The sequence below is a fragment of the Corythoichthys intestinalis genome, chromosome 17, assembly GCF_030265065.1.
Source record: "Corythoichthys intestinalis isolate RoL2023-P3 chromosome 17, ASM3026506v1, whole genome shotgun sequence".
Classification (NCBI taxonomy): Eukaryota; Metazoa; Chordata; class Actinopteri; order Syngnathiformes; family Syngnathidae; genus Corythoichthys; species Corythoichthys intestinalis.
In genome coordinates this window covers 28,008,340-28,152,518 of record NC_080411.1, presented here as the reverse complement: position 1 = coordinate 28,152,518, position 144,179 = coordinate 28,008,340, and the positions used below count along the sequence as shown (strand labels likewise).

The 144,179-nt window shown below is 38.5% G+C and overlaps 3 protein-coding genes across 5 annotated transcripts; all 3 read left to right on the top strand.

The window, feature by feature from the left end:
* Window positions 1–24,759: 24,759 nt before the first annotated feature.
* On the top strand, window positions 24,760–40,197 carry gsdf (gonadal somatic cell derived factor). Its single transcript, XM_057819823.1, has 6 exons — window positions 24,760–24,786; window positions 28,178–28,482; window positions 29,845–29,978; window positions 30,043–30,120; window positions 36,383–36,507; window positions 37,146–40,197. Exons 1-6 carry the CDS (start codon window positions 24,760–24,762, stop codon window positions 37,281–37,283), a joined length of 807 nt encoding a protein of 268 aa, XP_057675806.1. The 3' UTR covers window positions 37,284–40,197.
* Window positions 40,198–49,746: 9,549 nt separating this feature from the next.
* Window positions 49,747–76,429, top strand: si:ch211-282j22.3 (ER degradation-enhancing alpha-mannosidase-like protein 3). 2 transcript variants are annotated; one of them, XM_057819579.1, is made up of 21 exons: window positions 49,747–50,371; window positions 50,534–50,766; window positions 50,868–50,913; window positions 51,455–51,555; window positions 51,974–52,013; window positions 52,122–52,234; window positions 52,320–52,473; window positions 55,225–55,359; window positions 55,782–55,887; window positions 61,295–61,392; window positions 61,519–61,644; window positions 61,709–61,792; window positions 62,349–62,432; window positions 62,953–63,077; window positions 65,373–65,538; window positions 67,379–67,536; window positions 69,627–69,735; window positions 69,834–70,001; window positions 71,887–72,052; window positions 72,144–72,335; window positions 75,857–76,429. In XM_057819579.1, exons 2-21 carry the CDS (start codon window positions 50,663–50,665, stop codon window positions 75,982–75,984), a joined length of 2,403 nt encoding a protein of 800 aa, XP_057675562.1. In that variant the 5' UTR covers window positions 49,747–50,371; window positions 50,534–50,662; the 3' UTR covers window positions 75,985–76,429. The 2 variants fall into 2 exon arrangements, with proteins under 2 accessions (XP_057675562.1, XP_057675561.1); XM_057819578.1 differs by having other exon boundaries at window positions 49,747–50,766.
* Window positions 76,430–80,972: 4,543 nt separating this feature from the next.
* On the top strand, window positions 80,973–143,252 carry npdc1a (neural proliferation, differentiation and control, 1a). Of its 2 annotated transcripts, none has more exons than XM_057818933.1 (9): window positions 80,973–81,341; window positions 112,187–112,333; window positions 131,230–131,343; window positions 132,400–132,615; window positions 135,823–135,889; window positions 135,964–136,054; window positions 136,175–136,254; window positions 136,374–136,470; window positions 142,258–143,252. In XM_057818933.1, exons 1-9 carry the CDS (start codon window positions 81,236–81,238, stop codon window positions 142,324–142,326), a joined length of 987 nt encoding a protein of 328 aa, XP_057674916.1. In that variant the 5' UTR covers window positions 80,973–81,235; the 3' UTR covers window positions 142,327–143,252. The 2 variants fall into 2 exon arrangements, with proteins under 2 accessions (XP_057674916.1, XP_057674915.1); XM_057818932.1 differs by having other exon boundaries at window positions 80,976–81,341; window positions 112,184–112,333.
* Window positions 143,253–144,179: the final 927 nt, after the last annotated feature.

Below are 144,179 nucleotides of genomic sequence, written 5' to 3'. Positions count from 1 at the left end.
TCGCGTAAAATTTGATAATCTTGCGTCGTTTTGAAAAAATTTCAAAAAATGGCTCAGTGGCGCCCCCTTGACCCTTAAAATTTTCAAAAAGGCCTCTCCTCTCAGGTTTTCAACGTAGAGCGATGAAATTTGGGGAGTAGATACCTTATGCCTAACTGTTCAAAAAAGCCTCTTGCACCAATATTCCAAATCCGACAGGAAATCGGATATTTTGGATCAAATGTGAAATTTTTTCGGTTCACAGTTGGAGTTTACGTTTGGAGGCCTGAACATGCACGAAAACTCACCAAAATTTGCACATACATGCAACTTTGCGTAAATTTTGATAATCTACAAAAAAATTTAACAAAATCGCTCAGTGGCGCCCCCTTGAAATTTTCAAAAAGGCCTTTCCTATTAGGTTTTTTCAACGTAGAATGATGAAATTTGGTGAGTCGATACATTGCGTAAAACTGCTCCAAAAAGTCTCTTGCACCTATATTCCAAATCCAACAGGAAGTCGGAAATTTTGGATCAAATGCGAAATTTTATCGATTTACATTTGAGACCTTGTCGCTGAAGAAAATAGTTGGATCGTCTTCAAAATTGGTCAGACTATACAGGAGACATATGAGATCTTAAGTTTTCAAAATGGTGAGTTTTCATCCAAGGGTCTGGCCTGGGCGTAGTCCCAAAGTTGGCCATTTTTGGGCAAAACACCAAATTCAGAAAATGATTAAAAACTCCGTGATACAACGTTCAATCTTTTTCATTTCTAGCAAGTACATGAGATATCCCAGCCTGAACACGACTGCATTTAAATTTTACCCATTAGGCTTGGCGCCCCCTAGTGGGAACAGGAAATGGCCTTCTTTACGAGACAGGCTCCTCCTCCAAGGGAAAAAAATCTATTGACCTCAAACCTGTTTCAGGGGAGCCTCAAGACATGTGTTCAGGTGCCTAATGAAAAATATTGAGGTTTTGTAGAAGCGGAGAGGTACAAACTGGAAGTGAAAATGACCGTCAACAATTTGTCTCGCCAAAAACTTTGAACAGTCATAACTCGGCAGATATACAACATATCTGCGCCAAACTTCCCGTGTTTGTTGAGAGTCATACCCTGAAGGTTCGTGTAAGGGTCATTTGCATCAACTCTACAGTGCCAACTAGTGGCGACAGAAAGAAGTTTTAAAAAAGGCCTTTCCTATTGGGTTTTTCCAACATAGAGTGAGGAAATTTGGGGAGTTGATACCTTGTGCAAAACTGCTCCAAAAAGTCTCTTGCACCCATTTTCCAAATCCAACAGGAAATCGGGTATTTTGGATCAAATGTGAAATTTTTATCGGTTAACAGTAGGAGTTTACATTTGGAGGCTTGAACATGCACGAAAACTCACAAAAATTTCGACATACATGCGGCTTTGGATAACGTTCAATAATCTTGCAACGTTACGAAAAAATGTAACAAAATGGCTCAGTGGCGCCCCCTTGAAATTTTCAAAAAGATCTCTCCATTTAGGTTTTTTCAACGTAGATGGATGAAATTCGGAGAGTCAATACCTTGTACAAAACTGCTCCAAAAAGTCTCTTGCATGCGTATTCCAAACCCAACAGGAAATCGGGTATTTTGGATTGAATGTGAATTTTTTATCGATTTACAGTGTGCACATTTTACACCTTGGCACCTAGGGAATTAGTTTGATCATTCTCAAAATTGGCGAGACTGTTCATGAGGCATATGAAATCTTAAGTTATAAAAATGGTGTGTTTTCATTCACGGGCCTGACCTGGGCGGGGTGCCAAAGTCGGCCATTTTTTCGCCAAAACACCGAATTCGGAAAATGACTGATAACTCCCTCATACAACGTTCAATCTATTTTAAATCTGCCATGTGTGTGAGGTATACCAGCCTGAGCACGACTGGATTGAAAATTTACCATTTGTGCCTGGCGCCTCCTAGTGGGAACAGGAAATGCCCTTTTTTACGGTGACACACTCCTCCTCCAAGGGAAAAAATTAATCGACCTCAAACCTGCATAAGGGAAGCCTTAAGACCTGTCTTCAGGTGTCTGATGAAAAATATTGAAGTTTCGTTGAAGCGGAGGGGTCCAAACAGGAAAGTGAAAATGACTGTCAATAATTTTTCTCTCCAAAAATTTTGAACAGTCATAACTCGGCAGATATACAACATATCTGCGGCAAACTTCCCGTGCTTGTTGAGAGTCATACCCTGAAGGGCCTTGTAGGGGTCATTTGCATCAAACCTACAGCGCCAACTAGTGGCAATAGAAAGTCACTCGTTTTTCCAATACATGTTCAGTTCTTTTCAGGTTGGTCATTGTAGTTTCAAGACCTATTAAAATACTTATTTACGGCCCATGTCCACGTGTCTCTGTCTGTTGCCGTGACGACCCTTTGTTCGCCATTTAAAGGAAATATTTTTTTTCAGAGACTCAGGCAGCTTATAGAGCCACAGTATTTGGCACACTTGGTCGAATTGGCCGAGTTAGAAGATTAATTTTGGGTTTTGAATAAGGGCTTGGCTGCACAGCTCAGTAGTGGCTCCTTTTTTGTAGTACTCTCTCCAATAGGGGTTTTTATCTCTTGGGTGTGGGAATGTAAATAGGCGACTTTCGAGCATGTTAGGTTCTAATGAGATAATTAGAGAGGAGGATCTGCCACCAGCCTGACCTGCACACAGTCCGAGTTGCGTGACGTCCGAGTTGCGCTAGATTGCGAGGGCCCGTTCAGTCCTGCTTGCAGGCCTAGTTATTATTATTAGGGCCCGAGCACTGAGCGTGCGAAGGCCCTATTGTTTTGCAAAGGATTATTATTATTATTATTATTATTCTTCTTTTTTCAGGGCAAATGAAAATGGCCAATTTGGAGGCCTGAACATGCACGAAAAGTCACCAAAATTTGCACATACGTGCGGCTTTGCGTAAATTTCGATAATCTTGTGTCGTTTTGAAAAAATGTCAAAAAATGGCTCAGTGGCGCCCCCTTGACCCTTAAAATTTTCAAAAAGGCCTCTCCTCTCAGGTTTTCAACGTAGAGCAATGAAATTTGGGGAGTAGATACCTTATGCCTAACTGTTCAAAAAAGCCTCTTGCACCCATATTCCAAATCCAACAGGAAATCGGATATTTTGGATCAAATGTGAAATTTTTATCGGTTCACAGTTGGAGTCTACATTTGGAGGCCTGAACATGCACGAAAACTCACCAAAATTTGCACATACATGCAACTTTGCGTAAATTTTGATAATCTACAAAAAAATTTAACAAAATGGCTCAGTGGCGCCCCCTTGAAATTTTCAAAAAGGCCTTTCCTATTAGGTTTTTTCAACGTAGAACGATGAAATTTGGCGAGTCGATACATTGTGCAAAACTGCTCCAAAAAGTCTCTTGCACCCATATTCCAAACCCAACAGGAAGCCGGAAATTTTGGATCAAATGTGAAATTTTATCGATTTACATTTGAGACCTTGTCGCTGAAGAAAATAGTTGGATCGTCTTCAAAATTGGTCAGACTATTCAGGAGACATATGAGATCTTAAGTTTTCAAAATGGTGAGTTTTCACTCAAGGGTCTGACCTGGGCGTGGTCCCAAAGTCGGCCATTTTTGGGCAAAATACCAAATTCAGAAAATGATTAAAAACTCCGTGATACAACGTTCAATCTTTTTCATTTCTAGCATGTATATGAGATATCCCAGCCTGAACACGACTGCATTGAAATATTACCCATTAGGCCTGGCGCCCCCTAGTGGGAACAGGAAATGGCCTTCTTTACGAGACAGGCTCCTCCTCCAAGGGAAAAAAATCTATTGACCTCAAACCTGTTTCAGGGGAGCCTCAAGACATGTGTTCAGGTTCCTGATGAAAAATATTGAGGTTTCGTTGAAGCGGAGAGGTCCAAACTGGAAGTGAAAATGACCGTCAACAATTTGTCTCGCCAAAAATTTTGAACAGTCATAACTCGGCAGATATGCAACATATCTGCGCCAAACTTTCCGTGTTTGTTGAGAGTCATACCCTGAAGGTTCTTGTAGGGGTCATTTGCATCAACTCTACAGTGCCAACTAGTGGCGACAGAAAGAAGTTTTAAAAAAGGCCTTTCCTATTGGGTTTTTTCAACATAGAGCAAGGAAATTTGGGGAGTAGATACCTTATGCAAAACTGCTCCAAAAAGTCTCTTGCACCCATATTCCAAATCCAACAGGAAATCGGGTATTTTGGATCGAATGTGAAATTTTCATGGGTTCACAGTAAGAGTTTACATTTGGAGGCTTGAATATGCATAAAAACTCACCAAAATTTGCACATACATGCGGCTTTGGATAACGTTCGATAATCTTGCAACGTTACGAAACAATTTAACAAAATGGCTCAGTGGCGCCCCCTTGAAATTTTCAAAAAGGCCTCTCCATTTAGGTTTTTCTAACATAGAGTGATGAAATTTGGAGAGTCAAAACTTTGTGCAAAACTGCTCCAAAAAGTCTCTTGCACACACATTCCAAATCCTACAGGAAATCGGGTATTTTGGATTGAATGTGAACTTTTTATCGATTTACAGTGTGCACATTTTACACCTTGGCACCTAGGGAATTAGTTTGATCATTCTCAAAATTGGTGAGACTGTTCATGAGGCATATGAAATCTTAAGTTATAAAAATGGTGTGTTTTCATTCACGGGCCTGACCTGGGCGGGGCGCCAAATTCTTCCATTTTTTCGCCAAAACACCGAATTCGGAAAATGACTGATAACTCCCTCATACAACGTTCAATCTATTTTAAATCTGGCATGTGTGTGAGGTATACCAGCCTGAGCAGGACTGGATTGAAAATTTACCATTTGTGCCTGGCGCCTCCTAGTGGGAACAGGAAATGCCCTTTTTTACGGGACACACTCCTCCTCTAAAGGGAAAAAATCAATCTACCTCAAACCTGCATAAGGGAAACCTTAAGACCTGTCTTCAGGTGCCTGATGAAAAATATTGAAGTTTCGTTGAAGCGGAGGGGTCCAAACAGGAAAGTGAAAATGACTGTCAACAATTTTTCTCTCCAAAAACTTTGAACAGTCATAACTCGGCAGATATACAAGATATCTGCGCCAAACTTCCCGTGCTTGTTGAGAGTCATACCCTGAAGGGCCTTGTAGGGGTCATTTGCATCAACCCTACAGCGCCAACTAGTGGCGATAGAAAGTCACTCGTTTTTCCAAAACATGTCCAGTTCTTTTCATGTTGGTCATTGTAGTTTCAAGACCTATTAAAATACTTTTTTACGGCCCATGTCCACGTGTCTCTGTCTGTTGCCATGACGACCCTTTGTTCGCCATTTAAAGGAAATATTTTTTTTCAGAGACTCAGGGAGCTTATAGAGCCACAATAGTTGGCACACTTGGTCGAATTGGCCCAGTTAGAAGATTAATTTTGGTTTTGAATAAGGGCTTGGCTGCACAGCTCAGTAGTGGCTCCTTTTTTGTAGTACTCTCTCCAATAGGGGTTTTTATCTCTTGGGTGTGGGAATGTAAATAGGCGACTTTCGAGCATGTTAGGTTCTAATGAGATGATTAGAGAGGAGGATCTGCCACCACCCTGACCTGCACACAGTCCGAGTTGCGTGACGTCCGAGTTGCGCTAGATTGCGAGGGCCCGTTCAGTCCTGCTTGCAGGCCTAGTTATTATTATTATTCTTTTTTCAGGGCAAATGAAAATGGCCAATTTGGAGGCCTGAACATGCACGAAAAGTCACCAAAATTTGCACACACGTGCGGCTTTGCGTAAAATTCGATAATCTTGTGTCGTTTTGAAAAAATGTCAAAAAATGGCTCAGTGGCGCCCCCTTGACCCTTAAAATTTTCAAAAAGGCCTCTCCTCTCAGGTTTTCAACGTAGAGCAATGAAATTTGGGGAGTAGATACCTTATGCCTAACTGTTCAAAAAAGCCTCTTGCACCCATATTCCAACTCCAACAGGAAATCGGATATTTTGGATCAAATGTGAAATTTTTATCGGTTCACAGTTGGAGTTTACATTTGGAGGCCTGAACATGCACGAAAACTCACCAAAATTTGCACATACATGCAACTTTGCGTATATTTTGATAATCTACAAAAAAATTTAACAAAATGGCTCAGTGGCGCCCCCTTGAAATTTTCAAAAAGGCCTTTCCTATTAGGTTTTTTCAACGTAGAACGATGAAATTTGGCGAGTCGATACATTGTGCAAAACTGCTCCAAAAAGTCTCTTGCACCCATATTCCAAACCAAACAGGAAGCCGGAAATTTTGGATCAAATGCGAAATTTTATCGATTTACATTTGAGACCTTGTCGCTGAAGAAAATAGTTGGATCGTCTTCAAAATTGGTCAGACTATTCAGGAGACATATGAGATCTTAAGTTTTCAAAATGGTGAGTTTTCACTCAAGGGTCTGACCTGGGCGTGGTCCCAAATTCGGCCATTTTTGGGCAAAATACCAAATTCAGAAAATGATTAAAAACTCCGTGATCCAACGTTCAATCTTTTTCATTTCTAGCATGTATATGAGATATCCCAGCCTGAACACGACTGCATTGAAATATTACCCATTCGGCCTGGCGCCCCCTAGTGGGAACAGGAAATGGCCTTCTTTACGAGACAGGCTCCTCCTCCAAGGGAAAAAAATCTATTGACCTCAAACCTGTTTCAGGGGAGCCTCAAGACATGTGTTCAGGTCCCTGATGAAAAATATTGAGGTTTCGTTGAAGCGGAGAGGTCCAAACTGGAAGTGAAAATGACCGTCAACAATTTGTCTCGCCAAAAACTTTGAACAGTCATAACTCGGCAGATATGCAACATATCTGCGTCAAACTTTCCGTGTTTGTTGAGAGTCATACCCTGAAGGTTCTTGTAGGGGTCATTTGCATCAACTCTACAGTGCCAACTAGTGGCGACAGAAAGAAGTTTTAAAAAAGGCCTTTCCTATTGGGTTTTTTCAACATAGAGCGAGGAAATTTGGGGAGTAGATACCTTATGCAAAACTGCTCCAAAAAGTCTCTTGGACCCATATTCCAAATCCAACAGGAAATCGGGTATTTTGGATCGAATGTGAAATTTTCATGGGTTCACAGTAAGAGTTTACATTTGGAGGCTTGAATATGCATAAAAACTCACCAAAATTTGCACATACATGCGGCTTTGGATAACGTTCGATAATCTTGCAACGTTACGAAACAATTTAACAAAATGGCTCAGTGGCGCCCCCTTGAAATTTTCAAAAAGGCCTCTCCATTTAGGTTTTTCTAACATAGAGTGATGAAATTTGGAGAGTCAAAACTTTGTGCAAAACTGCTCCAAAAAGTCTCTTGCACACACATTCCAAATCCTACAGGAAATCGGGTATTTTGGATTGAATGTGAACTTTTTATCGATTTACAGTGTGCACATTTTACACCTTGGCACCTAGGGAATTAGTTTGATCATTCTCAAAATTGGTGAGACTGTTCATGAGGCATATGAAATCTTAAGTTATAAAAATGGTGTGTTTTCATTCACGGGCCTGACCTGGGCGGGGCGCCAAATTCTTCCATTTTTTCGCCAAAACACCGAATTCGGAAAATGACTGATAACTCCCTCATACAACGTTCAATCTATTTTAAATCTGGCATGTGTGTGAGGTATACCAGCCTGAGCAGGACTGGATTGAAAATTTACCATTTGTGCCTGGCGCCTCCTAGTGGGAACAGGAAATGCCCTTTTTTACGGGACACACTCCTCCTCTAAAGGGAAAAAATCAATCTACCTCAAACCTGCATAAGGGAAACCTTAAGACCTGTCTTCAGGTGCCTGATGAAAAATATTGAAGTTTCGTTGAAGCGGAGGGGTCCAAACAGGAAAGTGAAAATGACTGTCAACAATTTTTCTCTCCAAAATCTTTGAACAGTCATAACTCGGCAGATATACAACATATCTGCGCCAAACTTCCCGTGCTTGTTGAGAGTCATACCCTGAAGGGCCTTGTAGGGGTCATTTGCATCAACCCTACAGCGCCAACTAGTGGCGATAGAAAGTCACTCGTTTTTCCAAAACATGTCCAGTTCTTTTCATGTTGGTCATTGTAGTTTCAAGACCTATTAAAATACTTTTTTACGGCCCATGTCCACGTGTCTCTGTCTGTTGCCATGACGACCCTTTGTTCGCCATTTAAAGGAAATATTTTTTTTCAGAGACTCAGGGAGCTTATAGAGCCACAATAGTTGGCACACTTGGTCGAATTGGCCCAGTTAGAAGATTAATTTTGGTTTTGAATAAGGGCTTGGCTGCACAGCTCAGTAGTGGCTCCTTTTTTGTAGTACTCTCTCCAATAGGGGTTTTTATCTCTTGGGTGTGGGAATGTAAATAGGCGACTTTCGAGCATGTTAGGTTCTAATGAGATGATTAGAGAGGAGGATCTGCCACCACCCTGACCTGCACACAGTCCGAGTTGCGTGACGTCCGAGTTGCGCTAGATTGCGAGGGCCCGTTCAGTCCTGCTTGCAGGCCTAGTTATTATTCTTCTTTTTTCAGGGCAAATGAAAATGGCCAATTTGGAGGCCTGAACATGCACGAAAAGTCACCAAAATTTGCACATACGTGCGGCTTCGCGTAAATTTCGATAATCTTGCGTCGTTTTGAAAAAATGTCAAAAAATGGCTCAGTGGCGCCCCCTTGACCCTTAAAATTTTCAAAAAGGCCTCTCCTCTCAGGTTTTCAACGTAGAGCAATTAAATTTGGGGAGTAGATACCTTATGCCTAACTGTTCAAAAAAGCCTCTTGCACCCATATTCCAAATCCAACAGGAAATCGGGTATTTTGGATCAAATGTGAAATTTTTATCGGTTCACAGTTGGAGTTTACATTTGGAGGCCTGAATATGCACGAAAACTCACCAAAATTTGCACATACATATAACTTTGCATAAATTTTGATAATCTACGAAAAAATTTAACAAAATCGCTCAGTGGCGCCCCCTTGAAATTTTCAAAAAGGCCTCTCCTATTAGGTTTTTTCAACGTAGAACGATGAAATTTGGCGAGTCGATACATTGTGCAAAACTGCTCCAAAAAGTCTCTTGCACCCATATTCCAAACCCAACAGGAAGCCGGAAATTTTGGATCAAATGTGAAATTTTATCGATTTACATTTGAGACCTTGTCGCTGAAGGATAAAGTTGGATCGTCTTCAAAATTGGTCAGACTATTCAGGAGACATATGAGATCTTAAGTTTTCAAAATGGTGAGTTTTCATTCAAGGGTTTGACCTGGGCGTGGTCCCAAAGTCGGCCATTTTTGGGCAAAACACCAAATTCAGAAAATGATTAAAAACTCCGTGATACAACGTTCAATCTTTTTCATTTCTAGCATGTATATGAGATATGCCAGCCTGAACACGACTGCATTGAAATATTACCCATTAGGCCTGGCGCCCCCTAGTGGGAACAGGAAATAGCATTCTTTACGAGAGAGGCTCCTCCTCCAAGGGAAAAAAATCTATTGACCTCAAACCTTTTTCAGGGGAGTCTCAAGACATGTGTTCAGGTGCCTGATGAAAAATATTGAGGTTTCGTTGAAGCGGAGAGGTCCATACTGGAAGTGAAAATGACCGTCAACAATTTGTCTCGCCAAAAACTTTGAACAGTCATAACTCGGCAGATATACAACATATCTGCGCCAAACTTCCCGTATTTGTTGAGAGTCATACCCTGAAGGTTCTTGTAGGGGTTATTTGCATCAACTCTACAGTGCCAACTAGTGGCGACAGAAAGAAGTTTTAAAAAAGGCCTTTCCTATTGGGTTTTTTCAACATAGAGCAAGGAAATTTGGGGAGTAGATACCTTATGCAAAACTGCTCCAAAAAGTCTCTTGCACCCGTATTCCAAATCCAACAGGAAATCAGGTATTTTGGATCGAATGTGACATTTTTATCGGTTCACAGTAGGAGTTTACATTTGGAGGCTTGAACATGCACGAAAACTCACAAAAATTTGGACATACATGCGGCTTTGCGTAACGTTCAATAATCTTGCAACTTTACGAAAACATGTAACAAAATGGCTCAGTGGCGCCCCCTTGAAATTTTCAAAAAGGCCTCTCCATTTAGGTTTTTTCAACGTAGAGGGATGAAATTCGGAGAGTCGATACCTTGTACAAAACTGCTCCAAAAAGTCTCTTGCATGCGTATTCCAAACCCAACAGGAAATTGGGTATTTTGGATTGAATGTGAAATTTTTATCGATTTACAGTGTGCACATTTTACACCTTGGCACCTAGGGAATTAGTTTGATAATTCTCAAAATTGGCGAGACTGTTCATGAGGCATATGAAATCTTAAGTTATCAAAATGGTGTGTTTTCATTCACGGGCCTGACATGGGCGGGGTGCCAAAGTCGGCCATTTTTTCGTCAAAACACCGAATTCGGAAAATGACTGATAACTCCCTCATACAACGTTCAATCTATTTTAAATCTGGCATGTGTGTGAGGTATACCAGCCTGAGCAGGACTGGATTGAAAATTTACCATTTGTGCCTGGCGCCTCCTAGGGGGAACAGGAAATGCCTTTTTTTACGGGACACACTCCTCCTCTAAAGGGAAAAAATCAATCTACCTCAAACCTGCATAAGGGAAGCCTTAAGAACTGTCTTCAGGTGCCTGATGAAAATTATTGAAGTTTCGTTGAAGCGGAGGGGTCCAAACATGAAAGTGAAAATGACTGTCAACAATTTTTCTCTCCAAAAACTTTGAACAGTCATAACTCGGCAGATATACAACATATCTGCACCAAACTTCCCGTGCTTGTTGAGAGTCATACCCTGAAGGGCCTTGTAGGGGTCATTTGCATCAACCCTACAGCGCCAACTAGTGGCAATAGAAAGTCACTCGTTTTTCCAAAACATGTCCAGTTCTTTTCAGGTTGGTCATTGTAGTTTCAAGACCTATTAAAATACTTATTTACGGCCCATGTCCACGTGTCTCTGTCTGTTGCCGTGACGACCCTTTGTTCGCCATACAAAGGAAATTTTTTTTTTCAGAGACTCAGGCAGCTTATAGAGCCGCAATATTTGGCACACTTGGTCGAATTGGCCCAGTTAGAAGATTAATTTAGGTTTTGAATAAGGGCTTGGCTGCACAGCTCAGTAGTGGCTCCTTTTTTGTAGTACTCTCTCCAATAGGGGTTTTTATCTCTTGGGTGTAGGAATGTAAATAGGCGAATTTCGAGCATGTTAGGTTCTAATGAGATGATTAGAGAGGAGGATCTGCCACCACCCTGACCTGCACACAGTCCGAGTTGCGTGACGTCCGAGTTGCGCTAGATTGCGAGGGCCCGTTCAGTCCTGCTTGCAGGCCTAGTTATTATTATTATTTGGTTTAATGCATATGTTTAATACATATTCCAAGTCCAGTTTTTGCTCAGCCATTTAATGGGTGTCCTTATACACTTTTTTATGGGAGTTAGAGGGGCGGACTAAGGTAGTATTAGATATGGAAGTACTTAAGTTAGATAGGGTAGGTGTGCTGCACGTTTTTGCAGCTAGGGTCACCTGGGGGTTTTGGGGTGGGTCGGTTTTTCAAACTGTCAATATTATTGGAACAAATGTTACACTCTGCCTTTTTTCTTTTCTATCGCTCTCACCTCTATCTTCTCATCTTTCATCTTTCTCATCTGCTGGCTGGAACAGTATACCAAATTTGAGTGAAAGAAATTATTTTGAGTTTATTTTTTCATACCTGACAATGCTGTAATGATTAACACAATTAATATTGTTACATGGAATGTGAAAGGTATGAACCACCCTGTTAAAAGGAAGAAAGTCCTCACACATCTCAGAAACTTAGACGCTGGTATAGCATTCATCCAAGAGACTCATCTCAAGATTATGGACAACGTCCGATTGAAGTGTGGGTGGGTGGGTCAAATATTTCATTCAACCTTTCAGGGCAAAGCTAGGGGTGTTGCCATTTTAGTAAATAAAAAAGTGTCCTTTACACCCCTTACAACAACAGCTGACTCAAATGGCCGATATATTATTGTCACTGGAAAACTTTACAACATCAATGTAATACTGGCAAACATCTATGCCCCGACATGTGATGACCCTCAATTCTTCGTGCGGCTCTTTAATTTGCTGCCTTGCTTAAATTCCAGTTTACTTGTTATGGGGGGGGGACTTCAATTTATGCTTGAACCCTGGGATGGACAGGTCATCTGCAAAGCCTGCATATGCATTATCCAAATCTGCTAATTATTTACAGTCATTTCTCTCTACCTATGGCATTTTAGATATCTGGCGTTTTTTTCATCCACAGGAAAAGAAGTATTCATTCTTTTCACATAGCCATCAAACTTACTCTAGGATTGACTATTTTTTCACTGACAATAAATTTACGTCCAATATTCAATCATGTGAATACCACCCCATTGTAATATCTGACCACGCCCCTCTTCTAGTTAAACTTAAAATACCCAATGCTATGGCTTCCAGGCGGTTGTGGAGATTTAATTCACTCTTATTGTCTGATGAAACATTGATGAAATTTATGTCAGACCAAATTTCTTTATTTCTAACAATTAACACTACCTCAGAGGTCTCGACGTCAACAGTGTGGGAGGCACTTAAAGCATATCTAAGGGGGCAGGTGATATCGTTCGTGGCGCATAAGAAAAAAGAGTCAGTGGCCAAATTGAAAGAACTGGAAGTACAGATTACAGATGTAGATAATAAAAATGCACAATGTCCTTCTCCCGATCTATACAAACAGCGATTAAAGCTGAGCGCTGAATATAACACTCTTACATCACACACGGTAGAATACTTGCTACTTAAAAACCGGGGAACAGTCTATGAACACGGGGACCGAGCAGGGAAGTTGCTAGCGAATCAGCTGAAAGGCGCTAAAGCTCAACAAGAAATTAATGCTGTAACAACGTGCAACGGTGAAGTGGTCACGGATCACCTCAGAATAAATGAAACATTCTATCAATACTACCAGGAGCTCTATAGCTCCAATGGGCCTAGTGACCCCCATTTAATAGCAGAATTCTTTAGAGATCTGCCCCTTCCAACTCTATCGCAGGACCAGATTAGCGCTTTAGATGCACCAATACAGCAACAAGATATTGTGACAGCAATTAAGTCATTGCAGACCCAAAAAGCCGCCGGCCCTGATGGTTGGCCGACTGAGTTCTATGCCAGCTTTTCTCAACAACTAGCACCTATCCTCACAGCAGTATACGCAGAGTCTTTTGATAGGGGCTCTCTCCCCAACACCGTGAACCAGGCTAGCATTACTTTACTTTTAAAGAAAGACAAGAATCCTTTGGAGTGCTCATCCTATAGGCCAATCTCACTTTTGAATACTGACTACAAAATCCTTGCCAAAGTACTAGCACATCGTTTAGAGGAGGTTTTGCCTGATCTAATATCACCAGACCAGACTGGTTTTGTGAAGGACAGGCGCTCTTTCTTCGGAGTTCGCCGTCTTTTAAATGTCCTGTACACTCCTAGTCAAGCAGACTCCGAATGCGTCCTCTCTATGGATGCGGAGAAAGCATTCGATAGAGTGGAATTGGATTATTTATTTGAAACTCTGGCCAGATTTGGTTTTGGCGATAGATTCGTGTCATGGGTTAAACTGCTCTATTCATGCCCCTCAGCGACGATATTAACTAATAATCAACGTTCTGGACTGTTCAGATTACATCGCGGCACACGTCAAGGTTGCCCCCTTAGCCCTCTTCTTTTTGTACTAGCCATTGAACCATTGGCCGCGTCCATAAGGAAGGACCAGTGTATTAAAGGCATCTTAAGATACAACATAGAACATAAGGTGTCCCTGTACGCCGAAGATCTACTGCTCTATATCTCCAAAGCCGAAACGTCAATTAACCATGCTCTGGAGCTTTTTTCCAAATTTGGTGGGATCTCTGGTTACAAATTAAATTGACATAAAACAGAGCTCCTTCCATTAAATATTACCAAGGCGTCACTGCAAAAGCTCTCTGCACCATTCAAGATATCTGAGCAAGGCTTTATATATTTAGGTGTCCGGGTGACCAAGAATTATCAAGAACTGTTTAAGAAAAACTTTTATGAACTACAACTCAAAACTCAGCAAGACTTATCTAAATGGTCATTTCTTCCACTCTCACTGGTCGGACGAGTGAACATTATAAAAATGTCGGTGCTACCCAAGTATTCATATCTTTTTCAGGCTCTTCCCGTGCTCATCCCCAGCGCTTACTTCAAGAAACTTGATTCTATAATATCATCTTTTATTTGGAATGGCAAGAAACCCCGTCTCCGGAAAGAACACCTCCAAAAAACAAAACGCAATGGTGGTTTTGCTCTCCCCAATTTTCGGTATTATTACTGGGCTGCAAACCTTTATTGCTTGTCCTTCTGGGTATATTACTCTGTTAACAATGGAGGACCAAAATGGATGGAGATGGAGAAACTTTCATATAGTTCCTTGTCCTTGCCATCTGTGGTCGGTACTTCCATTTCTCAATCACAGAATATGCCACGCCACAACCCCATAGTTTATTACTCTGTTAGAATCTACATGCAGTTTAGAAAACACTTCGGTCTCCATAACATGAGTTTATTAAGTCCAATAGCATCAAACAACTTTTTTCCTCCCGCAATGCAGGATTCCACCTTCCAGGCGTGGCAACGACAGGGGCTGATGAATTTCGGAGATCTTTATATTGAAAACAAGTTTGCCTCCTTCCAACAATTGTCCCAAAAATATCATCTTCCGGTTTCTAATTTTTTTAGATATTTACAGACAAGACATTTTATTTCAAGCTCCATCCCAGGGTTCCCAGATAAACCTCAGAATAATGTAATTGATAGTTTGATGTGTTTCAACCCTACCAAGAAAAAAGCAATTTCGATAATGCTGACATCATTCTCCCATTTAAACCCCACCTCTACGTCTAAAATCAAAATAGCATGGGAGCAGGACCTTGACACTGCTATAAGTACAACTGAGTGGACAGAGGTCCTGAGGAGAATTCATTCATCTTCATTTTGCGCAAAGCACTGCTTAATCCAGTTCAAGATTGTACACAGGTCTCACCTCTCTAAATCCAGGTTGGCAAAAATCTACCCTCAAATTGATCCGGCATGTGACCGATGTAAATCAGAAGAGGCCACTTTAGCACATATGTTCTGGTCTTGTCCCAAGATACAACAATACTGGGAAGGCATCTGTAATGTACTTTCTAATACGATGAAGGTCAAACTCCCACTTAATCCACTTATATTACTCTTTGGGGTCATGCACGAGAGATTAGTATTACCTATCGGGGGGCGTAAAATCATCGCGTTTTCAACTTTGCTTGCTCGCCGCCTGATCCTTTTAAAATGGAAGGATGCAGCCCCACCGACAACATCACAATGGATCAAAGATGTATTATTCCATCTGAAACTCGAAAAAATCAGATATGTGATGAGCGGTTCAGAACAAAAATTCCATAAAGTTTGGGAGGTCTTTCTCAAATACGTGGATCATCCTTCAACAAAGATAGAGGAATGATCATTCTGTTGTATACTAACGGTCTTAAAATATTTATGCTTGATGTACATGTCTGTGGCAGTTTTTTTTATTTTTTTTATTTTTTATTTTTATTTTCTCTTTCTTCTTTTTAATTTTATTTTTGGTTTGTTTTCTGTTGGGAGGGATGGGGGGGAAGAAAAAAGTGTCTTATATGGATCTCTCTGTTACTCTTTGAAATCTGAATAAACATATTCAAACACAAAACAAGACTGTAAGATGCATATTCAACAAACATATCTTTTATATTTGTGTGTCTGTTCAATCAGGCGGATAGAGGATTTGACATTTATTTCAATCTCTTCTTGTTGGCAGAAAAAAAAAGTTTTCTCAGTGTTTAAATAGTCTACATATTTTTGTGATCATTATAAATGCATTTACACAACGAAATAACGCTGGACAAGTTTGTTAAATACATTAATCATATGAGAGCAAACACCACATTCGGCCCTGGTGGTCACCTCTTAAATTCTGCCTCTCTTCAATCCATTTTGACCATTTGCACATGGCTCCTTAAAATGGTAATTTATGCACATAACTTTGGCTGTGATGGGCACATAAGTTGAAACTTCCACAAAACACCTTCGGGAGATATGCTGCGTTCATGTATATCGGGAGATCTGAGTTCCCAAGCTGGAAAATCGTTCTGATGTGTTTTAAAGTTGTAATGCAGGATAAATCCATGGTTGCTACAAAGAGGAGTAGCCTATTTTGATATGTCAACGATACATCACAAGTTAACTGCCTGTTTGGCGCTTTTTAGAGACACCATGTACAGTATGTATGTTCATATCCTATGAATGTAATGAAAAACATTTTTTTTAAATCAATATGTTAGGGTTAGCTGGTCATTACCATTTGAAGAGCTTTAACATAAAAAAAAAAAAAAAAAAAAAAAAAAAAAGTTTTAAATTGTAGTCTTTTCTGGAAATCATTGACAGCTTTATATTTCCAACATCTATAGTCCTCTTATAGAGAAAAGTTTAAGAAATTATTTCGAACAATAAACTTTTGCTAAAATTTTAAGAATTGGCTCTTTTAAAACGCTGTATTACAGTAAATGCATCATTGGAATGTGTTATTTTTTTGTCAAAATGTTTTCCACCTTGAGAATCAATGCAACTCAGCTTATGAAATAACTACATTAATTAATGCAAGAGATGTATTAAAAAAAACATGTAGAAAAATTAAAATTCCAAGTCATCTAAGAGTTAAATCTTCAATTAGGGTTCAGTTGTTCTGATGAAGTGATCACTGGGTCAGTGAGAACAAGGCTGCTATTCACAATCATGACCATCCCTCTGCCTTGAAACCAAACTATTACAGGATACAGAGGTACTATTGTATACAGTTGTTAGAATAAATGTATCTTACATCCTCTGCCACCTGAACTCATCACTGCTTTCCCAGGCATGTGTTGACAATCCTCTTTGTAACTTAGTAGCAATTTTCGAGGTCGTGTGTTAATAAAATGACTCCCTTTTGATGCGTGTTGAAATGTGCTTTAGAAAAGTGCATTATACTGGTATTGTAAAGTGATAAAATATTTGGATCCATGTTACATCCTCCCTATGTACTCATCACTTGGGATGCACACTAAGGAAGTACGTAGTTAGGATAGCGCCTGTTATCTCACATGTGTGGAATGATGAGTGTTCATGTATTTGTAGTTTTATATACAGTGGGGCAAATAAGCATTTAGTCAACCACCAATTGTGCAAGTTCTCCTACTTGAAAAGATTAGAGAGGCCTGTAATTGTCAATATGGGTAAACCTCAACCATAAGAGACAATGTGGGGAAAAAAAAAAAAAAAATCGTTTGATTTTTAAAGAATTTATTTGCAAATCATGGTGGAAAATAAGTATTTGATCAATACCAAAAATTAATCTCAATACTTTGTTATGTACCCTTTGTTGGCAATAACGGAGGCCAAACGTTTTCTGTAACTCTTCACTCTTCGCTTGGTGTAAAGAAATCAACTGTGGGAGCAATTATTAGAAAATGGAAGACATACAAGACCACTGATAATCTCCCTTGATCTGGGGCTCCATGCAATATCTCACCCCGTGGCGTCAAAATGATAACAAGAACGGTGAGCAAAAATCCCAGAACCACACGGGGGGACCTAGTGAGTCACCTGCAGAGAGCTGGGACCACAGTAACAAAGGCTACTATCAGTAACACAATGCGCAACCAGGGACTCAAATCCTGCACGGCCAGACGTGTCCCCCTGCTGAAGCCAGTACACGTCCAGGCCCGTCTGCGATTCGCTAGAGAGCATTTGGATGATCCAGAAGAGGACTGGGAGAATGTGTTATGGTCAGTTGAAACCAAAATAGAACTTGTTGGTAGAAACACAGGTTCTCGTGTTTGGAGGAGAAAGAATACTGAATTGCAGCTTTGGGGCTGTTTTTCTGCAAAGGGACCAGGACGACTGATCTGTGTAAAGGAAAGAATTAATGGGGCCATGTATCGAGAGATTTTGAGTGAAAATCTCCTTCCATCAGCAAGGGCATTGAAGGTGAGACGTGGCTGGATCTTTCAGCATGACAATGATCCCAAACACACAGCCAGGGCAACAAGGGAGTGGCTTCGTAAGAAGCATTTCAAGGTCCTGGAGTGGCCTACCCAGTCTCCAGATCTCATTCCCATAGAAAATCTGTGGAGGGAGTTGAAAGTCCGTGTTGCCCAACGACGGCACCAAAACATCATTGCTTTAGAGGATATCTGCATGGAGGAACGGGCCAAAATACCAGCAACAGTCTGTGAAAAGCTTGTGAAGAGTTACAGAAAACGTTTGGCCCCCGTTATTGCCAACAAAGGGTACATAACAAAGTATTGAGATGAACTTTTGGTATTGACCAAATACTTATTTTCCACCATGATTTGCGAATAAATTCTTTAAAAATCAAACAATGTGATTTTCTGTTTTTTTTTTTTTTTTTTTTCCACATTCTGTTTTTCATGGTTGAGGTTTACCCATGTTGACAATTACAGGCGTCTCTAATATTTTCAAGTGGGAGAACTTGGACAATTAGTGATTGACTAAATACTTATTTGCCCCACTGTACGGTCACAAAACAAATCAATCTTTTTGGACATTGGGTGTAACTGGGCTAATGCAGTAATCAATATATTTGTGGGAAAACATCTTTGATCCACTTCATGTTTTTTAACATCGTTTTTAACTATTTTTAACAAATTTGAAAATTGTCCCTGGAGGGGCTGCAGGTGGTAATTTGAAAGAAAAACTGCCACAAACTATTATTTTGATAATGGTTTGAGAACATTTCACATCTACAGTGGTATGAAAAAGTATCTGAACCTTCTGGAATTCCTCACATTTCTGCATAAAATCACAATCAAATGCGATCTCATCTTTGTCAAAACCACACAAATGAAAATACAGTTTCTGCTTTGACTAAAACCACCCAAACATTTATAGGTATTCATATTTTAATGAGGATAGCATGCAAACAACGACAGAAGGGGGAAAAATAAGTAAATGAGCCCTCTGCCCAAGGAGACTTAAAGAGAATTTGAAACCAATTTTTTCCAAACATATTAAGTCAGGTGTGTGCCCAATCACTGATGAGTGGCTTAAAGCTGCCATGCTAACTATAAAACACACGCCTGGTAAGAAATGTCTGGATGAGAAGCATTGTCTGATGTGCATCATGGCTTGGCCAAAAGACTTGTCTGGAAATCTGTGGTCAAGGATTGTTGATTTGTATTAAGCTGGGAAAGGATATAAAACCATCTCTAAAAGTGTGGATGTTCATCAATCGAAAGTCAGAGAAGTTGTCTACAAATGGAGAGTTTGGCACTGTTGCTTCTCTCCCAAGGAGTGGCCGTCCACCAAAAATGACGCCAATAATTCAGTGCAGAATACTCAGAGAGATAAAAAACAACTCTAGAGTTTCTGCTAAAACTTACAGAAATCACTGGCATAGTCCAGTATATCTGTGTACACATTAACTATGTGTAAAAGTATGGCCAAGAATGGTGTCCATGGGAGGACTCCACGTGGGAAGCCACTGCTGTCTAAAAAGACATTGTTGCTCGTTTAATGTTCGCAAAAAGGCACTTGGAAACTCCACAGACTTTTTGGCAAAATATTTTGTGGACTGATAAAACCAAAGTTTAATTGTTTGGGAGTAACACACAATTTAACACACATGTGCGGAGGAAAAATGGAACAGCTCACCAACATCAACACCTCATCCCCACCGTGAAGCACGGTGGAGGGAGCATCATGATTTGGGGCTGTTTTGCTGCCTCAGGGCCTGGACAACTTGCAATCATTAATGGAAGAATTAATTCAAAAGATTATTAGGATGATTGCAGAAAAACCTGAGGCCGTCTGTCAGACACTTGAAGCTGGAAAGAGGATGGATGCTGCAACAGGACAATTATCCCAAACACAGAAGTAAATCAACTTCAGAATGGTTTCAGAACAACAAAATACACGTTCTGGAGTGGCCAAGTCAAAGTACTGACTTGAACCGCATTAAGGTTCTGTGGCATGGCCTAAAGACAGCGATTCATGCCAGACATCTCAGGAATCTGACTGAACTACATTAGTTTTTTAGATAGAATGGGCCAAGATTAGTCCTGATTGATGGGCCAGACTGATCTGCAGCTACAGGAAGCGTCTGGTTGAAGTTAGTGCTGCCAAGGGGGGATTGGGGGGACACAAAATATTATATGTGATGGTTCACTTATTTTTCACCAGTGTGTCATTGTTTGCATACTATCCTCGTTAAAAAATGAAAACCTATAAAAGTTTAGATTTTTTAAATTAATGCGTACACTGTTTTTTCATTTGTGTGATTTTGACAAAAATCAGATCACATTTGATGGTGATTTCATGCAGAAATGTGATCAATTTCGAAAGGTTCAGATACTTTTTCATACCACTTAGGGTTTTTTTTTTTTTTTTTTTTTCCTTAATGCATACTGTTTTTCCTCTGTGTGGTTTTGACAAAGATCAGATAACATTTGATGGTGATTTCATGCAGAAATGTGATAAATTCCAAAAGGTTGATACTTTTTCATACCACTGTATTACCACCAAAGACGTACGTTGCAGTCTGAACACCACCATTACTGTCAATATTAACCCTTTCATGTACGAATAATAATTTTGAGGGGATCAATAATTTAAATAGTAATACATTAAAAAAAAAAAAAAGAGTTTCATAAGTGCATATTTAAAAAAAACACTGAATAATTAATAAAATTAAATGAATCAAAAACTTTTTTTTAAATTGTTTTTTTAAACAAGACATTCAAATAAGTGTTTTTTTGCTCTGGGAATTTTATTTATTCATTGTTTTGTTTAATAAATCTCTTGTGACCTCACACAGCTTAACTCTGGCTGCCATGGACAGCAATTGACGTCCAATCCATTTTAATTGGTAATTCTAGCCCTTTCCAGTTGAAACAGATTATACATCTATTGCTGTCAATAGGCGTTTTCAATATCAATGTCCGTCTCTTACTACAGTGGGGCAAATAAGTATTTAGTCAACCACTAATTGTGCAAGTTCTCCCACTTGAAAATATTAGAGAGGCCTGTAATTGTCAACATGGGTAAACCTCAAATATGAGGGACAGAATGTGGAAAAAAACAGAGAATCACATTTTTTTATTTTTAAAGAATTTATTTGCAAAGCATGGTGGAAAATAGGTATTTGGTCTATACCAAAAGTTCATCTCAATACTTTGTTACGTACCCTTTGTTGGCAATAACGGAGGCCAAACGTTTTCTGTAACTCTTCACAAGCTTTTCACACACTGTTGCTGGCATTTTGGCCTATTCCTCCATGCAGATCTCCTCTAGAGCAGTGATGTTTTGGGGCTGTCGTTGGGCAACACGGACTTTCAACTCGCCTCCACAGATTTTCTACGGGGTTGACATCTGGGGACTGGCTAGGCCACTTCAGGACCTTGAAATGCTTCTTACGAAGCCACTCCTTTGTTGCCCTGGCTGTGTGTTTGGGATCATTGTCATGCTGAAAGACCAGCCACGTCTCATCTTCAATGCCCTTGCTGATGGAAGAAGATTTTTACTCAAAATCTCTCGATACATGGCCCCATTCATTCTTTCCTTTACACAGATCCGTCGTCCTGGTCCCTTTGCAGAAAAACAGCCCCAAAGCATGATGTTTCCTCCCCCATGCTTTACAGTGGGTATGGTGTTCTTCGGATGCAATTCAGTATTCTTTCTCCTCCAAACACGAGAACCTGTGTTTCTACCAACAAGTTCTATTTTGGTTTCATCTGACCATAACACATTCTTCCAGTCCTCTTCTGGATCATCCAGATGCTCTCTAGCGAACCGCAGACGGCCCTGGACGTGTACTGTCTTCAGCAGGGGGACACGTCTGGGAGTGCAGGATTTGAGTCCCTGGTGGCGCATTGTGTTACTGATAGTAGCCTTTGTTACCGTGGTCCCAGCTCTCTGTAGGTCATTCACTAGGTCCCCCCGTGTGGTTCTGGGATTTTTGCTCACCGTTCTTGTTATCATTTTGACGCCACGGGGTGAGATCTTGCATGGAGCCCCAGATCGAGGGAGATTATCAGTGGTTTTGTATGTCTTCCATTTTCTAATAATTGCTCCCACAGTTGATTTCTTTACACCAAGCATTTTACCTATTGCAGATTCAGTCTCCCCAGCCTGGTGCAGGTCTACAATTTTGTCTCTGGTGTCGTTCGACAGCTCTTTGGTCTTGGCCATAGTGGAGTTTGGCGTGTGACTGACTGAGTTGTGGACAGGTGTCTTTTGTACCGATAATGAGTTAAAACAGGTGCCATTAATACAGGTAACGGGTGAAGCCTCATTAGACCTTGTTAGACCTATTTGACAGCCAGAAATCTTGCTTGTTTGTAGGTGACCAAATACTTATTTTCCACTCTAATTTGGAAATAAATTCTTTATTAATCAAACAATGTGATTTTCTTTTTTTTTTTTTCCACATTCTGTTTCTCATGGTTTAGGTTTACCCATGTTGACAATTACAGGCCTCTCTAATCTTTTCAAGTAGGAGAACTTGCACAATTGGTGGTTGACTAAACACTTATTTGCCCCACTGTAACTATCGCAACGCATATTCTGTGACCTGGACTGAGAGTTAATGAATTAAGCTAATGATAACGTTTGGATAAATGTCCACTGACGTTAAAATACAGTAGTGCGTTTATTGTGAGCACCGCTAGTGAGACATCTTATAAAATCACTCATTTGGGACAGCCTGTTTATGTCCGGTAAACGCACAAGCTTACCTATAGGCTTTTGTTACATTTTAAGTCACTGTCACGTGTTTCACCTATTGATGATGATGTTGCACTTCAGGCATCCCAGCTTGCTAACACTAGTTTGTTTCAGCAATATTTAAGCATCAACTTCCCACACTAGTTGACACATACTGCAGGTGTGTTTGAATGATCCCATATCTTCAGTGGAAATATCATCTCTCCTTGTGTGGTTCTGCTGAAGATTTTTACCTTCTTATCTGCACCATTACTTCAGCAATATATTTTTGGCTCATAGGACCAGATTTTTTTTACTCTCATTATTTATTTTTGTTGGCTCTAAACACGCAGACAGATATTAGCATTGCATAGCAGCAGCACTTCTTATTTCCAGATGTTCTATTTCTTCCCTCCACATACCGTCCTTGAGAGTCACCTGCAGAGGGTAATAATATTATTACAATATTTATCTTTGCAGAGTTGTGCCTTTCATGTCATTCCAGAATGAATCTCCAAACTCACCCTTTTCCAAATATGTCAAATTTGCATGTTGCATCCAAAACACTAGCAGGTTTTAATACAGTGGTACCTCGACATACGATCGCATCGACATACGATCCTTTTGACATCCGACGTAAAATTTAACTCGTCATTTGTCTCAACATATGACGACATGCTCGAAATACGACGATTCATGACAGCGTCGCACTTTCATTGTTTTCCCGCAAGACGGCCGCTTGGCGGATTTTCTTGTGAGACAGGGGTCCCAAGGTTAGTGCAGGCGGTAAAAAAAGGAGCGTGGTGTGCGTGTGATTGAACTGGCTCGACAATATGGCCAGTCTCTATCAGTCAGTACTTCTCAAATAGTGGGGCGGGGCCCCCCAGGGGGGCGCAGAGTGATGCTGGGGGTGGCGCATGTGACCTTGGGGAATGTACTTTCTTGCTGAACTAGAATAAAGTGTAATTGCACATCTGCTGAGTGGGTGGCAGTGGCGCTCTCATTTTCAGCATGTGCGCAGTATTTTTTAACCAAACAAGAGCACACAGAAAAGAGCACTGGAGATATGAAAAGCTAAGACAAAGAAATATGACGAAGCGAATGTAGCATTTGGCTTTTGACTTTTAGTACAGTGGGAGACGAGGAAAGACCAGTCTGTTTACTTTGGCTAAAAATGTTCGCAGCGGACAGCAGGATTTTTTTTTTTTTTTTTTTTTTTAGCGAAAAGGTGCCGAATATTGCCAACAATCGTCCTGCGTTGTCAGTGTTACATCAGTAAACCAGCGAGCACTGTCAGCATCACATAAGGTGGCATACCAAGTTGCTCAATGCAAAATAACCCAACACCACAGCAAAGGAGCTGATCCTGCCTGCAGCAAAAATAAAAACTGTCTCTCTGTCCAATGACACTGGAGTTTTTGTTCTATTAATTTTTGTTTTTTCAGTCTAATGGTTTGGCATATTGTCCTCTTGAGTTAATGTTGCTAATAGATTTGACTTTATGATTATTTTTTGATTTTATGATTTTTTTTTCAGTATCGAACGGTCAAAAAATTTATCTTCAGTGTATTTTTACAGTATGGATGTGTTCTGTTTTTAACACTATTTTTCTTCTTTAATATTAAAAAGGACACAATGTTATGCAGAGGTGTACTTATAATAATAAGAATTTTATAGACAAATGATACTACAGTATATTTACAGTGGCGGCAGAGAGTTGGGGGGGCGCAGAATGTTTACGTCTTCTTGTGGGGGGGTGTAACAGAAAATAATTGAGAAGCACTGCTATAAGTTAAGGTGACAATAAAAACGCTTTTTTATTTCCGATTTATTATTATTGTTATCATTATTATTATAACACTGCCAAGGATGTCGCTAGCTTTGTCAAATTTTAATTCATTTCAGATTTTGTGCAACACAACACAGCTACTGTCCGCCATACCTGATGCCAACAACAACAACATCAAAAAAGGTAAAAACTTCCCATTGTACCATACCTCTCTCGCTCTCATCATTCACACAGTGCATTCAGGAACAGCATGAAAACCCCAACCTCAACATTACAACCTAATTAGTGACAATATTATTATTATTCCGATTTTTATTCTTAATGTATTTGTTTTGCTATGTGTAATTCCTATTTGTGATTATACCAGCAGTATTTATTAAGGACTTATCGTAGGTTTTTGGGCTGCGGAACGAATTAATAAAAATGTAATGTATCCTTATGGGAAAGTCCCGCTTGACATTCAACCATTTTGACTTACAAACCAGGTCCTGGAACGAATTCAATTCGTATGTACAGGTACCACTGTATTTGTAATAACAAATAATGTCTTGCACCATGTTGGTATGTTCCCACCAGTTCTGCTCTGTTATAGCTCTCAGAATTGCATCGTTTTTAAAGCGAACTTCTAGCTTGTCTGATGGGCCTACAGTGGTATGAAAAAGTATCTGAACCTTTTTGAATTTCTCATATTTTTGCATAAACTCACCACCTCTTTGACCTGCTGCCCTCTTTCAGACGCTACAGGTCCCACAGAACAAGGACTAACAGACTGATAGACAGATTCGTTCCCAGTGCCATTGCTACTTTAAACCCTAAAGGGGCTGCAGGTGGTAATTGGAAAGAAAAACTGCCACAAACTATTATTTTGATAATGGTTCGAGAACATTTCACATCAACATTGGTATGCAAAAGTATCTGAACCTTCTGGAATTCCTCACATTTCTGCATAAAATCACCATCCAATGTGATCTGATCTTTGTCAAAATCAAACATGTAAAAACAGTGTCTGCTTTTACTAAAACCACCCAAACATTTATAGGTTTTCATATTTTAATGAGGATAGCATGCAAACAATGACAGAAGGGGGAAAAATAAGTAAGTGAACCCTCTGCCTAAGGAGACCTAAAGAGCAATTGATACCAATTTTTACCAAACAGTTTAAGTCAGCTGTGTTCCCAATCACTGATGAGTTATATAAAGTTGCCCTGCCCACTATAAAACACACACACCCGGTAAGAATTGTCTTGATGAGAAGCATTGTCTGATGTGCATCATGGCTCGGTTGAAAGAGCTGTCTGAAGACCTGCGATCAAGGATTTTTGATTAGTATAAAGCTGGGGAAAGGATACAAAACCATCTCTAAACCTCTGGATGTACATCAATCGACAGTCAGAGAAGTTGTCTACAGATGGAGAGAGTTTGGCACTGTTGCTTCTCTCTCAAGGAGTTGCCGTCCATCAAAAAATGACGCCAAGAGTTCAGCGCAGAATACTCAGAGAGGTAAAAATAACCCTAGAATGTCTGCTAAAGACTTACGGAAATCACTGGCGCAGTCCAATATCTCTGTGCACACAACACATTAACTGTATGTAAAACTATGGCCAAGAATGGTGTTCATGGGAGGACTCCACAGAGGAAGCCACTGCTGTCTAAAAAAACATTGTTGCTCATGTGCTGTTCGCAAAAAGGCGCTTGAATACTCCACAAACGTTTTGGCAAAATGTTTTGTGGACTGATGAAACCAAAGTTGAATTGTTTGGGAGCAACACACAACGTCATGTGTGGAGGAAAAATGGAACAGCTCACCAACATCTCATCCCCACTGTGAAGCATGGTGGAGGGAGCATCATGATTTGCGGGCTGTTTTGCTGCTTCAGGGCCTGGACAACTTGCAATCATTAACTGAAGAATGAGTTCAAACGTTTATGAAGATGTTTTGCAGGAAAACCTCAGGCCATCTGTCAGACAATTGAAGCTAAAAAGTGCAACCCTGCTGCAACGAGACAATGATCCAAAACACAGAAGTGAATCAACTTCAGAATGATTTCAGAAGAACAAAATACATGTTCTGGAGTGGCCAAGTCAAAGTCCAGACTTGAACCGCATTGAAATATTGTGACATGACCTAAAGATAGCGATTCATGCCAGACTACAGCAGTTTTGTAGGAAAGAATGGCCCAAGAGTAGTCCTGATCAATGTGCCAGGCTGATCTGCAGCTACATGAAGCGTCTAGTTATTGCTGCCAAAGGAGGGCGGGCCAAAAAATATTAAATGTGATAGTTCACTTACTTATCTTTCCCGCTTCCGTCATTGTTTGCATACTATCCTCATTAAAATATGAAAACCTTTAAATGTTCTGGTGGTTTTAGTTAAAACAGACACTGTTGTTTCATCTGTGTGATTTTGACAAAGATCAGATCACATTTGATGGTGATTTTATGCAGAAATGTGAGATATTCCAAAAGGTTCAGATACTTTTTCATTCCACTGTATTTGTACTAGATGGAATTTACCCCCACAAATTGTCGTTCATAATTTGGTGCGAGGCCTTTGTTGCTAAAGATGGACTGAATAAATATAAAGTACATATAAATTGCTTTGTTGTTGCATTTTTTTGTGTGTGTGTGTACTTTTGTACTGTATTGTACTTTTCACTAGGGGACTGGCAGCGATCGGTTGCTATTAGTCAAATTGAAAGGGACGTTTATCACTGTCAATGGCAGCTGATAATTTAATACTTACAAATAGAAACGAATAAATACAGCTACTTGGCCCTTGCATCCTTCAATTATTTTGAAAGCGGCCATGGGAGAAAAAAGTTTGGTGCCCCTAATCCAAGGTGACCCCCCCCCCCCCCAAAAAGGGCCCCAAATTTGAATCAGCATTGTATTAAGAGACTTTTTTTCCCCCTTCCATATCTTTCCCTCCATATCTTTTTTTTCAGAACATAATTCATCACTAGTTTTAACTCCACTCTTTTTATTCCAGGAAAATATATAAATAAATAAGAAATGACGCCTATCCAGATTTGGCACCTATTTAAGAGTAAAGGGGAGGTGCCTGTATAACATGGCATAAAAAAAATGCTTTTAAATCATCAAAGACTCGTCAGCGCTCAATCACAGTAATCGCAGGCTATTTCCCCAACTCCCTCCAAGTGCGACATGTCTGCTTGCTCGTAACTCAAATTTTGGCCAGCAACACAACATTTAAAAAAAAAAAAATGACTGAAGGTGGTTCAGAAAACTTATTAAAAATTATGTATATTTAGAGCAGGAAATCGAAATAAGAAGTCATGAAAATCCTTTTGCCTGAAGTCTGTTGGGTTTAGCGCCAACTCACCCACAACCATAAAAATAGAAAATGTCATGTGAAAATACATAACATTTGCAGTAAACAAATTTTTAGCTATTGTGATGGAAAATGCTTGGAAAACCAGTGAAAGTGATATAATTGTTATTTCTGCATGCATTTCATAATACCACGTGGGTGGTTTTGCACCTTCAATGAGTCTGTTCCTTCCTTTCTTTCTGTGTGTGTGCTGGTTCAATCTCTGTGTTCTCTTTCACACAGACCAAAGGACAGGACAACAATGTTAAGCATCTCAAGGCCAAGCATGGTTACAGGAAGATAAAAAGGCAGTTTTCCCAGACCCAGACAAACATTACCTTGTGCAGCATCCCACCGTCTGGTCACTCCTACCTCCGCCTGCCATCGCAAAAAGTCTCCTCAGCCGCCACGGTCCAGTCCGTCTGTCCAAAGACAATGTCCTTTGCCTTCATCGCCACAGTGGCACTGATGTGCTCCTCTGTGGTAGTTGCATTTGTCCTGCAGCCTTCCGAGCAAGAAACTGCAGTTCCACAAGACTCCATCAGCAGGTGGGTGATGTTCGTTTTGGACACTCTTTATCCTGTTTGATGTTCCTTTTGTTTCTTATTATTTTCATGGGATTAGGTTGCTTGAATGTCGTTTTTTCCTGAAATCATAACGGATTTTTTAGGTTGCATGGCGGGATGTTTGAATACTCTTGCAAGGCCCTTTTGGTAGACAGGCCGCAGGTTGCCCACACATGCTTTACAGTGTATGAAGAGAATTCATTTACATATCAGTAACATCATTGTATTAGAAAAGAACTAAAAGGCATTTCAGAATAACACCATTATACATACAAAACATGCGTACATGACAAACATAGACAAATTCAATAAAATAGCAATTAAAACAAAGCTAATCCTATTTTGGTCATATTTTTTCAAATTATTGAACACATTTTACTACATTCATTCATTCCCAGGGAATGTAAATGAACTCATACATGCACTTCAATAATACATAAATGCTATTTTGGACATAACTTTTTATTTCTTTTATGTTTATTTTTTACGTTTCTTTTCATAAATATTTACAGTTATGATAAGTGTACATTTCAATACAGCATATTGATACTGTAGAATTATTAAAATATTTAGCTATGCAAAATAATGTGAATATTAAGGTATTGGTAAATGAAATAGATATTAAAATTATTTTTTTAGTCTTCATTAAATATTGTCCTGTATTAATTCTGTATATATTTGTGTATTTATGGTTATTTTTTTCTTATTGTTTGTTAGAATTTAATAATTTATATATTGATTTTTTTTTCATAGGTTTTCTTTATAAATTATATACTTTTCAACATATTTCATTAAGTTGTTCAAATGTGTATGCAAATTATATAGCAGCGTGTTTTTGTAATTTATGTATATATTATTATAGTATTTATACTCTCGTATTTAAATTAAAAATATGAATTTGTATATTTGATTTTATATTTTCGTTCATATAAGTAGTTTAATTTTCATATTTCATCATAATTTCACTTAACTGTCAACTTTCTTGTACATTATGTTTATTTAGATTTAATTTGAGATCACATTGGTTTAACTACGTTTTTATTCAGTTTTACTTCATTTTAAATTATCACACATTGTTTTGGATATTTATTTTCATACATTTTTTTTTTTTTAATTATAGTTTTTATACGAGTTATTTTTTGCCAGATTTTAACATTTCAGTTTTACATTTTAATTTTTCATATTTACATTTATATAGTATTTTGTGAGGGGAAATATGGATCAGTTAAGCATATATGATATATTTTATTGTTATTCACATGCTGTAATACTATTTTGAGATGAAACCTCATGGCTTAAATGCTTCAAACCAATTATTCTTATGTTGTTGCTGTTTGCGGTCAGGTGCCATAAAGACTCCCTGCAGTCCATCCGCAAGGGGCTCCTTGCTGCCCTCAATCTGCAGGCAGAGCCACGTTTGCCAGAGGGAACCAAAAAGCAGTGGAGTGGAACTGCGGCGCGGCTCCAGGCCGTGGCAGGTAAGAGTGGATTGTGCACATTGACGATGGGCGACCATGCCTAATTTCTGCCCTAATTCCTTAGTTTCATCTGGCTACTCCACCGATGATGGGCATGACACCCAAGGATGCTGCAACGAGACCTCAGAGGTTTCCATGACAGGTGCATGCTCATATACTAATACCGTTTGCAGGGATTGCGTTTATTGCGTTTTACAACGTTTTGCATGCAATTTTTGAGAAATTCAGTAATCAGCTGTTTTGAAACATTTGAAATACATGTTTTAGCCCTATTACCCAGCCCAAAATGTTCACTTCAAAGCAAGCAGACATTTGCCAGGCAGTGACTAATTGTTTAGAAAAAAGAAGCTTCAAGCTCTTTATTGCCACTTTAAACATAAAACCAAGAGAAGTACATGTTGTGTATTTAAAACAGCCACAAGTTTTGCATTATAGCTCAAACAATTCAAAATAAGACTTCAAGCAAAAAAATATGTTGAACACGAACAACGGAGCAAGGTACAGTATATAGACCAAGGACGTAAGTTTGCATAGGGACAGTGTCAAACTGTCCCTTCCAAATTTTTAAGCAACCTTATACTGTATGCATGATATAATGAGTTTAGTTATATAGGTCATTTAGATTGTCTTGTAAGGATAGAATTGACGCTAAAATTATTTATAAAGTGGATGATTTTCATTATGTTCAGACTTATGGTAATTTTCGCACTATAAGGTGCACCTGACTATAATCACGTCATTTTCAAAGTATCGGAATCGGCAAAAAAATATCGGCCATGCCTTTTTTTTAATATAGTATGTATATTTTTTAATTAATTCGTTTTCTAATTGTATTTAACGTTACGGACATAATATGTTACATTCATCCAGAGTCTTTAGTTTAGGCTTAAGGTAGGGTTATCAAATTTATCCTGATAACGGCGGTAATTAATTTTTAAAAAAATGTATCACGTTAAAATATTTAATGCAATTAATGCATGCGCTGCACGACCCACTCACGCATTGTCGCGCTCAATCTGCAACGACGCCGTTCTACCTATATAGAGAGATAAAAGGCAGCGTAAAAAGAGTAGAGTGAATTTTGGCAGCCTTTGGAGCCTTTTTTTTTTTTAATTGGCTAAAGCCTTACAATCCCTCTCCCTAGGATTAGAAATATCAGGGAAGCAATGTGGGGTAGCAAGGTAGCAATTGATCTTTTTCTTAACACCTTATGGGTTTTCCCAAAGCAGAGAAGATATATCAATTGGTAGCACTACGCACAGTCATGGTTCCACTTCCCATCATGCATTTGGGCATGGCTACAGTATCATTTACTGAAAGCTCAACAAATACACTAGATGGCAATATTTAGTCACAATATACAAAGTCACAAGTCTTTCTATCCGTGGATTCCTCTCACAGAAAGAATGCTAATAATGTAAATGCCATCTTGAGGATTTATTGTCATAATAAACAAATACAGTACTTATGTACTCTATGTTGAATGTATATATTCGTCCGAGTTTTATTCATTTTTTTCTTAATGCATTGCCAAAATGTATATGACCGGGAAAAATTATCGGGGAATGATTGGAATTGAATCGGAAGCAAAAAAAAGCAATCGGATCGGGAAATATCGGGATCGGCAGATACTCAAACTAAAGCGATCGGGATCGGCTCGGGAGCAAAAAAACATGATCGGAACAACCCTACTTTATTTGACAGCGGCATCATACGGCTATCATAAAATCAAATGAACCACCATGAAGCTTTGAACCACTTGGCTGCAAAGCTTCATTGCTTCAAGAAGCTTCATTTGGCCATCACTGCTCCCTTGGGGAGACAGTCAACGTCTAATGCCGCCTGCTGTCAACACTGTTATTGTCCAACATGCCTCCTAGCATGCATTGCAGCGCTACAGATGTAAATAACAATCAAAATTCGTATTCTGTGCTAATTATGTCTTCAGTTAATGTTCCAGTTGTTTCATTAATTGCTAGTTATGGTATTTGGTAACAGTTTATTTGACAGTGATGCCGTTAAACCATCATAATTATGACATGACACTGTCATGAGCATTAATGAATGCTTATAACAGATGCCATTTAGTGTTATCCGGCAAATTATCTCACTTTTGAATGGATGTAAAAGATCCAAGCTGGACATGAATGGAGTTAGTGACATAATTTGCCGGATGACACTTGATGAAATCTGTCATAAGCATTCAGTAATGTCCATGATTGTGCCATGTCATAATTATACGATCTTATGACGCCGCTGTCAAATAAGGTGTTACTTATTAACCGAAATAAATCAACAAATAAGCCGCACTTGACTATAAACCGCAGGATTCAAAATGAAGGAAAAAAGTAGCGGCTTATAGTCCGAAAATTACGCTACATTTATCCATTTTCACTTACTGAATGTGACAGTCCATTTTTCCCCCCTAAAATGCACATTTGATCGGCTGATGACTTGAAATACAACATGTCGACAACATGCCGCCTCCCATGCCGCCTCCTAAGCCCCGTACGAAGAGGAGAGATATTAGAAAAGTTTTTTCTCTTTTTTTTAGCCAGCAGAATCCACTTTAGGTAATGTAAAAAGGTGGAGGTGGGGAACGCACAACTAATTTTGCTACTGAAAGTGTGACATTATCAGAGTTAGCATAAAGTTAAACTGTGTGGATTTGCTAACCTGCAAAACTCGCGTAGGAAGCTGCTTACAGAGAAGTTACCTGTATGTTTTCTACTGTTAACGTTAATTAAACTGTGAGAAATGTAGTGAACCGAGGTTTACCCCTTTCTCCCCAATTTTCATTTTTATTTTATTTATGTGGTCTCAAAGCAGCCCAAAGGAGCTTTCATTTTTTTGTTGAGTTTGGCTGTGCTTGTGGACAAAAGTACTAGTGTTTTAACTGAAGGAAGGCTCCATTTTTATTTATTTTGCTATTCCCTCACTAAGAGGTTTTTTGTGATATTTAATTTACTTAGAAAAACCATTTTTAGTGGTATTTAGACAAATGTTTTTTTTTTTTTTTTTTTTTGCATTCCTGGATAGTTAAGAGATGATTAAATAGTTTGTATTTCTTGTGTATGTTAATATCATTTGGGTTCAAATATTGCAATTAAAATTTGCTAACAAAATCTAGACATTTATTTTGGAAGTTTTCAAAATGTTTCTTTAGTAGTTTTTGAAAACAAAGGTCTGAATCGAACAGTGTTTCACCTGAACCAATACATATGAAAGTTGGTATAAGCCAATAGATTTATTTTGCATTGATCATTTAACCTATCAATTGATGAGGCTCATACTAGTGAGAAATATAGCCCTGAACCCTGAATCTGTTTGGTCTTATTAATGCCCCGTCCCCAGCAAAGTGTCCATGCAGGTTGTGCTGTCATATAGTCCCTACCAATGTTGAGACCAAACCTACGCCCTTGATGTAGACACAATATCACAAGACACATTACCATATACCAAGGGCGTAGGTTTGCATAGGGATGGTAGGAACATTACACTACCAACTTTTCAGGATGCTCAAATTGTCCCCAACAACTTTTAAGCAACCTTATTTGCATTATATAATGACTTCAGTTATATTGGTCATTTAGACTGTCTTTCCATTTTTTGTATGGATAGAATTGACCCTGCCATTAGTAAGTGAATTATTTTCATTATGTTCAGACTTAGATTTACTCCTTTTTCTTGCAGAATGTGCCGGTCCATTTTTTTCCCTCAAACGCAAACAAATAAAAATATTTTTATTTATTTTCTACATTATTTATTGATTTTTTTATTATTTGCAACCATTGGTGGAGTTTGACTTTTGGTGTGTGTGTGTGTGGGGGGGGGGGGGGGGGGGCACAACATGTTGATGACCCCAAAATGCAGTGTCAGCAATAAAATTAACTTACAAGAATATTGAAAATGATAAGTTGACAATAAGCGTTTTTTGTTTCACAATCAGTCTTGAGGGGAATTCTAAATCAGGCTGCTTAGGACAGCTATACTTTTCGCCAAGATCGTCATCCATTGAATTTGGTACGCCCATCGGTGTCGTGCCAATGTAGTTACCCCAGTCAAAAATTGTATCCCTTGGGCAGAGCCATATGGAGGTAGATTTGTGTCTTCATTATTCAGTCAAAAAATGTGTTTGAATGCAAAAATAAATCTGAAACTAAAAAAAATGCATTTGAAAGCTATTTTTCTTTGATTTTTTTTCTTTTGATTGAAGACTTTTTTTTTTTTTTTTTTTTGATTGAAGCAACTTTTTTGATTGAAGAAATGTTTTGCGTTTGGGCCACATTTTGGCTGGGACATTTCTGTCTTTATTGTCCAATCAAAAAATAAGTTGCTTCAAACAAAAAATATATATTTCCAAATGACAAATCACTTCAATAAAAAAAAGAAGAAAAAAAAACTTTCAATCATAGAAAAAAAGTTTTTGAATGCGAAAAAATATTTGAGACTCAAATATTTGCATTACAAGACTAATTTTTTTATTTAAAAATGTTATTATTATTATCATTATTATTTGTTATTAATATTATGGGTAGGATATTTGTGTCTAAATCATTCAATCCCCCAAAAAGTTGCTTCAATCAAAAAAAAATATTTTCAAATTAAGAAAAAAATGATTTGAAAAATAAAATTGCCCTCCCCTCTTTTTTTATATAATATATATATATATATATATAATATATATTAATAATATGCAAAGCAAATGACCGTCTAAGGTGCTATTCACATGAACTGTTCAAAAAATAATTTTGACCCATTATAAAAATAACTTTTTTTGTTCATTTCATTCATTTTTGTTGTTTGCTTTAATGCTTTACAACTTTTATATATATATATATAGGAAAGTCAATTGCATGCAATGACACTTTTCGGCCACCGGGGGGGGGGGGGCTGGCCCCCGTAAACTCCGCTTATGTTTGCAACCTATGCAGACATTTTTTTTTTTTTTCAGATAATCATACATTAATCGTCGAGTTAAAAAGTTTTCTTTTTTTTTTGCTGCATTTAGCTGTGCTTGTGAACAAAAACAGAAGTGTTTTACCTGAAGGAAGGCTCCATTTTTATTATAAAAGTTTTTTTCAGTTATATTTATTTATTTAGACATTGTTGAGTGGTCTTAAGACAAATGTTTATTTTTCGCATTTCTGGATAGTTCAGAAATTATTAACAAGTAAGTATTTATTTTGTATGGTAATGTAATTAAGTTCAAATATTGCAATTTACATTTGCTAATAAAATCCAGACATTTATTCTTGAAGTTTTCAAGTTTTATTTAGTAGGTTTTGATAACAAAGGTTTGAATCGAACTGTGAATCACCTGAACCAGTACACATGAAAGTTAGTACAAGTCAATACAGATTTATTTCGCATTGAACATTTAGCCTGTTAATTAATTACTAGGGCTGTCAAACGATTACAATTTTTCATCGAGTTAATCACAGCTTAAAAATTAATTAATCGTAATTAATCGCAATTCAAACCGTCTATAAAATTTGCCATAAATATCTGTAAATTATTGTTGGAATGGAAAGATAAGACACAAGACGGATATATACATTCAACATACTGTACATAAGTACTGTATTTCTTTATTACAACAATAAATCAACAAGATGGCATTAACATTATTAACATTCTGTGAAAGCGATCCATGGATAGAAAGACTTGTAGTTCTTAAAAGATAAATGTTAGTACAAGTTATAGACATTTTATGTTAAAACCCCTCTTTATGTTTTCGTTTTAATAAAGTTTGTAAAATTTTCAAGCATAAAATAAACTAGTAGCTCGCCATTGTTGATGTCAATAATAATTATGGTGCTAAAACCCATAAAATCAGTCGCACCCAAGCGCCAGCAGAGGGCGACAAAACACAATAAAACACAAGTAACAAGTGGTAATGATACTTTGCTGTCATTTTAATCTGTTTCAGCGGGCATGTGCGTTAAATGCGTCAAATATTTTAAGGTGATTAATTTAAAAAATTAATTACCGCCCGTTAACGCGATAATTTTGACAGCCCTATGAATTACTTTCATATTTGTGAGAAATTCAGCTCTGACTCCCCTTCACCCAATCTGTTTCGTCTTTTTAATATCCAGTCCCCAGCATAAAAGTGTGGATGCAGGTTATGCTGTTATATTGTCCCTACCAATGTTGAGACCAAACCTACGCCCATGCCATATACTGTATTTGTTATCCTTTAAGAAAAACGAAAAAAAAAAAAAGAAAAAAAAATAGTTCACTGAGTCACTTGTAAAAGGCTTCTTCATGTGAGGTCATGTGTGTACTATACTTGCCCCCATGTGGACAAGGCACACACACTAGAAGCACTAGCACAATGGTCAATGAATTAAAGCAAACGTGGCAAAATCTTATTTTTTACATTCTATTCTGTTTGTCAGATCTGGGCTGGGACAGCTGGATGATCTACCCGGAGCGCCTCACCTTGGTGCACTGTGCCCCCTGCGGCCACCATACATCCTGCAGAACCCAGCAGCCCAACGCCCCAAAGCACGATGACTCCCAGGTTTGTTTGCCTCTTGACTGACTTTTTTTTCTCGCTCTCATAACCCACCCCATAGTGTTTTGAAAGTACAAGCAGCTGCCAATAGATAAGCCGTGGTGTTGCCAACTTAAATGTTGGTGCTCTGCAAGTCCTGGCGCTTCCCAACTTCAAATGAATGTATTGTGGCGGCAAAATTACCTCGCCAAAGGCAAATCTTTCATCATTCTTTAACCTTTATTTTAGGGAATGTCATATTACAATTTTTTGGGGGGGAGTTTTTCCAATATTACATTCATGAGAGTCGCAGGTGGCCATCCAATTCTAGGGCACACGTAGACAACTCACATGTGGGACGAAAAGTCACATAGGCACATGCAAAAAAACATAGGAGGCCTCAAGCGCAAAAAAACAATACCTTGTCTGTTTTTGCTTTCTATCTCATCTAAATGAGCATTACGGACTGCACTTCACTTTTTGGTGAAAAAAGTTTTGATTTATCAAAAGTTTTTATACCTCTGAAAAGCCTTGTATTTGAACAGGGGTGTGTAGACTTTTTATATTCATTGTAGAGCAAAAGCTATTGACAATATTTTTTATTTTCAGTGCTGTTTGGAATATTCCAGCATTTATAACCCAGTGGTGTGTTACTGATCCTGCAGGTCCAGACACCATGTTGCCAGTCCACTGCCCATGAAGTGGTGCCCGTCATGTACATTGACGAATCCAACACCGTGGTCATCACCTCCTTGCAGCTGACCCGCCGCTGCAGCTGCCCAGCTGCCCCACAGCCTCGCTAGGACTAAAGTTTGTAAACTGTAGTGCACCACAGCTCCTAAATTTGAAAACTCCATAATAACTTCATGTACTTCCATTAAATTGAAGAGCTTTCCCACTAAACATGCAGCTTCCATTAGATTTTTACTCTTCCTATTCCACCTCATAATATAACCAGACTAAAACCTGATCACATCGTAAATTGGATTTTTGAAGGGGAGCTCAAAACACTCACAAATGCTGCCGCTTTCATGTATTTATCTACGCTCATTGGGAGCTTTCAACACGGAGCGTTGGATCAGTGAAAAGGTTCGTCAAAGGTTTGCATTCCTGTTTCAACAAGCACCATGACATCAAATTTGTGTTTCCAAAATTCCAAGCATTGTCTTTTTCGGGAAATGACCACATGATGTTGTGTACTTGACACGCTGGGGATTTATCGCCACCTGCTTTAAGACAAATCTCCCGAGTGTTGGGGCGCATTTATTTAATGCAGGGTACTGAGTGTTCCCTCCAAAAATGCGCAAACTTCCCTGTGCCAAATGCTCTTCTCGTCTCTGCAGAAAAGTCTCTCCTATTAGGGAGAAGGACGTTTTTTCCAGTTAGTTCAAGTAAATGCTTAACAATTTACATACAGAAGCAAATGTGTTGTTTTTATATGCAAACCTGAAGGGGAGCTGTATTAATTATTACATACGTATAAATATACTTCACTATAAACACTGTGTGTGCTTTTTAAGCATTAGCGCTGTCCAATGGAAAGTATGGATTTTCCTTAAAAAAAAAATTCCAGAACACTTATTCGAATCAGTCGCACTGCCAGCCACTTTTGCTTAAAATCAGTCACCACTTAACAATGCCTATTATGAGTAGACTCACTAAAATCTCAGTAAATCTTTGAGGTTTTACTAATTTTGAAGTGTGTGCAATTGGCACTGAATTCATTGGCTGTCATTGACTGTGCAGACGACTGGGCGTGGTTGCCTGTGCCCCTTTTTTAAATGAATGGGATGTCTGTGGCAATTAGTTGAAAACCTTTCCATTAAATACGACCACTAGGAGATGGTGAATTTTAATTTTACATTTTGAGTCATTTAATACATCATGATGCAGTGTATGACAATTGTAAAATTTTACACGTTGGATTTAGAAAAATTGAGATGCATGCTTCTTACTGGACATAACCATATAACATATAATTGTTGTAGTTCTCTTATTCTTATGAAATTAGTGCTAAACTGAGTATCATTGATTGTAGTTCTCTTTTCACGTTTATTTACAGTTACCTCACGAGTACAGTCAAGGGCGTAGATTTGCACAGGGACGGTAGGGACATAACACTACCAACTTTTCAGGCTGCTGAAATTGTCCCCACAAACTTTTAGGCAAGCGTAGTTGCTTGATTTATTGAGTTCAGGAATATAACTCATTAAAATTGTCTTCGCATATGTTGTAAGGATAGAATGCATTCTACCATTAATTAGTGAACTATGAACTTGCTAACCTGCAAAACTACTATGGTCAGGCCAGCCTCAACAAGGAACAACAAAGTCAAGATAGGCATCTCTCATTTGGATCATTATTTGTATTATGTGCATTACGGTAATGCAGTGCAGTGGCTTCAGAGTGCAAGTTCTTTTATTTAAAAAAAAAATGGGGAGCTATCCAATAATGGGTCCACTTCAGAGGGACACTGACATGAATATGAACATGAACTGACATGAAAAAAAATCTATGAAATGAAATGACACATCAGAATTTCACAAGAGTATTTTGGTCCGAGTCTTGGAGTAGTCTAGGATGCCTCAGATGTAGATCGGTCCTTGGATATCTCAGATTTCTTTTTGATTAATTTTCTCCCAAATCACTTTTATATCACAACACTTTAGTTTGAGTCTATGGGTGCGCCAGTGTCCCCCAGAAGTTGACCCATTCTTGGAGACCTCACCGTTTTCTATTTAATAAAGGCACCTGCACTTCAAAATGTTTCTTCAGTATAGTTTTTTGAAAACAAAGGTTTGAATTGAACATTGTATCACCTGGACCAGGGCCCAGGCCATTTGGGGGCCCTAAGCAAAATAATGCCAAGGGGCCCATATTTTTTGCCCACCATTTCGTCACAGTGTACTGTGAAACCCATACATGCAATCCAACCCATACTTCCATATTTTGTATATTAATCAGATTTTGTTGCACTGTATACTTCAAACTTCTCACCCCAAATGATTGTCAGTACTTACAGTAGATTGTTGCACTGTACACTTCAAACTTCTCACCCCAAATGATTGTCAGTACTTACAGTAGACGGCGCCAAACCTTTTTCTAAAAGAGGAAAAGAAGAAGTTAAGGAAGAACTTTTTTTTAAAGCTTATAATCAAGTATCAAACTCACAAAAGTCAAATAAAGCAATAAAGCAAATAAACTGTAGTAAACTGATGTTTGCATAAGTAAACGGCATTGCGTGCCACATTATTCACGATGCTCTATTAACATATAAAATGAGGTTGCCAGATTGGGGGCCCCCTAGTGGTCAGGGGCCCTAAGCAGCTGCATAGTCAGCGTATAGGCTGGGCCGGCCTTGACTGAACCAATATACATGAAAGAGATTTATTGTGCATTAATCATTGAGCTTATCAATTATATTGGGTTCATATTCGTGAGAAATGTAGTCCCCGTTCAATAATCTGTTTGGTCATATTAATGTAACGTCCCCAGCAAAAAGTATACATGCAGGTTATGCTGTTATATCGTCCCTACCAATGTTGAGACCAAACCTACGCCCTTGAGTGCAGTACTTTAAAAAATTATATATGTATTATAATGTGTGGATTAAAAAAAAACACTAATTGTAATGTGTGGATTTCAGGAGTACAAAGTAACTCTTTCTAAATTGATGATTCTTTGCTTCCATTTCATGTATAATAAAGGCTATCAAAATCAGCTTCTCGTTTTCTCTGTCTGTGTGGCCGCTGAGAATTGTTGATATAAGTTTGTGCCAGACTTTCAGGATATCGTGCCTGTCGGAGAGTTTGAGTGCTCTAACCACAGGGGGAAGGAAAATAGGCGAGGAATGAGTTTTGGCGCCATTATCCAGGAAACCACATAACAGGCAGGCACTCCCTGAGGGGAGAGCAACATGTTGCGCACTTCACTATCCTCAATAATTCTGCTGTCCGCGAGTTTCTGCTGTAAATCCATTACCATCCGCATTGCGCTAAGCCAAGTATTGATCCTCCAGTGAGGCAACGAACCCTGTGAGAGGACGGCGAGACCTGGCCCGAGCCTGACGAACTGATAGCGGACAGAATAATGACGGGCTATTTGGCCATGTGGGTGTCTTTCTGCATACTCTCCTCACTTCTTCTGGCCTCGTGCACAGCCGAGTGCTCGGGAAACCAGACGCAGTTGAGACCGCTCCCCAGCGCCCTGCCGCGGTTCAGCGACTGCTTAATGGAGTGCACTGAGATGACGTTCGCCAGGAAGGTGCAGTTGCGGGACACGCGGGACATTCGGCTGCAAGACTCGACTAAAGGTAAGTTAGGGTCACCATATTTTGATTTCCAAAAAATGGGACACTTGGCCCGGCCTTGAGATACCTGAATTTTTACTCGAAGTTCACGCAAAGATGCCCACATCACTTTAATATATTTAAAGTGTGCCTCCTCCGTCTGGATAGAAAAAAAACCCCAGTTTATATATATTTTAAAAAATATATAAATATAGCCATATAGTATGTAATCAAAGACGCAAATTCAAATTCTTAGAGGTTACTCAACAGGCTTTATTATTCATTAAAATAATCGAACAATAAACGCAAAAATAAAAAGGTGAAATAATGATTTAAAAAAAGAAATAATATAATGCAGACCCATGGAAATGTAATCCATTCAATACACACAGTAGGCTATGTGCCAACTAAACATTTTTATAAATTTCTATTGCGACAATTGTCATTCCCACTCAATTGTTATTCTCGTTCAATGTTCTAGATTGCACGCAAACAATAACTGAAATAAATTGACACACGATTCAACCAGCATGTTTCCAAGCGCAGCAGTTCAAAACTACATTTCCCTTAATGCCTAGCGCGGTTTAGCTCACTGACAGCGACCTTATTAACGAACACCGGTAGCCGAGGCAAAATCAAACATTGCGATAAAAGTTTTTTATAGCGACTCCTCGGCGTTCTCCTGCTTCCGCCTTCGCCTCTCTTCTCTGCCTGGGCATCCGCCCTGCGTTCCGGCGGGGGGCCCTGCCCTGCCCTGGGCTTGGTGGGCCGTTGGGGGTCCCGTGGTGTGTCGTGCGGCTGTAGCTCGCAGACTGGGTGGGCGGACGAGGTTGGGGGTGGGGTTTGGCGGTGCGTCCCCTCTCCTCATCCCTGAAGACCGGTTGATGGGGGCACGGGTGACCCGGGGTACCACCCTGGATCCCTGGGGGGGTGACAATGGCCCCTTTGCTGGACTGCGGGAGGAGGGATGGGATGCGCTGGGTCCCCCTCTCCTGCTCCCCTCCTCGGGCTGGCTGGGTGGGGGCCGTGGCCCTTGGGTGGCGCCCGTGCGGCGTCTCCACTCGTCTGCGTGGCTATCGCATGTTTGATGGGACTCGTGCATGGCTGGATGTGATTGGGAGCGCTCGGGTAGGGGGTTTCGATCCCAGGATTGGCGATGTGGCAGCATAGGGTGGGTTGCCAACGGGTTCACTCTCACAAGGGAGCCACACAATTACTCGGTTCTAGATCACAGGGCTGATTTGTGTACACTAGACCCCTCCCAATCACTTATCTTACAGACACCCAACCTCCTTTCTTTCCCTGGTAACAGGCCCCCCACATGGTCTCAACCGGAAATACATCTAGCTGACGATAGCACCAACATATTCATAGTCAGTGTAGGCGTTCAATGTATTTCTTGTTGTTGTTTGTGTTTCTTCAGTGTCTCTCTTTCTCCTTTTCTTCTGTTCCCCCATAACCCTTTCCTGTTCACTGCTTTGTCTTAATAAACGAGGTATGTTGAATGATCACAATGGGAGTATTTCATACTCCAATGTGAAACATAAAAAAATTTCAGACCAACCGGACACTTAGACTTCTATTCTTCGTGTCAAACAGCTGAACAGGACAGGTTTAAAAAAAAAAAAAAAAAAAAGAAGAAGAAGAAGTTTACAATCATCGGCAGCCGGTGCTTAATTTGTAAATCAAAAAGTGCCGGAACGCAAAGTACATATGACAGCGCAGGGATGAGGAGAGGGGCACAGGTCCCGGAACATACACAGAAAATGGTGCTGAAAACAACACGCAAATGCCCACTTGCAATGCTGTGGGACTTACAAGCCCTTAATTTCAGATAATATCTATGGTATAAATGTTATGAGAACAATTTTCATAACAAAACCTTAAAAAAAAAAAAAAATCAGATATTACAATAAATACCCATTCTTTTGCGAGTTTCATCCCCACATCTTCTCTGGCCCCAAAGTTCCCACCGCCTTACAAATTGTGCAACCCAAACCAGAATTTCCCATAAGGGTACTGGCCTGTTGCTATGGCTTTAGGTGGTCCACCTGGCTGACTGCTGGCGCTGTAGCTAGCCCCCACCCCGGGTGGCGCTGAACCTGACCAGCTGCTGCCACGGTAGCAGCCTCCTGCCCCGGCTTGGCTGGCTGACCGTGAACCTGGCTAGCTGCTGCGGCGCTAGCCTCCTGCTGCACCCGGTCCTGGCCGTTGGCATGATCGCTGCAGCTGCCCTCATCGCCGGTTGTTGCTTTTCTGACTCGTTTTGAACCATCTTTCTTCTTTTTGAAATAAGACCGTAAATGCAACTGTCTTTTTGGCATGTTGAAACACCGTTTGATCCTGGGTGCTTACTCCCCAGTTGTCGCAAATTTCCAAAGGTGTTTTTATTTATTTTTTATGTCAGGAGCGTTATTTGTGGGTCCACCTTTTCAGTGCATCAACAAATCTCCGACTGTTTCAAATGACTTTAAATTTTTATAAACACCATGGAATTCTTGGGATTTTTTTCTGTAAATGAATTTATGCACATTATTATTTAATACTGTAATTTACCTAACTATGCAAGGTCCCTTTAAGAGACGCTGGGACTGGAGAGCTGCGAGGTAGTAGGAAGCGAGAGGGAGACTGTCGAGAAGCAAAAGTGTGGCAGACAAATGTGGCGGCAGTCTGCTGTTATTCTGTTTGTTTGATTATATATGTATTGAGTGTAATAAAAGTTTAAACAACTGGGCAGGCTCTCTGGGAACAGATCACAGGCAGCACAGTACCGTAGTATTCTGTGCAAAGTGTCAGTCAATTTCAACACACGCTAATTGGTCCCGTGTAAAATAATGAAAACCGGACATTGTCATGGATTTATAAAACCCTGCCGGACAGGATATGAAAAGTGGACATGTCCGGGCAAAAGAGGACGTTTGGTCAGCGTAGGTAAATGACCTGTTGGATAAGAGCTGAGAGATGAGGGGAAGGTTTTAAGGGTCAGCAGTGTCAGTTCTGGCATGAATGACTCTCTGGGCATGCAGCAATGCTTTTAAATTGGGCACCTGATGGTTTTTGAGACTTGTGAAAACATGTTGACAGCGACTGCCCCTTAAATTCGCATTGCAAAATTTCGGCCTATAGCGAATAGGAAGTTTGGACACAACTGGTTTAGGGACTTGAAAATTAGGAGTGGGAAATCCGGGTATCTTCACGATACGATGAATTCTCACGGTGTCGATTATGTCATGATATGGCGATACAACAATTCGCGATGCATGGGTCGGGAAATCAATCTAAGATATTCTATTAACCCACTGGCCGACATTGGAAGCAGAAGACATCCAGTCTATTTTGACTGAGCGAATATTAGTGACGCATGGGTCAGGAAATCAATCTAAGAAATTCTATTAACTCATTGGCCGACGTTGGAAGCAGAAGACGTCCAGTCTATTTTGACTGAGCGAAGATGGCAGCAAATGATTGGGAGCAATCTCTCCTAGTTTAAAATAAATGGACGTCTATTGTTATCAATGGCAGGTAATGAGTTTTAGAGAAAAACAAGCTATTTTAAATGAGGAAATAAACAATATATTTTTGATGCAATTTTGCCGTCAGTCCATCAAAAGATATTGTCTTTGTTACAGACTACAACAATATTTCAGAGAACATTTCAGTCAATAAATACAGGAATACAATATTATTGCAACATTTTTCAAAACCAATCAGAGCCTATCTTAACACAATTCACTTCACTTCACTAGATGTCTATGTAGGGCCATTGGTTACACATGCAAACACCGACACACCACACGACACTTTTGTAGATGAAAATTTTGGGAGCTACCTGTTGGTTCCCTTTTTAAACACTGACAAGTTTTTAAAATGATGTCTTGATTCTTGGCAATTCCCTGTTTACGAGCTGTAGACCTAAATTTAAATATTCTCGTTGCAGCTCAGAGGCACAAACTGGGCTCCAGGGTTGTCTTTTCAACATTATTTTATTTTATAGTCCAGATTTAATTTCAAAACCCATATCGTATCCTGTATGCATGAAGATAGTTGAATATTGCAGTATTTCCTTAACTTGAGGTCTTCATCAGGCGTCCCTCTTCCCAGGAGGCCTTGGGGAATACTGCTGGTCCACTGAAATCAAGTGCAATGTGGGCGAGAGCTTCCAGCAGGCTTTCGTGGTGCTGCCCCTCCTCACGTCAGCAGTTACCCCGGAATCCGTGACGGTGAGGTGGGCGACCACTGCGCTGCATGTGCACACTACCCCCATTACCGTCCCAGACTCCTGCGGCATACGCTACAACGTCAGTGAGCACTTCGGCCCTGGCAGGAGTGTCGACTCGTTCTGCATTGAGGTCATCAGGCAACAAGATGTCCAGGTTCTTAAGTGTCCCCCCTACCTGCTCACGTTCTGGCAAAGAAGTCCGACTCAAATATGAGATGAGGATGCTGCCAGTTAGGTTGTGTCCAGTCATGCTGCTACTATGCCATTGGGGAATGGTGCATTTGGTGGCCTTCTGTGGGGATTTACCTGTATTAATCCACCTTTTAATTCCACCACTATAACATGCCAATTATACCCATCTACAGTACTATACAAAACTGCAATTTAACAGCATGCAAATGCACCTCGCACATCACCTGGAGCTGTTCAGAATAAATGTTTATCTTATAAGATAACAAAATAAAATACATTTAAATGTATTTAAACTTACAGCACTTGCCAGAGGGTTAAAAGGAGAATACATTTGCTTGAAATTTGCTTGATTAAAAAAAAAGTTTAATCGTGCAAGCTCTACTGATTGTGATGGGTCGGGGCAAACTAGATCAACGCAAATCTGATTGAACCGAACATATATATATATTCTTGGGTTAAAAACAATTACATAAATTCATGGACCAAATATTTGAATTGAGGTTGGAAATGTAGGCGAGCGCTTTAAATAGCTTTTTAAACTAAAACTGATGTACACTGTGCCACTTCCTGCCTGCCATGCCATGGTAAGTGGTCTCCAATTTTAGCAGAAATAATGACAGGAAAGTTCAGATTTAAGTGTTACATTTAACATTGTACGTGACACTTAAATTCAACCCTATTAAGTAAGCAGGCACTCTATTGCACCAAAGTATATTTTTATGGAGAGTGTTTTTGGAATTATTTTGTTTTAACTGCTATATTGCAGCAGATTTTTTTTTTTTTTAAAAACATTTGAATGTATGAAAAAAATAAGCAAACATGATGGACACGTTCTCGACTAAATAAATGTAAATAATTGTTGTATTTTAAAAAATGTTTTATTTGATGTAAAGTATGTACTTTGTTCCATTCACTGACTATAATAATAATAAAAAAAATCTAATACATTCTTCCACCTTGCAAACGTTGTCAGAAAAATTGTGTTTGTTCGTATATATTTTCTCTGATATAGTTAAAATTATCCACAGTCAGTAGTTTACGCAAAATGAACTACAAGTAGACTACACTGTGTGCAAAATATGTATTTTAAAAGATGAAAAATTGTACACTTTTTTTTAAATGATAAAATCTCTTTTGGTGCATAGTGAGTTGATAATTTATCAGAAATGTACAGTACTTATACATTCTTTATACCGGTATGTTTCACTCCAATTTATCTTTTGCACAGCAGACTCAAGATGAATAGGCTACATGACAAGACTGCCCTCTTCTGGTTATAGCCGGACAGTGTCAGTTAATTTATTAAAACCTGTACAGTATAGGTGCTAGGGGTGGGAACCTCTTAGTATCTCACGATACGAGACGATTTGCGATACTAAGCTCACGAACGTTGATCTCAGGATATGGTGAAACCACGATTATGGATATATTTGTCAGGAAATCATTCTAGGATATTCTACCAAATGACTAATAAACAGAAAAACAAGCTTTCTTCAGCGTTCTGCTGTAAGTTTATCACTAGTAGACGTCTAGTCCACTTGAACTGGTACGGTGGCAGCGAATGAACATCAAACAGGCTCCTCCCACTTCTATGGCCGTCAGTGGCAGCCAATGCCAGGCAACAAGGTAATTTTGGGCCATTGATTTTCAATCAATTGCTGTTGATTTTGGGTTACAGAACAGGAAGTGATGGGGAATCTCCCAAATGAATAGGCAGTGACTCTTACAGTGACCTTTAAATGAACAGAAAGTGACCAAAAGATGCCCCGAAAATCGGAGTGACTTTGAATGCTCTGGTTTCGTATGAACAAACATTATTCGCCCTTCCCATTCTTGATGGGTTGGATTGATGGATCAATGGCATCCATAGAGTTAACCAAGACACTATCGTGGTGGAAGATTTTGGTATTAACTTGGTGGGTCCTTATTTATTTATTTGTTTGTTTTAAAGATTTGCACCTTTTTAAAACAATATCTCAATAGCGTACCGCACGTAACATGTCACCTTTGCTCATTAATATTCATGACGTTAGCAACTGTTGCTAGGGGGGTCAAGCTCGCGTTGGTCCCTCATGCTAGATGCATGTAGATAGTGTACGAACGAGCTGTTTACTGAGCTAAACCTACCAATTCTGTCATAAAATGATGTCCCCGGTGCCAAATTCACTGGTAAAGATGTGGAAGAACATACTAATGTTTAGTTAAAGAGATGGCTTGAGTGCGAGTGCTGAGAAAGACGAGAAAAAGTGCCGACGTGATTCAGAGGTTGCTTTTTTATCGATTGCTTTTTCTTGTGTGCATTGCCTTACGCCACTGACAATTACATTCTCCTGTTTCGAAAAACTATCCTTTACCACCATATGCCCTGTCATTGTTCTATTTTATATCCTCTGGTTGTTTTACGTCTCTCTACGACCGTTCTTGGGGTAATTTATATTTTTATATTTATTTATTTATTTATATTTAAATATAATTTATATATTATATTTTTGTGTTGCGATCGCAAATGCTACTCGGTGACAGACAATATTTTTTTCATTAATAGCAAATCTTAATTTTATAAATTTATTTACACTTCCCCCTTACTAAGGTTGTTTCTTTACAACAGAAAAGGTAAAGCTGTTAAATCTACAGCCTACCTGTAGGCATAAACAGGCTTACTACAAAAAGACCAAGGACAAACATAGCTAATGAATTTAAATATCCGTATTTTAGAAAAATAGGCCTACATGACTGTTGTGATATATCAATAACATTTCCATTTTTTTCAGGTCATTCATTGTCAGACAGAAGCTACACGCCAAAACACCACGCTAAAAAATAAGTACAAATATCAAAATTGCTTACCGCTTCGGGGCAGGCTGTGGCAGGCAATTGATCAGCCACACAAAATGTTTACTGCATATGAAGGTGAATGGCTTCACCTTTTGGACGTCAGCACAAGTTGTTCACACATTGTTCACTTTTATACCTCTGAGTTTTTGGTTTCGGGAAACGTAAAAAAAACATTCCTCATATGTGGATGGTCGTAATGTCTAGAATCGTTTGTACAAGTTCCATAGCAGCAATGTTTACTCGGCATGTTCTTTTTTGAAAAATTACTGGCAGAAAACAAGCAGTACTTGCATGGGTTGTATGTGAGCGCGCTTCTATGTTGACCCCCTTCTCGTTTACGATGGTGACGTCACGCATCCTTTTGGAATAAAAATAGCATTCGTGCAGTACGTTATTCTTGGCATGAGGGTATCGATAACCTTTTGGGATGCAAAGTATCACGATATACTGTATTACCATTTCGATGTTTTGTCACAGCCCTAATAGGTACGTGTACATAGTACACGTAAGTCAACGTTTTCAGATTATTTTTTTGTTTTTGATAAAATATTATTTCAATGGAAAAACTTATTCCCTCAACATAACTCCTGTTGTTGGCGTTGAAGGATACTGAAAATGTGTTGAAATTTGAACATTTACTCTTTGCAAAATCAGTCCAAATCCCCAAATACCTCTCAATACTACTGGCACTTTAAAGTAGGTGCTGATCACAAAGGGAGTATGTCAGACTCTCAATGTGAAACATTAAAACTGTTCTGACTATCCAGGCACTTAGACTTCCATTCTCCGTGTCAAACAGCTGAGCAGGACAGGTTTAAAAAAAAAAAAAAAAAAATGAAGATATTACTACCAAAGCATTTGTAATTGCAGTCATTTTCTGGGAGAAATTGAGCATTACCTGACAGAATTGCAGGGGTGCCAATACTTTTAGCCAGCAGTGTAGGTGCTGTCATTGCTGAAAATGGCTGGCATTGAATAAGTTAAATCGGTATTTGAGCGCTTAGTAGTATGATGTCAGCCACACTACAAGCTAAATAGCTAGTCCTCAGACAGTTCTTTGGCCTTCTTTCTTTTCTCCATGCTCAATGTGGTACACACAAGGACACAGGACAGAGGTTGAGTCAACTTTAATCCATTTTAACTGGCTGCAAGTGTGATTTCGTTATTGTCACCACCTGTTATGTGCCACAGGTAAGTAAAAAGTGCTGCTATTTACACACATTAGAGAAGCATCACATGATGTTTCAAAGGGTGCCAATACTTTAGTCCTGCCCATTTTTCGAGTTTTGTGTAAAATGATAATGATTTTTTTTCCCTATTCTCTTTTGTGTTTTTTCCATTGCAAGCAAAATAAATGAAGATACTACAACCAAAGCATTTGTAATCGCAATCATTTTCTGGGAGAAATCGAGCATTATCTGACAGAATTGCAGGGGTGCCAATACTTTTGGCCAGCAGTGTAGGTGCTGTCATTGATGAAAATGGCTGGCATTGAATGAGTTAAATTTGTATTTCAGTGGTTAGGAGTATGACGTTAGCCACACTACAAGCTCAATAGCTAGTCCTCAGACAGTTCTTCAGTCTTCTTTCCTTTCTCCATGCTCAATGTGGTACAGACAAGGACACAGGACAGAGGTTGAGTCAACTTTAATTCATTTTAACTGGCTGAAAGTGTGATTTAATTATTGCCACCACCTGTTATGTGCCACAGGTAAGTAACAGGTGCTGTTAATTACACAAATTCGAGAAGCACGACATGATTTTACTTTGGTCCAGCTCATTTTTGGAGTTTGTGTAAAATGACAATGATTTCATCCCCCCCTGTTTTCTTTTGTGTTTTTTAATTGCATGCAAAATAAATGAAGACATTACAACCACAGCATTTGTAATTGCAGTCAATGTGGTACACACAAGTACACCGGAGAGAAGTTGAGTCAACTTTAATCCAATTTAACTGGCTGCAAGTGTGATTTTGTTATTGCCACAACCTGTTATATGCTACAGAATTGCAGGGGTGCCAGTACTTTTGGCCAGCAGTGTAGGTGCTGACATTGATGAAAATGCCTGGCATTGAATGAGTTAAATCTGTATTTGAGCGCTTAGGAGTATGACGTCAGCCACGCTACATGGCGTTCCCAGCATTTTTGAGGTTGGAGGACTCTCCTGGATACCATTTGACAGGCCCCTGAACGACGTCAGTCTACGATATGGCCGGGGCATTTCCTGGCGACCTGTCCCCGGCCGTTCGCCTGTAAAACACGGGACACTTTCTTTTAGGGCAGCTGGAACGTTATTGGACGCTCTACTTCCTCAAGCTAACGCTACACAACGCCTAGCTTCTACGCAAGCAGTGCTGAGTACGTGGCTTTTCAATGTTAGCATTCCCCCCTTGCCATAACTCATTTTCATCTATACTTTCGCATTGACTTGTTATTCAACTAAGCAGTGTCTTTCGTTTGAGGTTTTGCGGGCAAGTCAGGTTTCAGGTTAGCTTTCATTGCTTTCCATTGTTTATATAGCGAGCATCTTAACGACCCCGTTCACGTGGTGTGAACATGACTAAATCCAGCTCACACGTCACTCTGGGATGGGAGCAAAACGACGTGCACTGATGTTATAGCCAAATGTATTCCGTCAAATTCACGTAAATGGATATGTGTTGGATTCCGGTCTTCCTTATCATCGGTCTTGTTGACTGGGTAAGATGTCAAGAGAACCAACACATGACAGCAGAGGAGAAGAATACTATCAGGTCTGACACTTAAATGCTTCTAACATCTTATTATAGTTGCCGACAGCTTAATTCAAGTTTTCTTTTTTTTTCTTTTGTTGTTGTTGTTGTTGTTGATGTAGGGATCGAGTTGTTGAGATGTTCGATCATGCCTATGGCAGTTACATGGTAAGTACAAATTATCACTGTGTTGCTTAAAGTTTTGGTAACACAAGGTTGGCATTGGTCATGAAACGTCATAGTCAATGAAGCTCAGCAGTATGAAAATCTTTTAGCCACATTTGAGTGTATTTAGCTACACTAAAATCTCATGATGTAGTCATCGCACCACCTGACTTCCTCATTTTCAGTTTTTTTGTCTCTTGGCAGTGGAAGCAGGGTTTTTTTTTGTGTGTTTTTTTTGGGTGGGGGGGGGGGGTGACAACATTAAGTGACGACTTTCGCTCTGTGGAAAGCAATTAGCAACATTTTTGCATGTTGGAAACAAAACCTTTAACCTAATCATTTAAAGTGTACATTTCCTGAACTGTCAAAATTTGAAATAATGCCTTTTTGAATTAAAGGTGGGGAAATATTTATTTTTGTATTTGATTTGAAAAAAATAATCGTACGAGTACTTGTTAGTTGCATCCCTAGATTCAGTAAATGCACAAAATAAACCATATGGATCTTGTATATCGAAAGATACATGTTCTCTTTTGTGCTGTAGAAATATGCTTATCCAGCCGATGAGTTGATGCCTCTTAGCTGCAGGGGGAGAGTACGAGGCAAGGAGCCTAACCGAGGCGACATCGACGACTCATTGGGGAAGTATGTTTAGTTTACTACTACCACAATGATTACTCAAATGACTGTAATAATTTGATTACGCAAAAGGTGAGGACAAAATGGCTGACTCGACATTTCTCATTTGTCATTTTTCTGCTCATACCAACGTCAACATAGTTGCTCACACTAAATGTAGAAATAATTCCGTGCAATGATAGCCAGTCAGCAGGACAGAATACATAAATACAAAATATCTGAAGTTTTCTGAAGATTATATCGTACATAAAGTAGATAATGTGCTGTGTACCACAATAGAACATCTATGACAATACGCGGTAATGTTTTGAGATTGCACAAAGCAAGGTTGTTAAAAGCGTGTTTGGATTAGTTTGGTATGTGATCCCATAAAACACGTTTTGTAATGAACTGCAATACAATTTTATTCCCCTTTCCCATCTAGGTTTTCACTTACACTAATTGACACACTTGATACCCTGGTGGTGAGTTTGTACTTTCATACTTACTGCACTGTACTACATACTTACATACTGTGTTATGACTCTTCCCTAGCGCCTCACATAATATACGTTCATTTTTTATATGTGCAGGTGTTAAATAAACTGGATGAGTTTGAAGACGGCGTGAAAAAAATACTTCACGACGTACGCCTGGACAATGATGTGGTGGTGTCAGTGTTTGAGACCAACATCAGAGTTTTGGGGTATGGATGATACATTTGATCATTAAGGTCACAGTTTAACAAAACATTAAGTTGCCCTTTCCCTGACTTCACTCAATTTTTCAAGGGGGCTTTTGGGGGCCCATGTGATGGCTGACCTCCTCCGCCAGCGCGGGGGGAGGATGCAGTGGTATGAAGATGAGCTCCTCAACATGGCTACAGAGCTTGGCCATAGGTTACTGCCTGCCTTCAACACTTCAAGTGGCCTTCCTTACCCCAAGGTACTCTTTGACTAAAGGCTTTTTCAGAATACACTTTGGCTAGATTCATACTGCAGGTCAGAATGCACCATTCTGATTTTTTGTCATATCTGGTTTTTTTTTTTTTTTTTTTTTGGCGTGCCCGTTCAGACTGCCTTTGTCCATTGATCCCTTTCAAGAATTAGCACACTAATTCGCAGTCTAACACGCGATGAGCAAACTGACCTGCATGCGCAGAAGCATAAAAAAGGACTACACATGGTGGCTGTATGTCATTCCAGGATGATCAGATTTTGATATCCAAAAGAGGACACAAATAACAAACATTAACTAGGCCTGCAAGCAGGACTGAATGGGCCCTCGCAATCTAGCGCAACTCGGACAGTGTGCAGGTCAGGGTGGTGGCAGATCGTCCTCTCTAATCATCTCATTAGAACGTAACATGCTCGAAAGTTGCCTCTTTACATTCACACACCTAAGAGACAAAAACCCTTATTGGAGAGAGTACTACAAAAAAGGAGTGAATAAAGGGTCGTCACGGCAACAGACAGAGACATGTGGACATGGGCCGTAAAATAAGTATTTCAAAAGGTCTTGAAACTATAATGACCAACCTGAAAAGAACTGTACATATATTAGAAAAATGAGTGACTTTCTATTGCCACTAGTTGGCGCTATAGGGTTGATGCAAATGACCCCTACAGGACCCTTCAGAGTATGACTCAACAAGCACGAGATGTTTGGCGCAGATATGTTGTAGAAGTTATGACTGTTCAAAGCTTGTGGTGAGACGAAATGGCTTCAGTCATTTTCACTTCTCCTGTTGGACTCTTCTGCTTCAACCAAACCTCAGTATTTTTCATCAGGCACCTGAACACATGTCTTATGGCTCCCTGATGCAGGTTTGAGGTGAATAGATTTTTTTTTATTGGAGGAGGAGGCTGTTTAGTAAAAAAAGGCATTTCCTGTTCCCACTAGGGGGCGCTAGGCCTAATGGGTAATGTTTCAATGCACTCGTGTTAAGGGTGGGATCCCGCACATACATGTCAGATATGAAAAAGATTGAACGTTGTGTCAAGGAGCTATTAGTCTTTTACTGAATTTGTCATTTTGCCGAAAAAATGGCCGACTTTGGCACCACGCCCAGGTCAGACCCATGAATGAAAACGCACCATTTTGAAAATTTTAGATCTCCTATGTCTCCTGAATACTCACCAATTTTGAAGATCATCCAACTAACTCCCTCTGTGACAAGGTCTCAAATGTGCACCCTGTTAATTGATAAAAATTTCACATTCGATCCAAAATACCCGATTTCCTGTTGGGTTTGGAATATGGGTTCAAGAGACTTTTTGGAGCAGTTTTGCACAAGGTATCGACTCCCCAAATTTCATTGCTCTACGTTAAAAAAACGCCTTTTTGAAAAATTCAAGGGGGCGCCACTGAGCCATTTTGTTACATTTTTTTGTAATGTCGCAAGATTATCGAATGTGCAAATTTTGGTGACTTTTCGTGCATGTTCAGTCCTCCAAATTGGCCGTTTTCATTTGCCCTGGGGGGGAAAAAAAAAAAAAAAAAAAAAAAAAATCCTTTGCAAAACAATAGGGCCTTCGCACGCTTAGTGCTCGGGCCCTAATAATAATAATCCTTTGCAAAACAATAGGGCCTTCGCACGCTTAGTGCTCGGGCCCTAATAATCCCCGTTTAGTTTTAAATTCAAAGTTTGTATGGATTGATAGAACACATGCACGCACTGTGCATGCATGACTCACACACACACACGTGACCTTATGTGTGTGCGTCAATTTGCCCCGACTTGGTAAGAAAGACAGAAATATTGATTATTTGGCGCACAGAAACAAAACCGAGCATTATCAGGTATATCCTTTTCTTCATTTTATCTTATTTTTTTATGAATGAGGTCAAGCCCGCGTCCTGCGTAAAAGCAGAGTTCAAGCTAGGTGCTAACACTAATGCACCGCTACATCGCTGCCATCCTGCCTGTCGCTCTCGCACTTTGCTGACGAAATGGCTGCATGAATTCCAATTCGGGAGACTTGACAGTTCAGACCGCCGCCACATTCTGGAAAAATGTGGCCTAGATTGGATTTAAACCACTTAAGAAAGTGACTCAGATCGGATTTTAAATGGTCCACTTCTATACGACTTGTCCCGTCCAGACCATCAAGTTAATGCATCACTCGAGTCGGAAAAAATCGGATTCATGCATTAAGACCTGCGGTCTGAGCCTTGCCTTTGTTTCATGCAGTGAAGCGTCAACAAACCCATTCATTGTGTGTGTGGTGAAAGAGCAAGAAACAATAGGACAACTAATAGTCCCTTTCCCTGCTGCTATTATCTCCTTTTCATCCTTAAAATGAGCAAAGCCACAGCATTGTTGTGCAACAAGAATACATCAACAGTACAACAATACATCTCTTCGCAGTAAGGTTTATGCATACTTGTCATCTAGGAAAAGCCTTGCTGGTGCAAAAAAGCCTTACACAATAGGACAATGAGAACGTCACTGTCACCTATTGTAGTGGATGTGCAATTACACTACACACAAGCACGTTTCAAGGGTGACACCCCACAACCATTCCGGTATCGCACCTGGAGGGGGGTTCATGTCCCAGTATTTGAGAAGCACTGGGTTAATCACATCCCGTTTTATCTCGTTTCATTATTCCATTGCAGTGGTTCATGAAGTCAACTTTTTAGTCAGTGTGGCTGAGCTCAATGTTTTTAATGTGCAAATTCCATTATTTCCAGGTGAATCTGCGTTATGGAGTGCAAAACCCACTTTCACGTACAGGGACTGAGTCGGACACCTGTACAGCTTGTGCAGGAACAATGATCCTGGAGTTTGCAGCGCTGAGCAGACTGTCAGGAGAGTCTGTGTTTGAGGTACTACCCAAAACAGAAAAATATGCATTTTGCTCCTGAACACATGATTTTTCAGGAGTTTACCATTATAGCTGAACATGACCTACAGTGGGGAGAACAAGTAATTGATACACTGCCAATGGGTTTTCCCATTGGCAGTGTATCAAATACTTGTTCTCCCCACTGTAAATGGTAACAAACACAATACTGTAATACATTGACTTATGTGTTTCTACTAAAGAGTTTTTTTTTTCTTAATTATGAACATCCATTTTATTTTATTTTATTTTTCTTGTCTTGAGTTAACTTGTAATCCAAAATTTCAAGGTCATGTGCATTCTAACTACACTTAATTGGTCAATGACATTGCTTTTCTGTTAAAATTAGGTCATTTTGTTTAATCAAAGAAACATTAGGCAATGACACATCTCACTATTTTAAAGGAATATGCACGGAGAACCCTGGATGTACTCTGGGAGAGGCGACAGAAAGGAAGTGACCTAGTGGGGACTGTCATCAATATTCATAATGGAGAGTGGATCAGACGGGGTGAGGCAATTGTTGAACATACATACACGAATATCACATTTCTTCATAAAAAAAGATTTAGAAACTCTCTTTTTACTAGCTTATTCTCTTACTGTACAACTCCACTGTAAAAATCAGCTATACTGAGGCTACGTCTACACTAGGACCAGGGGTGAAAGTGGCTAGAATTTCTTGCCGGAACTCCCCGACGTGAAGGTCGCCATGGAGCCAGAAATTTTATTTATTTATTTTTCATTCAAAATTGTATTTTTTCAATGATTTACAAAATAAAAGTTAACAAAAACAGCAATGACCCCAACCTCCATCTCCTAATTTTTATTTTCCCTCATTTCCTCACATACTAAATGCCAAATCTCAATTTTAACTACTTAAGAACATAGGATATATATAAAAATTGAAGATAATGGAAACATTTACTCTTTATTGTGTTTTTAATAATACAGATATAAGTAACATACATTCACAAAAATAAGTACAAAAGACTTATAATGCAGTATAATGCAAATGGAACATATTTTGAAGATCGCGCAAACATTGACTTTTTTAAATCATAAGAAAATCAATAAGTAGCCTAACATAAATGAACAAAGATAGGTCCAAAGTGCATATTGACAGCTAAGATGTTCGGAACCTCCCCATGAGAGCAAATAAAACTAAATCTGACAAATAAGCCTCTCAACTCTTTCCTTGCTCTTAAAGATTTGATCCATTTTATGTTGCATTGCCCTTTTTTTGTCGCATCAATTCAACAAGGTTTTTTTTTTTTTTTTGCTGTTCCAGAAAGCATGCACATTTGAACCAATCAGAGCAAACCGTCTCTGCTGATCAATTGTCAGTATGTCAGCCAATTGAACGGATAAATGAGTTCAGGCGTTTTGCTTTGCTGCATGCATTCGCACATTGATGTGACTCATCATCGTCAGACTCAGATAACTGGAGCAGCTGGGGACACCTTGCTGTCTGTGGAATAAAATCAATAATAAATATTGGTGGAAACGGATTACGCTACACAAGCACTTTATTATGCTTGTTGTTAACACTTGTGTATGTAAATCTGATGTTGGTAGATTGTTTTCTTCTTGGAGTTTAAATCCATGTGTGGCAGCTTAGCATTTTTTTTTTTTACATAGCGTTTTGACAGTTGCTGTCATCATTTCAGAATCAAAGCACCGTGTACCGGAACAGCGTTCCGGCCCTGAATCTTATACCGGAACTGCGTTCTGGCCCTGAATCTTATACCGGAACTGCGTTCCTGACCGTTCTGGCCCATTTTCACCCCTGACTAAGACGGATAATGGCCTTAAACGTGGAATTAATTGGACTATGCGGCATGTCGGCTACACTAGTATGCCTATTATCCAGATAAGTTGTTAGACGGACGAAGTGTGGACAGGTATAAAAATAGTCGGCAAAATGCCCTGGAGAAAATTATCTGTCCTAGTGTAGACGTAGTGGATTGTGACACATGGTTGTATCAGTCATGCCATAAGATTTGTTTTTTACAAGGCCTATGCTTATTGGTATTCCAGAAACCCACTCCAATAATTCCAGTAAATAGAACTAAACAAAATGCTCTTGCAGTCTCACTCACAACGCAATGTAGAATTTAGTAGAGAGCGAAAAATAATGCCCGTATGGCATGATTTCACATTTAAATAAAAAGAAAAAGGAAGAGAAAGTGCTGTGACTGTCGACTGCAAAGCGGTAGCATGCCACCAGTGTTGTTAATCTTACTTTAAAAAAGTAATTCATTACAGTTACAAATTACTTCTCCCAAAAAGTAATTGCGGTATTAACTCAGTTACCTGAATGTAAGAGTAATTAGTTACTTGGCAAAGTACCTGGTGATAATTTTCTCCCCACCCCCCCACCCCCCCAAAAAAAACAGGTAGGTCACACAATGTTAAGTTTAAAGGGTTTTTGGGTCAATTGGCCCTAGCCCAATTCTTTACCCTAAACTTAACGAGACACGGGTATTGCGGATATTGCGATAACTACATAGTAACCTTTGCGATTTGTGGAAGTCATTTAATGTTGTGAATCAACCGTTAAAGTTGTTAAAATTGCTGCCGTTATTGCATTTGTTCCCTTCTGTCTACTTTTGACATGTGTAAGTTTTAAAACTGTTTTATCAACTAAAGATAGATTTAAGTCAAGATTTTGGCGATTTAGGAGTATTTTAGATAAAAAAGTTACTTAGGTTCGCTTGGAAGGTTCTCTACAACAGAGCCTTCCTGACAAGTCTACTGGTTTAAGATGGCGGCTGTTTACTATCGCATCTAGTTCTTTATACATGTTGCTAATGCCGCCGTGTCTGTCATTTGCATCTAGTTCTATATACAGTGCTGCTCGAAAGTTTGTGAACCCCACAGCGATGGTCAGATTTTTTGTAAAAAAAACTAAAATAACCTTATTAAATGTTAAGTTATACCCAAATCCACAATACTGACATTCCAAATAATGGACTGAAACAAAAGAAATAGTTATATTGTCATTCTTTATTTAACAAAAGTGGTTGATTTAAGAAAAACTCAGATATCATGTGTGCAAAAGTATGTGAACCCCTTCAGTTAATAGGATATTGCGCCTCCTTTTGCAGAGATTACCTCAACCAAACGGTTTCTGTAGTGACTAATCAGCCTCTCACATCTACTTTGGGGGATTTTTGCCCATTCTTCCTTGCAGAACGCAGTCAGTTGAGAGAGGTTTGATGGGCGTCTGGCATGAACTGCTCGCTTCAGGTCCCGCCACAGCATTTCAATGGGATTTAGGTCAGGACTTTGACTGGGCCAGTCCAGAACACGAATCTTCTTCTTTTTCAGCCATTCCTTGGTTGTATTGCTGGAATGCTTTGGATCATTATCATGTTGCATGATCCACCTTCTGCCAAGCTTTAACTTCAAAACAGATGGCGTCAGGTTATGTTCTAGGATTTGACAATATTCCTCAGAATTCATGATTCCCTGGACTATGTGGAGTTGTCCAGGTCCTGAAGATGAAAAGCAAGCCCAGATCTTGACATTCCCACCTCCATGCTTCACTGTTGGGAGAAGGTTCTTTTGGTGGTATGCAGTGTTGACTTTTCGCCAGACATGGCGGTTTTGGTTGTGACCAAACAGTTCAATTTTGCACCTACATCAGTTGATGAAAACTCTTTTTAATTTAGTCTCGACAACACAACTGTTAAAAAAACAAAAAAAAACTACTGAATTGATTGATTAGGAAATCAGGTTGAAATAATAGAAAATTCCAAAATGTTGAGGGGGTTCACAAACTTTTGAGCAGCACTGTATATGTGATATCTACAGTAGCATCATGTGGGCGTAGCTTGTAGGCTGTCGGCTACAGTCAGGTATTACTGGAGCCACCTAACATCGCGTTTGCAACGGCGTCACAACTCCCTTGCGTCCTCCCCACTCCTGCCCTGCTCTCTCGTTGCCGTGAGTGCATCTCTCTCAGACTTTTCTCGCGTCATTCAACCAACATAGTAGCGCATAGTAACGCACTCCTTTCCCGCCTCAGTAACGGTAACTGCGTTGCCAAGATGAGAAAAGTATTTAGATTACTCACTACTGTACAAAATAGCACCATTAGTAACGCAGTTATATTCTAACACCGTTATCAACAACAATGCATGCCACATCAGCACATTTTATTTAAGATCACCAAAGATAAAGGTATCTGTTTTCTTTATTCGGAGCAGTAATTTAACATAACCTACCAGTGCTAAAATGTTTTGTATTGCTCCCGCAAGTGGTCAAGAACAGTGTTTAGATACAGATGCCATTGCACTTTCGATTACTTTAAAAATTGCTGAAAAAACTAACCACCCAGTAAGCATACCGTATATATACAGTGGGGAGAACAAGTATTTGATACACTGCCAATGGGAAAACCCATTGACAGTGTACCAAATACTTGTTCTCCCCACTGTACATATGGCGGAAAACACTCAGGTGACTTGAAGTTCTGTTCTGAGACTCCCAATTTGACCAAATTTCAAAATTGTCCTGTATGCATGTGTGATACATCATTGGAAAGCTTAACATCTCCATTTTCTGGGGGCAGAAAAATTTTGAACAGGAGGTCATTTAAATTTTGTTTTGTTTTTTTAAACAGTAAAACCCTAATTGGAGACGAGAGCACGCAAGAGCAGAATTAAAGACGCCATGATTTTAACGAGATATTATCGCGTACCTGCCTCGTTTCGATCCCAAAACTCCATGTTGCATGTATCGTCGAGTTTCAAGACACAGATGTGAATGGCCAAAGTCGGATTTTTGGGGGATTTTATGGTGAAACATGGTAATATAACAAGGGTCGCGATGCAGAAATCGCAGACATCAAAGAGTGGTCGAGATGTTCTTATTCATATATTTACTCTTTTAGAAGTTTTTTTTTTTTTTTTTCCAATTTTCTTTGTTTGGACCGATTATTTAGCATCTAACATATTGGGGAAAGTTCCACAGTAACATTAAAATACAATTAATCGATAGTTATGAGGTAGATATCCGTGACTTTTTTTACAGATGCCATTTTTTTTCATTGTGACATAATTTGTTTAAAAGTTTAAAATATGTGAGTCAATAATTTTTTAAAGTCTTTTTTTTTTTTTTTTTTCAAACGAAATATTATATGTGAGTCAATAATTTTTTAAAGTCTTTTTTTTTTTCAAACGAAATATTAGACATCAATTAATGATTCTAAGCTAAAAATGAGCTAAAAATGACAGATTTCAAATAATGACCCTCGTGAGGAAAAGCAGCATGGAAAATGAATGAATGAATGAAATAAGATTACTCACCTTCTTTTTATGGCTGGGTTGAAACAAAAGCGGTTGCGCGATGTCTGTAAATGGGGGTTTCCATGGTAAAAGGGACAAATTAAAAATAGTTCGGGGGCTTAAAGCACCATGAATCTGCTATGGCAGCCTATAGACATATTGTTCTACCGAACACAACAGTTCTTTTGGCTTAAAATACAGCAGTTTATTTTGAAGAGGGGTGCAAAAGCAGAAACTGCTTTTTCAGTCTTGTCTGTGTTTTCCGCCATGTACTGCTGTTGCCATAACTCACACCCAGAATTTTAGCAGTTTTGACCAAGTTATCACAAAATTTCTTATCTGACCGCTTTATTTCTTTGATCTCATAATCCCGAATTTTGATCACCTATTCCGTTTCATATTAAAAACGTACCCTGCAAATTTGATAATAATTCCTTTATTACATCTTGAATTATCCTTGAACCTATAGGAACATACATATGAAACAGAACACGTAGGATCCGCTTTCTGTAAGTTACACCTAGTGCTCAGGGATAATTAGTTAATGGCTAGATCATGATTTACCATAACAAACTGCTCGAGTGACCTGATCCGAATTGTAATTTGTGTGTAATTTGTTTGCAGACAGTGGAGTTGGTGCTGGCATCGACTCATACTACGAATATTTAATGAAGGCCTACATTCTTCTGGGAGACAACGTCTTTCTGGAGAGGTTCAACATTGTAAGTCATTCCCTTTTGATTAGTTCTCCAAGTGTCTCTCCATTTTCCTGTTTTCCCACTTGTGTTCTTCCAATTAACATTTGCAGTGTTAGCTAATGTATGTTTCATTATGTTTATCCGCAATAGCACTACAGTGCCATTATGAAGTACATAAGTCATCCTCCCCTCCTGCTTAACGTGCATATGCACAATCCTACTGTAAGCTCACGGAGCTGGATGGACTCTCTGCTGGCATTTTTCCCTGGCCTACAGGTTTGTTTTTTGGTATATTTATAGTTGTCAAGACATCCACAGCCATACCCATGACTCTGCGCAGGTCTTGAGAGGAGATCTGAAACCAGCCATTGAAACTCATGAGATGCTATACCAAGTCACCAAACAGCACAAGTTTCTTCCAGAGGTACAAAAAACAAATCAAGAGTTTCGAGTTTCAATTCTGAAATTTTACTCTGTCCATAAGTTTTTTGATGCATCAAAAGGAAGTTGCTGATCCAAACACCCAATGATTTATCAATGAAAATAATGGAAATTTTCATGAGTGCCAAATCTTTTTCATGCCACTGTATACTAGACTACCATATACAAATTAATACAGTAGATTAGAATAGATTTTATTTGTCATTGTAACATAAAGTAAATGTAAGTACATTGTAATTTAAATATTTAAAGAAAAGGTAATTTAACAGTGGTAAGCATGACCCTATCTCAGCTCTTGTGGAATGTGTGCGACCATAATATTCATAGTTAATGATTATTTGAAAAAAAAACAGTGACTTTTATGAATTTGAACATTAAATGTCTTTATATTGTATTAAATATAGGTTGAGCATGATTTGAAAATAATTGTGTTGATTTGTTGTGTTTAACACAATGTTCCAGCTTCATTTGAATTGGGGTTGTAATACTTTTTTGAGGACCACATTTTCCCAAATATCTCTATTTCTCATTCCTTTTAGGCTTTTACCACAGAATTTCGAGTTCATTGGGGCCAGCACCTCCTGAGACCAGAGTTTGCAGAAAGTACCTACTACCTCCATAAGGTTATTAACCTGTTAAATCTTAGCCACATTACTGTCATGTGTGCAGTGATTCCCACAGTTTGATTTAGTCTGCCACAACTGGTTATGTTACCTCTCTCAAGTGGTGGTATATGAAAGAGTCTCTAAGTCAAGCAAAAACACAACATTTAAAGCGCGCAATGCAATCTCACATATTGGTTTGAAAATTCTAGCTCTACATCCAACCCATTTAAACATAATTTTAGATCCAGTACTGTATTGTACTTTTTTTTTTTTTTTTTTTTAACCTCTCCTGTACATTATATTGTTTACTTTTCAAGTATAATCAATTTTTGCCCCCCCCCCATTTAGTAGTATTTGACTTTTACGTACAAAACATTAATATTTTTAGTTTTTACTATAATACATTACTGAAGTAGGATTTCGTCTTTGGAAATATTTTATTTGACCCCTTTCATAAATAAATCTTTTATTCAAATTTTAGAGCTTTTAAAGTCTTTTTTATTATAATGGGAACGACTAAAGTCAAAATCTTCTGCAGGCCACTGGTGACCCGTACTACCTCAGAGTGGGCCAGTCAATTGTGGAAAAACTCGATGCTTATGCCCGAGTCCCTTGTGGGTTTGCTGCTGTGCAAGATGTTCGCACGGGGACGCATGAAGACAGGTACTATTGGGTAAATGATGGCCCAAATGTGAAATGATTTATTTTGATTTAAAAAAAAAAAACATTTTTTTTTTATTATTGATGATTCAGGATTTTCAAATTTATCTTTCTCGTGGGCCACATCGTAGTTATACTTCTGAGGGCCATTACTATTGTTGGGGGTAGTTACTCAAAAGTAATTATATATATACGTATATATTAGGGCTGTCCCAAACGACTAATATCCTCTCGATTAGTCAGCTGACTATTTTTACGATTAGTCGATTAATCTAATAATTTTATTTAATTCTTACCGTTTTGGAACACTTAAATTCTTTATTAAAGTACAAATAAACACGTAAATAACAATAATAAATCACAAATAAACAATAAAGTCAAATGCTGATAGCATTAACTAGTGCAAAGGAATGGAATGTAAACAGTTTCAGAACACTGACTTCGCCTTTTCAACATGATTCAAAACAGTTCTTAAAAAAATATCCAGCATTAATATTATCGTATACTACTATATATATATAAAATAGTATTATAATGATTATAATAATTATTCATTGCCAATCAGATTTTCCATAAAGGGTGTCATCTTAAAGCTATTCTTAGTGTAGAATCTCAATTCTGAAGTATGTGGGATTAACTCCAGAAATCATTATTTATATGACGAACATGAAGTGTTTTTATTTTGAAATGTTCACCGGAACTATGTTCGGGGAAACTGCTACCCGTAAGCTTTACACTCCGCAAAAAAAACACTTTTCGTCATTGCATCTGGTGTCAGTAATAGATTTAAAAATTTCGTTTGCAAATGCTGTTAACCAGCGATTTTTCATGTTGGAAGTGTCACCTTTTAACCGCAAGTTTGCGTTTTGGAGAAAACTCCCGATGTTTTATAGCAGGCTAAAGTAGGTTGTCTTTTTTCCCCATTAGCCTCAATGTAGCAATACTAACGTTAACAGTGTTTATTATAGATGTGTCTCCTTATTTTGTATGTCTGAACTTTAATTCTACGGTGTGTTGATGACCAATAAACATCTGTGAAAGCAACTGAAGTCTCATATGCCATCAGCACGTACGCACAAATGTATGCACCCACGTGGCGATGAAACACAGCCGTGAAAATTCCCGCACTCATTTTTATTTAGCGTGGGATAAATGGACTCATTGCATATCGCGACAGGCTTAGCAACTTCAATAAAACGTGTCGTTAGTGAGATGGACATACGATCTGCCAGCCTGTTGTCTCCTGTCGTCTTCCAAAATTTCAACTGTGTGATGGTGCTTTAGGTGTTCATTCACAGCGGAAGTGCAGCCAAGCTTGGCATTGAAGAGACAGATCACGATGTGCCATAAACTAGGCACATGGGCCACCAGGGGTACCTGTTCACTTCCGTAGCCTCGAAGGCTGTGGTCTGGTCTCATGGGCCATAATTGTCCTATCCAAAGCAGGCAGAGCCACTGGAACACTCTGAAGCATCGCTCTATGTGCCTAAAACAAGTTAGGCTACGCAAGCCACACCTAGCGGTGTGCCCGCTCAAGCTTACAGTAAAGGCATCAGCATCACGCCATTGTAAAAATGTGAAGAGAGCCAACAGAAGGTGGGCCAAGGAGTCACTAGTGCAGCCGGCTTGAACACTGCCGCCATGAAACCCAGGAAAGAAGGTCATCTGTCAACCAACATTGAGGAAGAGGACGCCGCACTGTGTGCCAGAGAGACATAAGGGACTGAATGGCAGGTTCGACACCTTACATGCAGTCAGTCTGACAGCCGAGGCATCATGCATGGCCATCAGAACGTGTCCGTCAGTTGAGAGCCATGAGCGGGCTGCAGGATCTCTTCAGCATGCTTGAAGTTCCTTCAAATAGGAAGCCTAAATGGGGACAGAGAATGCAGAAGCAATCCGCTGGTTCTAAAGAAAGCTCACGGACGTCGATATGTCCGTTTGTGGTACGTCCAACTGCAGGCACTCCAAAGAACTGTGTAAAGTGCCTGAAGACTCGCTCGAGGAGCCCTCGGCGGAAAATATGGAACCATGCGCTCATATCACAGAGGCCTGGTCACACTCGCCATCCATGATTAACTGTGTTAAGTAATTTGTGAGTTACCTCAGAATTAATTGGTCAACTTGCCCAGCCTAGAACATTTTTTGAGCCGATGAGGGATTTTTCCGCCGATAAATGCATGTACTAAGTCATTATTTTTTGGAATACTTTCATTGTAAAGTAACTGTATCTCCACTCCTCTGCCAGCGAGTGCACACATACTACTCAAAGTCAAAATGTGTCTGTTTTGTGCATAGGATGGACTCATTCTTTCTGGCAGAGATGTTCAAATACTTGTACCTGCTGTTCACGGAGAAGACGCAGCTACCCATTGATATTGACGACTACATCTTTACCACAGAGGCACATCTTCTCCCTGTGTCTCTCTCCACCACGCAGCCAACATGTCAAGGAAACAAAACGGTCAGCTGGCTCATAAAAAACAGGCACAAACATCCAGTATAGTATACCAGATACTCTGGTCATCGCACAGGTGATTTTTTTGTTTTTACATTGACTTGTGAGTAGTGTTGCACCGATACCATTTTTTGGCCCCGATACCGATACCTGGCTGTGCAGTATCGGCCGATACCGATACCATACCACCCCGTTTATATATATATATATATATATATTTTTTTTTGTTTTGTTTTTTTGTTTTTTTTTTCCTCCCCCAAAGAGCTACATAATTGGATGTGAAATCATTGCTATCAAGGCTTTGTCAGGCTGTTGCTTACGTTTGCAAAATAGGAAAAGGATATGTACAAAGTATAATACTAGCCCAACAGTAAGAAAGTAAAAATAAGTTCATAATAATAAACTCTGAATGAACTGAGTAAACTTTTTTAAACCTCTCAAAGGCCAAACAGTGCAACTTTCATGAAATTATTGTCACATTCTGCTGCTGGTTAGATTGTGTTTTGTTGCTGGGCTGTTAGTGGGGGCGTTCCTGACGTCGCACCTGAATCCAATGCAGGCTCATCAACGCAGCATTTAAGCACGGGTGAGCTCAGAGAAGGCTCCCGAGATATTTGCTTTGCTGATTGCCATTTGACATCTCGCACTATAGTCTCGCTACATTTGCTTGTTACGCCCCTGCATTGTTTTTTTTCTGTTAGTGTGCTGCACTCGTTTGTAACCTCTACCCTGTGCAGGTATTTAAGTGTTTTTATTTGGACTTTTTGGCTCGCTGCCTATCGTCTTAGTTAACTTTCGAGTTTGTAGTATTGAGCTCCGTCGACCTGCTGTCACGGACTCCTTTTGTTATTTCTACTATCCCGCGATCGCGTGTTATTTTTTTGTTCGCAATCATTAAACTCTTGTACGTATCCCCCGCTTGTTGTCCGCTTCGAGGTCCAACCTTGTTTCCGCATTTGCGGACGCTAACAATTATAAGTAATAATAATTGACCACAGCATCCAGTCTCTCTATTAGCCTCCTTTTTTCGGGAGGAGGGGGGAGTCCCTTATTTCTATTTCTGAAAGGTGGCAACCGTACTTTGGAAACAGTTCCCAAATTACTGCAGCATTTCTTTAAGTAAAAGACAAAATAAAGTTGACGTAGTGAACTGACCAGAGATTGTTGCACCGGTCCAGCGTCCTTCCATAGCAGTCCTGCTGTTGCAGGCTCAAACTCGTTGTGTTCGTTCACGCTTCGTCTTTAAATGTTTTATGTTCGAGGTATTGAAACTGGCCGATTTAACTCCACATCTCGAAACTTTCAAGCCGCAAATCTTGCGTGCAGCCATTTATTTTAATTGACGGGATTTCTATTTTGAAATATTTCCTGACTGCCACTATGTCGGTGCCGCCATGTCAGCGCCGCTAAGCGGCCTTGTCATTGGTCAGGAGTGGCTATTGGCCCGCTCTCATTGGTCTGGAGCAGGCCAATAGCGATAGCTGCTTGGTGTTCACGTGTCAACACACAACACGGAGACAGAGTGTGTGAGCGCCAGGAGAAAAAAAAAAGGCTGCGGTCAAATGTCATAAATTTAATGGACTGGTAAATGGTATCGGCGCCGTCTTTGTTGGTACTCGCCGATACCGATACCACCATTTCGGGCCGGATCGGCGCCCCCTGCATCTTTACTTGTGAGCAAAAAGAAATTCAAAGAAAGAACTCATGTCACACAACCGGCTGTTTGGCAGATAGTTAAATAGATGTACATGGACAAAATAAGTGTTTAACTGGGTTTTTCAAAAGCTTTTCTATTATTTTTGTTGGAGCTGGAGTGTGTTGAAGCTTTTTTGCTCTATTGCTGCAGGAAACACGTGCTGTTGCCCATGATGAGAATCTGTTCACACACACCTGCCCAAGTATGGACACATTGTTCCCAAACAACCCTTCATTTGCTAAAAGCATTCGGGACAGCTATAAGTACCTGACGGGTGTGGGGCGAGCTGTCCACCCTTCTCCTATCAGGTGAGTTAATTCTAAAATGGAGGCTACTTGAGGTTGACCGATATAGAAATTTCAAATGCCGATACCCCCCCAAAAAATTTCATCTGATTGCCAACATCCAAAGAAGATTATGTGAGGCGATATTTGAGGCTGATACATTTTTCTTTTTAAAGCACGTAAATTATGAAAGGCATTTAAAAAAAATTGCTTCAACACCTTCAAATTTACAAAAATGACCTGAGACTGAAAGGATTAATTTGGTCTAGTGCTACCAAACCAACGAACGTAGCACTTTTTATGATTATACACAGCAACAACAAAACATTATTTTCAAATAATTAAAACCACCAGGACGTAATGACGAAATGTAAACAAGTGACAGAGTTTAAGAGGATGCTTGCCATGGTAAAGCTAATGCTAACGTGAATGCTGCGCTGACACTACGAGTTACATTTAGAGTGTATGGATCATTCAGTAAACACCTTAAAAGGCAAAAGCAACACTGCATATTCTCTCATTCGATAAAAAAATGACAGTATTTAAAAAACGGGCAAGCGTGAAGCTTCCTGTAGCAGCCTGCCTTCAAGCTGCTGCAGGGTCCTTCTGTGGTTCTACCCACACAGATGCCTGACTAAAATCCTTTTTATCGGCTTTTTAAAAAATTTTTGTTCTATGGCCGATGGCCAATGTTGGGAAAAATGTCCATATCTCGACCAGATATATCGACTGGCCAATATATCGGTCGTCTTCGAGAGCTTACAATTAACATGGTACACGGGGGTTATTAAAAGTATTAAAAAAACATTGAATTTAGTTTTCCATTATTAAATGTATTAAAAGTATTAAATTAGCTGTTGTAAGTCTGGAATGTTTTTCACCTGGTCTTAATTTTCAAGAACATCTCAGTGCAACCTAAATTATATCCGTGACAAAGTTTTTTTTTTTTTTTTTTTTAATCCATAACGAAGATGACGCATAGAATTTTTACAATGCACTGCACTACAAATCGAAATGCAACTCGTGCGTGCCAAACCACCACAACCGGCAAAACGGAGAATCCACCCACCTCTGCATCGGGAATGCGTCCGTTTGTCGGTGGAACGAAAACCCTGCAGGCAGAAAAGTATTGTGGATTCTGAACACCAAAACAGACCACCATTCATATACTTCAAATGAGTCCATTGGTGATCTGTTTCGGATATTACGTCATTTTTGGTTGGCATCGGCTGTCACAATGTTGGTCATATTGCGTTTTGTTCCAGAGGGAGCGTTCCCGATGTCGTAACTGTCTTTTGTAACGAATTTTCAGATGGCAGAAAAAAAACGCACATTTTCTTAATGTTTAAATATTCAACATATTTTTATGATCATTATAAATGCATTTACTCAATGAAATAATCCTGGAAAAGTTTGTTAAACATAATGTTGGTCAATACGAATTTAATGCCTGCTTTCACACACACTACTTTCCATGTCAGTCGACACGGGAAATTGTTTTAACACACAACTGCTGCACGGTTAAGTCCCGCGATATTCCCGTTGTTTCGGAGTATGTTATAGGGGCTCAAGTTTCATCCAGATACTTTAGGTTGCAGTTTATGGGTCATGCGAAGGCAGTTGACCTGCTTAAACATTTCGGTTTGCCTTTCGAATGAATGTGAATTTCGCCGTTTTAACTCAAGAGTTAGCCATGTTCATTGGGGTCTTGGCAGGTGCACTAGCGGCTAGCCTGTTACAGAAGGTGGCTGGTCTGAGTCCTGCCCTCCTCCTCTTTTTGTCCATAATTATTGTGTGCGTGTGTGTGTTTAAAAAAAATTCCGACAGACTTTATAATGTTACTTTAAATGTGTTTTAATCGTATCTTCAATATATGTGCATTCTTTTATCAGACACACTTAGTAATTGAGGTTAAATTTGATGTTAAGTGCTTTATTTATTTAATATGACTCAATATGATATAAATAATGGGTGCGAGAAAAGTATTAATTTTCAATTTAAATGGCATTAAAAAGGGTCTTGGATGTCTTAAATTTAGATTTATCAATCCTGGGGGGACCCTGATTAAATCAATTTTCCTCATGGCTTTTGGGTTTCCATCTTTATTTCCACAGAGAAATTGAATTGCCACTTCATGAAAGTGGCATTGAACCAGTGGAATTCCTTAAAAGTATGGGCATTTCTCTCCCTCCAGTCTACGATTTCAGCACCGGAGAAACCAGGGTACTTAATATGTTAAAATTGTACTTATTTTTGCATGAAAACAACAACACAGAGCATTGAAACAGCTAAAACATTAATCCCTGTTTTTGGACTTTAAGGAACACAAGTACCGTGTGAAACTTGTGGCTGAGGTGAGACAAACACTCGATGAGGAGGAAGTGGTGCCTCATGTGGTGCAGCTTATATCTCCTCCATTTTTGGGGAGGACCGTGCTTACTGCTGGCCCTGCCAAGTTTGGAATGGACCTGACTAAGCGAGAGCACGGCGTAAGTTGTCTATGGCACATCTACTGTTGCATTGTAACATTGTGCTGTGTAATTTAACAATATGACATCGTGTAACTGTAATCACCTCAGCTAAACATTGTTAAAGGGAAAGACTGCAATAGTATAAATTACCTTCATGTGAAAGACTGTTGCTCAAAGTATTTCAGTAAATTGCAAATTTCCTAGACCTCTGATATAATAGAGAAAATGATGTTTTTGAGCACAAAAATTAAGGCTTATGACTGCAGACATTGCTGGGATGACTGTGACAACGGTTATGAGATGATTCATGTGTCAATGTTGTTAATTCTGAATATATGTGCATGGAACAATGGGTATTACTGAGTGATGGTGCACAATCGGGAATACTCCCATTTGATTGCCGAAAACAGTATTGGTATTTAACAATTTTTGCCATTACTTACGATGGCCACTTCAGGGGTTATAATGGCTTTTACAGTGGGGAGAACAAGTATTTGATACACTGCCGATTTTGCTGGTTTTCCCTCTTGCAAGCCATGTAGAGGTCTGTAATTTGTATCATAAGTTCTCTTCAACTGTGAGGGACGAAATCTAATACAAAAATCCAGAAAATCACATTGTATAATTTTTACATTTGTATTTAACTGCATGAAATAAGTATTTGATACATTACCAACTAGTAAATATTTCGGCTCTTAGTTCTTTTTTAAGAACCCCTCCTGTTCTCCACTCATTACCGGAAGTAACTGCACCTGTTTGAACTTGTTACCTGTATAAAAGACACCTGTTCACATGCTCAAACAAACAAACTACAACCTCTCCACAATGGCCAAGACCAAAGAGCTGTGTAAGGACATCAGGGATAAAATAATAGACCTGCACAAGGTTGGGATGGGCTACAGGAAAATGAGCAAGCAGCTTGGTGAGAAGGTAACAACTGTTGGAGCGATTATTAGAAAATGGAAGTTCAAGTTCACGGTCAATCTGCCTCGTTCTGGGGCTCCATGCAAGATCTCACCTCGTGGGGCATCACTGATCATGAGGAAAGTGAGGGATCAGCCCAGAACTACACGGCAGTACCTGGTCAATGACCTGAAGAGAGCTGGAACCACAGTCTCGAAGAAAACCATCGGAATCACATTACGCCGTCATGGATAAGAATCCTACTAGGCACGCAAGGTCCTGCTGCTGAAGCCAGTGCATGTCCAGACACGTCTGAAGTTTGCCACTGACCATCTGGATGATCCAGAGGAGCAATGGGAGAAGGTCATGTGGTCGGATGAGACCAAAATTGAACTTTTTGGTCTTAACTCGGCTCGTCGTGTTTGGAGGAAAAAGAAGGACGAGTACAACCCCAAGAACACCATCCCAACTGTGAAACATGGAGGAGGAAACATCATTTTTTGGGGCTGCTTCTCTGCCAAGGGTACAGGACGACTGCACCTTATTGAGGGGAGGATGGATGGGGCTATGTATCACCAGAGCTTGGCGGACAGCCTCCTTCCTTCAGTAAGAGCCCTGAAAATCGGCAGTGTATCAAATACTTGTTCTCTCCACTGTAGTTCCGTTTTTCTCTAATATGACACATACAGTAAGGGGCTTTTTTCCCTTTCAGCTTGTTGAAGAAGCATATTTCCACTGGTACACAAATGATAAAGGAGTTGTCTTTCGCTTTTATGATTTGGATTACCACTAATGATTTAATCTCACTTTGTGTGGTGGTATTCGTGTCAAGCAATTTTTAAAAAAATTTTTAGACAGTGTATGCCAACAGAATTCTTTTTTTTTTTTGTGTCCCTTTTGAAAATTGTAGTTTTTTTTTTTTTTACCTTGTTCATGCCAGGGGTGTGTGGACATTATATGTCCACTTTTTCTTTTTTCTAAACATACTCTCATGTGGCAGGTCAAGGGCAGCATAGTAAAAGCCTACCCTTACATGGCATGTGGGCCACTAGAAAATGCAGCCGAGCTGAAAGGCCACATCGCCTTGGCACTGCGTGGCGACTGCATGTTTGCAACAAAAGCCCGCTGGCTCCAGGAGGCTGGCGCCATAGGAGTCATTTTCATTGGTGAGCATTACTAGCACTGCACTTTCTAACTTTCTCTGAATTCTAGAATTGAATGGAAATCTTTCTCAATGTTTACTCTTATCTTTCTCAGACCACCGCGAGGGAAGCAATAGTGAGGAGACGCCACTCTTCCAAATGGTCGGCGACGGTCACTCCCCCGACGACATCGCCTTGCCCTTGGTCTTCGTTTTTAGCCGCGAGGGTAGCGTGCTTACCGATGCCCTGGAGAAACATCACAATGTAGACGTCCTACTTCTGCCTAAAGAGCGGCAGCTGGGACATGGTGAGACCAATTGGAAAATACACTAAAACAAGACAAGCCAGTTTGTTCAGTGCTGAACTCGTTGTCTCTCTGTGGTTGTAGGTGTGACAAGGTAATCTTCCACGTAGATATTTTTAGTACCACGGCTATAATAATTAATTGAATAACTTCACCACCTAACAAAAAATTCAGAGGGATCATTTATCATGGAAACAATTTGATAGTCTACCATCGTTAATTAGAACATAATGCTTCCCCGAGTGGTCAAGTATAGAAACTGTGCGTGAGTGGTGCTTCAGACAAAATTAAATTAAAAAAATTGTCTGCAATTCCAACAAGATGATAACATGAAACTGAAACACAATCTAATCGTTGATGGGTGTACAGTGCCCTCCATAATTATTGGTACCCCTGGTTAAGATGTGTTTTTTTAGCTTCTAATATTTTTTTAATTCAAATAATATGGGACCTTAATGGAAAAAAAAGAGAAAAATCCAACCTTCAATACAAGTGCATTTATTCAGTGGGGAAAAAAATCCCACATAAAGAAATAATTATTTGACATCAAATAATGTGTGTCACAATTATTAGCACCCCTGGTGTTAATACTTTGCACAACCCCCTTTTGCCAACAAAACAAGGTCTGGGGACTGAGATGACCATGGTAGGAGCTTGATTTTGTGTCTGGTGAACCATTTCTGTGTAGATTTGGCCATATGTTTAGGGTTAATGTCTTGCTGAAAGACCCAGTGACGACCCATCTTCAGCTTTCGGGCAGACCAGAGGGCAACAGATTTTGATTTAAAATGTCCTGGTATTTCAAAGCATTCATGATGCCATGCACCCTAACAAGGTTCCCAGGGCCTTTGAAAGCGAAACAGCCCCACAGCATTACTGACCCAACCCCGTACTTCACAGTGGGTATGAGGTGCTTTTCAGCATGCGCATCTTTCGTGGCACGCCAGACCCACTTTTGACCAGTGGTTGTTGCCAAAAAGCTCAATTTTGGTCTCATCTGACCAAAGCACACGGTCCCAGTTGAAGCCTCAAAAAGCTCAAGATTGAGCTTTTTGGAATCATCTGTTGCCCTCTGCTCGAAAGCTGAAGATGGGTCGTCACTGGGTCTTTCAGCAAGATAATGACCCTAAACATATGGCCAAATCGACACAGAAATGGTTCAGCAGACACAAAATCAAGCTCCTCCAATGGCCATCTCAGTCCCCAGACCTTGTTTTGTTGGCAAAAGGGGGTTGTACAAAGTATTAACACCAGGGGGGCTAATAATGGTGACACACATTATTTGATGTCAAATAATTATTTCTTTATGTGGGATTTTTTCCCACTGAATAAATGCACTTGTATTGAAGGTTGGATTTTTTTTCTCTTTTTTTCCATTAAGGTCCCATATTATTTGAATTAAAAAAAAAAAATTACAAGCTAAAAAACACATCTTAACCAGGGGTGCCAATAATTATGGAGGGCACTGTATAGCCATATTTTTGGACTATAAGGCGCACCGGATTATAAGTATATATATATAAATAAGTTTATTTTCATACATAAGATGCACATGATTACACAGGGTTTATGCAGGTCAATAAAAAGCATTAAAATCTTTAAATGAGTTTCGTCAAAATTCAGGCCTTAAAAAGCATTAACTAATTAAATCAGGCCTTAAAAAGCATTAAACTAAATGTTTGAGGCATTAAAAATTATGTAAACTTGACGGTTAAAAACCTCTTTTTAAAAAATATAATTTACTAGTTATACGATGTTATCGGTTATCTGGTAATATCAGCCAATAAAAACATTTTGAAATGATATTGGATAATATCGACATCGGGTTTTCACTAGCGGTTTTGGGCTAATGTGCATATTGCTTTGAAAGTGACTGTTGAAGCCTCCCGCCTTTGTAAATAATAATAATAATGATAATAAATATAAAATAAAATAATAAATAATAATAATACATTTTATTTATAGAGCGCTTTTACCAATGCTCAAAGACGCTTTACAGTTGAAACAATGAAAAGGCTCACACAACATGAGCAGTACAAAACAATAGAGAAAAGAAATATATAAATTAAAAGCCAATTTAAAAAGGTGGGTTTTTAACAATTTTTTGAATGTAGGAAGATCTGAACAGGTACGGATGGGTTTCTTGAGTGAGTTCCAAAGGGAAGGGGCAGCAATGGAGAAGGCTCTGTCCCCCCCAAGTATGGTGTGTTATTTGTGGGGGTAGTGCGAGAATGTTTCCATTAAATGAGCGGAGTTGATAGTTGGGATTGTGGGGACAGAGAAGGTCTGTGAAGTAAGGAGGAGCCAGGTTATTGAGTGCTTTGTATATGAGAAGGATGTAAAAAATCTGGTCACAGTTTAGCACACCATTTATGCTGATTGACCATTAGGTGTCTTCAAATTAAGATGCTTGGGATTTTTCATGTGAGCAGACCATATGTATTCATGGTGCAAGAATTCAGTGAACAATAGAAGATTGAAAATGAATCATAAACTCATTACATACCTCATTCACTGTACTGAAGCTGTGTGCCTTTGTTGTTGTTTTGAGCCAGAAGCACTGTGTGAGTCATATGTGATATGGCAGTGCTTTATTGGTACTTTGCACTTGCACTTGATCCAAATAAACTGATGTTGGCACTATTTTGATTTCAACAATAAATACAGTGTTGCAATATAGGCAGCTTTTCCATAACTTCAGTTTAAGTTGTTGTCTTATTTTTTAAATAATGTTTTTAGAAAACCTTGAGGTTGTTACATTTGTCATTATTAAAGTGTCCAGTTGGGCATCGCAATACAATTAGGCATAATATGTTAAGTCCACGAGCGCATATATCGGTATTGGTTTGAAATCGGTATTGGATTTTTAGATTTCAACGATATCGGTGAAAAAGTCATTGGTCAACTCAGTTTGTGTGTGTGAAACTATCTCCAGTTGGGCATTGGCATTAAATTAGTCTAAAGTGTCATTAAAACATTAAAAAGCATTAAATGTTATTTGCTGATACCTGTCGAAACCCTGTATATAACGAATGAGTACGTCAATACAGTATGTATGTACAGTATGTTTTTCCCATTATATTTTAACATTGTAATTATTTTATTTATGGATGTATTTGTTTTATTTAAAGGAATGATGAATGTGTGTCTTGAGCACATTACTGGAGCAGAAAAATAAAGTTACGCTCTAACAAAATAGATTCAAGGTCATCAACACTGGATTGTAAGGCGCAATGTCAATTTTTGGGAGAAATAAAGAATTTTTAATTGTGTCTTATATTCTGAAAAATATAGCAAGTTTGATGTTTTCACCTGTTGTTTGTCACGGTCCCCCTATCCATTCGCCTGAAGCGGAAGGAAGTGCTTTGACCTGTTCACTCCACTGTGAATATTTTACTGCTGCACAACAACAGATAGCAGCAATGGATTATTTTCTATCTAGTACCGTACTTATCAATCTGTATCTGTTTAATATTAGCGACATTACATGCTCATTAAGTCTTTGTTGTGTCTGCCATTTCTAGGTAAGACAGAACAACCAGTTATCAATATTAAACTTCGACTTTCTGACGATGAGGACTTCATGGAGGAGGAGGAATCCAGTGGACCTGCTCTGAAGGTGTTTCATGATGGAAGCGAAGATCTTAAATGAGACATTGCATGACAGTGTGGTGGAATGAGCCTTGCACATTCATGTCTAAAATCACAAACCATAAGGCCGAAGCCCTTGCTTACTGGAGCGTCAGACAGAGGATAGGCACCCGCTAACAGTGATGGTGAAAATGGAGCTTTAATCCTCTGTTTTGAGATGAGAACAAAAGTAGGTTATGCCAGGCAAGCGCTGTTCTCACAGTAGGGTTATGGGCTAGTGCTGCGTGATTGAACCTCCTCTGTTGCTCTTGGTTGGTACTGATGACTGTCTCAGAACTTAACATGTTACCTCACCTTCCAGAAGGGTTCATGGAACGTTAGAAAGTGTTTTTATGCAATGTATTCATCTGGATTTTGCACCTTTTTGCTCAATAGTGTTAATTATGAGGTATGCTGTTAAGTATTTTCATTTGAGAGGGTAAAAAAACTTCAGGGAATTTTGTAAATTTGTGTTTTAATCCTGCTATTGAGGAACTTTTTTATTTTACTTTAAATATAATACATAAGATTTCAGACTCAACACATTATCATGTACATAAGATTCCAGGCACAACACATTGTCACGGTCTTTACAAAGCCACATTCCACGCGAGGGCAAAGAAAGTGGTCTTGAGCCAGTATGCAATTATTTTCCTAGATTGTTAATCTGTGCAATCTTATTATAAGGAGTTGAAGTTATTCAATTTACAGTATGAAACATTGTATTAAGGCAAGACCATCAGTGTTGTATGTTGGGAATAGATGGGGTTGACACAAAAATAATCAATTTAGATTTGTTTGAATTGAAAAAATATGAACTGTTATTTTTCCATGTAATGTGAATTTATCGTTAAACTACCTGTGTATTTCACATCCCTAAATGATCCCCATAATGAAACTTGATGCTGTGGTGACCGCTAATGGGATAAACTTAAATGAAAAGGAGCTAAATGCTGATGTAAAATTGCAACATTTTTAATAACTGCAATGACCCCATGAAACTCCTTTAAAAAAAATCTGAATTTTTTTATTAAATGAAGAAGGATCTGATTGACTAATTCTGGTAAAACCGATGATGCTTGCAAAAGGACTAGCGTAATTTTCAGATTCTGAAGCGCACCTTTCTATTAATGCAATTTTAGTCATCAATGAGCCCTTTTAAATGTATTGAACATTTTAAATCTGAAAATATATTAGAATGATGCAAAGGTAAACAATACATGCATTGATCTCCTCCAATATTGTTTTTATTACATGGTTTCATTTTGGGGGGCTTAGAAAGAAGAAAAAGTATTTCCCTTTTGTTTGCACAGAAGAACTTTCATGTTTTTTTTAATCCTAGTCACAGAATTCATAATGGATAATTTGTTTAGAGCCATTATTTTTGCCATTGTTTACCTTCCTTACTGTTTTTTAAGTAGGAGGCAACATTTGCACCTCAGCACATTGCTGTTGATACATAGGAATTTATAACAAGTAGGATGCTGCTTTATTAAAATGGTAGTTTTTTTTTCCCTTTTTGTACTGCAGTCGGCAGTTTAAGATGTCAGTTTGTCAGTTACTGAAATGTGCCATAAAAATGCTCCAACCTCAATAAATCACAATTTATAATGCACTCCCCCAGTTTTTTATTTATGCAAAAATGTCTGCCGTCTTAATAATATGACTTGGCATTATGCTGGTTAAACACCGCAAATGTGATCAGAGGGCTCCCATTCAAAAGTCCGAAATGTGCTCGAAATGTCATTTATGTAAAATAACTTAAGGTATTGACTAATCTTAATATCATCCAACATGTCCAGCTGTCTCCATTAACTATTTTGATAACATTAAATAAGACATGTTTTGATTCACAACAGTCTAAATCGTCTTTTTGACATGTCTCTACTGACGTGTTTTGTTGCTAGAAATATGAGGCTTGCATCTAATTTTTGTTTTGCTGAACTCATTTTTTGAGCGCATTCAGAGACCAATGCAAAGTTATCAGTTTCTCTTTTTTTTTTTTCTTTACAGGTACGGAGTATGTTTGAATAACAAACATTTGACAACATAGGTCAGCCCCAAACTGTAAATTACTGCTGGAACGATTAATCGATTAACTTGAGTAAGTCGATTAGAGAAAAGCTATGAATCAAATTTTGCTGATTCAAGTATCCGTTTAATTAGAGTGGCGTTGTATGCTTTGATTTGAAAGTGTTTGCATTTAGTTTTATCCATTTGGGAGGATACACTGTCCTCCAGTGGCACGAGTGAATATGACATAACTCATTTAACACACCTAAATCAAGCCGCTCCTTGTTAAGACCAACATAAGGTAAGTTTTTGTTTGAGCCAATGGTTTTTTTTTTTCATTTATAATATAGTTTACAGGTATATTTATATATTTTTTATTTATACTTTTTTGTGGGAATAATGATTTTTAAATAGCATTTAAGGTAGCGGACTTTTTTTATGCAAGTTAGCCAATTGTTCTTGTTGTAATTAAATCCTCATTTATTTTTTTTATACCGTTTGAAGCGAAGCTCAGGTATTTTAATTTTTTTTTTTTTTTTTTTAATAAAAGTGGGATTCTGCATAATTTAAAGAAAGACTCGGAAATTTCACTTTGTTTTCGCATTTAAGGGTCTTTTGATAGGGCAATCTTAGCAAGCCTATGTTTAATATCTCTTAAAATGTATTCTGATACGCATGGAATGTTCGTAATCCGATTATTCGAACCAACTAGTTGATAGATGAATGTACTACTAAAAGAATTGGTAGCTGTAGCCCTACTGTAAATACAGTAGTGCATTGATATGCTCATTTAGTTTGCTCCTTTACAACACTTTTAGCTAAAAACACTCGTATAGCAAATGTTTTCACATTGAAATAAACAAATAAATTGCATTGTATTGTATAATCCAGTAATTAGAAATATATTGTAAAAACATTTAAACTTCTTCTTTTTTTTTTTTTTTGCCTCAAGTCAATGGACATTTTGTGGCTCCTTGCGTGCCTTGGTCTGTTGGGGACAGGTAAGATGCAAGTCTATGATCTCAGCCCTTTAATTAACTACAGAAATATTAGTCGTTCTTTGCGGATGATAAAGAATATATGCCTATATATATGGAATGGAGGGATTTTGATGGATATCGAATGGAATAAAAGGAACATTTGCATGTAACATGATAAAACCATAGATTATTTTTTAATGAAAAAAAAACTTTTCTTCTTGGTCATATAGCTTTGACTTGGAGGAGAAGACACCCTAACAGCTTTTATGGCCTCGTTTAACAGAGGCTACACACTGCAATTATGATCATGATGTGGACGTTATCTGACTGGTTTGTGACGTCACCAAGATTCTCTTCACTGCACTTGTTTCCTGGTGAGCAAGCCCTGCAAGTGTTGCCTTTCAAGGTCTGGGAAACGGTCGGAATTAGAAGCAACCAAAGAAGTGCTATTAAAATTATGAATTATTTTTGCCTCTCTTTGATCTGACCGCTCCAAAATTCACGTGATAATAAACACATGAGTCAAACCGACACCTGATATATTTTTTTTGCCAAGGCTGTTTCACGGACGTTACCTCAGTTGAAACGAAAATGTTAGAGGTTGTTTATTACATGCAGCAAAAGTGTCGATATTGACTGTTAAAAGTTTGTAATGTTATTGGCAGTACTAGCAGCACACATTTATCAGTTTTGGCCTGCAATTAATGTGACATCCTGTGGATCCTGTTATCTACTGCAGTGCTTCTCAAAACTTTTTTCAATACCACTTCCATAAATGTTTTACTCTTTACGACAGTACCATAGTCGGCCATGTAAAAACAGGACATAACCTTATTTTTTTATTAATATTATTCTGACTAAATTCATACATAATGTGGTATCCATAGCAAGGGCGTAGGTTTGGTCTCAGCATTGGTAGGGACAGCATAACCTGCATTTACACTTTGTGCTGGGGACGGGACATTGATAAGACCAAACAGATTGGGTGAACTGGGGTCAAGGCCATATTTCTCAAAAATATTAACCTAATTAATTAATAGGCTAAATGATCAATGCAATATAAATCTATTGACTTATTCTAACTTTCATGTGTATTGGTCAGGTGATACATGCTTCAATTCAAACATTTGTTTTCAAAAACTACTAAAGAAACATTTTAAAAACTTCCAAAAAATGTCAGGATTTTATTAGCAAATTTAAATTGCAATATTTGAACATAAATTATTATTAACATACTTACATCCATACTTTTTACCTCGACTATGATTAATGTATGATTATCTGAAAAAAATGTCTGCATAGGCTGGAAATAAAATTATTTTAAATAATATAGAAACAAAAATGCATTTTAAATAAATGCAAGTCATCAGCCAATCAAACGTGCATTTCATGGGGAAAAATGGACAGCCACATTCAGCAAGTGAAAAGTGGTAAATGTCTTAACATAATGAAAATAATTCATTTAATAATGGTACGGTCAATTTCATCCTTACAATATATGGGAAGACCATCTAAATTACCTATATAACTGAAATCATTATATAATGCAAATAAGGTTGCTTTAAAGTTGGTGGGGACAATTTGAGCATCCTGAAAAGTTGGTAGTGTTATGTCCCTATCGTCCCTATGCAAACCTACGCCCTTGACCCATAGTAGGATTCATTGGCCCAATGGCAGCAATGTTTAAGACGCTGGTAAAATGTATACAATATAAACATGTACACTGCATCTTTATAGGGAAAACAAATCAGTTAATATGAATTACAAATAAATTAAATACAAAATCTGATTTCTGTTTCACTATATGAATAAATAATTTTGTTTAAAATGTTTTTATACACTATTTCATTGGGACATAAATTGTCTCACTTTTGACCTTTTTGCTTGGTACTATGAATATTCTATAATAATGTAAAATATGTGTACAGGTTCGTAAACGTTGCGAAATGTCGGCATTTTACAGAAACGCCTTGGTGGATTCCGAGGAGGCTCTGAAGGCATCACTTCCAAACCACATACGCAAGCAGCCTCACACGCCCCCTCCTCCTTCCTTTACCCTGGCTGAAGCCCCGCTATCTTTAGCACCGTCGCGGATTACCCGTGAACCGCGAGTCTGGAAGACAACCTGCTTCGCCGCGACAACCGAAGAGCGCTCTTTAAAACCAGCTACACTGCAACATAAAAACCCACAAAAGATGGGGGAATGACAACAAATTTCCCGTCCGCGGTTCTCCGTTCCCGACAAGACTACCACCAACACCACCTCCACCACCACCGACGATGCTGCCGCTCTCCAGTCCGTGGAGCGAACGTCAACGCCGGGCCTCGACACTGCTCCTGGCCGCGGTCGTGTTCTGCATCGTCCAAGCCGCTGCTAGCTTTCCAGGTAAAACGCAACGCCCGAAACCCCCACAAAAATATATTTTTCAAAATATAACCACTATTCGTCGACGGTGTGTTGATTTTTTTCTTTTTTTTTTTTTCTTCCATTTTTTAAAAAACCAATTTGTCGCGTCAATGTGCGTCATCTGGAGGCATCTTTAATGGACGAGCTCATGGCACCTGTCAGGCAGACAGCTTTGCGTCAAAACGGAGACGTATAGAACACACTGTAACATTAGTCAAAGGAATATTTTCTTGTTTACAAGCCTTTGTGCACTCTGTTGTCGACACAACCGCCTGCTATTTTTCCTTCAAGCAGGTTAAGTGAGCAAATGTGCACTCGGAAAAAGTCATTGACGCGTCATCGTTCCTTTCCTTGTTAGCGTTTCCTCTGTTTACCTTTCTTAATTTCTAACCTTAAGCAAACACAACACAAATATTGTTATATATCCTGATTATCATCAGTGCTTTTCAACCTTAATTGTACCGAGGTTTACGTTTTCCATTAGAAAGAAGGCCACATACCCCACTTTACAAAATTACACAATGGTTTATAATGCAAATTCATGATGTAAGAGCATCAACACCGTGCATTTAAAAGATAAACAACCATTAACCTGTGTGTATAAGCAAGTTTAGGCAGTTTAAATTCAACACAAGCAAACGACCAACATGTGTCTCATCAATTGTATTAGTGTACTAATTGACTGCCATTGACTACGATAGATGGCAACCCTCCCAATTCAAATGGATTTGATATCTTCTAGTGAAAAACCCACATGATTAGATGTCTGTCTTCATCATTGGTGCTGAAAGAGTTAACCACCAAATGAAAATGTCACAAAAACTTTAAACCCCATCTAAAATCTGTGAACATTTGACACTCCCAGTAACAGGTGTTGTAATTAAAGATGTCCCAATCGATCGGGTTCGATCACGTCATTTTCAAAGTATCGGAATCGGCAAAAAAATATCGGACATGCCTTTTTATTTATATATATATATATATATATATTTTTTTTTTTTTTAAATTAAATCGTTTTCTAATTGTATTTAATGTTACAGACAAAATGTCTTACACTCATCCAGAGTCTTTAGTTTTGGCTTAAAGTAGGGCTATCAAATTTATCGCGTTAACGGCGGTTATTAATTTTGAAATATTTAACGCAATCAACGCATGCGCTGCACAACCCACTCACGCAATTGTCGCGTTCAATGTATAATGGCGCCGTTTACCTATATATAGAGCTAAAAGGCAGTATAAAATGAGTAGAGAGAAATTTGGCAGCCTTTGGAGTCTTTTTTTTTTTTATCGGCCAAAGCCTTTCAATCCCTCTCTCAACAATTACAAATATCGTGGGAAGCAGTGTGGGGAAGAAAGGTAGTAGTTGATCTTTTTCTCAACACCCTATGTTATTTCCCAACGCAGAGAAGATATATCAATTGGTGCCACTACGCACAGTCATGGTTGCACTTCCCATCATGCATTTGGGCAGAACAGTTAAATGGCTACAGTATAATTTACTGAAAGCTCAACAAATACACTAGGTGGCAATATTTAGTCACAATATACAAAGTCACATTTATCCTTTAAGAATTACAAGTCTTTCTATCCGTGGATCCCTCTCACAGAAAGAATGTTAATAATGTAAATGCCATCTTGAGGATTTATTGTCATAATAAACAAATACAGTACTTATGTACTGTATGTTGAATGTATATATTCGTCCAAGTTTTATTCATTTTTTTCTTAATGCATTGCCAAAATGTATATATTCGGGAAAAGTATCGGGGATGATTTGAATTGAATCGGGAGCAAAAAAAAAAAAAGCAATCGGATCGGGAAATATCGGGATCGGCAGATACTCAAACTAAAACGATCGGGTTCGGATTGGGAGCAAAAAAACATGATCGGAACTACCCTAGTTGTAATTGCACATACCGTGAGGAGCAGAAGTATTTGCACCCCTTGTGATTTTGCAAGTTCCTTGTCCTTACAAACGTGTAAAATTAAAAATTTCCTTAATAATGTCCTTACAGAGACATAATGTTTAAAAAAATCCGGAATTTACTTTGTGTGAATTTTCAATAATTTATTTGTAATTTACTAGGGTTCATATATATTTGTAACCCTGAGAAAATCATTGTTAATAATTAGTACAGAAGCCTTTGTTTACAATTACAGAGGTCAGATGCTTTCTATAGTTCTTCACCAGTTTTATACATATTGAAACAGGGATTTTGGCTCATTCCTCCACACAAATCTTCACTAGATCTGTCAGGTTTCGGGGCTGTCATTGAGAAACACGAAGTTTCAGCTCCATCCAAAGATTTTCTATTGGATTGAGGTCTGGACACTGGCTAGGCCACTCCAGAACCTTGATATTCTTTTTACGCAGCCACTCCTTGGTCAGCTTGGCTGTGTGCTCCGGAATATTGATATGTTGAAGGATCCAGCCATGACTCATCTTCAAGTCTATGACTGAGGGAAGGAGGTTGTGGCTCAAAATCTGACGATACAATTCACCATTCATTCTCTGCTTTATACAGTACAGTCGTCCTTTGCCGAAAAACATGAGGTTTCCACTCCCATACTTCACAGTGGGGATGGTGTTCATGGGATTGTACTCATCCTTCTTTTTCCTCCACACACGATGAGTAAAGTTTACAACAAAAAGTTGTACTTTGATCTCATCTGACCATGTGACTTTCTCCCATGAGCCCTCTGCATCATTCAGTTGGTCCCTGGCAACCTATGACGAGCCTTCACATGTACTGGCTTCAACAGAGGAACCTTCTGATCCAATGCATGATTTTAAACCATTGCACCATCGTGTTTTACTGACAGTAGCCTTTGAGACTGTGCATCCAGCTCTCCTTATGTCATTGACCAGTTCCTGCCGTGTAGTTCTTGGCTGAGCCCTCACTTTTCTCATCATGAGTAATGCCCCACAAGGGGAGATTTTAAATGGAGCCCCAGTCCGAGGTAGATTATCAGTCATGTTTAGCCTTTTCCATTTTCTAACAATCGCTGCAAAAGTTGATTTCTTCTCACCAAGCTGCTTTCCAAATGTCCCATATCCTTTTCCAGCTTTGTGGAGCTCAACATGTTTTTCTCTTGTGTCTTTCGAAAGCTCTCTGGTCTCGCCCATGGTAGCAGTTGAATTATGACTGACTGTGGGGTGCAAAGATGACAATAATGAGCTCAAACGGGTGGTGGGTTGGTGGTTACTCATTGGGTAAAGGAGGACTTTTTTTAAGGTAGACTGACAACTTTTTGAGTGCCATATTTATAGTTGATTCCCAGGGGTACAAATACTTATAAACCCCAGTAAATTACAAATAAATTATTGAAAAATCATACAATGTAAGTTCCGGATGTTTTTTAGATTATGTCTAGTGGAAATGCATCTATGATTGAAATTTCAGACCTCTACCTTTTTTCTAAGTGGGTGAACTTGCAAAATAACTAGGGATGCAAATACTTCTGCTCCCCACTGTACCTTGGACCCCCGAATACAAAAAAATGTTGTTTTGTTTTTTTCTGCCTTGGTCAACTGATGTGGATGCTGCATGATGTCAAAGTTTGATTCCAGTTGATCATTTTGAGTGATGACAACAGATACAATGGTTCCCTCCTATCGTCCTTTCAGGTTTAAATTTTCTTTTATAATTGCCTGGCAGGCTGCATCAAGTGCTGTTATGGGTCTGTCTATTGCCCACTGCAGTATACTTCTAGTGGGCTGTAACTGATGGTGCAAGGGCTAGATAATCTGTTCCTAACTCTTTCAACACGATAACCATGTGAGAGCAACAGCTGGACTGTCAAACGTCATCTTAAGCACTCCAGCTGCTCCCTCCCTGCACAGAAAGAACACGTTTTTATCAATGTGAACGGGCACTTATGTATTAATCCAAACACATCCATGCCTACTGGAGGATTATGATGCAGATTTTTTTTTTGTTTTAAACACGTTGCTAATAATTTATTTCAGTTGGTGTTTTGGTGCTCTGGTTATGTTAGGTTATGTGGAAATTCAGTGATGAGATGAGCAGATGAGCGCCCTTTTCATATGAAACAAGCAATTGTGAAATGCAGTTAAATTCCTGTCAGGGGGGCTGAGTCGCAAATGATGACGTGTCATCATGACTAAATGTACTGAACTAAAAACAGTACAAGCTTGGGACTAAAAAACAATGTGTTCCACAATGTTGATCCACGTTCGTATAGACGAGACTTGGAAACTATTTTTCACGTTGGAAATAACAAATTAGTTTACAGTAAACCCCTGCCTAGTTATTGAAGTATTCACAAATTTACTTACATTTAAGGGAAGGGATCAAGAGTAAAAATCTAATAATTGGTACACATGGCTCAACACTCAAAAGGGAAAGTATCATGAGAGAAAAACATTCCATTGTGTATTCTATTGTGTTTGTCAATGGTGTGTTATTTACACTTGACTGTAACAACACGGACAACGAATAATCAACAGGGTATCAACTAAGGCTGTCGCGATATGCAATAAGTCAAATTATCGCACGGTAAATGAGGGCGGTAATTTTCCGGGCTGTGATTTACATACATTTGTGTGTGCGTGTGCTGCGTGCACTCAGCACACGTGCATGTTGATTACATATGAGACTCCAGTAGCTTTCACAGATGTTTATTGGCCATCAAATTGCCGTGGAATTAAAGTTCAGACATACAAAATAAGGAAACACTTCAACATTAAACATTGTAAAGCGTTAGCATTGCTACATTGAGGCTAACGGAAAAAAGACAATGTACTAACCACTTTAGTCTGCTATAAAACATTAACAGTCTTCTCCACAACGCAAAATTGATAAAATGATGTAATTAATGTTAATAATTTGGCTTCAAATTTGTTGCATGCGCACTTTGCAGATTAAGATGACAGTCATTTTGGATCAAATTAACACTTTTAATGGGCTCTAATTGGCAGACAACAAAAATGACAGTGGGTTTTTCACCTATTTGGGTTTTTCACCTATTTCATTTTTTGCACCGAACTAGCTTTAAAATGACTCGGTATGCAGTTTTTTTTTTTAATTTATTTTTTTTAACATTCATAAATTTTAACATAATTTGTTTTTTAATTAAAGCAGAAATGTGAACTAAGGTGGGCCAACCATGTTTTTGAATAATATCAATGGCTAAACAATTATAAGCATATTTTCATTTTTTTTTTTTTTTTTTTTTTTAACGCAACCCTTCCAGATTCTTTGTTTAACCCATGGCAAAGCTCTTGACAACGAAAATGCTTTTCTTCAGCAATCTTCGGAAATTACATCACACCGGGAAGTGCGAGGGAAGTCCGCCGTGGAACAGTATTGTTTGTTGCATTGCTTCTCGGTAAGATCCCACTGCGGTGTGTGGCGATGTTTTGTTCTCACTCAAACGAAAAGTTGTATGAGTGGCCAAAGGATAGCAGGGCACGTAAATGGACATCTTTCGTTCGCACGAAGCGAATGAATTTCACGCCATCATCGAGTAGTGTTCTCTGCTGCAAACACTTCGAAGATGCCTGCTTCCTTAACCGGTCTGCTTATGATCAAGGATTTGCCAAAAAGTAAGTGTGATTTTTCGATAGATGATTGATGACTTTGTCAAAGCAGCGCTGCCAACTGTTTGTGGAATGAACAGTATAAGCTGGCGACGTTAGCCGAAAGTTAACTCGTGGCAATCCCCGATCATAGTTGTTGTTGCGTTCGCTAGGTTAAGCGTGTTTAAATTGTGCGTCATCTACGATTTTGTCCGAAAGGGTTAATCCACTGTTAATCGGGAAAGGGGTGTGAATGTGCATATAAGCGGGTCGGCGTCGCGATAATTCACGGTCACGTTGCCGTAAGAGACACATACCGCCGGTGAGTTTGTGCACATTTATTTGTATTTGTATTATGTATTTCCACCTTCATGCTTCAAGCATTACATTGCATTTGTACGGTTCGACGTTTCTTTCACGGTGATCGCTTAATGGCCTTCTAGTTTGTGTTTTATGTACGAGAGCCGCTGACAGGTGACAACAACAAGCGTGTTGGTTTTAATGTCTGGCAGCGAATCAGCGAGCGCGCAGGTCACACAGTGAATCATGGGAAATGTAGTCTCGGGACAACACTGAAGTTGTGCTTTGTAATCTGTTCGCTTGTGTAAAAAAACTACATTTCCTCACGCCATTAGACGCCACTTCCTGCCGAGAGCTCCAAGCTCTGCTCTTACTGTTAGCTTCATGTGTTAATAAAGAAACAAAGTTGTGTTCGTACTGTTAGCTCCATGTGTTAATAAAGAAACAAAGTTGTCAGCACGTCCTGTGTTCGATACATTTGTAAACAAAAAGCTCATGACAAGACACTATGCACGATCCGTTTAAGAGACGCTGGAGTAGTAGGAGGCGAGGAGGAGATCAGCGAGAAGCAAAACTTCGCGGTCAAATGTGGCGGCAGTCCGCTATTATTTTGTTTTCTTATTGTTGCCACAATAAAGTGGAGAAAGCCATCAACGACTCATCTCTTTCCTCCCAACGTTTTTATATTATTATTTTATATGCACGAGAGCTGCCGGATCTGCCAAAATAAACATGAAGTCTGATTATTATTTTTTTAACAATGTCATCAGATAGACAAAAACATAGAATTATGTGCAAATGCCTGCATCTTCAAATCATGAAAATAATAACCGACTATATCTTTCCAATCTTGTAATCTCGATGGGTCTTGTATCCATTCCATGTCAGGTAGTCTAGGCACATTGTTTGCATCCTGATTAGCGTCTGGCTAATACATGTTAGGTCCAACATAAAATTCCAACCTCCTCTTCTTTCTCCAACTCTTCAAAAACTTGGATCTCCTCCCTTGCGCTCGATCTATCGCTTATATCGCTGTTTGAATCATTGTTTGAAGGGCTTTGTATGACGCCCGTATGTATGGAGCTGCCATCGCTGTTCCCAGTGTGACGTATCACTTCCGGGTTCGTGCCCTTTCAGGCTCAATCTTCGGAAAAGCGATTATTTTGTCAAATATACAACATATAAATTATTTTTTCATGCTTTATTTGTTGGACAATGTTTAATTACTTTAATTGTGACCCTATTTGGCATGTTATGAAATTACTTCACATTTCTGCTTTAAGAAGAACAATTTATTGCATTTCAATAGGTGATTATTAGGCTGTATTGTCACTATATTCGTGGGTGAATGGGTTAAAGAAAAAAGCTGACAATTATTAGGATGTATTGTCACTATATTCGTGGTTGAATAGGTTAAAAAAAACACAGACAATAATATCGCATGTCGTAATTATGAGACAATATATCGCCTACTAAAATTTGTTATTGCGACAGGCCTAGTATCAACACCATGCATTCTGAAGATAAACAATCTAGAATCCATGGTACATAAACAATAGTATTTAGTAAAATAAAACTATCATGACATCACACAAGAATAAACAATTTTATGCATGGAATTTTGTATTTTGTATAAACAATATGTAAGTAATAGGGCTATCAAAATTATCGCGTTAACGCGCGGTAATTAATTTTTTTCATGAATCACGTTAAAATATTTGACGCAATTAACGCACATGTCCCGCTCAGACAGTATTCTGCCTTTTGGTAAGTTTTACAGCGAGGCTTTTTGTGCTGTCTAACAGCGAACTCTTGTGGTCGCTTTGCGACATGGTTTATTGTGTTCTTGCCAGTTCAATATGGCTGCACGACGTCTCGGGCTGACGCCTACGTTGTAATGTTGTGCTTATATGATCCTTGGACAAGATTTGTCCGTAAGTATGGTTGTTGTAAAGAATGTACATATTATATTAGTAAGCGAAATGTTATATTTTTTGTATGAGACGCTTTTTGTTTATGTTTAGTGAACCTGTATAGCGTGCTAAGCTAACGTTGTTGCTAATGCAATGCTTGTGTACTTTTTTTTGTAGTTTTACGACGGTCTAAAGAGGACAATGGTTTGAGGCATTTTATTAATAAATCAGATGAAAAAGGAAGAAGTCTGATTATTAAGGCGTCGTTCACTCGCTGTCTAGCTTTGGAAAAAGTAGACGCTTTGGAGTGAGGACAGCATAGACAGATTTAAATGACAGTAGAGTGAAATGCCCACTACATTCCTTATGTACCGTATGTTGAATGTATATATCCATCTTGTGTCTTATCTTTCCATTCCAACAATTTATTTTACAGAATATATATATAATTTACAGAAAAATATGGCATATTTTATAGATGGTTTGAATTGCGATTAATTACGCTTAATTAATTTTTAAGCTGTAATTAACTCGATTAAAAATTTTAATCGTTTGACAGCCCTAGTAAGTAAACTTCATTCACATTCACACACAAATTAATGTTGGGGAATAGAGGGAAATTTAACAGGAAGAACAGCCCCACAAAATTGTACAAACTAGCTGAGACTAATTAGTTGTGTTTTATTTATGATGGTTATTTGCAAACTCCGAATTCCTCTGGAAATAAACATTTATGGTGTTTAGTGTGTCTACACAGGCACCTAGGAATTGTTCTGCTGAAGTGTTTTTTTTTTTTCTCTCTCATCCTATGCCCCGTGGCAGAATTAGTCATCTACGCTTTAGTGATGAATGGAAGGAGCACAGTCAGGTGGAAAGCCTTTTACGGATTCCCGCTCAGGGACATAAAGACCACTGAGTCGATTGCTTGATCCAAATGATTCAAGTCTTTTGCATTTATGGAGATTCAATGTGCTACGTGAACTGTGCCTTTATACCAAGTGTGCACTGCGGAGACCCCAAAAATATTCTAAATCATTAGCCAACTAGTATCTAATTGCTAGTTAATGATATGAGTCAGAATGTCCCTCTAGTACAGGGGTCGGGAACGTATGGCTCGCGTGCCAGATATGGCTCTTTTGACGGCTGCATCTGGCTCGCAGACAAATCTTCAATTATTTAAATAAAAAATTTTAAAAAATTCGTTAGGACCTCGGGAAAAACCTGGCAGGCGTAAGTGCCACATGGGAAGCGTTAAAAAGACCAACCAGTAAGGGGCGCTCACATTTTTCTATTAGCAAGCCAGTGATCACATTCAGGACAGGTGCGGCAGTGGAGAACGTCTGAAAAGTCTGATGATGCTTGTGGCAGTTGGTTAAAATAATAGCTATGCATCTGTAGCGTGGCGCAGACAGAGATTAAATGCTTCAGTCTGTTGCTACACATTTAATTTTGTTTATTTTCATTTTTCTTGTACAGCTGAAAAAAGTAAAAAAACAACGTCTGTCTCGCATTGCTGCACACAGCTTTAAACTATATTCAATTAATTTAATGTTGTGAATCAACCGTTAAAGTGGTTAAAATTGCTCCCGTTATTCCATAATTTCCCTTTTGTCTACTTTCGAAATGTGAAAGTTTTAAAACTATTTTAAAGATAGGTTCAAGTCAATATTTTACCGATTTAGGAGTATTTTAGATAAAAAGTTAATTAGATTTGCTTGGAAGGTTCGCTACAACAGCCTTGGAGGGAAGTGTACTGCTTTAAGATGGCGGCCATTTACTAACGCCCGCATCTAGCTTTTTGTAGATGTGCTGCTAACGCTACCGAATCTATAATATATCTAGTCCTATATAAATGATATCTACCGTAACATTATGTGGATGTATTTTGTAGCAGCTTTTCGGCAGCAGTCAGGTATGTTGTTGTGTTTTTTTATCTCGTGGCATGAGTTGAGCTAGAGCCATGAGTTGGGCATTGGCATTACCCGAGGGGCTGGGTAATGAGAAGCATGATGTTTAGCTACTCTCGCTCCGTTCCTCATTCCGAAGACCGCGCGGCACGCTGGGTGTGTTGTACTTCCGCTTTACTTGGCAATTTCAAAATCGGAATTTGGATGTTTCTGAATCGCTCTTGAATCTTCCACGGCCGAATCGCGAATAATCTAAGAATCGGAAATTTTGCACACCTCTTGTATTTATACATGTTATTTAAAAGAATTCAGAGACGTATTGTACTTTAAAAGTTTTAAAATTACATAAAATGCACATATTACTTGTATTTTTAGTTTTCAATATATTGTATGGCTCTCACAGAATTACATATAAAAATATGTGGTGTTCATGGCTCTCAGCCAAAAAGGTTCCCTACCCCTGCTCTAGTAGTTACACTTTCTATTTGGATTAATAATGAGGGTTAATTTAAAAAGTGTTACAATTCTGTGCTTGCATACTGTATTGGACAGTTGTTGGTTTAAACTACTTTAAGTCTAGTCGGGACTAGTCAGAAAATCTGCAGTGAAATTTCAGTCAGGGTGTGGGTGTTAGTTTCAGAACAGATGGAAGATTCCCTTATGTCATGCACCATGAAATGCCACTTTGAGTTGGAATGATAAACTGGGCAGTGGACCAGCAATGCTCAGAAATCCACTTAGCGTTTGGAAAAATCTTTATCTTCAGGGCGTTACTTACTGTATTGCCCTCTGGAGACAAACCGATTTATTTTTAGATACGATGTTTTTTTTGTGCTTATTGTTTTCACACTGACTGTACATGTAGTTTATAAGGGATCGGTGACTGATCAGTCATCATTGCAAGGGCCTTGCTGGCAACCGCTACACTGAAAAACCAACCAGGCAGGAAACACTCATCAATATGATTGATCTGCTTCATTGTGCTCTTTGTTGTAATGACTTGGATGTCTAAAAACAGACAAACTAGGTGGGTGAACCACAGCTTCTCTTAATCCCGTCTTTCAAATTGCTTCCCACTTTTCTTCCTCACCTTATACACATCAAACTGTACTGGCCATGAGAAACTCACTGTGTCAGTGGTGTCAACGAAAGCAGCAAGCATGAGGTGGTTTCATTTTTAACTGACAATTGATAAACATGAAGTCAGTTGGGCATTTTACTATGACGGCATGATCGAAGACCATGAAAAATGAATGAATGTTGAACTTTTCTAAAATAGGAAAAAAAGCATGTCTGTCTGTCTAGCATTTTGTCATGTAACTTTTTAATTACTTCCCGCCAACCATTGCGGCGATTGTTTTTATGAATTATGAACGATTTTGGCTTTATGACGCCTGTGTCTCGTGTTTTTTTTTTTTTTTTTAATGTTGACTTTTGTTTTGTAATGCATGATTTTATTATGTAGCAGGAACTGTAGAACAGGAAGCGAAGGCATTTACAGACGCGCCCGCCCACCCCGCACACACAGAGTAGCCGAGTGACAGAGGTGACAGCCTGTGTGCACATTTGTTGCTTGTGAAGCATCCAGAGGCGATGGCTGTATATAACCCCTTTTGTTCTGTTTATTGTGCGTTTTCAATTGTGGTCGAATACTTGGAGCGAGTTTATGTGATTGCTTTTGATGATGTGCGGACGCAAAGTGATACATGCTAATCGTTTGTTATTGCTGCATCAGCAGCTACTTGTAAATGCAAATTTGGTTTGTAGTTATTGAAGATTAGACTGATTTAATTTCATTTTATTTAATTTCATTCTGCAAGTGTTGATGTCATGAGCAGCTGAATAATGTCAGCAAACCACACGGAGGTCTTACATCGTCATTTTGGAGCTTAGCTCACTGTCTAGCTAGGATTTAGCTCCGACGTCTTGGCGAGGACGGTACGATGACATATAATACATGTTTTTGGAATTTTTTTTTTTTTTTTTTTAATTTGGATGGTGTTTTGAGGTATTTAATGGGTTAATTTCGATATACTTGGAAATCCTGGTTACATTGCCAGGCAGGAAAGGAACTCGTTCGTAAACCGGGGACCACCTGTAGAATGTTTATTGTCACAACAAGTGAAGTCAGTCTACATATTCACTTGTTTGCTGAAGTAATATACAGTATATTACGCAGTGACATACATTTTTTTTTACCTCAAAGTGAAGTATAAGCACCCCAGGTGGTACACAGGCACCATTTAGTAGTGTGGAAAGGACTCACTGAATTAAATGTTGAAACCATGTGGTTTCATCTTTTTGATCTCGTACTGTAAATAGTACTATACTATTATACTGTACAATTACACTTCAGTTTATATTTTCAATGAAATAAAATTGCACTTATTCTTTTAGAACTTGTAATGGAAACAATTGAACCACGCAAGACCTTAACAATGCTTTGACTAAAAAAAAAAATTTAATCTGTTGCGTCAGGAATTATTGGGTTGCTGATGCTGAAAGAGTTAATTTTGTGCTGTTTTCCAACTTTTAAAAGTGGTCACCATCATAAACCAGGGATGGCCTTTAGTGAATTCAATTGTTGCAGTCTTCAGATATAAAAAATCATTAGATCAATCTTAGTAATCTGTTAATCATCAATTGTACCACTTTATCGAAAGACTTTTGGTACTACTGGCAAAAATATCACATTGATATTGACTCATGAGATTTCTACCCCTGCTCGTGAGGGGTGGCAAGCGAATTAATCAGCTTGTTGCATCATCTGGTCGTTGTTGTGAAAATAGAATAGAATGAATCAAGGCCACCTACATTCTGTCATTGTGTAAGCCTTTTGTTCTGTCTGCTGGGGTGGATGGAGAGTTGGAAGGTGGCGGTCGTGGGGTGGTTGCTCCTGCTGTTGCTGCTGCTTTGCTTCATGCTAATGATAATGGCACAGTAATTATACCTTCCGTAATGGTTATGCTTGTGTGACATAATACGTGGTATAACAGTGTTGGAACATGTAACAGCAAATTATTTACTTAAAGAGGAATGTTGAGGAACAATTCCAATATTTCGAACTGTTTCATGCATAAGATGTTTGCAAGTGAAATCGTTCTGCAAACAGTAGGTTTTAAAATAGATCATGGTGTGACTTATTATACAAGTACCTACCATCTTCATTCTTCCTTCACACGCACTAACATCGGGAGCCCCAAAAACCTGGGCGAGATCATCTCTATGGTCACATCTTGAAGTGGCCACTTCCTGATTCTTAACTGAGATGCACTAAGCATACAGTATAAAAACTAAGCCGTATTTAAAGCTGGACACATTTGCATTCAGTCAATACTTAATTGCCAATTAAAATGTATTTAGGAGAGTTTGATAGCATAAATTATCTAACATTATATAAGCATATGTAAAGTTTTCCTATTTTCCACTAAGTGTACATGCATTGCGTAAGATTCCATGAAGCAGATTAGCATGGGAAAGTAGCTGCTACGCAGCACCCGTGCACCAAATGTGATAAGACACACACTTTCCACGAAAGTTGACACATTTACTGAAGCCATTTCTGAGACAGGATGCTTTATAGGTCAATTAGGCAACATTTTCCACTGTGTGGTTGAAAATCTGTGAGGTAGCTTATGTTAAATGTACAGAGGTTCAGTAATTATATATATATATATATATATATATATATATATCAGAGGTTGCGCTAGACATTTTCATTGTCTGTCATTTTGACTGACAGGGTCATAAAAATCCGGTCATAATCTATTTTTACCCGTCACTTAAATTTTTAAAATGATAATGATAACATATTCAATAGTATTTAGTTTTCATTCATTTTTAATTAATATTGTAACGCTTGCTTGGCGGCGAAAAATTAGACACGGAAGTCGTGGTATTTTTCTCCCTCTTTTTACTCTGCTTACCGCCAACACCACCAACAAAACAACAACTCCGCCCCCAAAGAAAAAGAGGCAACTATATAGACCCCTATCACCAACGTCACACAATGATCTTAATTGTGGTTGTCAGCCCAAAATCTTCTAAATATATATTAAATGCATCTTACCAGATATAAAATGACTACTACATAGTCTGTGGTGATCGTTTGGTGCCCAGATTTCTTGTCGAATTACAGCAGTCCATCTCGCTCTCCTCTTTGGGTCTCTCAGAATACGGTAGAACTTCAAGTCGCTCCGTCTATCTTCTCTGTTACTGCAACCAACCGCCACACACGCATTCACCATTTTGATTATTAATGTTAACGAGCAGAAAAACACGCCGTAATAGGAGACATGTACGTAGCGGTAATATGTAAACACGACGAGCTGACACACAATATGGCGGCTCCAGTCAGGGGGGCGGAGTTGTGATGTCATGTGATTGGGGTCTATACACAGGCGGCAATCTAGTCCACCAATTGGATGACGCGCTGGCACACCGGGTGCACCAATAAGAACCTCGCGTTGATGTGTCAATCACGGTGCCGCCGCCAGACCCCGGTGACGCTACAATATTCTGACAGAATAGCCAATGACGTCATGCATTAAGAGAGACAATAGCTAATTAATATGCTCACTCGCCACCCTGTGGTCTGGGGTGTGAATTGCAACCTGTCAAAATGACGGACGGACTTCAGTTTTTTCCGTCACCGTTTTAAAAAACCGGTCAACGACGGAAAATATTCAGTTAACGCGACGCCTGATATATATATGTATATGTGTGTGTGTATATATACAGTACTGTGCAAAGGTTTTGGGCAGGACACCTGCCTTAAACTTTTGCACAGTACTGTATATTTTTATTATATTATTTATATATACAGGATATACTGTATGTATATATTTTCCCCAAGTGGAAGCTTCCATGATCCTAATAAATTTAATAATTAAAAAAATATATATATACAGTACTGTGCAAAAGTTTTAGGCAGGTGTCCTGCCTAAAACTTTTGCACAGTACTGTATATATATATATGTGTGTGTGTGGGTATACTAGTATATACAATGTGTGCATATACAATATGAAGAAATTTATGAGCCATTCATTGAAAGATAAGTTGTTGCCTGTTCATTGTGCATTTGACAAACTTTCCAAAACTACAAAGATATTTAAAATCCCGTTGGAAAGACATAGCATTTTTTCTGTCCTTCATATTTAAAAGTCTTCGTGATAATACAATATGTGAAAATGGCCTAAGATGTACAGTGTTGTTAATCTTATTAGGGCTGCAGCTATCGAATATTTTGGTAATCGAGTAATTAACTGAAAATTCTATCGATTAATCGAGTAATCGGATTAAAAAAAAAAAAAAATTCTTGGTAAAGAGCAATTATAAATATACATGAGAAAGAAAGACATTTAATCCAATATTAAACCATTTTCAGTCAATCAATGTCTTTATTTTCGATGTACATTGTTGAAAAGAGCCAACAATTATATCTCAGATGTGACTAGAAAAAATAATTCACTGCTTTCACTCCAAAAACTTCTAGATCTTATTAAAGAAAAAACAAAAAAAACATATTTCTTACCTAAAAATGTACCTACGCTTGATAACACACATCACTTGAAAGCTATGTGTTTTTCCCACGAGTTTCAATTGAATTTCCATTTGTGTCAAGCTATTTTTAAGTTCTAGTTAAGTTTTAAGTTAGTCTAAACTGTAAGTACTGATTGAATTTTGAGTTTTTGCAGTGTTCAAAATAAATGTATGATACCTGCTGTATTGGAGGAGCACATTAGGGACCAGTGTTTTATTCAGCAATGACTACTGAGCTAAAACTGACAGTTAGCTTTATTATGTTTTAATTTTACACCCTCACCCTCTTCCGGGCAAAACAGGATGCTTAGAGCTGGCAAAATTAAATGATTCCTCGAGGTGAATAAAATTACTCTGATCAGTTTTTAAACTCGAGTTGCTCGAGTATTCGTTTCAGCTCTAAATCTTACTTTTAAAAAGTAATTAATTACAGTTACAAATCACTTCACCCAAAAAGTAATTGCATTAGTAACTCAGTTACTTTGCCAAGTAACTAATTACTCGGGTAACGTGATAATTTTCATGTTTTTTTTTTTTCTCAAAAAAAAAAAAAAAAAAAAAAAAAAAAAAAAAACAGGTCACACAATGTGAAGTTTAAAGGGTTTTTGGGACAACTGGCCCTAGCCCAATTCTTTAGCCTAAATTTATCTAGACACAAGGATATTGCGGATATTGCAATAACTAGATAGTAACCTTTGCTATGTGTGGAAGTCATTTAATGTTGTGAATCAATCGTTAAAGTTGTTAAAATTGCTCCCGTTATTGCATCCCTTCTGTCTATTTTCGACATGTGTAAGTTTTAAAACTGTTTCATCATATAAAGATAGATTTAATTTATGTTTTGCCGATTTACGAGTATTTTAGATAAAAAGTTTCTTAGGTTCGCTTGGAAGGTTCTCTACAACAGAGCCTTCCTGAGAAGTCTACTGCTTTAAGATGGCGGTTGTTTACTAACGCATCTAGTTCTTTATTATACATGTTGCTAATACCGCCGTGTCTGTCATTTGCATCGAGTTCTGTATACAGTATATGTGATATCTACCGAAGCATCATGTGGGCGTAGTTTGTAGGCTGTCGGCTACAGTCAGGTATTACTGGAGCCACCTAGCATAGTAGCATCGCGTTTGCAACGGCGTCACAGTCCCTTGCCTCCTCCCCACTCCCGCTCTGCTCTCTTGTCTCCGTGAGTCTATCTTTTTCAGACTTTTCTCGCGTCAGTCAACCAACATCGTAATGCATAGTAACGCACACCTTTCCCGCCTCAGTAATGGTAACGGCGTTGCCAAGATGAGATAATTAATTAATTAGATTACTCACTACTGAAGAAAATAACGCCGTTAGTAACGCCGTTATATTCTAACGCCGTTATTAACAACAGTGAAGATGTATGATATGAAGGAAATGTTTGCTTGTGTTTTAAAAGTCCCAAACATCCATCCTTTATTCATATTACTTGTAAACAGGGTTTTGACCCTTATTTTGAGGATTTCGATCGTCATTCGTGGTTTATTGCATTTAGCAGCTGATTTAAAAGCTTTTCAAGCAGGCAACTTTGATACAAACCTTGAAGTGAAAGTTATTCATTTAGGAGATTATTCATAAATCATTGAGAAAATGTCAACAACGATTTTTGGCAAAATATATATTGCCACTATTGAACTACTAGTATATTAGATTTTTCATGAATCAGTGTCCATGTACTAAAGCTACAAATTGTAGAATTGTAATTTTAGTATTGCTGTGTTTGACAAGGTCTCTAATTCACTGTCACATAGTAGTAACATACTGTAAATATAGATTTTCACTACTTGCATACTCACATTTTCTTAACTTCCCATTAAAAAAACATCCTGCAACAAACATTGCTACATTTTGTTGGCCCCATGGCAGCATCTGCCACTGAATCTTTGTTATTTTCCCTTTTGAAGATCTCATCGTGAGCAAAAAAGGTTACCTGATTTTCTGATTTTAATGAAATATTAACCCTCCTTTATAATGTAAATAAGAATACATATTTTAAATAATCCTACTTTTGCAACTGATCATTTCCAAGACTCTCATTGCCAGAACCATTCCAGAAAACGTACTTTCACTTCCTCTTTTGAGTTTCTTCAGCAGCCTTTTAAGACAAGAACAATGTGTAGTGAAGGGCATGAGTTCATTATCAAGACTACTAATTGATTAATCAATCACAAAAAAGTTTTTGATCAATACTTTGATGTAACACTCCTCTAAAAACAGTTTCCATATTTGTAAATGTAATTATTAATGCACTGTATACAAGTCATTGTTATACCTTCACTGAAATATGTTATTCAGTATATTGGTGTATTATATCACATGCTGTCTTTAAATGCTTATAGTAATGAGCTCCCTGAGGAGAAATAAAGGCAAACGAGATTTGCAAACCATGGCCTCGTTTTGTACGCTCATGGGAAATAAATGGCACATGCACAAATTGAGTGCTTGGTGCCTACGAGAAATACTTTCCCCTTGATTTGGAACGTTATACTCACTTCCTGGATGCCATCAGTGCATCAGGAAATCAACACAATAGGACAGTATATGACTTTTCGGCTTATTTCCTGACAGGCTCCCTCCCTGGCGTTGTTGCATTTTATGTGCTGTCGCTCTACAACTTTAGGGTACTTAATATAAATAATCATATACTGTATGTACAGTATATATGTATAAAGACATCTGCTGTGTTAACGTACTAGATGGTATTAGGCAATCCATTTGCCTTTTTTAGAGTGATGCTGTTGCATAATGTGTTTTTTCACACTATCGTAATCAGCTGCCATGCTGTGGAATGGCATTCTTGTGTTTTTGTTTGTTTTTCCCTCTGTATGCTTAGCACATACCTTTTTCATCCCTTTTTCAAGTAGTCTGTCCGATTAATGCCCTTTGCTTTGGCATTGGTTCTACAACCCCGGAGGCTCGAGAAATTTAGTTTGACAGGTGCCGATTCTGAAACCTCATGGGAGTGTGCGTTCCAGATTTTGCACCCCATTAGAAAATTGCAACTCAGGGCAAGTTTGGGACACTTGAAAAATGGGTGTCATGCCTTCAATTTCTAAGCTAAATAAGATCTCTATGTACATTTGTGTGGAACTGTTGTTCACAAAAACAAAAAAAAGCTGTTCTGTTTTCGCCGAAACTAGTACAGCTCTTTACAAGGCTATTACAATCTCACCTACTCCTTGAAATAAAACTCAACGTGTTCTTGTGCAACAAGTGGAATCGATCGAGAGCCAGGCAAGTGGGCCGAGTTCTAGCGGCAACGAAGCTGAGCTCAGCCAGATTTAACGGCAACTGGCAGAAGGGGTTTGGAAGTCGCGGAAAAAAGTGACAAAAAGAGGAAGTGGTTGTGCTATAAGAGTTGTACTAAACCACAGCAAATACACATGTATGCATTTAAATACTACTTAAATCAAGCAAACAGTTTACAAATAAACTCATCACTACTCACACATGGGCTCAAATGAACTGTACTTGAAGTGACGTGGGACATCAATGGAAAGCAACTTCAATTTTCCTTCATTTAATAATTGATAGATTTCTTTAAGACCTCAAAATATACTTTCTGGATATGTGCCAGTAGTGTTAGCTCGCCATGTTTTGATTACGTCATCACAAGAGGACTAAGGTTCTTCACGTTTTTCGGTGGTAAAAAGTTCAGTTTGAGCCTTTAAACCAAAAACTGAACATTTTCAGCCGAAAGCTTTCGACGCAGAATTTTCGGTCACATATCTAGTTGTTAGCGTTTGTCAGTTAAAGTCTGAAACACAATCTCAGCTTTTAGAAATGTGAAGTGAAATGATTTTTCTTTATTGCATGTGGATGGAGCATTGCCGCAAAATTGGAATTACGGTGTTTGCTAATTAACGCACAAAAAAAGTATTTCCCACTCTTTCAAGGACAGCATCGCCATTAGTCAAATGATTCATTTTTGCATGCATGCACAGTAATAATTGCAGATATACTTGGCTATTCTCCTTACACTTACTCGCTTTATAATTCCCATTTTTGTCTCACCCTTTTCCCCACTTTACACCTCCATAATATTGACTGTGCAGCCAGCCTCATAGTTGTCATGCACATATGCTTTGTATTTCTGTGAAGGATTATTACCTGTTACATGTGACTGCAATACATTTTTCCTCATTAACATATGGTAACTGCTGATTGGCACCTGTGACATTTCAACTGTGTTGTTATAATGTGCAGATGTTGTTGCGACATTACTCAGTCTTTCCATGTAGACTCAAAATTTCATCCCATAAAAGTGTACGTCGTAGAGTATATTATGTCCATAGCAAACAAGTCTAGGTCAGGGAAATATGTTTGGAAATAATTCATAATCATCATACACGTGTTCTAGAGACCATTTGCAAACAACAGCATTAAGAAGACCAAGAAACTTGTCAGACTGGTCAGGAAATAAGTTGATGAGTTTAAAGCAGCGAACTAACAATGCTTTCCAAACACACAAAACATACGAGACAATCAGAATTCAAAGTATTATTTGAATAAACACCATCAGGTGATACTGAAGGATAAGAAGAGGGAAGACGGGTCAGATAAGAGTGTGATAGGATAAGACGAGTGTGCAGGCAATGTTAGTAATGTATAGTACAGAACCCAGTATTAAGGACATATCACCTGTGAGAACTGATGAGTCGACATCCTACTTTATCTGTAATCGCTAATCTTGGCACCAACTGTTTTATATACCAGTTTGTGTCTATTGGCACCTAGTAATACGTGTACCTACTCTTATGTGTGTGTTAGTTATACGCAGTGTTGTTAATAACGCCGTTAGAATATGACTGTGTACTTCTGTATATGTGATACCTAAATGATGTTTCTATGAGTTTATACAATCAGAAGTGTGTGCTTGTGTATAAAGTTCTGTGTATTAAAGTTAAAAGGGCTTCCTACTTTTTACATTAAGGCATGTTTTAAAGCCTCTAGAAAGGTGCTGTGCTGTTAAATTGATCATGTGTGGTATTGTTTAGGTTTTTGTTTGTGGTTTGAGGGATATAAGCTTGTTTTCAGCCTTTAAGAGCTGCCCATGATGGTCTATGTCCGTAATTGGCCTGTGGCATTTGATGCGGTTGTCCTGAGGGCAGGACAGTGATGGCATGGACTAAAAGCTGGGAAATTGTTTTCTCTATTTGAAAAACGCCAAGGAGCGATCTTTCAGTACAGGACAAAACATTCACTGTTTACAAAAATCTGGGCAATTTTAAGATCAAAATGGTAGACTTAAAAACAGACACACACACACACACACATATACATATATTGTGGTCAATTTTGAAGATCCTGCATGACATTCTGTATTTAATCAATCAAATGTGGAAATTCAACCTGTCTAGTTTTCCGGATGGCAAACAGTACTTAAAAAAGAATCAAATATTAATGCACATATCTTAACATTTTTAAATGAAATACCGTACTGTATTTATTTAATTATTCATCAATTGGGAACAAATCTGCCATGGAGTAAGGGCGCAAAGTTTGAAGCGCAAAATAGCGGGGGATCACTGTAGCATAGACTTCATAATGATATTGACGGGTCACATCCGTCATACGCTGCACCATGCCTTCAAGTAGGAGTCCTGCCTACATCAAGAGGAGTTTTTCTCAAACACACGAACGCGGCAATCTAATGCCGGATTTAGGTTGAAAAAATACGAAAGCTGCAGGAAGGATTTTCTCAGGAGTGATTTGTTCGGGGATTCAAGGTTATTATTATATTTTTCGTACTATGCATGCATCTTGAAACGGTGTGGAAAAAAATCATTGGGAGAAATTGGCCGCTACGGCATTGCCATCATAGATCGCAATATTTACGTAAAATAAATGCTAACTGCACGGTTTTTTTGCTTTTAACAAAGAATCCAGACTGTTTTATGTCCATATCTATAAAGAATTCAGGCAGTTAAGCGTTTATTCACAAGAATTTTCAATGGAAAAAGCTTTGTGGTGATAAGGCGGCGCTACAGTGGCTTAAAGACGAGCAGCACATTCGACATATTTACATAAATGCTAATTGCCCGGTTCTGTGTTCTTTTAACCAAGAATCGAGACTCTTTAGGCACATATCTATAAAGAATTCACAGATTTAAGCATTTATTCACAAGAATTTTCAACAGAAAAAGCTCTTTGTGGTGATAAGGCGGCGCTAAAGTTGCCTAAAAACTAGCAGCACATAAGACATATTTACGTAAAATAAATGCTAACTCCCCATTTTTTTTTTTTTTTTTGTGCTTTAAACCAAAAATCAAGACTGTTTTACATCCATATCTATAAAGAATTCGGGGATTTAAGCATTTATTCACTTGAATTTCCCAACGTAAAAAGCTCTTTGTCTGTGTTTCCACTCGGTCAGCTTTGACGGAGATAGCCCCCCTATTAATCGGCCTAGCGCCCTGTGTCCCATCAATATCATTGTGAAGTCTATGCATTGTGTACCTTTAATGTTGATATTAGATGGAAAACGCATTTGTAGCAGTAATAAAAACTAGCACCGCGCCAAATCCTAAACAACCAATATTCACACACAAATGTCTTAGGAATACTTTTTGGTTTGACTTTCAAATATTGACTGTGCGAAATGTTGTTTGCGAGAGGCCTATTATTCAGTGTGGCTTATTTTATGGCAGATTCTTAGAAATTATAAGTTCGACAAAAGCAATAGAAAATCAAGTTTGCAAAAAATCTATAATCATGAAAAGGCTCGAGATTAGGCCTGTCGCGATAACAAATTTTAGTGTGCGATAATTTATCTCATAAATTATTGCGATATGCTATATTTTTGCGCCCCCCCCATTTTTTTTTTGTAAACCAATTTACAATAACACAGTGAGAATACAGTATATATTAATAGATCAAGTACACCCATTTAAACGCGATAAATATTTACTCTTAAATTCAAAAATACTTTTTAAGAAATCACAACTAAAAACAATAGACCATGCCTCTTAAGCAGAGGTTGTGCTAGACTTTTTCGTTGTCTGTCATTTTGATTGACAGGGTCATAAAATTCCGGTCATAATCTATTTTTACCCGTCACTTAAATTTTTAAAATGTTAATAATGACATATTCAATAGTATTTAGTTTTCATTCATCTTTAATTGATATTCTGTCCGAACAAGCTTAACAGAGAATCCACACCGTGCCATCACACATCAAGCTGCTGTGCGTTATTAGCGCCTAGCTTGCCTTGAACACTGCTTTTTAGGAAGGGTCGGACTAAGCAAAATATGATATCCCTGGAATGACGGATGACAGCCAGCATGTGTGGTCATTTGTTTTGATGCTTCTGCGCATGCGGGTCGTCTTGCTCAGCGCGTATCGGACTGCGAATTAGTGCGTATGCGTAATACTTGAATGGTCTCAATGGACAAAGGCAGTCTGAACGGGCACGCCAAAAAAAAACAGATATGACAAAAAATCGGATTCGTGCATTAAGACCTGTAGTATGAACGTAGCCATAGGCTTGTTGCTGTTAAAAAGAGGACACAAATAACAGGCATATATAATCCCTGTTTAGGCTCATATTCAAAGTATATGAATCGATAGCATGCACGCACTGTTCGTGCATGTCTCACACACACATACGGGCAGTTTGCCCCGACTCTCGACCGTGTAAGTAATGTTGAAATATTGCTTATATGGAGCAGAGAGAAAAACGATCATTCTCAGGCTTAAACTCAAACCTATTTTTATTTTTTTATGACTGTTGTCAAGTCCGACCCACCTAAAAAGCAGTGTTCAAGGCAAGCTAGGCGCTAATAACGCACAGCTGCATCGCTACTGTAGCTAACGTACCGTCTCTCACTTTTTGATGACGTAATTGCTGCATTAAATCCGATTTGCGGGACTGGACAGTACAGTCCGCCGCGACAGTCTGGAAAAATGTGGCCCAGATCGCTTTTAGACCACATACGAAAGTGACCCAGATCGGATTTGAAATGGTCCCGTTCTATGCGACTTGTCACGTTCAGACCGTCAAGTTAATGCCTCACTCGAGTCGGAAAAACACGAAAAAATCGGATTCGTGCATTAAGACCTGTAGTATGAACGTAGCCTTAGTTCGGACGCTCAGTTGCCTTGACATTTTTCCGAGTAAGGCCAACGACGTCATGCATCAAGAGAGACAATAGCTAATTAATATGCTCACTCGCCACCCTGTGGTCTGAGGTGTGAATTGCAACCTGTCAAAATGACGAATGGACTTCAGTTTTTTCCGTCACCGTTTTAAAAAAAACGGTCAACGACGGAAAATATTCGGTTAACGCGACCCCTGCTCTTAAGTAAAAGAAAACAATATTAATACCGCACAGAAACACAGAATAAATAAAATGTGTTTTTCAAGAAAAATAAAATAAAATTGCACTTAATAACTTAAGCATTTAGGCAAATGAAAACTTTTCCCCTCATAGCTTCTGTAATGGTGTTCCATAAGGATGCAACGATACAGTTAAGTCATGGTTCGGTACGATTTTCGATACGAGGAACACGATTTACGATCCAATTCAAAATATTTATTGCTCTGAAAAAAAAAAAAGTTTTTTTTTTTTTTTTTGCGCTAACGAGCAAAAATTAAATTGCCATCATATAAACATGCATTTTAGTGCATAATATTTATGTGCTTACTTCTTACTGATCTGAAGAAATTTTGTGTAAAAGTGCTGAGAACAATCTTTACTGTTTGTAAAGTGAGGCGGGGCACACTGTTGATTGCTACAGCTCTCTGAGCAGCTAGGTTTACTACATGAGCAAGACATCCTATTTGTAGTCCGAATCTATCTGTGTCACCTACTGAATTAACAATATTTGCAACATTATCTATAGTCACTGGTATGGAATGATTTGGCCTTCTTAACTTCCATTCAGTCATTACAGTTTAGAATTCATCGATGTAGTATATGGACTACGTGTCCCATAATCCATCTGGGCTCACGAAGCCAATGGCATGGAACGTAGCACATCTAGTTTGCTATTTCATGATATCTAGTGTGTGCGCACATTAAAAAAGTTAGCAAACGCCGTTGAAGTCACATCTGCTCATTACTGCACAACACCAGCATATGACAATCGACTTTCAGGAAAAGGACGAGTTTGAAGCACAGTGCTCTTAATTTGCCACTCAATGTTCATCATGTCCATTCAGCTTGCGGAATTCGTTGTAAATATCTGGCATTGTGCGGAAAAATAGCCGCCCTGTGTGAAATCAACAACACCGGCGCAACGGAGATGGTCCGCAGTCAATCCGGAGCACTGACGCGGCCAGTATACGTTGAGCAATAAGATATAATGGGAACGATTGGCTCCGGCGCTATTTTTTGCCGGACCTGGAACGAAGATGCATTTTGCGCAATTGGTAACTAGGAATCCGAACATTTAACAGCATTTCTGCCGCACGCGCGCACATGCGCGCGTATTGCACGCGCGCAATAAATCACAGAATCACAGCGGAAAAATTACCGCCTTCATTTTTATATATCGTGCGATAAATGGAATTATTGCATATTGCGACAGGCTTACTCGAGATCAGACAATATGCAAATTAATTGTGAGCCTTTTTTAGCTTAATTCTCAGTTGCCTTAGGTAACTCACAAATCTACTTGCCATGTAAGTTTCCGAGATTTCAACTGTAACCTTTACTCATCTCAACTGATTGATAGAAAGGATTTTATGCTTCCCCGCAACCCTTTGGAATTTTTAAGAGGCACTATTTTTAGCACTTTGTCTTCACAAGTATATAGCCTGAAGTGTATCAGTGACATAAACCACTACATGTCAGTAACAGTAAAAGAGAAATGCTTAGTACTTTGTAGCCTGGCTACAATGTGCCATCTTGCAATACACTATAATTTAGCAAACAAGATTAATCCAACCCTTAGGAAATGTGGTTTAGGTACCTATAAGTAACCATCACCCGCCTTTCACGAGAATATAGACTCACTTTAGGTATTCAAGTGGTGAAGGCTTGGAAGCGCAGCATTCAGATCATTCTTCCAGTTCCTCAACAAGCAACAATGACGTTTAGTTCCTTCAGGGTTTTCCTTTTGATTCAACCCTGGTATGTAGTCCCAGCCGATATATAATTGATCCTTTTTATGTTTTTTGAAGCCATGATTGGAACATGCCTTAAAATAGCACTATGAGTCATTCCCATCTTTTGGATGAGAAATTCAAGAATATTTATACTTCATCTATTATGTCAAAACTTAATTTATCATCTTTTTTCTTTTCAGCGACTCATCTCTGTTTGTATTAATAGCCTTTTTAAAGAGGTCATGGTATTCGGAAATTAGCTACTCGTGAGTGATAAATATAGATTCTGCGATGATGGATGGAGGGGGTAAAATAATTGAGATGCTAATGAAGAATATGGGACTGATCCTGAGTCTTTCAGACCCACATTGCACTGCAGATGAGAAACACATGACCTCATTCAGCATAAAAGAGAAAATATTTGATCAGAGAACGTTTTCGAGGCTGCCATGTTGCTCCTAGGTGTTTAACCAAAAGCTATAAATATTTGTCGTCAGCTCTTAACTGCTGACTGCTTGCTCAAACTGAACAGCCACAGAACTAAACAACCCCTAACTATAGCTACGGCTATCAGGTATTTTATGTAAGTTATTGGTTAGCAATTTATTTGCCGTTTTGATCCGCCGGCCATAAAATACCAATTTTCAAGCTATACTGTATTCCAACAATGGTAGACTGGAAGTTGCACTTGCTCTGATGAAAACATCCCCCTTGGCAAACGTAATAATTGTTTACAAGTGGATAGAAATGAATAGACGGAAAGGCTAATAAAGCAAAGCCATCACGCTTGTGTGTTCTCCATCTCACTAACGCTCCCTTTAGACACATCTGCTCCTTCAATATCTCACATCTTCCCTCAAATCACAAGCCTTGTTGCCATGGAGGTCACTTGAATCTCTCCTGCAGCCATCTCACTTCATGACTAATACTCTCCTCTTACGTAAATGTAAGCCGAGAGGAGGGGAATGGTTTAGACTCTTACCAAAACATTATATACACATGAAAGACTTAAAAATACTTCCATTTACTGCATCTGTAATCGCTATACAGTGGTACCTCAAGTTATGAACATCTCAACATACATAATTTTCAGCTTGAGACACGCCTCAATGGGAAAATGTTGCCTCTTGTTTTGTTACAAAAGAAATTTCAGGATAAGAAAGGCAATCATACAGTATGGCTGGAACTCGCAGCTCCCAGAGTTCACTGAATGTAACATACTTAAAGCTGCTTTGTCATTGGCTATTGCCTAACATTCCTGGCATCCAATTGGCTAAGTGAGACCTCTACTCTGTGTATGTGTGTATCCCAGTATTCGCCCCTCGTGTTCTCACAGCTTTACATGAGTGAATTAACTTTTATTCTTTTATTCTTTTTTTTTTCTTCTTTCTTTACATTATGCACAACTCAGATTTTACGTTAAATGTGCAATAATCTTTAATTGTAACATGTGTTTTTTACATGTTTTGTTGCATTTTTATGCATATAAAAGATTCATGTCTGAATTTTGGGGGCTTGGAACCAATTAGTGCTACTTACAGAATTTTCAAATTATGACACTACTTCCCAACATATTAATTTCGTAAGTAGAGGTACCACTCTACTCTCACTTGGAAGATGTGCTTATACGTAGCATTTGAGATATTACGGCAGATGGTATGTCCTTATTTTCTCCATTGAAAGTGTGTTTGTGTCCGTAGTTTGATTTACATGAGCCTAATTGTCTGATTCGAGTTGTCTTAGAATCCCAAACCAAAATAAAATGCTCCATATAAACACATCAGCCTGAATAAACAAGCCAAGTCCGAATTTAATTCATTTCAGTAGCACAGTGGAAGTATAGTCATTTCCCCAAACCAACTGAAAGTAAAATCCTGTCATGTCAACGGTGAATTGGAAAGTTGTCAAGCTGCGTTGTGTCTGCGCATGCCTTTTTCTTGACGTCTACACTTTTGAAAACAGCAGTTTGCAGACAGAGATGCTGGAAAGTTTGTATTTAAATTAGGGCTGTCAAACGATTAAAAATTTTAATCGAGTTAATTACAGCTTAAAAATTAATTAATCGCAATTAATCGCAATTCAAACCATCTATAAAATATGCCATATTTTTCTGTAAATTATATATATATATTCTGTAAAATAAATTGTTGGAATGGAAAGATAAGACACAAGATGGATATATACATTCAACATACGGTACAAAAGGACTGTAGTGGGCATTTCACTCTACTGTCATTTAAATCTGTCTATGCTGTCCTCACTCCGAAGCGTCTACTTTTTCCAAAGCTAGACAGCTAGTGAACGACGCCTTAATAATTAGACTTCTTCCTTTTTCATCTGATTTATTAATAAAATGGCCTCAAACCATTGTCCTCTTTAGACCGTCGTAAAACTACAAAAAAAAAGTACACAAGCATTGCATTAGCAACAACGTTAGCTTAGCACGCTATACAGGTTCACTAAACATAAACAAAAAGCGTCTCATACAAAAAATATAACATTTCGCTTACTAACATAATATGTACATTCTTTACAACAACCATACTTGGACAAATCTTGTCCAAGGAACATATAAGAACAACATTATCAGCCCGAGACGTCGTGCAGCCATAATGAACTGGAAAGAAAACAATAAACCATGTCGCAAAGCGACCACAAGAGTTCGCTGTTGGACAGCACAAAAAGTCTGTAAAACTTAGCAAAAGGCAGAATACTTTCTGAGCGGGACATGTGCGTTAATTGCGTCAAATATTTTAACGTGATTAATTAAAAAAAATTAATTACCGCGCGTTAACGCGATAATTTTGACAGCCCTAATTTAAATACAAACTCTCAAAGAAGTCCAAAAAATATGAGATACTGAACTATTTCAAACAGCCCACGAGAAACTCCGTGAAACCAGTTGGACAGAAAAATGCCTTTGAAGTTATAGACTAAAGAGCATAAGTGGTTTCCATTAGGGGTGTGACAAAATATTGAAATGGTGATATATCGTGATACTTCGTTATCGTTGTGCTCCTGGCAAGAATCGTTTTAAAAAGGTGTCAATGCCGAAAAAATAAAAAACAAAAAGGAACCAACAAGTTGCTACCAAAATCTTCCACCATAATAGTGTCTCAGTTAACTCTAAGGCTGCATTGACTGTGTACGACGCCCAATCCATTTAGACTGGGAACGTTCGTTCTTTCGAAACCAGAGCATTCACAGTCATTCTGTCCGTTTTTCAGGGCATTTACAGGTCACTTGTGGTTAATTTTAGGGCATTTACAGGTCATTTCCTGTTGAGTTTGAGTCACTGCTTAGTCATTTGGGTGATTCCCAGGTCACTTCCTGTTCTGTAACTCAAAATTAACAGGAAGTGACCCTTAAAATACCCCAAAATCAACAGGAAGTAACTGAACATCAACAGGTAAATGACCTTAAATGGCCCAAAATTACCTCATTGCCTGGCAATGGCTGCCACTGACGGCCATAGACGTTCAATCCGTTTGAAGTGGGAGTGATGGCAACGAATGAATTCGTTCATTCGCTGCCACCCTCCCAGTTCAAATGGATTGGACGTCTACTCGTGATGTACTCATTCCAATTCACAGCAGAAGCTTGTTTTTCTGATTATTAGTTGTTTGTAGAATATCCTAGAATGATTTCCTGACCAATGTATCAATAATCGCTGTATCGCCATATCGTCAGATCATCGTTATCGTGAGCTTTGTATCGCAAATCGTATCGTGAGGTACCAAGAGATTCCCACTCCTAGTTTCCATAGGGGTTGTAAAGTGTGTTAATTTGGTTAAACAAAAGTGCGTCTTGGCTGTTACTTTAATAAAAGTGTAATGTTGCGGCACATGTAAACAGGGCCGTTCCTGAACAACTTCATACCCAAGGGAACATATTTGCTGGTACTCAAAAAATGAAATTGAATATTTTTTTACATGAACAGATTTGCCATTTCAATGAACTAATTATACATTTAATAACAAAAGTTTGCGTTTAAATCCATGGCACTTTAAGTCCCCCATACCGCAAAACTATGAAATTATTAATTGCATATTTAATAGTGTATTTAGTTAATTAACCTTGGCACTTTTAGGCAAGGCAGATTTATTTGAATAGCACAATTTAAACATGATGTAAAAGTGCTTCACATCACATGAAAATCAGCAAGACACAGTTTTAGTCCTCCATACATGTTGTTCAATTTTGTTAAAATGGGAGAGGGAGTAGATTTAACTAACACTAATCCACAGCTGGCTGAATTCTGAAAATATTTCTAAAACAACAGGCCTGGCTAATGATCCAGTATAATTTAGCTTTAAAAGTATGTCATCTAAACTCATTGTAAACAATTGCTAGCTTGCAATTGCGCTAAGTGCACGAGTTTATTCAATTAAAAAAAGTTTTTTTTCATCACAACGAACCTCTCTCTTTTTCACATTTATGCTCTTCTTCCTTCTTCTTTCTAAAATGCAACCCAGAGGGCTTTTGTCTTTTCATGACGTCGTCACCGTGACGTCGCTCAATTGACTAAAAGTAACATAACAATGAGGGCTGTCAAACTATTAAAATTTTTAATCGAGTTAATCACAGCTTAAAAATTAATTAATCGTAATTAATCGCAATTCAAACCATCTCTAAAATATGCCATATTTTTCTGTAAATTATTGTTGGAATGGAAAGATAAGACACAAGATGGATATATACATACAACATACTGTACATACAGTAAGTACTGTATTTGTTTATTATAACAATAAATCCACAAATGGCATTATTAACATTCTTTCTGTTAAAGTGATCCACGGATAGAAAGACTAGTAGTTCTTAAAAGATAAATGTTATAGTTACAAGTTATAGTAATTTTATGTTAAAACCCCTCTTCATGTTTTCGTTTTAATAAAATGTGTAAAATTTTCAATCAAAAGTAGAGTTAATATAATAATAATAACCCTAACCCTAACGCATTGCAATTAATTACGATTAATTCATTTTTAAGCTGTGATCAACTCGATTGTAATCGTTTGACAGCCCTAATAATAACATCAGGTAGCTCGCTGGTCTGCGGCGGGGTAAGTGAGATTAGAGACTGCGGTGAAATTACCGCATCACAGGAAACAGGGAAACGGGCAGAAGGCGCATTACAAAAATGATTTCATTATTATTTAAAGACTTATTACCATGCGTATTTTTGTTCTTTTGTTTTATTGTCTTGTATATATATTTTTTTAATACTACTGTTATCAAATATTATTTGAACATTTTTCTTGACGCCCTTGGCATTTGCCTAGCTCGCCTTATGGACCGCACAGGTCTGCATATAAACAACACATCGGGATGGATCATTTCACCTGTAAACAGTCCAGTTGAGCTCTTCAATCTGAATGAATTTAATCTGAATATCTGTATGTAAACCTGGCTAGTCTCGTAGATTAATGAACTTTATGAAAGCAGGCTTTGTGCCAAGCCTGTGGATAATAGGTCAACCTTATGGAGCAGGTCACCTTTAGAGGATTTCTATCAAAAGTGTGTTTCTCTCTCTCATAGCAGACAAAACGTGCCCTCGAGCCATCGACTGTGCCAAACAGGGACGCCTTCTGTGCAAGACAGGCGACTCAATCTGTGGCCCCTGCCTCTCATACCTGGTGGAGAATGAGATGGGTCGCTGTGTGGCCCAGAAGAAACATCGTCGTCACGGTATGAAGACAATAAATTTTACTCACTTACCCTTATGTCAATGAACTGATTCCTTCTGAGCCTATTAGTCGGGTGAACTTGAATTATTCAGTTAGAAAAACTTTCTGCTGACAACACACAGACTCAAAACTACAGATCCTACCATGTAAGACCTGATTTATGCTTCTGCGTTCCGTTGACGGCAGAGCGACGGCGTAGACCCTGCCTCGTCATTGAGCATGCGAAGTTCTGCGTCATGGGAACGAGTTGCTCTGTAATTCACTGCCAAGCCACTAGAGGGGTGTGGCTTTGTCTTGTACGGTTTTGGGGGACTCTTGTCGAATTCCTTTAGTTTACCTCCGGACATAGACAGCAATAGCAACGGAGATGGAACATGTGTATTTGCAGCTGCAGCTAATCAATATTGAACCACAATTGTTGTTAATACAAACGTAGAAACGTAGGCGACACAGAAGACCTTTGTGAATGCTTGAAAACAGCTGTGTTGTTGTGCTGAACCGGAAACAACGTTCTTAGAGTACCAATCACAGCCTTTTGCTGTTCAGGTCACGATGCGTTGAAGCGACGCGTAGTCAGAATTTTTTGGGAGGCGCATGTAAGGTTACGGCGTAGGGTCGTAAATAGGGGCTGCGTTAAAACTCCAACTGGACAAAAACGTGCACCTCTTGTGCATTTTGTGATTGCGTGCTGGTGGTATTGGCTATATTCAATAGCTTCAACTTGACATGAAATTAAAAATAAAAATGAACCTTTTTAAAATGCAACACACTTTTTATTAGCGGTCTAATCACCAATTTCACAATGACATGGTACGATATCAATTCTTTGGACAATGTTAAGATATTGCCGATATTACTTAATGTACACATTTGACACAGTTATACAGTATATCACCTAAAGCAACAAAAAATGCAAAGCAGTTTTCGTTTTTAACAAATTTCTTTCTGAAAGATTTGACATTGATGACATTTGACTGAAAATCATTCTTCTTCGCAAAATACAAGATGACGTCATTGATCAATGTTTTGATAGATTTCCAGTCAATTGTGCTTAACCAATCGATTTACTGATTCGGATCAATTAATTGTTGCATAGAATCTTCACATAAAATCAATGTGCACAACTATCGAAATTTGACAGGTAATGCGATCCATTTGAGTGCGTGACTAGCACTTGGCTTAAATCCTGTCTGTGTCGGGGATGTCTGCAGCTTCACAAGAGAATGACTTGACATTTGCAGGTTGCATGGAGCGTTCTTGTTCCTCAATTATTTGAGGGAAGGGGCAATCATGAGCTATTTCTTCTTTTTCTCAGGCAGTCACATCTTAACATAAAACCTCATTAGTCCTGAAGCTTGAGGATCATGCATGGTCCAGTGGGCTTACACTTACATAAACATTTTTATGGATTTACTTTAAGTTAATGACCTAACTTTATACAGTAGCTTAGTTTGTCTTCTTATTCTTTTTTCTTTTAAATAAACATGCAACGTCCTTCACACCACAGATACTGGATAAATGTCTTGATCCACTACAAAAACCTTTTCAAAGCAGTCATAGAAAGTAAAAGGATTTGGAAATGGATTTTGGCATGTATGTTGCTGTTTCCCAAGATGTAAAAATGCCAATTCTCCTTGTCTTGAAGTTGTTAATTGCTACTCAACAGCGCATTAACACACATGTATCCTCTGACAACTTAAGGTGTCACATAAAAGACCATAAAACTGCAAATTGGTGAAACTTATGCATATGCCGGTATGAAAACCTTAAGCCAAAATATCACGGTTTCACGGTATCACTGTATTGCAATTACAGCTCTAAAATGTATTACTTTGAGATAGCTGGGTTTGATAAAAATACAAAATAAAAAATAAAACTATTTTCCATTGAACAGGATTTTTATTTTGCAATACATATCAGCAAATTGGAACATAAGTATAATGTTAAAATACTAAGGCTGTCAAACGATTAAAATTTTTATTCGGGTTAATTACAGCTTAAAAATTAATTAATCGTAATTAATTGCAATTAATCACAATTCAAACCATCTATAAAATATGCCATATTTTTCTGTAAATTATTGTTGGAATGGAAAGATAAGACACAAGATGGATATATACATTCAACATACGGTACATAAGGACTGTATTTGTTTGTTATAACAATAAATCAACAAGATGGCATTAATATTATCATTCTGTTAAAGCGATCCATGGATAGAAAGACTTGTAGTCTTTAAAAGAAAAATGTTAGTACTAGTTATAGAAATTTTATATTAAAACTAGTGTTGCACCGATACCATTTTTTGGCCCTGATACCGATACCTGGCTGTGCAGTATCGGCCGATACCGATACCATACCGATACCACCCCGATTTTATATATATATATATATGTATATATATATATATATATTTTTTTTTTCCCCAAAAGAGCTACATAATTGGATGTGAAATCATTGCTATCAAGGCTTTGTCAGGCTGTTGCTTACCTTTGCAAAATAGGAAAAAGACTAGTACAAAGTATAATACTAGCCCAACGGTAAGAAAGTAAAAATAAGTTCATAATAATAAACTCTGAATGAACTGAGTAAACTTTTTTTTAAACCTCTCAAAGGCCAAACAGTGCAACTTTCATGAAATTATTGTCACATTCTGCTGCTGGTTAGATTGTGTTTTGTTGCTGGGCTGTTAGTGGGGGCGTTCCTGACGTGGCACCTGAATCCAATGCGGGCTCATCAACGCAGCATTTAAGCATGGGTGAGCTCAGAGAAGGCTGCCGAGATATTTGCTTTGCTGATCGCCATTTCACATCTCGCACTATAGTCTCGCTACATTTGCTTGTTACGCCCCTGCATTGGGTTTTTTCTGTTAGTGTGCTGCACTCGTTTGTAACCTCTACCCTGTGCAGGTATTTAAGTGTTTTTATTTGGGCTTTTTGGCTCGCTGCCTATCGTCTTAGTTAATCTTCGAGTTTGTAGTATTGAGCTCCGTCGACCTGCTGTCACGGACTCCTTATGTTATTTCTACTATCCCGCGATCGCGTGTTATTTTTTGTTTGCAATCATTAAACCCTTGTACTTATTCCCCGCTTGTTGTCCGCTTCGAGGTCCAACCTTGTTTCCGCTTTTGCGGACGCTCACAATTATAAGTACAGTGTAATAATAATTGACCACAGCATCCCGTCTCTCTATTAGCCTCGTTTTTTCGGGAGGGGGTGGGTCCCTCATTTCTATTTCTGAAAGGTGCCAACCCTACTTTGGAAACAGTTCCCAAATTACTGCAGCATTTCTTTCAGTAAAAGACAATAAAAGTAAAGTAGACGTAGTGAACTGACCAGAGATTGTTGCACCTGTCCAGCGCCCTTCCTCTGGATAGCAGTCCTGCTCTTGCAGGCTCAAACTCGTTGTGTTCGTTCACGTTTCGTCTTCACATGTTTTATCAGGTTCGAGGTATTGAAACTGGCCGTTTTAACTCCACATCTTGAAACTTTCAGGCCGCAAATCTTGCACGCAGACATTGATTTTAATTGACGGGATTTCTATTTTGAAATATTTCCCGACCGCCGCTGTAGGCGCACTATCCTATTCCCCTCACTATCCATTCGCGGGGGCCTGCGCTTGTCAGTGACGTTCCTTATTCTCGCTATATGAATATACAACTTTAGCATTTGTTAATAATACGCTCTGTGTGTAGTATCATCCATTGATTTTCCTTTTTAAATGAGCACTTTTAAGCAAACGCAAGAAGTAACAACGGGAACATTTTTAAACAGGCATTTCACGGGAGAGCATTTCGACTCTTCGGCCAATCACGGGAGACCATTTCAACTCTTCGGCCAATCATATAGCGAGAGCGAGTGGATAGTGAGGGGAAGAGGATAGTGAACCTACACCGCCATGCCGCCATGTCATTGGTCAGAAGTGGCTATTGGCCCGTTCTCATTGGTCTGAAGCAGGCCAATAGCGATAGCTGTTTGGTGTTCACGTGTCATCACACAACACAGAGACAAAGTGTAGTAAGTGCCAGGAGAAAAAAAAAAAAAGGCTGCGGTGAAATGTTATAATAACGGACCGGTAAATGGTATCGGCGCCGTCTTTGTTGGTACTCGCCGATACCGATACCACCATTTTGGGCCGGATCGGCGCCCCCTGCTGATACTAGTATCGGTATCGGTGCATCTTTAATTAAAATCCCTCTTAATGTTTTCGTTTTAATAAAATTTGTAAAAATTTCAATCAAAAAATAAACTAGTAGCCCGCCATTGTTGATGTCAATAATTACTGACACAATGCTCATGGGTGCTGAAGCCTATAAAATCAGTCGCACCCAAGCGCCAGCAGAGGGTGGCAAAACTCCATAAAAAAACAATTAACAAGTGAGCGTTTCACTGTACAGTCATTTAAATCTGTCTGAGCGGGGCATCTGCGTTAATTGCGTCAAATATTTTAACGTGATTAATTTAAAAAAAAAATTAACGCCCGTTAACGCGATAATTTTTACAGCCCTATATATATATATATATATATATATATATATATATATATATATATAAATATTCTAAATAAAATGAAAATAAATGCAGTCCTTTAGGTGAGCCTAAACCCACAGCCACAGCTCATCATTATTACCATCAGAACAAAAATAATTAAATTATTTTCCATAAAAAGCACATGTTTAAGATTTGATCACACACACTATTTCTCAACACAGAAAGTTGCAAGAGAGAAAAAAACCCCACATATTTTACCACCGCTTCACACACTATATAAATGCAAAATCATATTGGAGGTATTGCCTCCTCAGCAGCTACCATCCGCACACATTTTACATGTCGGTTGGCCCTCCTCCTCCAGGTGCGGCTGTCTGTAACTTTTCTGTTGCCGAAGTATTCCCATACCATGAATTTCGTTTTCTGCGATGGGGGAATAAGTTCAGGAGTTCCACCTTCTCCAGCCATCGTGTAGCACAGCTGACTCACTGACACTGAGCAACAACCGGTGGGGGAGGGTTGAGCCTTACAGCTGCGAGTGAGGGATTTCTCTATGCATTTTTGGGACATAAAAAATAGGTAGTACCTTAGGGACTGTATAATGGGGAAAAAAAGTTTTGAAACCTTGACGTTTTTATACCATGGTATACCTTGACACCAGTAATTGGCACATGTCTAGTGAAGCTGTGAGTAGGGAACCGTACATAAGCAGAGTTAAAACAGGTTAAATTTTTCAAATCAGCTTTTCAGCCAAACTAAATGATAAGGGCTTATTGTTATATTGTTCTTTCTTATATTATCCTTTCTGCCTGTGACTGCACCAAGCCTATTGATTTGGCCTCTTCCCCGTGCTGACTTATCCATCTCTGCTTAATGTCTGTCGCTGTCTCATGTGTCTCATGCAGTTCTTTCTTCTCTGCTCTCCGCGTCCCTATGACGCCGTTTGCTCAATTGGCCTCTTTCTCACAGCATCCATGTTTCTGACAAATATGGCGCAGTGTGATGTGATCCTCACAGGGATTTTTTTTTTAAAATCTGGCCCTACCCCAACTGCTGCTGCCACTGCTGATGCTGCTGCAACAAACACGTGCAACGCCCCCGCGCTCAGGCACCGTTGCCGTAGATCTCGCTATCGTTCAATTAATATAATGTCATTTTACAGGAGAGCCACGTTGCAGAAAAGATTTTCTTTTCTCTCGTTCAGTGCAGATTGCAGAAATTAAAACGTCACCATGTGTCGCTGGGTTTGTGTGTATGTTTGTCGCCAAAATGTGGGTGTCTGCGTGCTCAAAGATTAATAATTTAAATGGCTCTGCAGCAGGGGAGCGTACAGTAGAAACTTGGCTCAAATTATTGGTCCAGCACCACACAGAAGTGAACATGAAAAAAATATATAAACAGTGGTACTTCTACATACGAATTTCTTTCCAGGACCTGGTTTGTAAGACAAAACAGTCATATGTCGAGCGGAATTTTCCCATAAGAATACATTATACAGTAATTCGTTCCACAGCCCAAAAACCTATGCTAAATCCTTCGGAATAATCCCACTGTAATAATAATAATAATGTAATAAATCAGTTTCTAATGTGGCTGTTGTGTTTTGCATGCTGTTCCTGAATGCACAGTGTGACTGGAGAGAGGTGCGGAAGAGTGGGAAGTTTTTACTTCGTTGGCTACGGCGGACAGTAGCCGTGTTGTGTTGCACAAGTTCTGAAATAATTGATTAAAAACCTGACAAAGCTGGTGACTTCCTTGCCGATGTTACAATAATAATAATTGTCACCTGAACAAACGGAGGTCGGAGGAGGACTGGCGAGATCGTAAACATATTCTGGCTGTATTGTTAGCCAGTTCACTGACGCGCACACCACGCTAATATTTTTCTATCATTTCCATCTTCATTTCAACGGTAAGCATCACCTTTTTTTTTTTTTTCACCCCCTGCACTAACCTTTTTGGGACCCTTTTTGATTTCTCCCAGAAGAAAATGCGTCACGCTGCCGTCTTGCAGGAAAACAACGAAGTTACCACGCTGTTGTGAATCGTCCTATTTCGAGCGTGTCTTCACGTCAAGACAAATGACAAGTCAAATTTTACGTTCGATGTCGAAAGGATCGTATGTCAAGGCATTAGTATGTCGAGGTACCACTGTATATACATACACACACAGTATTTAATTATTTGCATACTAGTGGGGAAATGATTCAACCAGATATTGTCTCAATTAGACAAACCTCTTCTAATGCAGGTTGCTCATTGAAAAAATAAAATTGTTACACTTCATGCCTGACAATCACAATTGTTTATTTGTTAGGGAAAATGTTTGCGGACATTTCCCATCATCAAAACTCTAAACCTCTCTAAAACTTGATTCATCCAGTTAGGATGGCTAAAACGGGACACTAAACCCCACAATCTCCCTTGTCGATTTAAAAATCCCAATAGGTTTGTCCGTACTCTATGCTGTATGGCTTTTGCATTGTTTTAGCAATCTGAAATCAAAATGTCACATTCATACTCTGCGAAGGTTTTAGGACACAGCAGGTTAACATAGGGTTGAACAGAAGGTGCTATATAGAAAGTAGAGCTGGGCGGTAAACCGAAAATTTACCGTCACCGAAATTCTTCACGATGACCGACGTAATTTTGACCATGTCGGTAAATTCGGTAAATTAATAAAACAAGAAAATAGTCTTTTCATCCCGCTTTGACTCTGTGTTGTTCGTCTATGCTCATTCCCCTTTAAGAAAGCAGTGAATGTACTTGCGTAGGGAGTCACATGATCATCAGGAAGCCAATCAAACAGAAGCCCGGTAAGCTAACGCTAGCAGCTAATGCTACAAGCAAAACGTGATGGAGTGTGGCTTAAGGGAGGTTCGCCAAACTTTCACCCGACATTTAATAGACTCTTGGTGGCATCCAGACGGGCTTTCACCAGCTGTCCTCCCTTGTTCTCACAATTTCCGGAGATGGTGCTTTCAGTGCTTTCTACCGGTAGCCAGGCCACAGGCTAACGCTAGCCGCTAACGCTAGCGGCCGCTAGCGGCTAACGCTACAAATGAACGTGATGGAGTCGGATAGCGGCTCTAACCTTGTCGAAACGGCTGAATTTAATGAGTGGATTGGGCATGGACTGCATCTAGCAATTACTATGTCGCGTTATTTTGTATCTGACTGTGTGTGATTTCTCAGATAGCTTTTGTGATGGTAAAGCATTCAGCATAGCACAAATGGCCCCAGCTATTTTTCTGTATGTGTTTAATTCTGTGTCATTATTGCTATCATAAAATCTTAATTGTTTCATTTGCAGAAGATCAATATAGCTTTAATGTGTGTCTGTCTGTCTGTTTGAGGGTTCATGTATGTGTGCATTTATTATAAAATGCACTGGGGGGGGGGGGGACCCTGAAACCATAAAGTAAACCCTTGTATTGAATAATTATGTCACAGCAGCCATTAACAATAAATTGTCTTTTTGAAGTGTACTGTTCGAGCTGCAAGTCATTTGTGTTACAATGACATGTTTGCACAGGCATATCGATTTTGACAATGTACATTGTTCAAGCCATACACTCTGTTATAAATGCTCATACTTGAATTCTTATTGTTTACAATTCATTTGTATAAACCTAATGTCTAGACTGCATGTACATTTGTTAAATATATCAAATTGAATGCTGGTAACTAAACAAGAAACTGTTAATCTGTATTTCATGCATTGATTCAGATTTTCAAATTATATAACAGTCCGCTTGGATGACTTTATCGTCATTTATCGTTATCGAGATAAATCTGCTCCATTTATCGTGATACATGTTTAAGGCCATATCGCCCACCCCTAATAGAAAGTAAACCAGTTTATATTTGACGTGCAGGAGTGGCCTTCCATCAGCAAACACACTGTGTCTCCATGCCTTTGAGCCATGTTCTTTTTTCCCCAAGCATGGTTCATTCTTCAATTACAGTCAATGTGTACAGTATGTGCCAAAGGCAGGGCTGCTCTACATCACATCCGTAAAAGCTGACCGTCACTTAAGTCCCCTTCTTTTGTAAAGCATCATTCTCATATGATGTTACATAATATACAGCAAATGTAGAGATAATGCGTATAATCCCCCTGTGGTACACACTCGGAAATTTCAATTGATATGCATCCATTGATTTGTTTTGCTATATTTGGAATTCATTTCTGATGTCTTGGTTGTGTACGTCTTACAAAATGTGATTTTTGATTACTTGGCGATGCTTATACCATTAAAATGGAACTTAAAATCAATAAAAGAAGTGTTTAGAGAATATTTATTCAGGAGATGTAAATTCAAAGCATTCATCTAATGAAACATTTTTTGGCTTTTATATCAGAATCTCTGTGTGAGACATCCAACTTGTTTTACGATAGCAAGTCACTAATTATTTACGCAATAGAAATTATTTTACCTTATTTTATCATTTAAAATATATACGGTTTTTAATTTTTTAAAATGACCTTCCCCCTTTTACATCCATCTATCCTTAAAACCTTATTTTTCAATGAACAGTTATTCATCCAACCATCGACTATATCCATATATATACAGTGGTTTGAAAAAGTATCTGAACCTTTTGGAATTTCTCATATTTCTGCATAAAATCACCATCAAATGGGATCTGATCTTTGTCAAAATCACACAGATGTAAAAACAGTGTTCGCTTTAACTGAAACCACCCAAACATTTATAGGTTTTCATATTTTAATGAGGATAGTATGCAAAAAATGACAGAAGCAGGAAAGATAAGTAAGTGAACCATCACATTTAATATTTCGTGCCCCCCCTACCCCCCTTTGGCAGCAATAACTTCAACCAGACGCTTCTTGTAGCTGCAGATCAGCCTGGCACATCCATCAGGACTACTCTTGGCCCATTCTTCTCTACAAAACTGCTGTAGTCTGGCTTGAATCGCTATCTTTAGGTAATGCCACAGCATTTCAATGGGGTTCAAGTCTGGACTTTGACTTGCCCACTCCAGAACGTGTTTATCTCATCTTAATGCAATTGATTACATCCGTACTCCATCTTTAATATATGTGGAGCTAAAACCAAAAAGTGTTGTCTATGAATAAGAAATTAGCGTAAATCAGAAGACAATTGATTTAACGTAATTTGAACACAATGTACAGTGGTATTAAAAAGTATCTGAACCCTTTGGAATATCTCACATTTCTTCATAAAATCACCATCAAATGTGATCTGATCTTTGTCAAAATCACACAAATGTAAAAACAGTGTCCACTTTAACTGAAACTGCCAAAACATTTATAGGTTTTTATATTTTAATGGGGATAGGATGCAAACAGTGTCAGAAAAGATAAGTAAGTGAACCATTACATTTCATATTTCGTGCCCCACCTACCCCCCTTTGGCAGCAATAACTTCAACCAGACGCTTCCTGTAGCTGCAGATCAGCCTGGCACATCAATCAGGACTACTCTTGGCCCATTCTTCTCTACAAAACTGCTGTAGTCTGGCATGAATCGCTATCTTTAGTTCATTCCACAGCATTTCAATGGGGTTCAAGTCTGGACTTTGACTTGGCCACTCCAGAGCGTGTATCTCATCTTAATGCAATTGATTACATCCGTGCACCATTTTTAATATATGTGGAGCTAAAACCAAAAAGTGCTGTCTATGGATAAGAAATTAACGTAAATCAGAAGACAATCGAGTTAACGTAATTTGAACCCAATGTACAGTGGTATTAACAAGTATCTGAACCCTTTGGAATATCTCACATTTCTCCATAAAATCACTATCAAATGTGATCTGATCTTTGTCAAAATCACACAGATGAAAAAACAGCGTCTGCTTTAACTAGAACCACCCAAGACATTGGGTGGTTCTACCCAATGTCTTGGGTGGTTCCACCCAAATATTTATGGGTTTTCATATTTTAATGAGGATAGTATGCAAACAATGACAGAAGGGGGAAAATAAGTAAGTTAACCTTCTGCCTAAGGAGACTTAAAGAGCTATTGAAACCAATTTTTACCAAACAATTTAAGTCAGGTGTGTGACCATTCACAGATGAGTAGTTTAAAGTTGGCCTGCCCACTATAAAACACACACCGGGTAAGAGTTGTCTTGATGAGAAGCATTGTCTGATGTGCATCATGGCTCAGTCAAAAGAGCTGTCTGAAGACCTGTGACAAAATATTAAATTTGATGGCTCACTTACTTATTTTTTTCCCCTTTCTGACATTGTTTGCGTACTATCCGAATTAAAATATGAAAACCTATAAATGTTTCGGTGGTTTTAGTTAAAGCAGACAGTTTTTTCACCTGTGTGATTTTGACAAAGATCAGATCACCTTTGATGGTGATTTTATGCAGAAATGTGAGAAATTCCAAAAGGTTCAGATACTTTTTCATACGATTGTGTGTGTGTATATATATAAATATATATAATGTATAAAATTGGACTAATTGTTCCCAAGTTCAAGATTTAACCCTACTTGGGATCGGGCAAACCCGCCACTCTAATGAGGAGAAACGCTGGTAAAAATTGATTGATGAGGTTTTTTTTTTTTTTTTCTTCGTTTTGTTTTGTTTTTAATGATACAGGAAATAAACTCTCCCATAATCTTGTATCGCCTTATCAGTTGTGACTCCCTTTAAAATGCTAATGAGGTTAAAATAGAAATCGATGACCTTTTTTTCCCTTTCTTATCTTTGCCTTTAGTCAACCTGAAAAAATTGAAAAGGGCACGCCAATTAGAGGATTAATATCCTCACAGTAACACCGTTTTTCTTTTTGTTGCTTGAGTACGGCCGAAGATGAATAAATGAATGGATACTCTCCTGACTGCCCACAAGAGGGCACCAGAGTTCATGAGTGAACTACTCAGAGCTCACTGAGAACCAGCATTTACCTTTAACCTAAAAGACCCACAAACATGCATGGTGTATTTTCGTAATTCAAGTTCAAGTTGATTTTATTTCATTTTATTTCAATAGGGGAACCCCATATTTAAAGATTCATTGTACACATTAAATACGTACTTTCTTCTAGACCAATTCCTACCACATTTTGTACTTGTAATAATTTTTGATTGTTTATGTAGTAATACATTTCATTTTTTACTTAGGGATTTTCATTAATTAAAAGCTATAATCATTACAAATAAATAAATATATACATATATATGTGTGTGTGTGTGTGTGTGTGTGTGTGTATATGTGTGTATATATATATTAGGGTTGTCAAACTATTAAAATTTTTAATCGAGTTAATTACAGCTTAAAAATTAATTAATCGTAATTAATCGCAATTAATCGCAATTCAAACCATCTATAAAATATGCCATATTTTTCTGTAAATTATTGTTGGAATGGAAAGATAAGACAAGACGGATATATACGTTCAACATACGGTACATAAGGACTGTATTTGTTTATTATAACAATAAATCAACAAGATGGCATTAACATTACTAACATTCTGTTAAAGTGATCCATGGATAGAAAGACTTGTAGTTTTTAAAAGATGAATATTAGTACAAGTTATAGAAATGTTATATTAAAACGCCTCTTAATGTTTTCGTTTTAATAAAATTTGTAAAATTTTCAATCAAAAAATAAACTAGTAGCCCTATTCTGTCCTCAATGTGTGTGAGTACACAAATTGACAGATAGCGAACATAAGTTCCAAAAAGAAATCAGACGGTGTGGCAAAGTTGCATGGGCTTTACTGAAGTCATCTCTTTTTGACAGGAGCACGTTTCTTGTATTTTTGTAAAACTGAAAATAACAAGGCAATGTGTCAATAACTTGCATAAATCACAAAATAACATAAAATGTACACACACGTGTCCATTTGAGCAGTAGCACTAGCCAATTAGCTCACAAGCATCTAACAATGTAACTGCATTTCACCATATATGTGAACAAATTCAAATACACATCATCAATAACTATCTAATGCTCATGAATATAAACAAAGGAGGAATATAACTCACAAGCGATGCATGTATTAGACACAAACAGTGTGATGGGGCTATGAGAACTGCCACTGAATACTGGATGCGGACGTTAGCTGGTCTGAATAGCACTGTCTATTAGTGTGAGTTCGCGTCGACATATAATCACGTCAGAAAAGCGCGCCGAAACCCAAATAATCAGCTGCACTGAATCGCCAGCAGAGGGCGACATTACGCCACATAACATATGCAAGTCACACCCAAGCGCCAGCAAAGGGCGGAAAAACTCCATAAAACACAATTAACAAGTTGGCCTTTCACTGTACTGACATTTAAATCTGTCTGAGCGGGCCTAGTGCGTTAATTGCGTCAAATATTTTAACGTGATTAATTAAAAAAAATTAATTAACGCCCGTTAACGCGATAATTTTGACAGCCCTAATACATATATGTAAATATTTTTAAGTTCATTAAATATTTCACTCTTGGTCGGTGTGTATTTGGCTCTTTGTTCTCATTTTTTGTGATTTATCTATTTTGCTTTGATTTTATAAATCTCTCGTGAGGGTTAGGGTTTGCGTCGCTGAACTCTTTGGCCGCCATGTACAACAATAAACGCCCAATCCATTTTAACTGGAGGGGCTGGAAACAATCATTTCCTCATTAGTGACAATACATCGTAATGTTTTTTTTTTTTTTTTTTTTTGCATTGAACTACAGAAATAATTGAAACACTAAATATTCTAATTTATTCAGCTCCTCCTGTGGATACATTTTGCTCCCTAATGACACGTTTTCTCTCAATTATTCGTTATAAAACAGCTTTACTTGTTCAAAAAAATTCTGATGACCTTTAAATGTCACCATCTTATAAAACAAGCCACATTTATTTATTGAAAAAAATCATGGTAATCCACAAAAAGGAATTAAACCACACTTTCTGTTGATTAGACTTGTTGTTTTAGGGATGGAACGTGATTAAAATTAATTAATTAGAGGCTTTATAATTAATGTTGATTAACTGCATTTTAAGTGTGTAGCAATTTTTTTTTTTTTTTTATATTTTGATGGATGATCAAATCAAATAATCTAATTTAGATGTAAATATTAGTATCTTAAAAAATAGAGAAAAAGAAAGAAAAGAAAAACATTTAATTGTATTTCAACACAAAAGAGTAGCACAACCAAATCTGAGGCAAAAACATTAAAGACCAGAAGTTTGTCATTTTCTGTTTTTTTTTTTTTTTTTTTTTTTTTTTTTTTTTTTTTGAAAAATGGAAACAGACTACCAATCCACAACATTTGTTGGGAACCGCTTCACAAACCTTCATTCCATAAGTAAATTTATTAAAGACCAGACCACAATTTACTTTTGCACTCAGTACCTTTTTCAAATTAGTTGTTCTAATTTAGTTATATTTCAATTATTTCGGTCGCTATTAGCTAGTGTCCTTAGAAATCTGCGGCAAAAAACCAAAAAACATTGATTCCTTGGACAACAATCCTGAATCTACGAAGCGCAGTTCTTGATACCGCACCTTGAAACAAACTAAAATGACAAGTTATAAAGCAAATTAATGCAATAATGATGTAAACATTCACAAATTATTGGCAATACCAAAAGACCACCATATCTTGTGGTTACAAATAAATAAATCTCAGTATCGGGCAGATTTATTTGCATTACTTATAAATGCAAAACATTTCGTCAAACAATGGATTTGAGGCAACAGTCCTCCCAGTCAAAATGGATTGCACGTTAATCGCTTCAACGGAAGTCAGTAAATTAACATAAAACGTTTATCTCCAACAACCATGTAGGTTTTTTTGTACACCATGCATTTTAATTAGGGCTGTCAAAATTATCGCGTTAACGGGCGTTAATTAATTTTTTAAATTAATCACGTTAAAATATTTGACAAAATTAACGCATGCACTGAATGAGCCGCTCTCGCATTGCCTCAAACAGATTTCAATGACGCCGTTTACGGACATTAAGAGTGAAGAGAATGCCACCGGCCGCTTGGGGGCAGCGCAGCGCCGTTCCATACTAATGTTATTTCTTCTAAAAGTGGGAGAATTAGTAGTTGTGAGACGTTTATGCTGTTGCTTTGTGCTCCACACATATTTCGGTAAGTTTGCTTTCTTTTAGTGGCAATTATGTGTCTCTTGTTGTATTTTGGGTAAGATATGCACAGATATATATCTGTGGACACAGACGTTCTTTGGGCTGCGCCGTTTATTGGCATAAGCTTCTGCAACTCGTTCACAACAAACAGAAGTATCATTTAGTGAAAGCACAATAAAAATAATATTGCTATCTCTCAAAAAAAATAATTTTCACAAAAAGAAAAGCACTTCAGTCTGTAGTAATGAGGCCCTATTCTCACACAGCTAAACAACAATGCAAAGTGAACTGGCATTACTCAGACTTTGGTCACCCTATTCTTCTTATTGTTATTTTTATTCTTATTTTTCTTATTATTATTATATTAACTCTTCTTTTGATTGAAAATTTTACAAATTTTAGTAAAATGAAAACATGAAGACTGGTTTTAATATAAAATTATTATAACTTGTAACTATAAAATTTATCTTTTAAGAACTACAAGTCTTTCTATCCGTGGATCACTTTAACAGAAAGAATGTTAGTAATGCCATTTGTGGATTTATTGTTATAATAAACAAATACAGTACTTATGTACAGTATGTTGTATGTATATATCTGTCTTGTGTCTTATCTTTCCATTCCAACAATAATTTACAGAAAAATATGGCATAGTTTAGAGATGGTTTGAATTGCGATTAATTACGATAAATTATGATTAATTTTTAAGCTGTGATTAACTCGATTAAAAATTTTAATCGTTTGACAGCCCTAATTTTGATATTATTTCATGTGTTTTTTTTATTCATTTTGTATGACCCCCAGAAGAAATAACTATGAGCATGTGTAGTTTAGAGAGTTTGGGAAGGGGGAGTGAGTGGTTTCTGAGTGGGAAAAGATAACAGCACACATGCGTGTCAGTGGCTCTCCTGTTGAGCCTTTTACTATTTGTTTGTAATTGCCAACTACCCCCTATGGGCCACTCTCGAGGGGTTACGGGTCATTATCGAGCTAGTGACAAAACTCTCTTACATGACCGAAGGTGTGCATACTTAAGCAGGTAGTGACCAACCACACACGATTTATCACAGCTTCTTTGTAATGTAAATAAATGACCACCTTGAATTTGTCTCTGTATGTCTGTCTAATTTACTCGGTGTCTTTTCTGATTTTCTACTGAGAATGAAAAAGTAATTTTAGTCATTAACACTCTACAAATGGCTGTTACTCAATATCACCACCAGAAAGCATTATTTGGAATATTCGTGTTCAGATGAGTTTCTCTATAAAGTTGTAAAGCTGGTCTAAAAGTTCAAGCCCAAACGATGAGATTTTCCCTATAACGATGAAGAATCCATCCTTTTTCACATGGTCTGTCCTTTAAAAATGATTAAAAACATTCAACAACTCCACGGTAAAGATATGAAGGCATAGACTGTGTTGTTGTAATGCAGAATTCCTTCCTAGGGGGCGACAGAAGCTACACACAGCAGATTGAAGGGGCTAATCCCAATAATGAGAGCACAGCAGCACTGCTGGAGCTCACAACCACCTGCTAGGTACAGATGGTGCATCCAGGCCAAAAGACACCTGCTACGGTGTGCACTAAATGGCAGCGTGCAGAGTGGGGGACGGGCTTTCACAAAGGCGGTGCGGAAAGTGCTGGTTTGTCTGCATGTGCACATCAGCTCAGCCAGATGGTGGACAAGGGAACAAAGTCTTCCTGTCTTCATTCTTTTACCGACGTAACTATTTAAAGTGACTAAAAATGAATGCTTTTTTTCATTCACTGTTCCACTACATTAAGATGATTACATATTGCAGGCTAACTTTATTGCAGGAACACTTTGATCGCCATCATTAGCTGCGCTTTTGGGTCTATTGTCAAGTTACCACATTTACTGAGAGCCAACGAGCCAAGTTTTTGCTGATTGCTCCTGCCTCCTACTGTGCTTCCTCCCCCGGCCACACACACACACACGCATGTATATCCTGGGCCACAGTTGCTCTGGAGACCCGTCCTGTACTGCAGGAATGTGGCGAACTGTCTGGCCTAAAGGGCTGTTAAACGTCAGTTTCGTATTGTCTCCTTTTACCCACCAGTCAACAAACAAATAAAGACAAGACCTACAGGCACACACCTTGTCTTGTCACTTTGGTTAAGTAGATGAATCCGAAGAATATTCTGTAATGTAAAGGAGAAAAATTAAACTCTTTAGTGTTAAGCTTGGGGTCAGGCCATTGATTATGACCATAATTGTGTGTCTCTGCATTGAAATATCTCATCTTAATGCAATTGATTACATCCGTATAGCATTTCTAATATATGTGGAGCTAAAAACAAAAAGTGCTGTCTATGAATAAGAAATGAACGTAAATCAGAAGACAATTGATTTCACATAATTTGAACACAATGTAACTAACAAAGTAATAAACAAAAAAGTATGCAAATTACTTGAGCCTGATCTCAAGTCTCATACGGTCAACACCAAGAAATAGAAATGGGCTTCATAAAAGGACAACTGAGTTGCTTGTCTGATGTGTGTCAGGCAGTCTTCCATAGCTTGGGATCAGCGACAGCAAAGCATTATTTACTTTGACTTCAGTTTGGAATAAAAAAAATCTTTAACCCTTTATTGCCAAATGTATCACATTTGATGCACCTGAAATTTCATGATTTTGAGACTAATTCAGAATTTTGAAAAAATGATGGCTGCAAGTCAACACATGCATCTACAGGTTCCATGAGAAAAAAAAAAAAAAGTATTTAGCAAGGGTTATAGATATTAGAGCGCTTATTACACATGTTCATTTTGACTTTTCTTTTTACAAATTTGAAAAAAAGGTTTCATTAAGACCTTGTTTTTCAAATTTTGGGGTTCTCTAATAATTGCTTCATGTTGCAGATATTTAAGGGTTAAATTAATTCTAAAGCCCCTTTCACATATACCAGAACACCATTAAAATCCTGTGATTTAAACGGGTAGCCCTTATGTGTGAAAGCAATTTCCCGGGTCGATTGACACAGAGATTACGCAGACATTTACCAGGTCATGTCATAATATAATGTCCGAGACTTACCCGGGATGCCGAATGTGTGAAAACAGGTGTTTAATTCCCGGGTCATGACATGAAGGCTGATGACGTAAACATCATGGCGGGTTAGTCATTTCCACTTTCTTCGTTGTAAGACGAAAAGCGGTAAACAAACATCACAATTATCAACATGGCAAACTGGAAATAGCCAAATTAAACTGAAATCATAACAAAATTAAATTTCTACTGGATCGTAGTGCCGAGGGATTGAGTCCATCGTTCTTCTTTTGAAATGTGTGGTTTATTTTGTCGCCGATAAAAATGCATTAAAACATGTAACAAATGCAGTATTTTTCGGACTATAAGTCGCAGATTTTTTCATAGTTCGGATGGGGGTGCGACTTATACTCTGGAGCGACTTATTTGTGAAATTATTCACACGTTATTATATCATTTCACATGTTATTTTGGTGTTTTGGAGTAACACTGATGGTTTGGTAAACTTGTTAGCATGTTCTTTATGCTATAGTTATCTGAATAACTCTTAATAGCTATGTTACTTTAAAATACCGGCCACGTTCGTATTTCGTTGTTCATGCATCTTGTAACATTATAATACTGTACATTTATTCAGCATGTTGTTCTCTATTGTATTTTTATTTTAAATTGCCTTTTAAGATGACATATCTGTTCTATGTATTCCATTTTATCAAGTACATTTTCTCCAAAAATGCGACTTATACTCCAGTGCGACTTATATATGTTTTTTTTCCTCTTCATTGGGCATTTTATGGCTGGTGCGACTTATACTCAGGTGCGACTTATAGTCCGAAAAATTCGGTACATGTAATTTTCATGTAAAGCAAATTCATTTAAAAAACCAAGAATACTCATGTAAAGCTGTTGGAACACGAGAAGTGAATGAAGAGGACGCTGGGATACGCTTAGCCAATTGGATGCCGGGAATGCTAGGCAATAGCCAATGGCAGAGCAGCTATAAGTATGTCACGTTCAGTAAACTCCGGGAGCTGCGAGTACCAGCTATACTGTATTTTTGCCTTTCGTATCCTGAAATTTCTTTTGTAACAAGAGGCAATATTTTCCAGTTGAGGCGTGTCTTAAACTGCAAATTCTGTATATAGAGACATTTATAAGTAGAGGTACCACTGTATATGCTCCCTCTTATCTGTTCCAGTCAAGAGCCAAGTAGCAGCATTTTAAGCCTTTTGGGACAATTGAGGGAGGACTGGCTGACATTATGCTGTATATGCAGTACATAAATAACATCTTCCCATCTTTTCTTTTAGATAAAGCCCCATTATATCCAGACTTGGATGAAGAGATCGATTTCATCCACTCATACATTGAAAAACAGGAGGTGTCTGCGATTGAAACACCCAAAACACAATTGAAACCTCCCGGTAAGTAACTTTTATGTCCATCAACCAATTTTTTTTTTTTTTTTTTTTTAACTCTAAAAAGAATTAGTAACACTTTATTTGACAGCGGGTTCATAAGACTGTCATAATTATGACATGGCACTGTCATGAGCATTAATGAATGCTTATGACAAATGTCATTACGTGTAAACCAGCAAATTGTCGCTGACTCTATTTATGTGTAGTCCGCATTTTTTACATCAATTCAAAAGTGACATAATTTGCCTGATGACACTTAATGACATGTGTCGTAAGCATTCATTAATGCTCATGACAGTGTAATATAATAGTTATGACGGTCTTATCAAACCACTGTCAAATAAAGTGTTACCAAACAATTAATATTTGCAAACAAACGCCTCAGAAAAATTCATAGATGAGAATAATAACAACACTCATAGGAATATGCTCTATGTGTAATGCCAAAAACAAGCTTCTTCTAGTCTTCTACTACTCAATGTTACTGTCAGTACTGCATAGTTCTTTGTGAAGTGCTACACTGCCTTCCAGTGGCGGAGGTGCACACACAATCACAGAAAGAGCAAGAACCAGTAATGTTAACAGTAATGAAATATTTCCAAAATTAAGGGTGTCATTATTATTGCTGAAGGTTTTTTTTCCCTATCCTTTTTCAATCTTGCATACCTACAAAAACAAACTAATTTGTCAGCCATAGTTAATTTTTATACATTCGTAGTGTTTTTTTATGTGAATCTTTCTATATTTAATGTATTTTATTTATTATTGGCTTTGTATGTTTGTAATTCTGTGTCTGCAAGTTCAAAAATAATGTCATGCGAAGTGCTGTTTGCAAAATTGTTTAGTAAATATTTTTTTTATGTTAAGTTACACTATAGGTGCTTTAAAAAGTACTTAAAAAAAACAACAGAAATTTCAAGTTTTTAAAAAATTGTGAAAGTCAATCAGAAAATGCGGGTGGAGGGGCCATATATCCCGACCCTATTTGTTTCCTAACTTTGAGTCTCCAATTCTGATTTTCTTTTGAAATCTCTGTCACATGTTCCTTCATCATACTAGGGGCAGTCTTCTACACCAATGGCGGAAGCAAGATAGCTGCCTCCGAACAGGGGCAGTCAGGCCAACTTAGCTTTGCAGCCAAAACCCGTAACGGCACCGCTGCAGCCTCTGGTCGAGCAGGTCTTACCAATACGTCCAACCCCCAGCCTACCGGAGTAGATGGACGAGCAGGTCCTCTTATAGAGAATGCCCACAAGGACGATAAGCTCATCATCAGTGAGTATTGAGTTATTTGACGCAAAATATACCCCCTTGACCAAAGCTTGTTTACTCATTCATCGCTGACACTGGGCTGCGAGTCACGTCACCCTTGAAATTAATATCTCAATCCCCCCCATTTATTACACCCGAAGGGGTGCCAATCATTTATCCTACGTTTGCGCTAGGTGTTTGGACACCTCTCTGTTATTGAGAGAGTTGGTATGCTCCATCAGCCGCGGGAGTCTGATCCAAAATAAACTGTGAGTTACGTCATCACTGGAAATTAATATCTCAATATCTATAAAACGATAGCAGCTCAAATGACATTTTTTACAGCACAAACGGATGACACCATTTCGGGTCCATTTTGCAATAAATGGGGGACTGCGTGACATCATCACTGGAAATTAATATCTCAATATCTCATAAACAATCAGCATAAACGAACATCTTTACAGCACAAACCAGCACGAACGAAGCATAAACTATTAACATCATCTTTATATAAATTTGCATCTGATGGGGGGTCAACTTCACAGAGGTAGACTTTTGGTGTCTGGGAGTGTTCCTAGATGGATTTGATTTCTGTAGGCTTCCATTTAGTGCAGAAAATTATTTCGAAACTTTTATTATTTTTTAAATTTTCACACTTTCACAGGGGTAAAAGTGGCCAGAATTTCTTGTCGGACAAAAAGGTCACCACAGAGCCAGATGTCTTATTTTTTTGTGGGAGAGTGGGGGGTTCAAACCTCCTAAAATGAGAGAAATGCAAAAAAAAAAAAAAAAAAAAAAAAATTATTAGGCTACTGCATTATACTTACTGTACTGTAAATAGGCATACACAAGCTGATTTTCATTCAAAATTGTGTTTTAAAGTAAAATTCAAGAACAAAATAAGTACACATGACTTACATTATGCATAGTGAAATGGAATACATTTTGAAGATAACACAAACATTGACTTTTTTATACAGTACTATTGTAAGGAAATATGTAACCTAACATAGGTAAATTGAACAAAAATAAGTCCAAAGTGCACATAAATTATACTGCCAAGTATATCACATTTCAGACAAGCATTTCTGGACTTCATTGCAGTAAAAAATGTTTAAAACCATATTGTGTTCAATCTCACTTAAGTTACATTTTTTACCACGAGAACTGCATGTAATGCTTAATGTATCATTTATGATCAATTATGATTCAAATTAGAGAACATGTATATATATATATATATATATATACAGTATATATATACTGTATATACATACAAATTAATTTTTAAAAAGTTCAATTTTTGTTTTTATTACGTTTAAGGACCACATAAATATTTCTAATTGAAAAAAAAATCTGAAATTTCTATTCATTATTTCTAGGGTCAGGCTTTATAAGGTTAATGTTCTGAACCTCCCCATCAATGAAAATAAAATAAGTCTCTTCAACTTTCCTTTCTCTTAAAGATCTGATCAATTTTCCATTGCATTGCCCTTTTTTTATCACATTGATTCAACAAGCTTGTTCTTTTTTGTTCTAGAAAAAAATGTGCATTTGAACCAATCAGAGCTAACTATCCATGCTGATCACATGTCAATATGTCAGCCAACTGAACCGGCAATTGGAGTCCTGGCCACGGAGGGTAGTTCGCTGAGCGCATGCACACATCGACAAGACACATCAGACACGCGCTGGGAAAACTCCATGCTGTCCGTGGAATAAATAAATGATAATTATCAGTGGTAGGGGTGTTCGATTGGATTACAAATCAGGGGGCTACGATTCGATTCTTGAAAGATGATCACAGTATTGACGATGATCACGATTATCGATGCGTCGTACATTACTAATTAATATAGTAGACAAACAATTTTTTGTCTATTATTTATTTAAAATATCCTAATGATTTTAACAGGAACGATGTAAACATGCCCATACAACAAAAACATGCCCTTAAGCTGCTTTTTTTATTTATTTTTACAAGAAAGTGCAAAAACATTAACCATTTTAAAGGGAGTACTTATTTCACTCAACAATACCATAAAATTTACACAGGTGGAATGAATTCCACATTTTCTGGAAACAAAGTGTCTTTAGAAATAAGCCTTCTTTTAACCAATATACTTTGTTTTCACAGATTTCTGTACTATTTCGCATGTTTGTAGTGTTACCGCTGTACTTAATCATGGTTTCACACGTTCTGCATATGAAATACACTTTAGCGAATTAGCTCATTAGCTTAGCGCTGGGCGCTAACTATTAACACCTCGAAAACAACAACAAAAAAAGGCTAAACAGTAGAAGAGGGTTCGTGTACTCACCTCTTGTAGACGCACACGGGTCTTAGCAACACTCAGGACATTTTTCAACTGACATGACTTGAAACTACAGCTGGACATCTGAAAAACGAGGAGCAACGAACTATCTCTCTTCCCCTCTTGCTCTAAAAAATAACGTGCGCACAGAGGCGCGACCCGGCGCGCTTCTGTTCCGGCCTGTCTCATACACAAATTTATTTTCCAGTCTTTTTAAAAAGAGTAAATCTCTCACTGAGTTACAGGCAGCATCCATTATAACGTGCGTGCGTCCGTTAAAGGTGTCCGGGCGGCAGATGTGTCTTGAATTTCGTTCCGCTATGAGCAGCTGTCATAAAGTTATAAGGGAAAATCATCGTTTTTGAGCCTTTATGAATCGTAATCGAATCGTCACGTGTTGAATCGCGATGCATGTAATAATCGATTTTTTGGAACTCCTCTAGTGGGAACGGTTGACGCTACGCAAGCAGTTTGTTATCCTTGTCATTAATACTTGTGTATGTAAATCTGACGTTAGTAGATAGTTTTTGTGGCAGCCAGTCAGGTTGTTTTCAGCATGGGGTTTTGACTTTTGCGTCATATTTTCGGTATCAAAGCACCGTTTTGCCCCGTTCCTGCGCCCAATTTTTGGCCCCTTCCGGCCCACTTTCACCCCTGCTCTTTCACCCGAGCAACTTTGGGCCATACTGCTCGATAACTCCATCCAGCATACATTAAAAAAAATCATGGGGAAGCCCACATTTTGAGGTTCATGTCAATTTAACAAACCTTGGTACCAAACAACCCAGCAAACGTGGGATGCCCGGCAACGCAGGCCCATACTGCTAATGCTTATTGTTTAAAAAACAAAAAAACAACAACAACAAAAACAATAGAATTTGAACGTTTGTCCACTGTTTTTTTTGCCTTGCAGTTGTCATTTCCATTTTTGTGGTGGTTGGCACGATAGCATTGATCCTGGCGACAGTTTGCTATGTCAAGTAAGTGACGTCATATGTGCTCCTTTTCTAATCCTCCATTTGATATATTACTAACTCTCAATGCCTTCCCGCAGGTTGCAGAAAGAATCACGCCTTGCTCAGAAGGTGGACTATCCCGCCTTCAGGGGAGCAGGTGTGACCGCCTCCACAGGACCAAGTAAATCGGTACGTGTCGGCTAGATTTCAGTTTCTCACCTCGCTTCTGCAAAAACACGTGATGAGATTATTGTCTGAAGAGCACATCTATTTTCAGTGTCACTTAACACTTCCCCCTTCTTTTTTTAGATTGGGGATAAAACTTTAGCAGAAAGTGCTCAAATGTACCACTATCAACACCAAAAACAGCAGATGCTCTCCATTGGAAAGTATGTTTTTTGTTTTGCTTAAATAGTGACCCAATTCATTAAATCATGAATATTTAACAGAATACTTGAACTGGGTTTCTCTTTTTTTTTTTTTTTTTTTTTATCTTTCTGTTATCCAGTCACAAACCGGAACAAAAAGTCATTGACGCCGAAGTCACCTCAGATGAGGAAGAGGCTGGTGACTTCACAGTGTACGAGTGTCCAGGACTTGCCCCGGTGCGCACACACACAAACACACACAGTGGTATCTCGACTTGGGGGCCGACACTGTGACAGCAATCAGCAATGATTGTGTTGTGGACTGGTTTTGCGTTGCGGGGCCGAATTCAGGGAGAGGTGACGCAAGCTTTCGATTGTGGGCTCTAAAGTGGAACAATTTGGCTTGCGTCAAAACCTTATAAACAGAAACTGCATTAAACTATATTTCTGCAATGACATTACCACACACCGTACGCAGGGGTGAAATTGGTTAGAATTTCTTGCCGGAACTCCCCGACGTGAAGGTGGAAGCCAGAAATTTTATTTATTTATTCATTTTTTTTGTTTTTTTATTGGGGGTGTCAAAACTACTGAAATGCAAAGAACACTGTTTTGGCCAGTTATTTCTATAACACATACAAAAACTGATTTTCATTCAAAATTGTATTTTTTCAATGATTTGCAAAATAAAATTTGCAAAAACAGCAATAAAGCGCAGCACAACAACATTTGCCCATGGTTAATCGTCTGTCCTCTTGCCATTGTTAATTTTGAATAGCGTGTGAGCTGTACTTCCGCTTCCAAGGATGCACTGCGTGTAAGTTTTTCTTGATTTAGGTGAAAAATGACCAACTTTTAGATGTATGGGATTAATAAGAACAAATAGTAATATTTACTTAAATTAAGTGGAATAATCTGACGCATTATTTTGTAACATAATGTTTTACACTCAAAACAAGATGGAGAATTTTGTGGGGGGACCAGATATAAGAAAAATAATCTAATTTAGACATTATATATTTACAGTGTGGACTAGTAGATTTCCTGCGATTAGAAAGTGTATTTAAACAGTCCTCAGTTCGCAGCGTGTCACCATTGCGGAGTTCCGAACAGGATGTTCTCAAAAGGATGTGGCCACTGTACTTAGAGTGTCAGGAGAGGTTGATACAGAGAGGCTGAAAGAATATTTTATCTGAATGCATCAAATATCTGTTCACTGCAAAAAACAGACCTCCTTAAAACAAGTTAAATTCCCTTCTTTTCAGTGTAAATCTACTAGACATAAGTGAATTATCTGCCAGTGCTTCTCACTTGGATTTCTTGAGTAAGTTCACACTTACAGCCAGTTAAAATTTATTAAAGTTGACTCAACCTCTGTCCTGTGTCCTTGTGTGTACCATATTGAGCATGGAGAAATGAAAGAAAACCAAAGAACTGTCTGTGGACTTGAGAAGCAAAATTGTCAGAAAGCATGGGCAATGTCAATGCTACAAGTCCATCTCCAAAGACCTGAATGTTCCTGTGACAACCGTGCGCAGTGTCATCAATAAGTGTAACGCCCATGGCACTGTGGCTAACCTCTCTAGATGTGGACGAGAGATTTCAACGAAAGATCGTGCGGATGGTGGATAAAGAACCTCGATTAACATCCAAACAAGTTTAGGCTGTCCTGCAGTCCGAGGGTATAAAAGTGTCAACCCGTACTATCCGTCGGCATCTGAATGAAAAGGGACTCTATAGTAGGATGCCCAGGAAAACTCCACTTCTGATCCAGAGACATAGAAAAGCCAGGCTGGAGTTTGCCAAAACTTACCTGATAAAGCCAAAAAAACGTTTTGGAAGACAAAAGTAGAGCTTTCTGGGAAAAGGCTTCAACATACAGTTTAAAGGGGAAAAAAATGAGGCCTTCAAAGAAAAGAACATTGTTCCCACAGTCAAACATGGCGGAGGTTCCCGTAAGTTTTGGGGTTGCTTTGTTGCCTCTGCCACTGGACTGCTTGACCAGGTGCATGGTATTATGAAGTCTGAAGACTACCAAAAAAATTTGCAGCATAATGTTGGGCCCAGTGTGAGAAAGCTGGGTCTCCGTCAGATGTCATGGGTCTTCCAGCAGGACAATGACCCAAAATAAAAAGCACTAGAAAATTGTTTGAGAGAAAGCACTGGAGACTTCTAAAGTGGCCAGCAATGAGTCCAGACCTGAATCCCATAGAACAACTGTGGAGAGATCTGAAAATGGCACTTTGGAGAAGGCACCCTTCAAATTTCAGAGACCTAGAGCAGTTGGCCAAAGAAGAATGGTCTAAAAACCCAGCAGAGCATTGTAAGAATATCATTGATGGATACCGGAAGTGGTTGTTCGCAGTTATTTTATCTAAAGGTTGTGCTACCAAGTATTAGGCTGAGGGTGCCAATACTTTTCTCCGGTCCAGTTTTGGAGTTTTGTGTAAAATGATAATGATTTAATTTTCCTTTTCATTCTCTTTAGTGTTTTTTCATTGCAAGGAAAATAAATGAAGACATTACTGCCAAAGCATTTGTAATTGCAATCACTTTCTGGGAGAAATTGAGCATCATCTGACAGAATTGCAGGGGTGCCTATTAGGGCTGCAGCTATCGAATACTTTAGAAATCGAGTAATCGACTGGAAATCCTATCGATTAATCGAGTAATCGGATAAAACATATATTTTTTAGGTAAAGCCCAATTATAAATATACATGAGAAAACATTTAATCTAATATTGAACCATTTTCATTCAATCAATGTCTTTATTTTCGATGTACATTGTTGAAAATGGCCAACAATTTTCTCTCGGATGTGACTAGAATAAATGAAAAAGACCGATTCACTGCTTTCATTCCAAAAACTTGTAGATCTTATAAAATATATTTCTTACCTAAAAATGCCATTACGCTTGATAACACACATCACTTAAAAGTGTGTTTCAGTTGAATTTCCATTTGTGTCAAGCCATTTTTAAATTCTAGTTAAGTTTTAAGTTAGTCTAAACTGTAAGTCCTGATAGGATTTTGAGTTTTTGCAGTGTTCAAAATAAATGTATTGTAACATATCAGGTTATAATATGGCGGGGATATTTGCATGCGTTCCTGAATGCACCGCGTGACGTGCGGGGGTGAGGGAGGTGTGGGAGAGCGAGAGACGTGCCTTCCTGTTTTTGTTGTCGTTCCACAAGTTCCCAAAAAAGAAATAATTGCAACCTAACGAAGCGGGTGACTCTTTGTCAACGTTACAGTATGATACCTGCTGTATTGGAGCACATTATGGACCAGTGCTACTTGGCGTTTTATCCAGCAATGACTACTGAGCTAAAATTGACAGTTAGCTTTATCATATTTTCATGTTACACTCTCATCACTCTACAGCGCTATGTTTTCACAGATTGAATAAAGCCTGTATGTAAGACACGTTAGCCACGCATCGACAGTGGTCTTAATAGAAACCTAGCCCTCCGCAGTGCTAACGTTACGTGAGCGAGTGACAGTAACGTTAATCTTTATTTATTAGCGCTGAGAATTGTACTGCTTTAAGATGGCGGCTGTTTACTAACACCGCTGACTCTGTCATTTCGCATGTAGTTCAACATACATGTGATATCTATGAGACGCAGCAGATGCTACCTGCCACCACCGTAACATCATGCGGGCTAGTTTTTAGCAATGTGGGCGTAGTTTGTAGCGGCTGTCTGCTACAGAAAGGTTTTTTATATTTTTTTATTGCTTCTTCCTCTACGCACGTGACGTCAGCGTGTTGTCCCACATCAAAAGTAGTCCGGGCAAAAAATGATGCTTTGAGCTGGCAAAATTAAACGATTCCTCGAGGTGAATAAAATTACTCGGATCAGTTTTTAAACTCGAGCTACTTGAGTTCCTCGAGTATTCCTTTCAGCTCTAGTGCCAATACTTTTGGCCAGCACTGTAAAGTAGTGATGCACGATAATGCATTTTTCAGCCGATAACCGATAATTTCCTCCTCGTTCCAACCGAAAACCGATAATGTTAAGCCAATAATTCTATTAAAAGATTTATGTAAAATTTTAAAGTATACACAAGAGAAAATATTACTGTGCAAAAATATTATTGCTCTTTTTTTTTTCAACATCAAATGTGAACAAGTAGTAAAATCCAACATCTAAATAAAGACAGATTGTCTGACATTGTGCAAAGGTAAACTTTTGGCAACAATTACTTAGAGTAAATACCTAAGTTGCACAAAAATGGCTTTAAAAGTAAGCCATTCCTAACTTATAACATTACTAGACAGCAAAAACACAACTCCGTAAAACTAGTTAAATTCCCTTGTTTTCAGTGTAAAGCTATTGGAAATAAGTGAAATTAACTGCCAGCACTTCAAAGTATATTTCACTCAGATTTCTTGAAGAAAAATAGCCAGCTGAAAATAAGCTTAACAGCCTTATTTTAAGCAATAAATTATAATACATAATCCTAAAAAAAAAAAAAAAAAACTTGTCAGAAATGTTCTTTATTCAAGAATATGTATGGTTCAAAACATTATTTGAAAGCCATCTTTTCTTGATTTAGGTGAAAAATGACCTTTATTTTTTTTAGATGTTTGGTCTTAAGAACAAATGGCAATATTTAGTTCAAGTAAGTGGAATAATCTGGCGCATTCATCTGTTAACTAGTTTTCAACACTCAAACAAAATGGGGGAAATTATTTGACTAGATTTAAGAAGAATGATCTGATTAAGAAGTCATAAATTTAAAGCGTACTGAATGCATTACTGACTGGATGACTTCTTTGTGTGGTTTGGTGCATGTTACAATTATCAACTAACCACTGTGCCGTCATGATAAACATGCTTACTTGACATCACTTGTCCAAATGTCCGTGGTAAAACTGATGTGATCGGCATGTCTTTCACGAAGAATCGTGGTCGTATAAACTGCATTATTTTTTCATCCAGGGGTTTGGCTATCGGGTCATTTCAGGAATTTCCTCCCGCCTGTGCCCTTCAGTCCGTCCGGCTGCCAAATTAGCACCCGCGCCAGGCCTCTGTCTTGAACTGGAGTGGCGGTGGCAGCTAAGTTCGTATCGGATATCCGCTCGCTGCGGCATATTCGGTGCATGGCTCTGCTCTGCCCGCCTAGGGCGAGGCGGCGGCCTGCCGGATTGGCAGGCTCCGTCGGAAGACAGCTACTTGTCGACTATCGGTCTCGTGAGGTGTTTAGCCATAGATGGGAGTTTACCACCCGCTTTGGGCTGCATTCCCAAACAACCCGACTCCGGGAGGACCGCAGCGTCTCTGTATCGTCACAAGCCCCGTAGCTTCCTTTATAGTTTATTTGTGTTTACAATAGCTTTAGCATTTGCGCTAGCAGCAGCCTCGTATTCGTTCCAAAAATCTTTGTGATGCAGTTTCAAATGGCTGCTGGGTTAGTGGTGTTCAATGAGGACGCTTTCTTTATGCCTCGTGGAACTTCTGCAGTGCATGTTTTGTTGATGGCGAGAGCGTCGTTTATTTAATTTCACACACGGGAAAATCAACGCACGCTAGTGAGAGCGCCTCAACACTGATAACACCGCTTCCTCTATGACGCCATACTCCTCAACCCCTCCTCCTACAGGGGCTTCAGAGAGGGGAGGGGTTGAGCAGGCGGCGGTGAAGAAGTGGAGAAAACTGCTTGGTTGCGCACATTTGGAGGCTAAATCAAGTATATAATTATCGGATTGCATTATCGGTTGATTTTTTTTTTTTATCTGTATTATCTGTGTGACGTCATAGTTGCCATTTGCGGCCGATAATTATCGGTAACCGATATTATCGTGTATCTTTACTGTAAAGGCAAGGGAATTCCACAACACAATTATTGCGTCTTGGTGTTGCAGACCCGCCACGTAAACTGCCTCTTAGATCGAATAATCTTTTCGAGACATCCATTGCTCTGGCGTTTACTAACTCTGAACAAAAGGATGTACCAGTTTGCTCCAATTTATACTGATTGTTAGTAAAACTCAATCATATTTGTGCTCTCCTCCACAGACCGGCGAGATGGAAGTGAAAAACCCTCTGTTTGACGACTCCATGCATTATCAGGGGAATCAAAAGTGAATGCTCAACACACGTGCAAACACTCACACTGCATGCAGACAAATGGAGGAACCTGGCAGAAGATGAGACGATTAAAAACAACAACAAAAAACCTACGTTTTTCTCTCTATTGGCCCTTTACTAATTCTTCCCCGCCTTCTCTATGCCGCCTCCTCCCGCTTTTATGACCCTCGTGTAATGTTGGGTTCTTTGTGGATTTTAAGTCTTTTAACACAAAGGCTCTTTGAGTTGTTGCTGTGAGCGTCATGTCCTCAATTAAATTTTAAACTCTTTACGTTTCAAGTTTTCTCCCCGTTATTTCCGCAGCCGTTTCCAAAGACGGGGGTACGAAAGCTGCATGGTGAGGAAACACACATACATAAGCAGAAAAACAGGTGCGTCATCTGTAGCTTGTTGCTAAACCAAATTCCGAGCAGGAAATATTTAACATACCATCTCTGAAATTTTCACATCGCTGTCGACGATTTTGATTTCTGTTCATCGAAGCTGCACATCATGATTTTATTATATAGATATAGATATATTCATATAGATATATATACATACAAACACACATGAAGTACTTTATGATGTCTGTTGCATGGTTTGACCGTACTGTGTTTGAATCATGGCAATGCAAGTCCTTCCGCCTGCCGTTATGTATGCAGCCTGTCACTGGAGGAAGAATGTACAGTCAAAGTGAATGGGGTATTTGAATGACATTTTCGGGGAGGGGCTAATAGGCCTTTTGGGGTGGGACAGACTATATTGATAGATGTGTCGGTGGTCAATTTCACTATCTTGTGTTGTCCCGCTCTATCCTCTTGTTGGTCCCAAAGTGAACCTCCTGCTGCAAAAATGTACATAAAAGAGTGAAAATGTTCACCTTTTATAGGTATTTGTACATGCAGAACAAGGATCGGTAATAAAACTTTTTACCATGTCAATATTGGTACGTACTTTTTTCCCCCTACAATAATATGTTTGTGAGTTCTTAACTCATTCACTCCCAGCCATTTTCACCGGTGTGCCCCTTTGCTCCCGGCCCCTTTTCTGGATTTTGACTGATTTAGCAAGGCCCACAGAAAATTCTGTTCTATTGCTATATAAACATGGAACCCACCAAAATAAATATTAGACTCTCTTCTATTAGCAGGAAAAAAAGTAACTTCATATCTTTTTCCATTTTTTAGAAATCAGCATTAGGAAAGAGCTTAGTTTGAACAATTTTCCAATTTCTGATGAAAAAACTGAGAAATTGAGATTTTTGTGAAAGCATACATTTCAAATATAACTTTGACTTTAACACAGCTATTTTTTGCTTTAGTTACATCCCAAACATCTGAATAATGTTTTCGTTTTACAAAATAACATAAACAACAAGACAAACAGAGCTTTTCATAGCAGAGTAACAATTTATTTACACATAACTAACTGAGATGACGCTGTTGTGGCCGCGACAGCCGGGTAAACTTTTCCCTCATCGCCTGTCTCATAAAGATGGATTTTTTGAGTCTCTGCGGGGTCTGCTCGGCGAGCAGCACGGACTCAACGGCCTCGTTAACTGCACTCGTGGTCCCAGTCGTTCTGCTCGGTCGTCCAGCGCCTGGCATCCCGCGCATCCTCTAGCTTGTTCTCCATTCGGTCGTCTTCCGCCGCCTCAGAGATGTCTCTTGTAAAAAAACGTAAAAGACGCATAAATACGTCTTTGGGACACTGAAACAATTAAAAATAATAATTATACGTTTTGGGGAGCAAATGAGTTAAATGCAAGTGCCATCTGATTTGAAATAATAATAACAATAGAAAAATCAGGCAAGTGTATGTGAAAAACAAGGAAAATAAGCATTCAGATACGAATGACCTATTTTAAT

Coding starts and splice junctions, on each gene's coding strand:
- gsdf (XM_057819823.1), top strand. CDS start 24,760: ATGCCAACAACAACAACATCAAAAAAG. Junction 28,483..29,844: donor CCACAAGACTCCATCAGCAG/GTGGGTGATGTT, acceptor GTTTGCGGTCAG/GTGCCATAAAGACTCCCTGC. Junction 29,979..30,042: donor GCGGCTCCAGGCCGTGGCAG/GTAAGAGTGGAT, acceptor CTAATTCCTTAG/TTTCATCTGGCTACTCCACC.
- si:ch211-282j22.3 (XM_057819579.1), top strand. CDS start 50,663: ATGGATATGTGTTGGATTCCGGTCTTCCTTATCATCGGTCTTGTTGAC. Junction 50,914..51,454: donor ATGCCTATGGCAGTTACATG/GTAAGTACAAAT, acceptor TTTGTGCTGTAG/AAATATGCTTATCCAGCCGA. Junction 55,888..61,294: donor TGGAGAGTGGATCAGACGGG/GTGAGGCAATTG, acceptor ATTTGTTTGCAG/ACAGTGGAGTTGGTGCTGGC.
- npdc1a (XM_057818932.1), top strand. CDS start 81,236: ATGCTGCCGCTCTCCAGTCCGTGGAGCGAACGTCAACGCCGGGCCTCG. Junction 112,334..131,229: donor GAAGAAACATCGTCGTCACG/GTATGAAGACAA, acceptor CTTTTCTTTTAG/ATAAAGCCCCATTATATCCA. Junction 136,471..142,257: donor AGTGTCCAGGACTTGCCCCG/GTGCGCACACAC, acceptor TCTCCTCCACAG/ACCGGCGAGATGGAAGTGAA.